At 43.0% G+C, this 144,179-nt stretch overlaps 1 protein-coding gene across 2 annotated transcripts; it reads right to left on the bottom strand.

Moving 5' to 3' along the window:
* Window positions 1-57,457: 57,457 nt before the first annotated feature.
* Window positions 57,458-133,958, bottom strand: LOC147450158 (calcium uptake protein, mitochondrial-like). 2 transcript variants are annotated; one of them, XM_086519466.1, is made up of 10 exons: window positions 133,888-133,958; window positions 133,643-133,736; window positions 133,163-133,538; window positions 132,967-133,034; window positions 132,376-132,599; window positions 121,360-121,443; window positions 97,660-97,873; window positions 70,790-70,966; window positions 58,371-58,490; window positions 57,458-58,087 (listed from the first exon to the last, which is right to left on the bottom strand). In XM_086519466.1, exons 1-10 carry the CDS (start codon window positions 133,956-133,958, stop codon window positions 57,887-57,889), a joined length of 1,629 nt encoding a protein of 542 aa, XP_086375592.1. In that variant the 3' UTR covers window positions 57,458-57,886. The 2 variants fall into 2 exon arrangements, with proteins under 2 accessions (XP_086375592.1, XP_086375591.1); XM_086519465.1 differs by lacking the exons at window positions 121,360-121,443; window positions 133,643-133,736; window positions 133,888-133,958 and having other exon boundaries at window positions 133,163-133,619.
* Between the last annotated feature and the right edge of the window lie 10,221 nt (window positions 133,959-144,179).

Genomic DNA, 144,179 nt, shown 5'->3' with positions numbered 1-144,179 from the left:
CCCCCTAACTCACACACGCCTATGTACAATGAAATGGTAAGGATAGCCATAGCGTTTGGGTGAATTTGGTAGGGTGGAGTAATCTAGTATGGCAATTATGGAGAGCCGAAAAACGGCTATCATTAGCCCTTCCCCCAGGATGATGGTATATTCATGTACCATCATAGAGCATCTTTTCCAAAGAGAGTGCTTCAGAGTCCTTGACGAGATCTTCATTGTTTGGCCCCTCAGAATTTTGGCTGGAGTTACACTCATGCTTCATGTAACAATACTTACATGAGACAGCGGCCTTTGGACAGATCTTTGGTAGATCCTTTGGTAGAAGGCGACTCAAATAGGGCTTCAAGCGATACCCGTTTACCTTCCTGGAGTGCTCTTTACCATTCAAGTCCATAAGCTGATAGTAACTAGAATTGAAAGCCTTCTTGACTATGTATGGCCCTTGCCATCTAGTTTCAAACTTGGCATCAAAACGATTGTCAAGTCGATTGTCATACCTTAGCACAAGCTCTCCTTCCTTGATGCCTTTGTCCTTCAGTTTCTTGTCGTGCGTTTCTTTCGCTTGTGTGGCTTTCCTCTTGTAGCACTCGTATGCTGCTTCTCTTTTCCACTCAAGCTCCACTAACGTAAGAAGTCGATCCATCCATACCTCTTGATCATCTTGTGCTCCTTTGCCATGAAGTCGCATTGTTGGAATGTTGAGCTCGATAGGCTGCAAAGCCTCTTGACCATAGACCAAGTGAAATGGTGTGAACTCCGTGGCTTCCCTATATGTGGTTCGATATGCCCACAAGGCACCATCCAAGAAGTCATCCCATAATTTTGTCTTGTTTTGCACCATCTTTCTAATGATTACTGCAATGACACCATTAGCCTTCTCCACCAAACCATTTGACTGTGGGTAGTATGGTGTGCTATGACGATGTAGAATGTGAAGCTCTTCACAAACTTCTGTGAGCAAGCCCTTCCTAAACCCTGGACCATTATCAGAAACAATCTCCAAAGGTGTGCCAAATCTGCAACAAATGTGAGTGTACACAAACTTGCTAACTGTCCTCTCATTCACTCTTGCCACACTTTGAGCTTCCACCCACCTAGTCATATAGTCTACAGCCACTAGAATGTAGAGTTTACCATTTTTTGTCCTAGGCAGAGGACCCATAGCATCAATGCCCCACTTTTCAAAGGGTCCATTTGCAAGCACTATTTGCCTCGGGCCATGCACCAACCTTCTATTTCCATTTATGTGACAATTGTGACAGCTTTTACACCAATGTTGAACATCCACATGCAAGCTTGGCCAAACATACCCCGCAAGCAAAATCTTCTTCACAGTTGATTCTTGGGAAAAATGACCACCACATGCCTCTTCATGCAAACCTTTTAGAATGGCTGGAATTTCCTTGATAGTTGGTACTCGTCTGCACACTTGATCCTTCCCTCTTTGATAGAGGGAGCCTTCTAGGAAGAGATATACGCTTGCCTTCTTCATGAGTCTCCTCTTTTGAGCTTTTGTGAAGTCTGGTGGAAACTCACCCTCCAAAATGTAGCCAATGATGGGAGCCAATGACTCCAATCCCTAGTACCTCGGTTGCTTCACAGCAGCCGCCATCATGATGACCTGCACTTCTTTCTTTACACATGCAACGGCTTGTTGTGCAAGTAAATCAGCATCTTCATTCTGTTTCCTAGGAATATGATATAGTTGCACTTCTTCAAATTGATTAAACAATCTACGAATGGCATGAACTTTTGTCCGTAAGCTCTCATTCTTGCATGCCCAAATGCCTAAAATCTATTTAACAATGAGAAGTGCATCTCCCTTTACCATGAGGCGTTGTATCCCTTGGCTAATGCACATCTTCAAACCATGAAGTAGAGTGTCATATTCTGCTTCATTGTTGCTAGCTGAACTTGGTAGATTGAACTTCTCTTTCATGACCACCTCTCCACTTGGGTTGAGCAACACTAGCCCTCCCCCTGCTTTTCCTGTGGCTCGACGAAAAGCTCCATCAAAGAACAAAGTAAAAGCATTAGGAATACTTTTTGGTGGTGGCAATGGTAGGGTCTTTACTTCAGGCACCTTAATCTCCTTTTCGTGCACCCTATAAGTGAGAATCCCTGCCAATTGTGCACGCACACTATCTTCTACCTTGAAAGAGTATTGAAACTCTTGCAACTCCATAATCCACTTTGAGATCCTAGTACTAAGATTCATTTGAGATGACACCCAAGGGAACAAATTTTCTGCAGTGAGAATTACAAAAGGTTTTGGTAGCAGGTAGGATCTAAACTTTCTCACCGCAAACATGAGAGAAAGCATCATGAGTTCTGCTTCTGTGTAGTCTCTCTCCAAAGCATTCATGACCCTACTAGCAAAGTAGATGGGTCGCATCCTTGTACTGTGGGGATCTTGTTGTAGCAACACAACACCAATTGTTTCTTTCCCAGCACTAGAGCTAACAAAGAATGTGTACTCCCAACAAGGAGGCATGAGTGTTGGTAGCTCTGACAAAATGACTTTAACGTTACAAAAGTACTCTTCAAGCTCATCAGACCATGCAAATTCTACTTGTTGTGTCAACTTTTGCAAAGGGTGAAGTAACTCCGAGGCTAAGTGAATGAAGCGTGACATATACTTCACCTTTTGAATGAATGAGATGACCTCCTTAAGACTCTTGGGTGATGGTAGCTCAATAAGAGCCTTTGCCTTCGAAGGATCCACTTCAATGCCTTTGTAAGAAACTTTATGACCAAGCAAGATTACTTCATCCTCACCTATATGGCACTTGTCGGGGTTGAGTTGACCTCCCATGTCGTAGAGCTTCTTTAAACCTTCTTCTACCCTTTGTAGATGCAATGATTTTGAGCTATAAATACAGAAATCATCAATGAACACCCTAATTGACTTTCCAAAGAATGCTTGAAACACCATATTCATGAAACGTTGGAATGTTGCAGGAGCATTTGTCAGACCAAATGGCATGACTCGAAAAGCATAACAACCCCAAGGAGTGATAAAGGTTGTTTTCAATTGATCCTCCAGTGCAATCCCTATTTGAAAGTAACCTGAGTAACCATCGCACACAGTGTACTTCTCATGACCAGCTACCTCATTTAGTATCTCATCCTGGAATGGGAGGGGAAAGTGATCTCTCTTTGTTGCCTCATTGAGGGGACGGTAATCCACACACCCTCCACTTGCCGTTCTTCTTAGGAGTGACAACAACAGGAGAGACCCACTCTGAATTCTCCACTGGATAAATGAACCCTGCTGCTAGAAGCTTTCTTACCTCCTTGAGTAAAGCCTGCTCTTTAATGACTCCTAGCCTTCGTAGCTTTTGAGCCTTAGGTGTGGCCTCTGGCTTCAACTCAATCTTGTGTTGAACAACATCTACTCCACGCACGTCGGTGTAGTCTTTCGCAAAAAGCCTAGGAAACTTCCTTAGCACACATTTGAACTCCTCTCTTTCATCCTTTGTAAGTGTTGTTGATAGCATACCTTCCAACATCCCTTCATCTTGATCACCTTCGTTCTTTTGAGGACCTACCTCCTCCAAGCCTTGACAAGAGGTCTCTTGGTTGCTTGGCTTAAACCTTACCCCCATGACTTCGATGGAAGACTCCTCTTCAGTAATGCTGCCGCTACTTTCTTCTTCTGAAGTGCTATCGGTCCAACCTTCTTCCGTCTCACTTTGAGATGATTCTTCATGGAGCTCCTCTTGGCGTTGCTCCTTCATGTCAAAGACAACCTTCTTGTGATTGTCATTCCTGCAAATTAGCTTTCCACTCTCCCAATCCTGCAAAGCTCGCATTTTCATTAGCCATGGTCTTCCTAGGATAAATGGGTAACCATTTCCCTTGGTAGACATGACATAGAAATCCACTGCCTTCTTAATGCCAAAGGCCTCCACAAAAACATTTTTACAAATGCCTACGCACCTAGCCTTGCTATTGTTTGCCATCTTGACCCTAATTTCAGGTGTCTCATGGATGTGCATGCCTAGTTTTTGCATGAGTCCCTCTGTCATGATGCAAATTTGTGCACCCCCATCCACTAGACCTTTCCTAACCAATCTTCCTTTGATGTAACAGTCTAGCACCGGTGTAATGTCCTCATTCATTTCAGCTTGTGCAATTTTTACAACAGGCACACTCTCTTTTACCTTTCTCCTAGTGCTAACTGCCCTTGTTAAATCCCTCCTAACTTGTGGACATAATGCAAGAAATTGAGGCCATGAAATATCAGGACCCTTACCTCTCATGTCTTCCAACAAGTTGTACGGAGCCATACCATGTCCAAGCGGGAAGTCTTGGAGGTTGATACGACGTCGAGTCCTCTTGGTTTCCTTGGTTTCCTTTGCCTTCTTGCCTTGTCCATGGTCACTCTGTGATGTGACTCCTTCTTTCTCTTTACCTTTTCGTCGGCCACGCTTAATGCCATTGGCTTCCATGTCAACCTCATTTGAATTTGTCACCTCTACCACATGCACATTTGGATCTGGCAAAGGTGGAACTCCTTCTACCCCTTGTGGAGGTGGTCTTGGTCCATTTGGCCTTTGTAGAAGCCTTGGTTGTTGACCAGCTCCTTCTCCTGCATTCATCACTGGGTAATTCAAGTTAGGTCTCCCTGGCTCTCCACGGGGCCAAGGACAATTATACATCCCATGTCCAGACTCTCCGCAATTCCAACATTGCAAGACTCTCCTAGGTCGTGGGTCTCGCTCTTCAGACTTCTTTGCTTGTCCCTTTGGACCTACGGCTTGTGCAAGGTGAATTGACAGGCTGCTTAAGGATTCATTTAACTTCTCAATCACTTCAACCGTTACCTCAGGAAGCTCCTTAGATGTTGATGCTTGTGACTTACCTTTGGGTCTAAGACCTTCTATTGGAACCTCCCCCCTTAAGCACTTGAGTTTCCTATATTTCTCAGCAGCCCTAGTTTCAGCTGCATCAAAGGTAGCAGGTGCACCCACCTCAACTTTTACCTTAAGGTCAGGAAAGAGTCCGGCTATGAACCTCTCCTTCTTTAGAAATTCTGCACCATCACCAGGGTTAGCAACATTTCGTATCCATAGAGCCCAAAGACGTAGGAACTCTTGCTTGTACAAGTAGTAGTCATCTAAGTCTTTTTGCTTATGAGAAACAATGTCTTGCCATAGCTTTTGAGTGTTTTGGGGATCAAAGAAGTATCTCTTGAAATGATTGACAACTTCCATGTAATTTTCTTTAACTTCCTCAGGCAAAGAGTCAAACCAAGTGCTAGCATCTTTCCTAAGGACTACCTCAAACATTTCTACACGTTCTTGATCAGTTACTATCCTCTTGATACGACAAGACATCTTGAAATTTGCCAAAAATAATTCTGCATCCTCTCCAGGCTCTCCAAAGAAAAGAGGATATCCAGACATTTGGCGTTGATTCTCCATTGAATTGATTTCAAAGTGACGCGTTTTGTTTTTTCTTTCTTTAAAAGATCTACACAATAATATTCTCTAAATTGCAATCTATTCTACAACAAAATAAAAATATTCACATCAAATGACCTATGATAATCAATGAGAGGTAGGATGACAGGGTTTGGTGACGCGAGAATTTCTCCTACTCTTTGGGCACCAAACATGAACACCATACGTTGTTGAAAATGGATTTTTCTACTAATTGCAATGTTTATTCTAATGTGTGGAGTGAAATGAAAGGGGAAAACCTCTATTCTTGGGCCATTATCCATTGTCTATGCATGACCTTATGCTTAAAACAAAACAAAAATATAGACGTCCAAACTAAGGTCGTACCTAATGAGAGGCAAAATAAAAGGATTTACTGATGCGTTTATCTCTGCCAACCTAAGAGGACCTAAAATTCTACAAATTACACGTTGAAATTGCAACTTAGTACTAACAATTATGTGTACCTTTTGCCTTGCAATGGGAATGAAGGGATCATACAAATTCTCGTGATTCATGCAAGCTACTTGATTATGCTAAAGGTTGAGCCTACACAAAACATACACAAGCCTTTCCTCAGTGGGGGCACCAAAATTGAGGCGGTCCGGGGCGGGCAACAAGAGAGGCGACCTCTAAACACCCCTCAAGGCTCCCGTGCTGCTCAATTGGGGCTGGGGCAACCACAAGCACAACACAACAACAAACCCACAGCCAAACACAAACAAGATAGGGGCACCACCTAGTTATGGTATGCGAACTAGGACGCAAGAGAGATTTTGGCACAACCAAGAAGATGCACCACACAACACACACAAGCAACCTCACACCAAGACGCACACAAACTGGACCAGAGAGGTAGAGAAAAGGGAAGAGAGAGAGGAAAGGATCTTGCGTAATACCTTATTTGTGACTTGCAAATGGAGATGGTTCGTTATGATGCTATCGTAGAACTTGTATAAAACTCACTCAATGCTTAGTGATTGCTAAACATTGCCAAAACACACACACATTGTCTTAGGGTGTGGGAGACCTCTCACCACAATACCCTCTTACAATGGACACAAAACTGGCAATGGAAAACACACTAAAACACTTTCTAAAATCAAGATCAACCGATAAAAACTCAAATACACAAGTCACCTTGAATTCACCAAACCGTATTGCACAAATGGAAGGCCGAAGATTTGAACGTCAAATCACGCCTTTGATGCACCAAACCTCAATTTATTGATGATGAAAGAGCATATACAATAGTGGTTTTGAGATTTGTGGAACTCACGCTCTCTCACTTGCAATGTGTAGCTTGAAGGCTTCTCTCACACCAAGAGTGAAGCGCACAAGTGGTTGCTACACCTAAGTCTCTCCTCACGCATAGAGTGTTGGGGTGCTATGTGAGATGTTGGAGGTTGTTTTACAAGAAGGAGAGGGGCCTATTTATAGGTTGTAGACCCCTCATTAAGATTATTGGAAATCTTAATTTACAAGCTAACAAATCAAGATTATGATTTTTTTGAATATCAAAACATTGCGGGCCTTCTTTGTCTGCTTGAGTCATGGGTGTGGGCTCAAAAGAGAGCATTATTGATGGTAGATAAGGTGAAAGTAAGTTTTAAAGAAGGGGAGAGAGAGAGAGAGAGAGAGAGAGAGAGAGAGAGAGAGTTACTATACATGTCTTGAGGTGAGGTGTTATTTATGGTTAGGTCAATGCTATTTTGTGTTAGTATGTTAGTCGTTAGTAATCACTAGAAAGTTAATGTTACATTTACAATGGGTAGAGTGAGTTGATTTGATGAAGGAAGAGGGGTGAATTAAAAGAGAATCATTGAGATGGTGAAGCTTTGAAGAAGCTTGAACTCACCCTTGTGTAGATTGTGGAAAAAATGACCGCTTGTCTTCTTCTTCTTCTTCGCTTCTTTACGCCACCGCCGCCAAGGTTGATTATCGCGATGAAAATGGTAATTCCGTTGATGATATCTCTTGATTTGCAGAGGTTAATCATGGTACACATGCTGAATTTATGTATATATATAAAGGGTAAGATGGAATTGTACTTTGGAAGTAATAGAGAGAGGCATAGAGATGGTGTATGTACATGGAGAGCTCATATGAGAGCTATGGGAGTAAGTGGGGAGGTTAATGGTGAAGAAGGTGAGAGAAACCATTGAAGGTGCAGGTTTGAGTGAGGGATTGAGAGAAATGTGTGTGTGTGTGTGTGTGTGTAGAAGTGTGGAAAGAGGTGAGAGAAGACTATGGGCTACTTGTGAAAAAAGTGGGCAGACTGGGGTCCACTCAAAAAATCATAGCTCACCGCTGGTAGCTCCAAAAATCATGAAAACATTTGAGGTGATTATTCAAATCGTGGGCTACATTTTCTCTTTTGACCACTGCTCCAAATTCGGAGTGGAGATAGGTGCCAAAATTCTCACCAAAAAGCCTGTTTTTATGCTTGCAAAAGTCTTTTAGTGGACCCCTCCTTTGTTGAATTTGTACAATGCATCCAAGAGTGAGCCCCTCCTTTGTCATATCATAATACAAAGCATCCAAGTTGCCCTTGACACATGCATGGAGGAGGATTATTGGTGAATAAAGAAATATATACATGGTGGGACTAGTGTATGGACTATTCATGGACTTTAGCTCAATGAGCACATGGTGTTAGAATAATGAGTAAAAATAATAATAAAAATATGGAGGAGTTATGGATATGGAAAGATATTGGAATCATATGATATGGTCCCTCTTTGAATTATTTTGGGTGAAAGAGGAAAAGGTATGCAAGTAAATAATATAATAAACTTGACCAATGAGTAGAAATCAATTTTTTGTTTTCACGAGGGGGAGGGTGAAAATGTGGGAGTGATTTGTATAAAGGAAAAATATAAGGTTAGAGTATGTACATATTGGCAAAAAATATACTTATGGTGTAAGACGATGAAAGAAGGTGTACATATGTTTAATAAAACACACACCTAAGTAGAAATATTTAAATAAAATACCAAAATAATTATAAAAAATCCCTATATTTAGGCCATATATACAATGAAATATTTACACACAAAGAGGCCATAATATACTTTTATTTTTATTTTTATTTTTTATTTTTTTGGCTCACCTAGCCCAGTGACTAGCTAGCTGAGGGTTTTTAAGAAGATATGGGAAAAGCCCCCTAACTCACACACGCCTATGTACAATGAAATGGTAAGGATAGCCATAGCGTTTGGGTGAATTTGGTAGGGTGGAGTAATCTAGTATGGCAATTATGGAGAGCCGAAAAACGGCTATCACTGTTATGAATCCACTTGTAGGATTTGATTTGGCACATGTTGTCACAGGGGATACAACATGGTCTAGGAACTCAAGGAGTTCGGTTTAGCCAGTGTGGACCAATGAATGAGGGTCCCTCTCACTCTGGTCGTAGAGTATTTAGAGTTACCTCCACACACAAGTACATCTTGTACTTGAAGGATGTTCTTTTTTCCACATCCTTACGTGAGACATATTCCACATGTGGAGAATATGAGTCTCTGGACTGACACTGGCGCCATTATTTCAATTATGTGTCATGACAAAGTCCAACTAGGTGCTGGTCAAATCTGTTTTCTAGACCATTTTCAGCACGATGTATCAGGACCAATTTCGGTGGCCAAAAATTGTCGGATACTTAGAATGACTTGTTCAAGTACAAGTACTGCTAAACAACATTACAGATGGTTGTTTATAGATATAGCACGGCTCTAAGTTGTTAATGAAAAAGTTTCATTGTTTGTACCTAGAAGTGATCACTGTTTCACCTTCTATTATGGTTCAGACATTTCAGCAAGGCTTGCAAAAGATTGCAACTAAAAGTATTTAGTTTCTTTTCAAAACTATTTACATTCCTCTTTACATCTGTGCTAGGAGCATCACATTTGCCATAATTATTGACAAGGATCACCATGGATATACAGGTTCGGATCTGTTTTTTGCTAAATGGATGCACACTAGGTGTTATGGGCCCTAGTGTTTAGCAAAGGCTGATTTGGAAAAGGCATGCATATTCCTCAGGTTGTTGCTTATGAAGCATTTTGCACTCTATGTGCACTATCTCTATGAGATTACTTTTGAGTGTACTAATCACCAATAGAGGTCATGGTTCGGTTTGGGTGTTTGTGGATTTTTCAAGTTAACCACGATGGTTATTCCGAACATTGTTGATTCCTCAACAATGTTATACACTATTGTGATTCCCCGTTTACCAGTCGTCTGGGAAGACTATCTATAAACTGTAGGGGAAACACACCTCAGTACTGTCAGTATCCAAGGGGATTGACAGATTACAAAGTGAATCTTGGGCTACAGGATATGCAAAGTGCGTACATTAGCACCAAGCAATCAAATTCATAAGCATTTATTGCCCTTTTTGGAGTTTACGCATGTTGCGACTAGGTAGTCTCTTCATGTATAACTCAGGTTCTCAACCTTGAAAACTCATTAGGGTGGGTTTATTTACTGATGATGCAAATTGGGACCAAGTCAAGGACTTAAATTGGCTGATGAGTTATGTCAGCAAGTCACTTTCATGGACTTTCATGGAAAGTGACAAGAGGTACTCTTTTTGGTACACCTGTGTTGTGAAAAACTCATTTACCATGCTCATGAGCGTTCTAAATGGAGTCTACACACTACGTTTGGATAGGAACCGGTACCATCAGATGGTTACAAATGGAAAACAATGTAGAAAATCAAGATGTTACTCTTGGTTTCATTGAACCTCCTACTGAACCGGGTTCCGCTCAAATGAACCGTTGGATCCATGTGGGATGTTACGGTAGAAAACATTAGTGTTCTTATGAAGATACCATCACTTCTCCAAGGGGGGAGTAATGTCAGGACAAGGGTAGGACCAGTCCGGGCCAAGGGCCAAGGGCCAGGACATACATGCAGTCAAGGGGGTCCCTATATTTAGAAGTCCAAGGTCCTATATAGGGCATGGCTGGGTGGAGATTAGGGGTGGAGATTAGCATGTCAGTTCCCCAGTCCTTACTAAAGATGCATGATCCCCACAAGCTAACAAAATCCACACAAGATGGTGATATCCACACAGGAAAATAAAGTCCACAAAGAATGGTGATATCCACACAGGATGGTAAAATCCACACAAGAAATATCCACAAAGGATGGTGATGTCCACACAGGATGATAAGTTGGTATCCACACAAGAAAAAGTCCTTCCCTACAAGTAGAGAGTCTGCATCTTCAAAATGGGTCTTCCCAAACGCTGCTCTCATCTTCGTCCTTTTTGTCTTCTACTATGTGAGTTGATCCTCTGTCAGGTCTCTTGCCTTCGTTGCTTCTGCTGTTGCTTCTACTGCTACTTTCTCCACTGCTACTGCCTCCACTTAAGTAGCACCGAGAAGGAGGGTGTCCCTTCCTACCACATTTGTTGCAAGGTTTGTTTGTGTAGCAATCTTTCGCTACGTGTCCCATTCTTCCACATTCATAACACTTTCGTCCGTTTGTCGATGTTGATGGCGAATATCTTCCCCTTGAAGATGTTGCGATGAATACTCCTCCTGATGGGGTAAGTGAACCTCTTTACTTTCTTTCTTCTGCTTGGACTGAGTTGATGACATCTTGAAATGGTGGTGCTGGTTCTTTTTCTTCAAGAATTGTGACTAAGTGGTCATAAGAGGGTGGAAGTGCACTTAAAAGTTTGTCATCTTCTGGTACTTCAACTTGGATGTAAGTGAGCTATGTGACAATGCTCTTAAGCCTGTTCACTAGGCTAGCAATTTCCTCCCCTTCAATCATAGTCACTTTGTAAAGCTATCTCTTAAGACTAACTTTGCTTCCCTTGGCTCTAGCTCCAAAATTACTTTCTAGGACATGCCAGGCTTCATGTGCATGCTTACTGTAACATTTAATGTCCTAATAACCCATGTGTAGCGGAAATTAGCATGAACATAATGGTTTCATTAGAGTAGATTCCTAATGAGAATTACAAGAGTGCTTGGGTGGAGAGAGAAACAAAAAGCATAACACCTAGTTAGATAGCATCGACAATACTTTCAAAAGAGAGAGCAATTAAGCTATTGACAACAGTTGAGGACCGGATTTTCATGGAGCCGGTCCCCCCTCCAAAAGTCTTTGTATTATGGTTTCTCCCATCAAGAGAGACATTGTACAATACAATTATTTGTGTTCCTTCAAGACTAGCTAGTGCAATGAAGATGGAAACTATGCTAAACTAGCAAAAAGGTACTATGGTACAGCAGCCTTTTGCCTTTGCTGTGAGATAGAGATAGCATCCTTAATCTTTTGAAAAGATTCTTGTAGGTCTCGGCTACACTCATCTGCAGCGAAGATCTTCCCATGTACCTTAAGTAGCAAGGGACTTTTTGATCTTCCCTCAATTACCTTGAAAGGTGCTTTTCCTGTGCAAGTATGTACAGTGTTATTGTAAGCATACTCCACTAAGGGTAAGTACTTCTCCCATTGGGATCTTTGATCTACTTCTGTTACATAGGCTTTTAGTAGATCGAGAATTGTTAGGTTAGCTATTTCACTTTGGCCATCCGTTTGTGGATGATAGGCCGAAGAGAAATTTAGCCTTGTCCCTAAATTCTCAAAGAGACCCTTCCAGAAACTACTGGTCATTCTAGGATCTCTATCCGACACTATGGACATTGGCAAGCCATGGTATTTGAAAATTTGTGAAATGAAGAGGGTTGCCATTTGATGGGCTTTGATAGTCTTTTTGACAGGTATAAAATGAGCTTGTTTACTGAACCTGTCTACTATCGTCCATATTCCCGTATTCCCATGGATAGACTTAGGCAATCCAAAGATAAAATCCATGGATATGCTCTCCCATGGTGAATTAGGGATTGGCAAGGGTTGAAGCAATCCAGGTTGCTTCCCTCTATCAAATTTTGTCTTTTGGCATACCACACATTTGGAAACATACTCTTGTATGCTCACTTTCATGGTAGGCCAATAGAAATATGTTTCAATTCCCTTTAAGGTAGACTGAATCCCTCTATGCCCCGCATAAGGTGGAGCATGAGATTCATACATTACTTTCTCACGTAGTGAGTTAGTAACGCATAGTCTATTGCCATAGAGAAGATAACCATCTTGTAAAGTAAATGGTTCTTCTTTCTTCCCTAATGCAAGGGCTGAAATCACATCTCTAAAATCGGGATCAATAGCATACTCATCTATCATTGAAGATAGATCATTGTGAGTTTCTATGGAAACCGCATTCACTCTCGGCCGTCTTGAGAGTGCATCAGCTACTTGATTATGCTTGCCAGCAATGTGAGCAATATGAAAATGAAATTGCGAAAGGAAATTTGCCCACCTCATTTGTTTGTCGGAGAGCTTGGTCTTTGTCATGAAGTACTTAAGACTTTGGTGATCCGTTCGCAGAATGAAAGGAGTCCCCAATAAATAGTGCTTCCATGAGTCTAAGGCATGTAGAACTGCAAGGAGTTCCTTTTCGTATATGCCTAGATCTTGCTCAACAGGGTCGAGCTTTCGACTCTCATAGCCTATGGCGTGCCCTTCTTGGACCAAAACAGCTCCAAGGCAATCACCACAAGCATCGCATTGGACCTCAAATCGTTTTGAGAGATCCGGTAGTGTAAGCACAGGTTGAGAGATAAGCTTTTCAAAAGCATTGTTCTCCTTAGTAGACCATGTATACCTAACGCTTTTCTTTGTTAGGTAATGTAATGGTCCCGCAATTTGTGAGAACTTTTCTATGAAGCGTCTATAGTATGCGCACATACCTATAAAGCTTCTTAGTTCATGAAGATTCCTTGGTTTAGGCCATCCTTTTATTACCTCTAACTTGGATGGATCCATTTGGATGCCATCTTGAGAGATAATGTGACCTAAATATTGAATCTCTTGCAAGAAAAATTCACTTTTCTTTCGATTAACATAAAGTTTATTCTCTCTTAAAACTTGAAATATTACCTGGAGGCGTTGCTTGTGTTCCTCCAATGAATTAGAGTACATGATAATATCATCAAAGAACACTCCAGTGAAGGTTCGATGAGGCCTGAACAGCTTCTCCATCAAGCGGTTGAATGTGGTTGGTGCATTGGTCAAGCCAAAAGGCATGACAATGTATTCGTAAAGACCAAATGTAGTACGAAATGCGGTCTTTACAATGTCTTGATCAACTATGCTTATTTGATGATAGCCACTTTTTAGGTCAACCCTACTGAAGTAGGTCGATCCTTGTAGCTTATCAAATAGGTCTTCTACCCGTGGAACGGGAAACCTATTCTTGATAGTGATCCTATTTAGTGCTCTATAGTCGACACACATACGATATGTGTCGTCTTTCTTTTGCACTAATAGCACAGGTGAGCAAAATGGAGATGAGCTTGTCCTAACCATACCCTTCTCAACTAACGCATGCACTTGCCGCATAATCTCCTCTTGTTGAGCTTGAGAACTCTATAAGGAGGTTTATTAGGCGGTGAACTTCCTGGAAGAAGTTCAATTGCATGGTCATCATTACCTCGTTTAGGAGGTAGCTCACAAGGGATGTCGTCAATAAAAACATCTTGAAACCCCTTGAGAAAATTGGATAACTCTAATTCCTTTTGGTTTCTTTTGCTAAAGCATTAGGTTTATTTTGAGAGTCTTTAACAAAAATCATGTACACGGAAATAGAGCTCTTTATTGACTTGTTGAAAGCTGGTGTATGTACAATGGGGATGGTGTTACCCATTTCCTTAGCATCTATATACATGTCTTTTTCCCTGAACTTAAAGGAGATTCTCCTTTCAGGAAATTTAACATCGGCAGCCAGGCGGTCAAACCATGGTGCCCCTAGGATTACATCCTCATGCTTGAGAGGAGAGATAAAGAAGTCCTCTTTGTCCACATAGCCTTGGACATGAAGCCTCAATTTCCCAATTAAGGGAGTGACTGAAGCTTCTTGCCCCTTGAAGGCACTGTCTGCGGGTAGGACATCTCCCATCTCGTAGGATTGTATTCCTAGCTTGGTGGCCAACTCTATAGATATAAAATTGTGAGTAGAACCAGGGTCAAAGAGAATAAAAGCATCATGTTCTCTTACCTTTCCCCAAGCATGGCATAGAGGAGATCCTTTGTGGTGAGTTTGGTGAGTCTCCTCCTCTTGGATTTCAACCAAGGAAGCTCTAGGAGGATCTTGGCGGTTGTTCTTTTGGGGACAAGCGCGGTACGCATGCCCTTGTTCGCCGCACTTGAAACATCGGTTATCCTTACGATAACGCTCAAGCTCTTCAGGAGAGAGTTTATTCTTACCTTTGTAAACTCCCTTCTCTTTAGCTTTGTTGGAGTTGCCCTTAGGAGACTTTTGGACATTGTCCTTCCCCTTAGGCTCATTGGAACCTTTATTTTCCGGGGGCTTATTATTTCTTTTTGCCCCTGTTTGGAAATTGATTCGAGAGGCGACCATAGTGTGGTGTATTACCGCGGATATGGTACGTGGTCTTTGGGAGTTGACATACTCCGCCATTTCTTCGGTTAAGCCCGCACAAAATTGTTGCTTTTGCTCTCCAAAATCCAACTTTTTGAAGACAGTGGCTTTGAGTTGTAGGTCCCAAAACTTGTCTACATATTTGTGGATAGATTCATTGGGAGAGAGCTTTAAGCTTCGCCATTCGGTGAGTACTTTGTCTTTGGCATCGGTGGCTAAAAACTGCTTCATAATGGAAGCTCTTAAAGCTTTCCATGTTTGTGGACCTTCACCGTTGGCTCGTAGGCTAGACCACCATTGTCTGGCGGACTTTTGAAAGTGCATAGCTACATGGGGTAGCTTAGAGGACTCCGTGAAGCCCTCATCCCCAAACGCCGCATCGAATTGTTGGATAAAGGCCAAGACTTTGTCCGTAGCACCAAAGGTACCATCATAGGTAAAGAAAGAGATGCTCTTCCCTCCCTCTTTGAATTTCTTCAACTTGGACGACCTCTTCCATGCGGCATAGGATTTCCTATGACCTCTTCTTTTTGATGGTTCAAAGGTTGCACCATCACTTTCTTCAGAAGGTGAAAAATTTGAAGAAGGTGGAGAAGAGGGTGACCTCTTTCTCGCCTTTTTCTTGTCTTGATCTTTGTCGTCTTCACCATAGCTTTCATAAGAGGAAGAGGATGAAGAAGATGGAGAAGAGGGTGTCCTCTTTCACGCCTTTTTCTTCTCTTGCTTTTTATCATCCCTCTTTGAATTATGGCGTGGAGAAGAGTGTGATGGTCTTCTCCGCTTTGGTGGTGATGGAGAGCGTTTAGCCCGCCGTCTTCGTGGAGCCATCTCCGCCGAGGTGGCGGGAGATTCGCTTCTTTCTCGTTCCTTCAGTGGAGGCTCTTGAGTTCTCCTTTGGGAAGGAGATACATCATCAAGAAGTAAATTCTTGAGCCCTTCACAAGGATTCTCTTCTTCTTCCCAAATCAGAGAGAGACCTCTTTTGGTAGTCTCACAAGGAGGCTTCCTAGGTGTTCTCTCATCATGGTGATGAGCTTGGAGAATCCCGTGAGCACAGAGCTGCCGTTGCACTTCACTTTGGAGAGATGGATTGCCCATGGCTTGTTGAAGCCTAGAAACAAGATAGTTAACAAGCATTGAAGCATCATTAGTAGCTAGCTCATAAGCAAAATCAAAGTTATCAACATTAATTTCACTCTCTTTACTATTGTCAGCCATTCTAACAACTTTTAGGTGTAAACCTTTTATGTGTACTTTGGCACTTCAAGCCCTAGTTGCTACTCCTAGGTACATGGTTTTTAGGACCCCTTCTGAAGATGCAATAAAGGCACAGTCAGTTGTTGGGGAGATGAGGATACTCTAGTCCACGGGATCTCGAAAGAGAAGAAAAATCTACTTCACAAGCACCAAAGAGTAAAAAGTGCCATGGACAGAAGATACGTGGGAACGAGCTCTTATGCATGCCTACAACCTATATCTTACAGAATAGCCCATTCTAGGTGTGAATTTCTAGTGAAATTTACACGAGGATGTTCGTGTGGACTCACAGCACAGCATACTCCGTTTTCACTTTTTTACCGACAGTAAATATTTTTTACCACAGTAAATATTTTTTACCTACAGTAAATATTTTTCACCTACATGGTAAACACAAATCACTTTTTACCTATAGTAATTTTTTTTACCCATGGTAAATATTTTTTCCTGCACCATAAGTATTTGATAGGTAACAGTTCACTGTTACTAGAAGCAGTGATTGGGCATCAACAATGCAGTTACAGGAGGAGAAAAGGGGAAAATCTTATGGTAAAGGTGAGTCAACAGGGATAAAGACTTTTGAGTTGAAAAGAGACATGCTGATTTTTTCAAAGAACACATGTCAAAAGAAACCATGGTTGAGGATTTTTTGAGAATTTGATATTCAGGAGGACCCAGCAGGTCCCCCCCTGACATGTGCAGAACCTCCAGTTTCAACAGCCACCTTACCTGCTCTTAAATGCTGGTCAAGGCCTTATCCCCATATGTCACAATCAGAAAAATCAGCATTTACCCTCCCCTCTCACATCACTCTAGAGAATATCTCGATGGTGACATATCAGGTGACCTCAATCTGTTGACCACCCTAAGCAAAAAGTAACCCCAATCAGCGGATTTAAGCATGTTTATCCCTAATCCTAAACCCTCTCAGAAACCTATATAAGGAGCCCTTCTCTCACTCAAAACAACACTTCACCCACTTCACCAAGCAACGAAGCTATGACGACATTGCTCACAACGAGGAGCTATGGATGGAGCTCTACTCTCTCTCCCTCTCTCTCTCTCCCTCTCTCTCTCTCCCTCTAGTATGCTACATTACTAGCCCTAAAACCTAAATAAGGAGTCTTCTCTCATGCTCCATGGCCACCATCCTCGCCATCATTCTCTAAGGTATTGATGTGTTGCTAGTAGGATCATACCTACTTGCTGGGTTGATTGTTTTTGACAAGGGATTATGCCATCCCTGGCTTCCTTCTCCATATCCTTGTTATGTATGATCAGATGTCGTTGTATTGTTAAGCTAATGTCTTGTGTATATATATGCTACATAAGGTCCCTAAGCTTCGTTTCTATGTGTTTTGCCATATGTTTTGATGCCATCATAATGCCAGAAGTCTCACTTGCCTATGTGCACTATGTGTCAGGTCTCTAAACCTCTTAATTTAGGGTGGTGCCCCCTTTGTTTTGTTCTTTGCTTTTTTGCATGAGGCGTGGTTTGTGGAGTGTGCACGAGTACACAGGCCACCCGATTGCACTGCTCGTTTTCCCGCCCTCAAATACTAATTAACCTCAGGATTAGCCAGGAGAGTAGTGGCCCAAGGGAATCAAACCCAAGAACGTGCTCACACTGACTAATTGATGCTAATTAGTCACAAGGTATGCAATGGGAAGAGAAGAAGAGAAATACCAAGGATCCTATTGATGATTAGGAGATTCCAATCAAACTAACACACACAATTACAACAACAATCCTAGCTAGCACACCGTAGCTCTGATACCAAATGTTAGGAATTGGATCATGCTAGCTAGGGTGGATGAAAGAGAAACATGGTGCAAGTGTGTGAGTGTGTGTAAGCAAGGTTATCACTATTGGCTTAGCTTAGCACAAGCTCACCATAGACAAGCATGTAGTGCAAAATGAAGTTGTTGTTTATTGATTCAAAAGTAGCTCTACATCCTTGCTCCACAGTATGTGGGATAAATCCACTCTCCTCTCCTTGACTCACATCTTAGGACAAAGCTCACACTTTACAACTGCAAGTGACTCCCACTTGCCAGTATATCACTCCACTCCAGCTACATGTACATGTGTGAATCACCTGTACCTGTGCCTGTAACCTATAATCTGCAACCTGTAATCCCGAATCTTGAATCCCGAAGCTGAAGGTACTCGAAGAAGATCCTCCGTGGGGGCACCAAAAGAATGTGAGCGGGATGGAATCACACATAATGCCTCTATAATTACCCAACACACACTCTTAGAATGATACACACACACACACACTATGGGGCACCACTCGGCCTACACAACCCACCTGGCTGAGACAAGGAACACACCGATGGAGTGAGAGGAGAGAGACTATCCATTTTCCCACTCAACATAGAGACACAAAAAAAAAACTCAGCTCAAAAGAGGAGAATTTCTGATGTTTAGATACAATTGAGCTTGGGCCAACACCAATGGGGCAAATAGCTCACACAATATGGATGAAATATGCCAGATACAATCACAAATTTGAACAGAGACTTTGCTCATAGGAGAAACTTACACAGCCAAAAAAGCAAAAAAAAGTGATGAATTTGGCAAAATGGAAAGGCCATTGCGTCCGGAGCGGCCAAAAACCCCAGTCTACAATATCAAAGTGCTCAAATCCGACCTCAAATGAGCAGTTTATGGCTAAAATAGGCTCCAAAAACAGCAAAAACTTAGTTGTGACTGTTCCTCCTCTTCTCTCCATGTTTTTCTGATCTCTCTTAGGTTTTCTAGTGTCCCCACTTCACTTTATTCCTTGGGCACCTTTGACCTTTTGATTGACCCCGAACAGGCCAAAAAATGGCAACGTAGTGCATTTTTGTCACCCTTCTACATCCATTCGCACACCTGGCACTCAACTTTTCCCAATAATGCATCCCGCAATCACGTGAAGTGGCCACCAAATACAATTCTCATGATGAACTTTTTCCATAATTATCACAAGAAAACATCCACGTTGTGTTAGTACTTATCCACGTGCAAGTATGACCCCATTCTACATCCATTCGCACACCTAGCACTTAACTTTTCCCAATAATGCATCCCGCAATCACGTGAAGTGGCCCCCAAATACAGTTCTCATGATGACATTTTTGCATAATTATCACAAGAAAACATCCACGTTGTGTTCGTACTTATCCACGTGCAAGTATGACCTCCTGACGCCACTGGATGCCATCTGACGCACCTGCTTACCTCATGGCATTGGCCCATTGATAGCTTCCTCGAGAAGTTTTACGCTCCACCAACTCCTCATTATTATATTAAAAACACATTGGTAGTAGTGATAATGAAAATAGATGTACTATGTACACGTTGTCCTACCTAAACACATGTGGGACCCACGTAAACACCTGGCTCTGGAAAATGGGAAATTCTTTATTCGATGCAGCATGCATGTGTATGTACATATGTGCAATCACTTCTTCCAAAAAACTCCTAACAACACGGTGATCCGAGTTGCATCTTGTGAATCCATGATCCAACATCCATTCATCGAACTTCAGGTACCATTGTCTTGATGCTTGCTTTAAACCATACAAGATCTTCTTTAATCTGCAAACCATTTTCTCCTTACCTTTTACTTCATGCCCCTTTGGTTGAAGCATGTAAATTTCCTCCTCTAAGTCACACCATGAGGGAATTCCATATTTACATCCATTTGCTCAACATTTAGATGTTACCATATACATGTGGTAGTGATGTGTGTGAACACACTAGGACCGTCGGGGCATTTTTTCCCTCTTTAGGAGGTTTTTTCCCCGGAGCATTGTATATACGCCCATCACTCTAGGGCTATCTATCTTTCCATTGCACACTAAGTAATACACTCTCTATTGTGTGCCTTGAGCTTCCTTCGTCTTCTCCAAGCTATGTGCATTTCTCTGCAACCCTAATTCCAACAATTAGTATCAGAGCAAGTTACGTCCTCTCGGGCTTAGTCGCCAGCTGCTCCAGCACACACCTGCTTACTTCCTCCAATTACAGTGAGGTTTGGCAAGCGTTTGCACATCGATAATATTTTGGAAGAGGTCGTAGACTTTAGTCTGCTCAGATTTCTGATTCGGGCTCATTTCGGCCTCCGTTTCCACTACAGGCAGTACTGCACATGCTATTTCATCATTTTGTACAAAATTTTTGTCATTGTCGTTTACTGCATAACAGGTGCCTTATAGTCTTCTACGGTTTTTGCTATATAGCACGTGTTGTTCCCGCTCTGTTTCTCCTATTTTGGGGTAGTTTTCACATCGGGTGCTGTATTTACCATGGCTAATAACAACACAGATGTGTTCAAGATGTTTGCTGCTGAGGACAGGTTGGATGGGGACAATTACCCTATGTGGGCTTACATGATGCAACATGTTCTTGTGTCAAAGGGCGTTTGGAATATTCTGCAGGGCATTGATGTACGTCCTGGTTCTAAGGATGCAGGCGATGTTGAGGATGTTGGAGGTCTTGTTGCAAGGATTGCTGCTATTAGAGTTGTTTTCCCTATGACAGAACAAGCTCGTTGGGATGTAAAGGATGCGCAGGCTCATGCATTGATTGCATTTTCTGTGAAGCACACCATTGTTCCTCACATCCATTCAGCAAAATTTGCAAAACAGGCTTGGGATATATTGGTTGGTCTTTATGCAAGTCGCAATGAGGCTAAAATTGCTTTGTTGCGTAAAGAGCTGGAGGCGAAGATTATGCATGAGGAAGATGATATGGACACTTTCCTTGCTGGTGTCAAGGATATCAATGACCAACTTATTTCTTATGGTGAAGTCATTTCAGCCAGTTCCCTTGTGCAGACTGTTCTTGATGCCTTACCAGATTCCTACCAGACTTTTGCTAGTACTTGGAGACTGATGACCCAACGAAATCCGAAAGTTGTCAAGTTTGATGCATTATGCACATTGCTAATGCAAGAGTCACTTTCCAGAAAAAATAGGACTAGGCAACATGCAGTTGAACAGGCTTTTATTTCTTTTCAAAGAAAGGGTGGTAACAGCAATGCAACCACTTCTTATGGTTCTGCTGCGAGTGGCAAAAATTATGTTCCTAATGCTTCTACTGGCAGCAATTTGTCTGGAAACTCTGGTGATAAGGGCAAAAAGAAAATGCGTTGCCATTATTGTAAAGCTAATGATCACTTGATCAAGTCGTGTCCTAAGTTGAAGGCCAAAGAGGCTAAGAAGAAAGAGGGTGGTTCCACTGCAAATGCTGGTTCCACTACAAATGCAGCCATTGGTGAGTCTTCTATAAAAGGAGACTGTGCTGCTGATGCTGATGCAGAATGGGCCTTTAGCGCAGAGTGCACTTACAATCCTGCTCTCCATGATGCATGCTTGTCAGTTGATTGCTGCAAATTCACATGTGTCGTATTTTGATAGTGGTGCTACAAAGCACATTACCTCACATCGTGAAATTTTCACCTCTCTCGAGTCTGTCCCTCATGGTAAATCAGTCACTTGTGCCAACAATGCCTCTTATCCGGTTCAGGGAGTTAGAAAGATTGTGCTTACTGCTGCAAATGGCAGTTCTTTCACACTTGTTGATGCACTTTATCTACCTGGGATCAAGAAGAATCTCTTGTCTACATCAGCACTTGTTAGACTTGGACTTGTAGTCAAATTTGTGGATGACAGATGTACAGTTCATGATCTCAATTTTGGTGATGAAATTGTTGCATTTGGCCTTTTGTACCATGGGCTGTATAAGCTCACTTTGTATGACAAGTGTGGACAAAATTTTGCAAATGTTGTTGAAGATTCAAGGGCTATTTCAGATGCAAAACTTTGGCATGCACGTTTTGGATATCTGAATTTTGCCAGTTTGCTGCATTTGCAGAAATCTGATATGGTTGCTTCCTTGCCGCCTCTTGAAGCACATGTCAAACATGTTTGCGAAGGCTGTATTTTGGGTAAAATGCAACGTTCTAAGTCTCCAAAGGATGGTTCAGTTAGGGCCACATGTAGGTTGCAGCTTGTGCATAGTGATGTTTGTGGGCCCATGCAAAATCCATCCTTGGGAAATTACCTATACTTTGTGACTTTCATTGATGATTACTCCAGGCATGCATGGTATTTCTGCTTAAAGCAAAGTCCGAAGTTTTTATGTGCTTCAAACAATGGGCACCCTCCGTTTCGATCGAGGGGGGGAGTATATGTCTCGAAATGTACTATGGGCACCCTCCGTTTCGATCGAGGGGGGGAGTATATGTCTCATGACTTTAATGCATTTCTGGCTAGTCGTGGGATAAAACACCAATGTACAGTGCCTTTTACACCTCATCAAAATGGTGTTGCTGAGAGGAAAAACAGGTCACTTACGAAAATGGCACAATGTATGGTCAAAAGTCAAGCTTTGCTGCATTCCTTTTGGCTTGAGCCCATCATGTGTGCCACGTATGTACTTAACAGGTGTCCTACGAAAGCTTTGCAATCTATTACTCCATATGAAGCATGGCATGATAGAAATCCTTCTATTGAGCACATGCGTGTTTTTGGTTGTTTGGCGTATGCTTTGGTGCCACAAACACAGCGCAAAAAATTGGAGGATAAGGCTATCAAATGTATTTTTGTCGGGTATAGTGCTGAAAGCAAAGGTTACAGGTTGTATCATTTGCAAACAAAGCGTATTTTGGTTTCACGAGATGTAGTGTTTGTGGAAGATTCTGTTCAGCCCTTGCTGTCATGTATTAGAGAGAGTAATGTAAGCTCACAAGACATTTATGACACTTTGTTGCCTCTTTTTAGTGGTGGAAGTTCGAATGTAGATTCCAATGAGGCAAATGTACAGCCTATGGGGGTTTCTGAAAAATGTTACAGATCAGCCTATTACTGATGCAGATGTACATGATGTACTTGATGAGGAAAGGGCTGAAAATGAGCAGGCTAGAGGTATGACAAAATGTCTAGTGCACACTTTGCGTGATAGTAAATTGGATGCACCTTTGTCTAGTCGTACTCGTTCAGGCTCTTGCCATGCATCTTATGCATCAGATTGTTATGCTTTGGCTTTGTCTAGCTTACATGATGCTAAGGAGCCTCTATCTTTTGATGAAGCACAGAATTCAGAAAATTGGATGGCTGCCATGCAATCAGAATATGATGCACTTATAGAAAATGACACATGGACTTTATGTGATTTGCCTCCTAGTAAAAAGGCCATTGGTACGAAGTGGGTTTACAAGTTGAAACACAAGCCGGATGGTGATATCGATCGCCATAAGGCTCGACTTGTTACAAAGGGTTATGCACAGCAAAAAGGCATAGATTATGAAGAGACCTTTACTCCCACTTGTCGTATGACTACTGTGCGTTTTCTATGTGCATTGGCAGCTCATTTTGGTTGTGATGTACATCAATCAAACATTGTTACTGCTACTTGAATGGTGACATATTTGAGGAAGTTTATGTAACGCAGCCTCACGGTTTTGTCATAAAAGGACACGAGGACAAAGTGTGCAGATATAAGAAGGCTTTGTATGGGTTGAAGGAATCTCCTAGTGCCTTGTATGAGAAAGCTGACACTCATTTGGTCAAACGAGGCTTTCATAACAGTCCAATAGAGAGCACATTGTATGTAAAGCGTGAGGGTGATGTACTTCTCATTATGGTTCCTTATGTCGATGATTTGCTGATCACTGGACCAAATGAGAGACATATTGCTAAATTTAAGTGTGATTTTAATGCTACTTTCAAGATGAAAGATTTGAGGTTGTTGCATCATTACTTGGGTATACAGTTTAAGCAGTGTGATGGTGGTATTGCTTTGTGTTAGAAAAGTTACATAGAGACATTTCTATGTAAGTTTGGACTTGAGGATTGCAAACCTATTTCCACTCCCATGGAAACGAGTTTGAAGTCGATTCTACATGATTCTAGCGATCCTGTTGATGTCACTCTTTACCAAACTCTTATTGGCTGCCTCATTTATGTATGCAACACAAGGCCAGATATTCACTTTGCAGTCTCACAAATCAACAGATTTATGGATAGCCCCTGCAGGGTCTAAGCATTGGCAGGTTGTCAAGAGGATTTTTTGCTACCTTAGTGGCACTTTATATCTTGGCTTGTTTTATCCCATGGGGGGATCATTGCTGCCAGACTTACATGCTTTTTTGGACTCAGATTGGGCTTGTTGTTTTGCCACGAGAGTGTCCACAAGTGGTTTTTGTTTCATGCTTGGCAGTTTATGTACATCATGGTTGAGCAAGAAGCAACCTACTATGGCCACTTTGAGTTGTGAGGCTGAGTACAGGGAAGTCTTCACAGCTACAGTTGAGTGTGTATGGCTCAGACGCCTTATGGTTGATTTGGGTGTTGGGCAGGACACTACCAACACTATCTACACTGACAGTCAGAGCACATTGGCGGTTGGTAGGAACCCAGTTTTTTATGCTCGCACAAAGCACATTGAGGTGCATTACCACTATTTCAAGGAGAGGCTCTCAGCAGGAGAGATCAACTTGGCTTATGTGCCAATACAGGACAACCTTGCAGATCTTTTCACAAAGGCATTGTCTCGTGAGAAGATTGAAGCTTTTCACAAAGATTTGGGATTACTCCCCTTTGTGGACTAATCATGTCCTCAGGGAATGGCACTTTCCTTCACTCATGTGCCAGCTCTCGTTCACCGCATCACTCCATGGGGGATTTGTTACCAAATACATGTGGTAGTGATGTGTGTGAACACACTAGGACCGCCGGGGCACTTTTTCCCTCTTTAGGAGGTTTTTTCCCCCGAGAATTGTATATACGCCCATCACTCTAGGGCTATCTATCTTTCCATTGCACACTAAGTAATACACTCTCTATTGTGTTCCTTGAGGTTTCTTTGTCTTCTCCAAGCTGTGTGCATTTCTCTGCAACCCTAATTCCAACATTAGATCATGAGCAGCCACAAGGCTTAAGACAAGCCTAATTGAGTTCATTTTTACAACAGGAGAAAATATTTCATTGAATTCAATACCTTTCTTTTGATTACCACAAGCTTAGACTTGTACCTTTTCTTTCCACCTTCTTCTTCCTTCAGCTTATACACCCATTTGTTCTGAAGTGCCCGCTTAACTTTAGGCAACTCAACCAACTCCCATGTTTCGTTAAATCTAATGAGTCCATCTCCACTTGCATGCTCTCACAGGGTATTCACTAAGGGTTACCGTATGGTATCACGTGAGTGTACAATAGGGGGGTTTTCTAAGGCCAAATGGATAGGTTTTATATAGGAGGGTCCCATATATAGGGGTTAAAAAAGTAATTTTGTTGCACGCAGGTGGCGTCCCCCTATTACTACTAGTGAATCCCCTGTGCATGCTCTTCATCCATTCTTCTTTGGATTCATGTTGCATAGCTTCTTCGTATAATTCCGGTTCTCCAGAATCTAAGATCAAGAGATGCTTGAAGGAAGGAACGAACCTTTCTGGAGGTCTACTTGCTCTTGTAGATCTTTGGGGAATAGATTGAGGTTCCTCATTTGGTTGACGTTGTTGCACATTGTCACCATTTGCAGTCCTTGAGTCTTCACCATCCTCAAGCTCCATGTACTCATCACTTGTTTCTTTTCTTTGTTCTATTTCCAAGTAATCTTTGTACATATTTTGTTTGTTTAAAAATTACATCCCTACTCCTAAAGATTTTACCATCTTCAGGATTCCATAGGCGATACCCAAAGTCACCTTCTCCATAGCCAATGAAGAAACACTTGTTGGACTTTGCATTTAGTTTTGATCTTAGGCATCTATCTATGTGCATAAAATCCTCACAGCAAACACTTTGAGAAATGCATAATTCACCGGTTTACATGTCCATGCCTCTTCTGGAACTCCCCCATCCAATGCCGTTGAGGGTGACCGGTTGATTAAGTACACAGACGTACTTACAGCTTCTGCCCAAAGCTCAAGCGGTAGGCCTGCATGTAGCCACATGCTTCATGCTCGTTCTATGATTGTCCTATTCATTCTTTTTGAAATCCCATTTTGTTGAGGTGTCCTTGGGGTTGTCTTTTGCCTCTAAATGACATTGCTAGCACAAAAGCTTTCAAAAGCTTGGCTGCAATATTCACCTCCATTGCCGGATCTGAGGCATTTAACCTTAGTACCTATTTCATTCTCCACAAAGGATTTCCACCTTTGAAATATGGAAAACACACTGGATTTATTATTCATTACATAAACCCATGTTTTCTTAGTTGCATCGTCTATGAATGTTACATAGTACAATGAGCCACCAAGTGATGGTGTACTTGCAGGACCCCAAACATCAGAATGAACCAACTCAAGTTTTTTATTTTTTCTTTCATTTCCAGATATTTGAGATGTTACCCTCTTTTGTTTACCATAAACACAATCTTCACAGAACTCTAAGTCCACTTATTTCAAACCTGGTATAAGCTTCTTTGTTTGAAAGATTTCCATTCCTTTGACACTCATATGTCCAAGCCGATAGTTCCACACCGCATTGTCGACTTCTGTAGTTGTTGCACAAGCTGAAGGTTGTGTACTAACAATACACAAGTAAAGTGTACCAACCTTTTCTCCTTTGGCAACCACCAAATATCCCTTTGAGATCTTCCACCGTTTGCTTCCGAATGAAATGTTGTGACCTTCATCGTCCAATTGTCTTGTAGAGATCAATTTTTTGCGAAGAGAAGGAACATGCCTAACATCTTTAAGCTTCCATTTATTTTCGTTAGCAGTTTTGACAAAAATTGGACCTTTGCCGCAATTTCACAAACTTCATCATCTCCCAAGTATACATACCCAAAATTACCTTTGGTGTAATCTTGGAAATGCTGCTTGTGTGGTGTTGCATGGAATGAAGCCCCGAAATCTACTATCCAAGAATTAGACGCATGATTGTCTAATGAGATAATTAGAGCATCTTGCTCCACTTTACATGCCACATTGGCCTCCAATGTTGGCTTGTTTTCTTGAGACTCCATCTCCTTCTTCTTCTTCGACCAGCAATCCTTCTTGATGTGGCCTTTCTTGCCGCAGTTCCAACATTCAAGAATTGACTTTGTGCGTGACTTGCTCCATCTTGAGTGATCACGACCCTTTTGGTTTTTAAACCTCTCCTTAGGCCTTCCTCTTGTTTCCACTGGCAGTGTAACACTTGATGATTCTCCTGTGCTTCTCCTTTGCATTTCCTCGCTTAGGAGAACACCCACAACATCATCAAACTTAAAATTATTTGTGCCGGAAATAGAATTACTTACAGCCATCACAAGGCTGTCCCAACTATTCGGTAGAGACGACAATATAAGGAGAGCTTGCACTTTGTCATCGAAATTTATTTTCACCGATCAAAGCTGACTTATGTTTGTGTTAAATTCATTTAGATGTTCTGCAACTAAACCATTCTCTGTCATCTTTAGATTGAATAAGTGCTTCATGAGAAATACCTTATTGGATGCCGATGGTTTCTCGTGGAAGTCATTAATGACTTCATCAAGTCCTCTGTGGTCTTCATCTCCAAAACGTTGAAGGCCACCGTTGACTCCAAGCTTAACCGGATTGTTCCCAGTGCCTTTCGATCAAGGACAATCCATTCTTCATCTACCATCGTTGAGGGCTTCTTTGCAAGAGTGCATAGTGGAAAATAGAGGTCCTTCTGGTAGATATAGTCTTCAATCTCTATCTTCCAATGTTAGTAGTTTTTGTCGTTGAACTTCTCGATCTTGAGCTTCGCTTCCTCTGCCATTACTCCCACTCTATTGAAGGAATCCTTTCCTTGAGATAATTTAGCTACGAGAAAACCTTGCTCTGATACCAGTTGTTAGGAAATACGATGTAGCTAAGTAGATAATTGAGTATATTATTGAATGGAGAGAGATAATTTTCACACACAAGAGATTATAGAGTAGAGAGAGAGAGAGAGATAGAGTACACATGAGATACGTGGTTCACCAAATGTGGGCTACGTCCATGGGAAAGCAGCCACTCAATGGCTTTAGTACTTCAAAACAAGAAGTAGGTTACAAAGGAATTATACCCTTAATAGAGCTCCCGCTTTGCTTCACTCTCACCACCTCACACCCACCTTGTTGCATCAACTTCACACTATGAAATGTGTGTAGAAATGGCCTCCTTTTATAGGCCAAAAGGGTTGTTCTTTTCATGAGAGGCAGCCACGTGTAGGCGCCCTTGTGTAGATAAGTCCAAATCGGACCCTCAAATCCGTCCATGTGTGGCCGCCCTTGAGAAGACTAGTATGCTTTTGAATTTGGCCACTGGACATTGAATTTGGCCATCGGCCATTGGCCATTGACTTTTGACCATCGGCCAACCGACCGGCCGTTTTTCGACCATCGTCCGATCATTATTTTGGCGAAAAGGAGTATTCCAACAAAGTCAGTCTCGAGCTTGGGCATCGAGACTGGCTCGAGACTGGGCGTGAAAATTTTGGTTTCTGGTGAGTGATTTTTATTTCACAGGGGCCTTACAAATGTGGGTTTTGAATAAACAATTTACAAGGGGTAAATCAGGCTCCATACTTAACATGATTCATATCTGTTGTGTTTTTGTTCATACATGAGTTGACCTTCTATTGTCAAGGAAAGTTTGCATCTTGTTGCGCATTCTCCTCTTTGTGGCCACTATTGGGCACGAAGATGGTTTTTGATGTGTCTACATTTGTGAAAACTCAGCTTCTTTGGGTTGTTGATATTATGATGGATCTTGCCCGTGTTTCCACTGGGATGTGTGGAATTTTTCATTGCTTGGTACATGTCTTTATATGCCTTTCTTTGACTCACCATTGTTGTTGAAGCTGTGTTTTTGTCCTCGAAGAGAAGAGTTGCTCTTGACAAACATGTGAAGACATGTAGTTGCTGCTATGATTCCTTGACAATTGATATGAGTAGTAGTCTCTTTATTGCTAATATAGATGAATATTTACAAGAGATTGATGATGAGTGTTTCTAGGCTAGTGTCTAAAACCTAGATGATCAAAGGGGAAAGACCCGGTGGGAAAAAAGTGCCTTCGGTGTACGCTCTTATTGCAGTTGAGCATTTGGACTTGAAGTACATGTTCATGCATGGTGAGTTCTTAGGAGAAACAAAGAAAGAGTGCCTAATGCAAGTATCAATTATGGAACACTTTATATGCATATGAGAAATTTGTCAAACAAAAGCATGCAATGTGAAAGATGGAGTTGATGAGTGCTTCAAGGAATAAATGTAGCACATGTGATATCAAAGGACATCTCAATAGCTTCCACATTTTCAAGAACGGTTTTCGATGTAGAATCTTCTCTTGTAAGGTCCCCGTCCTAAAAGATCGGGGCGACTTGAAAGATAGCCTTCTTTATCCTCTAAATCCGTTGACGACACCCTACTCCGATAATGCGAAGCAAGGATACGAGCAACGAAAGAGAAGAAGACTTTCACCTATTGTGTTTTTAGTTGCAAGACCCTACACCACAAGCCAGGTCGATGAGGTTAAAGGTTCTATGGACTCTAGATCCTACATTATAAGAGAAGAAAATCCCTTTCACACGTTAAGGATCCAAAAACAACGCATTTTTCCCCGCGTTTAAGAGGCACAGCCGCCATCCTTAAATCCAAAATATGACATGAGATAAATCTCTAACTAACTAAGACAAAGTGAAAAGTACTCGACTAATCGAATCCACTCATCCTTGACCGGCAACCTGAGCCGGTCTCCACTTTCCACACCGCACTCACCCTTTTTACCACACTGTTTAACATATACAAACAGTGTCCCTTAATTAGTTCCAAACATAGGTTCTTTTATACAACCCTTCAAACAATACCAAAACAATTCAAATAAGGTCTAATGTAACAACCTTTATTCAACAAAAATAACTTTTTCAATTTCTCATGAGTTTGCAGCTACCTGTGAACTTCCTCTGTCTACCCAACAAAACCTTTGCAAAGGATTTATTCGCTAACCGTAAATTGCGCAACCTTCCCATCTTGCTAACTGCGAGGCATCCCGCTAACCGCAATGAACAAAAGAGAGCCGATAACCTCAGCTTAATTTCTGCTAACCGCGGAATCATCTCGCTACCCACGAGAACAAAATATATTCTTTCAATAATTCTTCTCATTAAATGATTCATTAAACATGATTAACCAATTCTTCATATCAATCAGAAACCCACTTATCAAACAATAACAATTTATTAAGCAATAACAATTTATCAAACAGTTCTTTCACTAATCTATGAAAACATATGCTTGTTTCATGTGATAGAATCACGTTTCTCGGACGGTTTAAGGGTTCCCTATGCTTAGCTTCCCAAGTCAAACATGAATAGAAATGTACAAGTATAAATTTGTCTTACCGAATTTGGAGCGCGTGCGGCTAACTCCTGTGCTGGAGGTTGGACGGCTTCGACTTCTTCTTCGGTTGATGCTTACGCATGAGATCTGTTCGGAGTAGACACCTTCCTTCCCACCTTCTTTGGTGATGCAACGGCATGGGCATCCTTAGAACTTCGTGTTACACGCTTCGGAGCCATAGCTTCGGAATAGAGAAAAGAAAAGCGCGTTGTTGGAGAGAGAGAGAGAGAGAGTGTTCACAAATCAGGTGACGGTACGTCGACGATTGGAGATGGAGATGGCTTGAAGATGAGAGGTTTAGGGAGAGAATCTTCCTCTGACGCGTAGTTGCAAGAGAGCTTCCACTTCTGTAGATGTGTGTGTTCAAAGTGAGAGGAGAAGGGTCCTTTATATGGGCTCTAGGGGGGTGCTAAGAATACTGAGAGGTTTCAAAAATAGGAGAAGAAAAAGCTCACACGTCGTCGTGACTCTATATTTTTTTATTATTTTTTTTGTTCGCGAATCGTATGTGCGATTTTTAAAAAGATCTATACTTACAAGTTCCCATTTTATCTTGAGAGAGAGAAAGCAAGAAGTATCCTAATTTTATTCATCTCTCTTTCTTTCCTAAAAAATTCTATCTCTGAGCTTTTTCTTCACACATAGATTAGGTTCCCACATGAACCTATTGTTCTACATAAAGAAAGATCATAAATAAATAGATTCTGAACCCGATTTTTTATCCGATTTCTCTGATAAACTCATGATGACTCACAAAATTGAGAATCTTTATTACTTTGCAAAATATCTGAAATGATTTATATGGATAAATGTTGGGTACATTACATCTCTGCTCATACCTCACTATGCTCAGTGTGTGAGTATCTACCCCATGATAGTTTTATTGTACATGGGGTTTTGACTCCAAGGTCTACCACTTATTGCCTTTAATTATAAATTTTGTTTCAATCTATTCTACCTTCCTCCACTTAGAAACAACTAGCTCATAGGTATACCTCTACTCCTAACTTATTAAGATGATCTCAGTTTGCCCAACGACTTCATTCTTACCAAATTCTTGTTTTTGCTCAATTGTAAGCACCATTAGCTCATTGCAATTAAGCCAATAGAAGCGCACCACCAAGATTTCCACATAAACATTTGATCCTAAAATGAACAAGGGACTTATAAGCCCACAACTAGGACAATTCTTTGAGCCACCAAGTTTTGGTCTTGTGAGATTCCAAGCTTTGAGGCTGCGAGTAGAATGTTAGAAGTACTTTTTCAAATTTTCATATATATTGCAAGAAGATTCTAGTAAGAAGCATTGTATGATTATTGTTTGAACTCATCATTACAAACTTCCCCCCAAAACAAAAAGAATTCAAGATTTTTGATTTCCGTATGAATTTGAGAGATTGTATGTATCCAGCATAAGCTTAGGACGCAAGTGTTGGACTTTACATATTACACTACCTTTAAATATGCAATAGAGAGAGAGAGAGAGAGAGAGAGAGAGAGAGAGAGACAGAGAGAAGAATTGATGAACAAAAGCTCATTTTCATATCAAAATTGGGGTTACATGCTACACATTGTAGCAATTTTTAAATAGAGTATACATCAATATAGAGCCGTGACGAGTTCAATACACACATTGGGAGTTTAAGGCTCCACATTTTGCTAAGAATAACAATTGACAAAGGGGTTTTTTCTGTTGCAATATAAAAGGAGCTTGCACAACTTGTTCTCCAAGGTGGCCAAGGTACCAAAAACTTTTGTCTTTAGCCTCCATGTCATATTTTCAGATATGGACCTTCATGGATAACCAATGTAAAGGATTTCTATAGTTATAATAAGGCATGATATGCAAACAAACAAAAAATATTGACAAGCTACTTAAATTATATCTTAAAATACATGCATGGAATTTGGATAATGAAAAATGCAACTACTTACTATATCAAGAAGTGAAAGTCTACCATAACTGATTCCACACTAGTGAGAATAACCATTAAGAAAATTTTGGACTCTCAAATGGCCCTATAACGACTTTGACTTTCTCCCTTTGTCCAAAACGGGTGCACAGTAAAAATTTTACAAATAAAATCAAAACTTTTTGGACCTTTTGGATTAATAATTTACTCATCAAAATCTATCCATTGATATATAACATCCATCAAATTCCTTATATCCTAGAAGATTCTGTTTTTTTATGTGATAACTCCGACTTATAAATGGAATCTCTCCCCACATTTCAGCTTCAGTGCGGAGGCCATAACTTCTATAAATCAACTCCAATTTATCGAAGTTTTTGGATTTAGAGCTACTTCTAAGATCTTTTTAATGATATGTTGGTTGATAGGATTTTGACAAAGTGTTTATGTACTTCATTGGGTTGCCCACTTTGAACAAGAGAGGCAAAGTCAAACCACCTTATAGGGCCCCTTTGAGAGTCCAAAGTTTTCCTAATGATAGGAGTGTAAGTAAAAGAAAATTTTACTTTGCACCAACTTGTTTGGGAAAAGGGTGAAGAAAAAAATTGATCCAACATCCGCATGAAGTTATTTAAATGTGCACAAAAGGATATGAAGTGACTGCTCCTCCATCAAGGTAGATTAAAAAATGACCACAAGATAACAAAATCATAATCAGGACAATGAAAAGAGCTTACAACGTGACACACACAAAACTCTATGTTGCTAAAAGAGGTACTCACAATTTGGTGGAAGTTTGCCTTTGAGCAAGTTTCTTCAACCGCCTTCTTGACATTGAAAAAACATATTATAGCTATGCTCCTCTCGTCCCTTCAATTCTTCAAACCAAGGAGACTTCCCTTCCAATGGTGATTCAAAATTCCACCATCTCAAAACATGGAGAGGGTGAGCATCGGGGATGGTTTCATGTATATACTGCCACCTTTGATGAAATCTTGTGGCACGTAGACTTCATCTTTCTTTATTGGTGTCAAAAAGGGAGGTGTGAAGGAGAGATGAAGGAGAGAAGCTTTCTTGGTGGCAGAATGGGAGGCGGAGTGGAAGATAAGGGGGAGGAGCTTTTTTGGTGCTACAATGGAGGTAAGAGAAGGTGGATGACCCCACTAGTTGTGCCAATGGCAAGTGGAACAGGGGAGGAGCTTATATGGTGCTCACCAATGGAGATGGGAGAAGGTGAGTAGAGAGAGAATGTTGGAGTAGAGAATGAGTATGCTTGTTGCACCAATGGAAGGCTTGAGAAAGAAGTTCTAGAGAGAAAAACTCCCTTTTTAGCTATGGGATAGGTTTGGGGAAACTTTTAGGAGTTTGAAATGATGTTATGAAAAGTTTTATTAAAAAAACATTTTTTAGAATTTCAAGTGCAAATTTTTACTTTTAAAGGTCCATAAATAATTTTTTAACTATAAAATAGATTGGGGAGGTTTTAAGGAGGGAAAATATAAATTTTAATTTTTTTGAAAAAAAAACAACTTTTTAGGGTATTTTCAAATCTGGATCAAAAATAGGGGAAGTGATGTCAAAGTGGTCCCCCACCTCCCTCCCCCGCCCCTTCTCCCACCTTCTCACTAGGTAAGAAGCCTTTAAGATGTGTAAGACCACCTTGTCCCCCTACTTGTTTTGAGGGTATAGAGTGTGTCCACCACCCTCTTCCAATTGGTTGGCAAAGGAATGGTGTTTCACCATCTTGGGGTCCCACTATGGGTAGGAGTCTGTGACAAGCAAAAGTTTCAATGGATCATGAACAAACTTATGAAGCAAGATGAAAAGGTGGGAATATATGCTTCTTCCCTTCCACAGTAGAATAAAGGCAATTAATTCATTCATGATCCCGTACTTGTCATTCTTCTCTCCTAGCCTGAAGATGTCTCAATGCAATTGGAAAAAGTTTTTGAAACTTGTGAAATGATCCTCGTGGAAAAACAAGTACAAAGCTACAACACTCAAGGCAATGGGGAAAATGGGAGCGGGTTGCTAGACCCAAGGAGTAGGCAGAACTTGGATGCTCAAGCCGATAATCCATGCAAAGGCCCAATGTGCCAAGTTTGTGGTGGCAATAATGAACCAGGATCAAGCATGAACATGCTATGACATGGGATATGATAGACAAGGTAAAGCTTTTCTCCCTCGGGAGGCTGTGAAAAGGGCTAGGAGTGCACAACAAGCTACTCGCATTAGTCTTGCAAAAGTTAAACTAGGTGGCATCACAGGCAAGGTTGTGTGCAAAAGTGTCGAAGCATCAGAAGCACTCAAATGGGGAATAGACAACAAGGTACTTCAAGAAATCCATCATCCATTGGTCCCCCTGACTTGCTAAGGCCGGGTATTTCATTAAAGCCTTTGGGAGACAAATAGTCAAGAAACTCAACAACAAAGGATTAATGCACTCAACTCAATTTTGGGTTTGGGAGGGGGGGGCTGATATTACTATATGTAAAACCTATATATCACGTGCGTTTAAGGACTATTTATAAACCCCTTAGCTGTGAATTTTTTATTAATAAAATAATCCTTTTCCTATTAATCATTAAATTTTTTCTCAAGATCATTTTTCCAACACCCTTTTGTATGTGAATCTGTGAGAAAATATAGAATAAAATAATCCCTATTGTTGAACCCACATATGGGATCCTCCATGGCCTACACAATGAAGATCTTCATCTAGAAGTGATGTTGTGGACATTACCAATGAGGATCAAAGTAAAAGCAAGAGAAATATGCACTAACCTATGTTCAAGATGTAAAACTGCAATCAAGGATCCCCTCCATCTATTTAGAGACTACAAATGGGTATAAAAAGACTTGGAAAATCTGCTTTTCAGAAATGATCTAATTCTAAAAGAAAAGATGCTCAATAATCAAGCCACTTTGGTTGAAACAAAGATTGTCCATTTTATCTCAAAAAAACTTGGAAAGCAAGGAATCTAAGAGTCTTTGAAAGAAACCCTATGACGGCCAAATTTGAAGAAATCATTCACGAAAGCAGTGAGTGGATACTCTCTGTAGGAAACAAAAAAATCTCAAAGAGTGGAAGCAAGAACTTTTCAATGTTGGATACACATAGAGTGCTAGATTTGAGCTTCATGCTACTGGTTGTAACCCAGTCGGACTCAGCCCTCTATGTGCCCTTTTGTATCTTTGGGTTTATTGAGGAAATAACCATGCTTGATGCTTAATATAAATTCTATTCTGAGCTAATATAAGACTTCCACTCACAATTGTGAGTATGGCAAAAAAAAAAAGACTTATCAAACAAGCACCTACATTAAAACTTGGAAAGCAAGGAATCTAGAGCCTTTGAAAGAAACCCTATGACGGCCAAATTTGAAGAAATCATTCAAGAAAGCAGTGAGTGGAAGCAAGAATTGTTCGATGTGGAAGCAAGCATTGTTCGATGTGGGATAACCATAAAGGGCTAGATATCAGCTCCCAGTTATTAGCTGTAACCCAGCCAGACTTAGCCCTCTATGTACCCTTTTGTATCGTTGGGTTCCTCAGGTAAATAACCATGCTTGATGCTCAAGGTACATTCTGTTCTGAATTAATACAAGACATCTGCTCCCAATTGTCAGTATGGAAAAAAAATGCCTTATCAAACAAGAACCTACATTAAAATCTCCTAGGACGATTTGATGTTATCAATCATAACGTCCTAAAAGGATTTGGATGAGGTGTTATGAGAAAAAGGAATTGACATGAAGGGTATAAGGTTATCATGCAAGGGTTTTGATTTATAAACAACACAAGCTTTAAGCATTGTCTCCAGCTGAATCGATTTTTATTTTTACTTTAAGTGCTTAATTAAGCTTGAATTGCATTAAACACAGAAAGTTACAATGGGCCTTGGCATATCCTTTGCATAGGGTTTTCCAAGAAAAAATGAGGGGGCGACCAACCCATCTAACCTTACTTTTATTTCTTACTACAATGTAATTTCCACCATCATATTTCAAAAACAACACTTGAGACTAAGGGATCACACTTCCTCTAAAACAATAGTGCATTCTTGGACGGCAAGATAGCTCTCAATACAGTAGCTCTTATTACATATATGTCAGTCAGAAGATCTAAATTATCGATGAACCTAGAGCCCATAGAAAGATCGCACCTAAAGAAGGGAGTTCCCAGATGCATAAACACCCTTCTACAAATAGAGCCCTTGAAGTCTATGATTTTCCCGAAAACAGGTGCACAAGGGATTCTTTTGCGTGCTTGCATCTGACATGGGTACCTTCACCAAGACCTCTAGCTTTGTCTTTATATCCGATAGTGATGAGGACAAATAGCACTCTTTAAAGGAAGACTTGTCCCTCTCTTCACACTTGGCCCTCCAGATGTTACCAAGCACTTGCCTCCATTTTCTTGCTGTCCACTTTTTGGACCAGATCCTATTGAGGTGCTCAATCCACACCTCTATAAAGCAGAGATTTTCATAGATAGTTTTAGTCTTGGGAAAGGTGAATAGTCCCGTCACCAGGCCACTTCCACGCTGACGGCCGGTTTTCAAAAATGCGGTTGCAAGAACCAACTCCAAGTGGGCCGCCTCTCAGCTTGGCCACACTCCCCCATTATCACCAGAGGACGATCTCTCTCTCCTGCTTGGCTCCGCCAACCCACTATCTCTCTCCCCCTCCCTTGTTCCTGTGTCACCAAGCCCAATGGGCGCATAAAACAAGTCTTCTCCCTCTCAAGGGCCACCATACAAAGGGACAAGAGTCTCCCTCTCTCTCTTTCATTATTCACACACTCACACTCTCACATTCTCCTCTCTCTCTCTCCCCTCTCATCCACACTCTCGTCCTCACCAAGCTACTCTCTCTCCCCCTCTTGTTTGTAAACCAAGGCGGGCCGCTCTCCTACTCTCTCTCTCCCTCATCCACTCCCCTCCCTCTCTCTCCATCACCCACTCCCCCTGGTCCGCCAACCGGCCTCTCTCTCTCTCTCATTGAGAGTTAGGTCAATTATGGCACTTTGTCAAAATGCTTGACAGTTTTGGGCTTTTGGTTTTGTTTTTGGTATCCAAATTCACTTTTGAAAAGACCACTAGATTCCTTGTGATGTCCTTTAGCTATGGTGCAAGTTTGGTATCAGACTCTGACAAAGGAACATGGATCGCGATCCATGTACCTATGTGTCAGATGGTAATGAAACTTGGCACACAGCTTGCCCTTGGCTCACTGATCCCTGCTATATGGTTTTTGTGTGATTTGGACTTGTTTAGGTCAGGCAAAAGTCAATTCGCAGGTCTGTTTTAGGGTTTTCACCTTTAACAATTTTTGTCTCTTTTCACCCACTTTTTGAACTTTTTTGACAAAATTTGTGTGGGGACTTTTGTTCACAATGATCTTTGCTACAGTCTGGAAAAGTTTTTTTCCAAAAATTCCTCTGGGGTACATGGATCGCGATCCATGTTCCACCACTTTTGGATCTGAATGTTTGGTGTGCTAATAGCTTATGATGTTTGTAGGTTGCTCACCAAGAATTTTTGGATTTGGATCAGTTTTGCCCAACCAAAACTGACTTCTACAGTCTATTGTGGCAGTTTAGGGAATGTTTTGTTTTTTGCTCTTTGGACCACTTTTCACAAGTTTTTTGCATTTGGTTCTTTTGGGAAAAGTGTTTGTCTATGTCTCAGTTACCTACTACTCAAATCTCAGCCAAAAAAAATTCAATTTTTTTTCATGAGAGACATGGATCGCGATACATGGTTGACCACATTTTGACATGAAACTTGGTCATCTTGAAGTCCATATTATGGTGATACTCTTTCCCAAATCTTTTGGAATTTTGGACAACTTTTTCCTAGTCAAAAGTGAGTTTTTCTGTCTGCCTGCAGTTTTTAACTAGTTTTTGAATTTGGTATTTTGACCAACTTTTTTCAATCTTTTGACATGGTCCCTTTTGGCAAAGTTGCTCCACTGGTTATCAAGAATGTACTTGTCAAATATTAACCCCAAATATCAAAAAGGTACATGGATTGCGATCCATGTTTGGCAGCATTTTTTCATGAATTTTGTTCTGTTGGTTCTTTGTGCCCTGTAGAACCCAAATCTCACCCCTTTTTGAATTTGGATCCCAAAAAGTTGAAAAACCCCAACTTTTGTGTCTGCAATGCTTGTTTTATTGTTTTTGCCCTAACAACCAATTCTGATGTGATTTTTGAGTTTTTCTTTCAAGAAAACTTAATCAAAGCAGTTTCCCAATGATGTACACTATAACTGGTCACTTCTCACTAAAAATGGTTTTTTGGGCTACATGGATCGCGATCCATGTTCCTCCACAGATTCGTGCCAAACTTTCCAGATTGATTCTAGAGAGTATGTTGATGTCTTGATCCACGAATTTTTGAATTCGGATCACTTTTGAGGTCTCTACCATCAAATTTTCAGAATTTCAGAGTTATGGTCATTTAGGCCAAAATATGGTTTTCACCCTTTTTTTCCTCAAATCTTTTAGCCCAAATTTGATGGTTGTAGTTTCTACTTACCCTACTCCTAAGTACTGAAATGAATCATGAAACAAAAACAAACAGAACGGTACAAAATAAAGTCGAAACAAAAAATGGTACAGCACCTCTGAAAGCATAGAGAAAATTGGAGAATGAAATGCTTTTGGCTATCTCACTCAAAACCCTCTTTACTTCTCAAGAATAGATCTAGCAAGTCCTCGACTTCTAGACTCTACCAAGCACTACACTCCGTGTCTAGTTGCTTCACTGCTAAGGTGTAAATGGAATGGAAGAAAATCTTAAAAAAAGAACGTTATAAATACGCACTAGGTCACTCACCATTTAAGAATCATATCCCCTGCCACGGCGCCAATGTTAGCGGGTCGCCGCAACGGACGTCTGCAGCATAGCTTTCTGGCACTAACATAGTGTCAATACTCACGGAAATTGACTCCGATGGGGCACGGAGACTCTTTGAGATCGTCAATCTGAAGAAGTGAACCTTAACAAGCAAACCAACACTCAATGATCAGGGAAATCTGCCTATGTCCTTTCTCACAGCTCTAGGTCATCACGCCATCTCGGCACTCGAACGGACTCTAATGCAAGGAAACTTTAGGAGGAGGTCTAGGATACCTAGGGGCACTATCCTAGCAAGTCTAGTCGCAATCCAACAAGGTACCAAAATCACGATCCATCATGAAAAAGGTCCTGAAAACTGCAACAAAACTATCCAGAACTGTCGTCCTATGGTCAAAACGACTAAAGACCTCGATTTAAGCACTCAGATCTGCAATTATAGCTCATAGACGCGTAGTCGCAAACCATAGCAAAACTGACAATGCTTACACTTAAATTAAAGAGCAAAGAGAGAGGAACACAATGCAAGTTTCGGAATTGAAAACAGATTACCAAATCATTAGTTGCGTCGATTACAAGTTTGGAGCAGCTCGTAGCTTGAGTGTACGTTTCTTGAGCTCCCACTTCTTCCAAAGATAAGTCTCCTTTCACATTTAGGTTATTGACCTTTATACCTAGGGCATTCTAAATGGCCAGTGGCCGGCTCACACGGACCTTTACAATTATCATGACATCATTACAACTCAGGGAATTGACCCGCTACTCTGGAATCAAGATTTACACGAGTATTACTACACTAGCTCAGAAAACTAATAGAGTACAAATGTGGTGTCCGACCAATTGGGCGCCCGTTTGATTTGTCCTCTAACAGTCAGCAGGTAGTGTCGTCATTTTCAATGAGAAAAAGGAAAAGGTATTCTCTATTGGGCAGCTATTACACTCCCACTCAAACAGCAAAGCAGAGTACGCGGCTTTAATTCTTGGATTAGAACAATGTATTTTGCAAGGGATTCAATGCCTAAATGTGTTTGGTTATGCCATGCTTTTGATAAAGCAAATAAAAGGCACTTGGATTTGTAAAAATCGGGTTTTGCTTGGCCAATTACGCCAAGTTAAGGATCTTTTAAGAAACTTTGAAGCAATGCAATTATTTCATGTCCCTAGGGTAGAAAATCAAGAGGTAGATGCTCTAGCGAAGGAGAGAATACAAGATGTTCCCATAGGAGCAATGAAACTAAAACTACCTCTCCTTCAAGGTAGCGATGCTATGCCTGATATCATCATCTTCTTAGATACATGAGAGTGTCCTGAAGGGTACACCAAGGGTCATAAACAATGTCTTGTCAGAAAGACAACAAGATTTTGCCTTGTAAACAACAACTTATATTGCAAGGGCAAAGACTAGATTCTCAGGCGAGTGCCAATCTCAAGTGAGATCACGGAGGTAATCTTAAGTTTCCATGATGGTGTCTGTGGCAGCCATTTTACTTTAGATATTACTAGTAGGAAGATTCTACAAGCAGGATTCTCGTGGCCTAGTCTGAACAGGGATGTGCATCATTGGTGTAAAACATGTAAGGCTTGTCAAGTGCCCAATGATCGTACACTAACCAATGAGCCATAGACTCCTATAATCTCATCTAGTCCGTTTGAGAAGTGGGAAATAGATGCAATTGGTCCTTTACCAAGGGCTCAATCAAGTAAACTATACATTCTAGTTGGTGTAGACTACATGACTTTATGGGCGGAAGCAGCAGCCACCACACGCATTACAGCCTAAGAAGTGGCGAAGTTCATATTTGAGCACATTTGTTGCCGTTTTGGCACACCTCTGGAGATAATATCTGATAGAGGGCCAGGTTTTAGAGGCGATTTGGTGGGAGAACTGATGAAAAAGTTAGGCATTACACGCCGACACTCCACTCCCTACTATCCACAGTGCAATGGTCTAGTGGAAAAGGTAAACGGAATGATCTATAAGATCATCACAAAGCAGGTGAATAACCACACAAGTAATTGGGATAAGCATCTCATGGCCACTCTTTGGACCTACTGCACGACATTCGGAACATCACTAGGTTTCACCCCTTTTCATCTGGTGTATAGAAAGGAGGTCATTTTACCCATCGAGGTACAAATAGCTAGCCTACGAGTCATGGCTAGCCAATTACAATGCCCAATTGCCCATCTCCGCAACCACACCCTCGATCTAGAGAGGCTTCAGCTAGATAGGGAAGACGCGATCAATCACTATGCAGCGTAAGCAGAGCGGCGTCGACTCACATTCAATCAAGGTCTTAGGGAAAAGGGCCTAGAAAAAGGCATGCTAGTGTTGAGATATGACAACAGATTTGACACTAGGAAATATAAGAAATTTCAACCCAGATGGGAAGGCCCATTCATTGTCAAAAAGCGATACGCCAACGGCAGCTACATAAAGATGGAAGTAGATGGTTGAATTCACAAGACCAGAGTCAATGGATGGAGGCTCAAAAGGTACTTCTTAAGATTTGATCCAGAGTTCATGCTAGATATTCCAAAAGAGGGAGAACCCTCCAACTTCGCAACTCGGGAATCAGAAGCAGAGCTAGAAGCATGAATGCCTCTAGCCATAAGGGAGGGCTAATGATGGCCGGCTTTTTGAAACCGCGGTCACAAGAACCAACCCCAAGTGGGTTGTCTCTCAGCTTGGCCACACTCCTCTATTATCACCAGAGGACGATCTCTCTCTCCTACTTAGCTCCGACAACCCACTATCTCTCTCCCCTTTCCTTATTCCTGTGTCACCAAGCCCAATGGGGGAATAAAACAAGTCTTCTCCCTCTCAAGGGCCACCATACAAAGGTACAAGAGTCTCCCTCTCTCTCTTTCATTATTCACACACACTCACACTCTCACATCCTCCTCTCTCTCTCCCCTCTCGTCCACACTCTCTCTTCCTCACCAAGCTACTCTCTATCTCCCTCTTGTTTGTCAACCAAGGTGGGCCGCTCCCCTACTCTCTCTCTCTCTCTCTCTCATCCACTCCTTCCCCCCTCTCTCTCCACCACCCACTCTCCCTAGTCCGCCAGCCAACCTCTCTCTCTCATCTCTACACCCCACCTTCTCTCTCTCTCTTCCCTCATTCCCTTTGGATCGGTCTTTCTTCTCTTCCCTCGTGCAAGCCCATGCGGGCACAGTAGATGGAAACTCTCACTCTTTTCACACACACACACCCCCCCCCCCCCCCCCCCCCCCCCCCCTCTCTCTGTCTCCCACTCTCCATCGTCTCTCTCTCTCGCTCCCGGTTCAAGCCCATGCGGGTGCAATCAACCCTCTATCTCTTAACACGCACACACACACACACGCTCACACACACATCTCCCCCCCCCCCCCCGTTCTCTATAGCCTGCACGTAAGCAGCATATACAAAATTAAAAAAAAGTATAATAAACACATCTCCTATGCTCTTGTTCACACACGCACACTCACACACATACATCTATACACACAACCCCCACATACATATGCACACACACTCATAGTACCTATATCCTTACACAATTACATACATCCACACACGTATTTACGCACTCACAAACATACGCACTCATATACACGAGCACACGCGCCTACGTGCACGCACATAAACACACAATATACACACACTCATATACGCACCCATAAAAAGGTAAAAATGGAGGAACTCGACGTCGACGTCCAACATAAAAGAAGAAGGACAGCCAAATCACACAGTAGCAGCGACCAAATCAAGAAGTGACGTCGAAGGCATGCCCTGGCCGGCTCCGAAATTGGCGAACGCATTACACGGACGCACTAGCAAAGCCCGCCATTCATCGGCATCTCGTCCATGATGGAGTAACATCCGTAGGGTATTATTACTTTCCAATTTCAAGACAAAAATCTTGTATAAAAAAAACCCATTGTAAATTGCCACCTCTCTAGGTGATGGTCACAAAGACCCACCTAGGAGATATCATTTTAAATTCTCCTACGACAAAGCAAGAGTCAACCATGTGGGACCCAAATCCTTGCTTTGTCTCTCCTGATTAGGGCCCTAACCTAATTAAATTATCCTAAACTAATGCAGCATGCACCTATAAAAGGGCATTGAGAGGTCACTATCAGGGGGACTCGCAACACTCGCCAAAGGAGGGAGAGGGGATTTTGAGGCAGCATTTGGGAGAACACTCTAGGAGAGTGGTATAACATTTTGGGCGGTACTTGAGCTTTGGGGTTTGGAAAGTTAGCACTATGAGAAGGAAGCCATGTCCACACCTTGACTCCAAGGGTCGCCACACACACGAGAGTAGAATCTCCGTGCTTATGGAATCACCTCTAGAGAACGCACTATAGGCTCATTACCTCTCTCTATTTCTCACTAGCTCTCTCTATCACCTCAGTTGCCATCTCGTCGAAGCTATGGTTTTTGTAAATACTGCTTTGAATCAAGTTTCCCTCACATCCCGAGGGGGTTTCATCACCTACATCTCTCTCTCTCTCTCTCTCTCTCTCTCTCTCCCTCTCCCTCTCCAGTGTGCAGTATTGGTGCTATTTTAGATTACCATTGTCAGCGTCCTAGCCGCTCAAAGCTAGATGGTGCCCCCTGTTCGTTCCCCGTGTCCAACTCGGCGTGCACGATCCTGGAGTTGAGGTCGTCGAGGTCCGCGTTGCGCTTTGCGCTCATCAACGCTTGAACTAGTCAAGTAGTGTGGAGAAGGGGGGAAGGGTTAGGTTTGATAGATTTTCTAGTAGTTTTCCGATGAGGACTTCCTCCTTGGAGCAAGAGATTGCAACACATCTTCAGATTCACCAAGGTATTTAAATCCCATTTTTTATAATTCCTTAGAGAATCCAAGATGTCAAAGCCTTTGTTGTTCAGACTCCTAGAAATCTCTAGCCAATGGTTATTGAGGTTCAAACCTTTCACAATGGGGACCCATGAAGACCAATGCCTAGCCGTCCCTCTCTAGTACATAATCTCTTCTTTTCATTTGAGTGCAACTGTGGCTTTGCAACATTTTTCAATAAACTTTCCAATGAATCTACTTAATTGAGCCTCTACACCGGAGGGGGGAAGAAGTTTGTTTTGTATGTTGAGATTGGACCATAGACCACCTTTGGATTTCATGCCGGCTTCCATTACCATTTCCCTTGCCATGACATCCCCACTCTCATCAAAGATGGTGAGGGTGCAAAAAAAATTGGCACATACAGCCAAGTCATGAGTGACAAGGTCCATGATGCCCAGGTCCCCCTTCAGCTTTCGGTGTAGTGATAGCCTCCCCTTTATCCATTGCCACAGTCTACCAGCTGTCAAATTATATCTCCACAAGAATTCCTTAATTGGTTTCAAGAAGGTATTTCATATTTTTTGAGATAATTGCAGGAATGGTGACGTGAAGTTTACGGGATGAAGAAGGTATTAATTATCATAGCTCTACAATGGAAGGGAATTAGGATGTACTCCCAAAGCTTCATATTCTTTTTGATTTTTCATGAACCCATTCAAAGGAAATCTTGTGAGTAATTCCTTTACCTATGGGCACCCCCACATGGGGGAATATGCAGAAGCAAAATTTCCCCTTCCCTCAAGAGATAGCTCTTGATTTTTCTATGTTGCATTGTGACTCTGATGCTATGGCAAACATCTAGACAATCTCTAAGACTTGCCTAACATTGTTCCCATCACCTCTAAGAGTAGCGAGTCATCTGCAAACATTTTGATAAGAAGTTGTTTGTCATTCTTGATTTGCAACCCTTAAATCTCTCCTCTTGTCGTAGCTGTTCCAACATTGCAATAAGTGCACGCGTCAAACCAAAGTGGAGATAAGGGGCACCCTTGGCAAATGGATCTCTTGACTTGAAAGCAGCCAACTATTCTTGAGTTGAAATGTAGCTCTAAGGAGATTCCTTTCCCAAGAGTATTTACAGCTTGATATATACATGGGCCAAACCCCAAATTCTATTTCATGTCTTCACAAAATACCAGGTTATCCTATCATACACCTTATCAAGATCCAATTGAAGTAGGACACATTCTTGTTTCTTGAACTTGGCATATTCCATACCTATCATGGCCGCCAAGATGTTGTCAGATATTGATCTTCCTTTATTAAAACCATGTTGATGGGGAGAGATAACATCAACCAACACTAGGGACATTCGCTCAGCAATGAGTTTAGTTAACACCTTGTACACCACAGTCATCATTGTGATTGGTCTCTAGTGTTTGAGCTGAGAGCATGCTAGTTGCTTGAGGATGAGATACCATCAGCCAACACTGGGGACATTCTCTCAGCAATGAGTTTAGCCAATACCTTGTACACCACAGTCATCATTGTGATTAGTCTCTAGTGTTTGAGATGAGAGGAGGCTAGTTGCTAGGGGATGAGCTTAATTAATACTTTCTTCACTTTTGATTCAAGCATACCTTCTGCGAAGGATCTGTTAACCAAATTCAAGAAACAAGGACCCAAAACCTCCCAGAACTCTTGACAAAACTCGGTCGTGATACCATCCCATCCCATCCTGGCGACTATTCTTTGCCTAGTTTCTTGAGAGTCTTCCAACATGGGTTAAGGGCCTTTCCAAATAGTTCGCTCCATCAGGGTCCACTAATCTTGGAGTGGTCGAAACATCTTCCTCCTCGCTTCTTTGGTTATGGGAGAGGGGGAGTCCTCCATTCCAATGATTTGGCTGAGATGATCTAATATCACCTTGCCCATCTGATCAGGGTTGTTGATCTAGGCTCCTTGTTTGTCGGTCAATGACGAGATGGTAGCCCAAGTGAAATGATTTCGGTAGTTTATAACACTTATTTCACGAATATTGATACATGTGAGAGATAATACAATGAAAGGCCAATGGCAAACAATGTACATTGCTAGTTGCACTCAATTTTTTTCTATGAAGGAAAAGAACATACGAAGCCATCAAGCTATTAGCATTAGTTGAGTCTAAACATTAGTTGGGTATGCATAGATATACATCTCATACACAGGGCTACAAATGCATGTTGTGCAGTGCTTTGGACTAAGCCCCTCCAAGCTCCAAACCAGTCAACAACGCCTTCTCAATTTTGCACCCAATTTGGGTATCTCTAAACCATATCCTTTACCTTAAGCCTTAAGAGAATGGAAAGTCACAAGATTTTATATCCTAGAGGTAGCCATTTGTGCATAGGCACATGTTTACATTTAGAATTTTACAATTTTCATAATCATTCTTTTTCTTTCTTGGCATTTTCTACTTGCCTATGTGGGTGAATCACAGCCGACTTTCTAGGCGTGGTGCTATCCATGGACACTATGGCTTGGCGTTTTTACTTGAGATTGTTGTTGCACTCGTGTGTCTATGCATGTGAGAGAGAGAGAGAGAGAGAGACAGTACACTGCCCGCTTCTCCTTTAATTGCCACTTACACACTGCCAACACACTCAGGCTCAGGCCCGCTTCAGTCTTTCTCTCTTTCTCTCTCTCATATCTATCTCTCTCTCTCTCTCAGTGGTCCGAGACGTGATGCATGGATGGGTAGAGCTAAGAGAAACTTTTTTATTGTTGCTAGTCTATAAGAGGCCTTTTGCATGTTGGCTGGTGGTGTGTGCGATGATGTTAGCTTTTTTGTCGATCGCTACTACTTCACAAATGCCACTACTCCACAGATGCCAATTGCAAGGACGCCTTGAGAGGTGGGAAAAGAGACAGCTCTACTTTGGCATAGTTCCAAGTGAAGGAGGCCGCGTGACATGGGCACCAAGGATTAACCCTAGCCCACCCAAAAGTGCTCTAACTTCTTTGAAGATGCTTAAAGAATGCACGCTCAACCCATGCATGTGTCCTCCTAACATGCGACCCCAAGGGTCATGCACACTCACTTTTACCAAAAGGCATGAAAGAGAGAGACTCAACCAGCTCTTTCTCAAAGAGAGAGAGAGAGAGAGAGAGAGGACGTGGTTAGGATGAAGACAAAGGGCAAGAGGAAGCTAAAGAGGTTAAAGAAGATGAGGATGCGGTTGAGTGACATTGAATGAATGGAAACTCTAGGAAAGGAGAGGCCACTACATGCATTAGAGGACCAACACACACACACACACACACACACACACACACACACACACACACACACACACACACACACACAAAGAGAGAGAGCTTGCTAGAAGGAGCTACATGAGCAGCCGAGTATTTTGAGAAAGAGACATTAGCTGAGAATAAGAGATTTTGAAGGACTGAAAGCTATGATACAGATGGTGAGCTTGTGAGTGGGGGACATTCATGAGGAGGCCATGGACAAGGAGTTGTTTGGCGGATGATGAGTTGCTTGAGAGGAGGGGCTGCATATTAGGGCATAGCAAGAGGTTACAATATATGGTGGACTCCATGGGTAACTTGAGTAAAAAGGTGATGACATCTTGGTGTGTATGAAAACAGGAGGAGCTAGCTGATTAGCCTTTATTATTAATAAAGAGGGGTTTTTTTTTTTAATGGTCGTTTTTGTTTTGTAAGCATTTGCTACCTCTCTTGCCAAGAGATGGATTAAGTAAAAATAAAATGAAACGTTATATTACACGTCATCAAAAAGTCCAAAATGATCTTTGGGACGAAAAGTATACAATTGGTGGATCTGATACAATGTCTCGGTACAAAGTCTCCTGTGAAGCTTGCTCCTCTGACTGTCGAGTCTCTGCTCTAAAGTAGTCAATTATCTCCCTCTCTAAATGTCTCTCACTGTATAAATTCCTCAAGGGACTCTCCATTGTGTCTACGCAGCTCTAGCAAAAACAACCCGAGGCATCTCTGATCCTGATATCTCATGACTATAGCTAGTGTTCCAAATCCCTCTTTGAATTGACAGTGAAAGCGATCTCATATTATAAACGGGAGATAAAGCAGGCCGAAAGGAACCTTAGGAAGTGATGAGATATGAAAAGGTGTTTAAATGAAAGCTTTCTTATAAAATCCATGAAGCGTTGAATCAATGTTGTAATTGATTCCTTGATAATGATGAGAAGTGTCTTATGCCACAATGATGTGTATTCTGTGTATTGGAGTATAAGAGAGTATGTTGGTGAGAGATTGTGAGTAAGGTGTGATCAATGTTCAACGCTTCAGTATTCAGTGTTATTTGTGATTGTCTGAATGAGTAGTTATGGCCGTTATTGAGTTTGATGTGTTCATATGTCTGGCGTTCGTGTTATGATACACTTTGATGAGCCTTTGATATTGCTATAGGAGAAATTCTTATGCAGCAATTGGTTAAAGGATGGTTCGGACCAATCTACTATGCTAGTAGATTGATGACATTAGCAGAGAGGAATTATAGTGTAACTAAAAGGGAAGCTTTGGGAATGATCTATGCTTTGAATAAATTCAAGCACTTTCTTGTGGAAAATAGAGTTATTTTCCATGTGGATCATTAGGCATTGTTATATTTGATTCAAAAACCTCAGTTACATGGCAGATTGGCAAGATGGATGTTGCTTTTGTAAGGAAAATGTTGTAGCTGATTTTCTTAGTAGACTTGAATAAGGGGAACTAGCAATTGGCATTTAGGATCAATTGCCAAATGATGAATTGTTTTTAGTAGAAGGACTTTTTTAATATTCTTGGTATGATTAGATGCTAACATTCTTGACTGATGGTTTGATGACTGATTCATTTAGTACACATCAGCGTCAAAAAAAAATTCTTGAGGAGCAAATTTTTTCTTGTAATAGCAAGTGTTTGTACAAGAAGGAGATATATCAAATTATCAGAATACATGTTCCTGAGGAAGAACAATCAGTTGTGCTCCAGGAAGCCCATTTTGGAAATGCAAGTGGACATTTTTTGGAGAGATTAGAGAAGGAAGATTCACCAAGCAGGTTTTTGGTGGCCTACAATGTTGAAAGATGTTCGCAATTATGCAAAAGAGTGTATATTGTGTCAAAGGGAAGGAAATACTTCTAGTGCAGATAGGATGCCTTTGAACCCTATATAACCATTGGAACCATTTCAAAAATGGGGATTGTACTTTGTGGGACTAATTAAACTAAAGGCCAAGAATACAGGAAACAAGTACATTATGGTAGCTACTAATTATTGTACTAAGTGGGTGGAAGATGTTCCCTTGAAAGATAATTCAACAAATTTGGTAGTTAAGTTTTTTTTACAAAAATATTATGACCCGATTTGGATGTCCCATCAAGTTGGTCAATGATTAGGGAGGTCCTTTTTTAAATCATGTCATTAAGGAGCTAACTCACACACACATGATTTTGCATAATAAATCAACACCTCACCATCCTCAAGTAAATAGGCAGGTAAAAAGGTATAATAAGGTGTTGATCAAAATATTGAAGAAGATTGTTTCAGAGAATAGGACTCATTGGGACATGAAGTTGGATTCATCTTTATGGTCCTTCAAAACAGCATATAAGGTAACTACATGTATGACACCCTTCAGACTTCTGTATGGCTTAGAGGTTGTAGTGCCAATGGCATGTGTAGTCCCTAGCCTAAGAATTGTTGTACAAAATAGGGTGTCAGCTGAGCAGTCAATTCAACATAGACACAGGTACTTATTGCAATTGGAATATGATAGGACTATGAGTGCATATATTGCTGAGGTGATGTAGGTGAGGAGACAGGCTTGGGTGAATAGAAATATTCAACTTCAAGTATTTGCAGTCAATGATTGGGCGATGCTATATAATTCTAGGTCCCGCATCCTAGGAAATAGAAGCTCAACCATTCAAAAATTTTGAATACCTTGGTCAAGGGAAATTTAGGTTGTGGGATGTATGTGGAAAACTTGTGAATGTGTTCAAATTAAAGAAGTTTTTTTGGAAAAGCTCCCTCCCATTCATGACATTATCCCAAAGGAAGTGGTTGTGGTTGAATCGAATTGCTTGATTACAGATTAGGGTGGATCAAAGACAACAGAGATCAGCTTAGAGGAGATGGAATCAGAGAGATAGTTGGTTAGTGCATCAAAAGAAACTAGCATTCAGATGTCGAAAAGATAGAGCTAGAATGTTCAGAAATTTGGGCAGTTGTTATAAATATGGTCCAAATTCACATATTTTCTGAGGGTGCCCAAATTGAGGTTTAATATTCATGAGAGGGATAATGGGGTATCATTTCAAAGAGTATTTCATCGAAATGTGGTTTACCACTCAAATGATGGTACAAAAAATGGGAGTTTGCAAATCTTCCTAAGGGAAAATGGTGTCAAAATGTTAATGCTAATGTTCAATTGGAGTATGTGAGGATAACAACGGGGAGACATATCAATGATCAGCAAATATTAGACGCCTTGGTTGCAACAACATTTAAGGTGTCATTAAGTGGTTATAGAGTTGATGTAATCTGTGACACAGAGATGTGGAAAGAATTAGATGTGCCAACAACAAGAAGATGTTATTACCAGCTTAAACGTACATATGTTTTTGTAAGGGCACAATTGAAATGGTACATGGAAAGAGTCTTGTTTGTTGATTAAGTTTGACCACATGTCAAAAGAGGCTTATAGTCCACTCAAAGCAGCAGAGAAAGGATTTCTAGTAAATTGGGCAAGATATTTGTATAAGAAGCTGATGGTAGATGTGGAATTGAAGGATGAGAAAATCAGTCGATAGATGTAGAGTTGGGCCATATTTGCAAGCATTATTTTCCCCTTCGGTAGTTTCTTTACCTTCGCAAGTGATTGATATTGAAAAGTTGAGGTCAGAAAAATACGAAGTTCAGCCAGTGACACCAAAGCAAATATGAGGATAGAAGAAGTCTTTTGTAGAGATGATGGAAGGTTATTCAGATAGTGCAGAGAATAAAAGGGGGGAAGATACAGTAGGTACAAGTGGACGATGATGATAATTTTTAAACATCATGGGTCAGAGATTCAAAGAGTTTATCTAAACTGGGGATGAAGTTTTCAACAAGAGAAAAGCAGTTGTTTCATGAGGAGAGGAAGTTTGTGGAAAGTGGTAGTAGATAAGATACTAAAGAGAATCACGTTAATCAGGTTGAGGTGGGGAAAAACCAAAGAGAATATGTATTTTAGTCTCTTAATCAATAGTTGTGGATTATGCCATGAAAATAGGGGCTCTTGTAGTTCAACAGGCTGCAGTAAGTTAGGCTCAACAAATGGAATTGTTACAAGTTCAAAAATCTACTTATTTGGAGCAAAAGCTTAAGTAGATAGAGGAAAAACATGAGTTAGAAATATAGAACTTGCAGGTGAAGCTCTGAGAGGAGAGGAAGAAAAGTTTGAATCTCAGGAAGTTAGTTGAGTAGTTTGAGGAATGGACAAGTGAGATCAAAGCATTAATGATTGAAAATATAGAGGTTCTTGGAGATGCAAAACTTGCACTATTAGCAAAGAATGAGGTGCTTCCAAGAAGGGTGGAGCCATTATTGATGATGGAGAAACAAGTGTTGGATAATGAAGGTGTGGAATTGCAAGAAATTTTGTTAATTGTTGTTGAAGTAGATTTGATAAAATTCTACTTGATGAAAGAACATGTACTTAAAACAGGAAAGTAGGTGTGGTAGAGTATAAAAAACAAGGTGGAAGAATTGGTTTCAAAAACATATGCAAAAATTGCAAAAGGCTTTGTAAGAAAGGAGGAGTTTGACTTGTTGACAGAGAATCAAAACTTATCTGATATGGTGGAGAAGTTGAAGCAGGAGAATACCCAATTGAAGCTGGAGATTTAGTTGTTGAAGAAGAAATCAGAAGATGTTAAAGCAACTATTTTCATACACCTACAGTAAAGTTGGCAAGTCCAGAGACTCAGCACAAGTTTGATCAGAAGGATGTTGTGGAAACGTTAGAAATTCAAGAAATAGGAAATGAGGAGCAAAAGGAATCAGAAAAGGACGGTAATATTGAGAACTTAACGGAAATAAAGAGTGTGAACATTTAAGTTGAATCAGAGTTCATTGAGAAGGATGAGAAGGCAAAGTAGAATAAGTCTGATGAAGAAATACAAGATGGAGAAGCTGAGAGAAATTCTAAAGTGAGGGAATTTGGGGTAAAGCAGCCTGAATTGGGTCAGGTTGCAACTACTGAGTAAGTTTTATGATTGAGTATGTGGGAGAAGAGAAAGATAATTATGCTTGTATATTATGAAACTTGGATTAAGTTCCAGGCACTTCAATGTGTATAAGTAGAAATACTTAAACCTGTCTGTTTTTTTTAAAAAAAGCAAAAAAAGTTTTTAAAAACGCATTTGACACATTTTGAAGTTTGATGAGGGATTGTGGGATTGAGGTCTGATTTTGGCAAATCAACCACCAACTGTGCCAGGTGTAAATGGGAGCTAAAGCACGCCTAAAGGAACCTTAGGAAAGGATGCAATGTGAGAAGGTGTTTAAATGAAAGCTTTTGTATAAAATCCTTGAAGCTCTCAATCGATGTTGTAACTGATTCCCTAATAATGACAAGAAGTGTCTTATTCCGCAATGATGTGTATTCAGTTTTTTCTCTGTGTATTGAGTATGTTTGTGAGTCAGTATGAGAGAGAGTGTGAGTATTGTGTGTTCAATGTCAGCAATTCAGTATTCAGAGTGTGTGTTATTTGCAATTGTCTGAATGAGCAGTTATGGTAGTTATTGAGTTTAGTGTGTTCATGTGTCTAGGGTTTACGCTATGATACACGTATCTCATAGTATATCACACAGTGACATATGTGATATAACTCTGTCTCTAGAACTATATGACATAGCTAGAATATCTTGGCCTCTGTCAATACTCTCCTAAGTTTGTCAGTCTCAATCACTTTCTGATGTGATGATGTGCACATCTTACCAATTGCACATCGTATCCAAGGGGATGAATGAGTGTCCATATAGGCAAGTTTGATCACATATCCATCCTCTATGAGCTAGAGAAGATGCTCTCTGTAGAAATCCATCTTTGTGACAAGCTCTTGTGTTGGCTATGTCCATATCCTCTTGGTGTTGAGCCGAATCAAATCCTGTTTAATGAGGTGGGTAATCTTGGTCCATGTGAGGGGCAAGGAGGGTGCATCCACAAGTACTGGAAAGGGGGTAGTCTATCCATACTAAATCCATGTAGCTGAAACAATGATGTTATATGTGCACACCAACAAGGTGTGTCTCCTTGTGAGGAAATCTGACGAGAAGTCTCCAAAGCTAGGAAAGCATATCTAGCTAGAGAGAGAGAGAGAGAGAGAGAGAGAGAGAGAGAGAGAGAGAGAGAGAGAGAGAGAGAGAGAAGAAGAAGAAGAAGAAGAAGAAGAATAAGTGGGTTCAATCACATGAGACCTCAAAATATAGCTTACAAGTCTTGATTCTTGAAATCTAGAGAGCTTGTGTGTGCATACATACAAAGTGAGACATATGTAAGGGGGACTTAAAGATCATTATTAGGAAGGAGAGAGAGAGAGAGAGAGAGAGAGAGAGAGAGAGAGAAGATCTACCATCTGAGCGATTTTGTGTGTGTGTGTGTGTGTGTGTGTCTATATATATATATATATATATATATATATATATATATATATATATATATATATATATATATAGAGAGAGAGAGAGAGAGAGAGAGAGAGAGAGAGAGAGTACTATCATCCTTAAACATCAAATTGACCTATAGGAAACATGTTTTTTGCTCTATGTTGATTTGGTCAATGACTCTTGATGTTTGAAGACTACGGATAGAAGGATGACAACTAATTGTCCATGATGGCTAGGAGAGAAAGGTATGCTGGTAGTGGTTTAGGCTAAAATGTGAGGAAAGCAAGCTTGCTGTAATGAGAAATGAGCACTCACCTAGGGTATGATGTTCAAAGTCTCAAACTTGCAAGGGACATAATGTGCATACATGAAGAGACTTTTCCACAATCATGTCCTGTAGTGAGGAGAGTTGGAGCTATGCTAGATGGCTACTAGGGTGCGGTGTGGATGAGGGAATCAACTCAATCATGTAAAGCAAACTCAATGTGATGAGAAGCTGATTACTCTAGGGTATGAAGCTCGGACTGTGAACTTACAAGGGACATAATGTGCATACACGAAGAGACTTTTTCCAATACCTCAACATTGCATCTTGCATCTAAGGGAATGGGAGCTAAGCTAGATGGCTACTATTGTGCAAAGTGTTGGCAAGGAAAACTTAAGAGTATTAGTGAAATTAGAAACAAATCGTTAAAATGTGGTCACAAATACATTTGTTGATTGAGTGGTGTTTAGGAGACAACTCCCCTGAAATGTGCAATTAACCCATACACTCTTTTTTGTTAGTATTAAGAGCTCTATTTAGGTATTATCCCATCAAAAATCAATTCCCATGTCTCCTTTTAACAAGTTGTATTGGGACTTCTTTCTAAAACAAAATATTACAACTTCTAGTAGTCCTAGGGGGCTCGGCTCTAATTGAAAAAAGAAATTAAATTTTGCATTACAAATTCCTTGTTCACCAAATTTTATTGTCCAACTTTGGTTTAGATTCAAAGCCACACGTTGGTTAGTAGCTTTTTCATGGCTCTATTTATTGAAAATAGAAGTTAGCGTTTATGGCTATCTTCAAGCAGGACATGCTATGCCTTTTCAAGCTCTAAAAGCAAGATTCTAAAATGGTTATACTCTCAAACCAAGGATGACTAAACATAATCATCTTCATACTTTGCCTTTAGGTGATGTTACTCAGTGATATCAACTAGCTAACTTTCTAATATATTGTTAGTGTTGATCATAAGCACAAAAATCTTTGTAAATGTCGAAGGGGTGTATGAAGCTTCTCCATCTATCATTTAATGGTTTTGACATAATGAGCGACATTTTGGCCTAAACTTGAGTGGATGAAATTCCAAACTACTTTTCATTTTGGATAAACCACTTGCTTTGTTTCACCCGTCGAAACAAACATTAAATAGAGCTCATCAAATAACCTCCCTAGCCTAACTTTAGGAAAACCGTCTTGGTTTGTCATTTCTAGTTGCATTGTCAAACTTGCTCGATATGATATTACAAGAAATTGCTAGGATTCCTATCTTAGATAACAAATTAAATTCCATTATTATACATAGGCACACATGCATTTATAAAGTTTTTTCCACTTTACCGCAAGCTTTGACCAATAAAATTCTCCTCTTGACAAATGTTGGGATAAACCTTGCAAGAGCGGTCCCAATTTGCACTACCAACAAGTCAAAAAATAAAATAGCAGAACTAGTCTCATGCATTTGATAGTGGCTGAAGGTTCCACACTATAAAAGAGATCTACAAAGTATTGTGAGGTATAACTCTAGAAAGGGAAAATTACCAAAATACCCCTGAAATTTGTGGAGATTTTCAAAATACCCCTCAAATTTCAAAAAAATTTAATCTACCCTTGCATCATTTTGGGATGGATTTGCCCCAATTTTTGCATAGTCTAATGTTTATGACAATGGGATGGTCTTTGAATGAGCTGGAAATTAAGGCATCTATGTTCAAAAATCATGAACAATTTCATCTAAAGAGGCCTCAATACCATCTAAAATCCTAGTTCTATCATCTTAGATCGTAGAGAACCAATCTTCCCTTGACGAGTTGCAAAAAAATTTGTTTTTAGAGATGTTTTAGAATTTTTGCAATATTGAAGGGCATTTCAAGAATTTTTTGCCACATATGGGGGGTACATTGGGAATTTTTGAAATTTGGGGGGTATTTAGGGGAGTTTCCACAAATTGGGTATTTTGGTAATTTTTCCCTTCTAGAAACGTTTTATTAGAGAGTATCTCATGTCATTCAAACTTAGAGGTCTTTTTTGTCCTTTGTGAATTAGGGACATGAAAAAACATGACCATATTGCAGTGTCTTAAGTTTTGTAGTTTAGAAAGCTAGAGATCCCAATCTTTATGATTTTTTTAAAAAGTAGCATCAACAATTTCTACACGCACTTCATGCTCACCAAATAAAAGTTGGCACAAAGTTTTAAACCTCCATGTTCTAATGATAATTTATGTAAAAGTGTTTAATTGTAGTGCTTCCAAATTTCTCTTGGTCTTGGCACTCCCAACATTTTTGGGTCGGTAACACCCCCTCCTTGCGGTCACTTTCTTCGTGTACATCTTCATGCCCTTGAGACAATTATCTTCAAATGTATGCAAAAGTATACAAATTTGATACCCAAGAGTATTATTGGAGAACTCAATGCTATGACTAGAAGTGATTAGGACTAAGTGGCTTGATATGCCGCAATCTCTAGCTCATAGAGGTGCTTGGTGTAGAGCTTCTTAGATCAATTTGGCTTAGTAGGCTCATTTTATGGAGTGTTCTTGCATCCAAGTCAAAGAAGAAGGTGAGCACTTTTTATGCACATGTACACAACAAGCTTTAGAGTTTTCTCAAGTAGAAAACAAGAGGTGTTAATTTTAATATTCACACTTTTACCTCTGAAAATGGGTTTTTGCACATGTTTTGTGACTTCCAAGTGGGAAAAACAAGATTTCTATGAATATTCTCACTTAAGCGATGACCGCGCCATCGTTGCTGAAAGTGATAAAAGAGAGTTTCATGCTTTGAATGCATAATATTTGCCACTATCTACTTTTCAACACTGCAATGCTTAATATTTACCTCCTTACTTTTCTCACTTCTCCCGATATTCGCACTTCGAAGTGAGGATGAAGGCATGAAAGTGGCCGTTTTTCTCATGTTGAGAAAACATCTATAACTTTTTGTGGTTTTAAGTTGATTCTTCAGCGTACAACTCACTAATTATAAACTAGTAATCTTGGTCCAAAAAACTTGTTTTAATGGGATTTATAAAAGGTAGAACCAGCTAAAAAATCAAAAGGAGTGATTTCTATTCAAGCTTTTGAAATTTGAAGCCCCTACTCCGATTTTACTATGCAGCCATTCGTCTATAAATTTTATGCTAATTTTTAGGAGATCAAGGGGTGTACAACTTTCACATGTATTCATTCAGTGCTCGACAAAACCTTTTTCCAAAACCTTGTAAAACTTAGATATGAGAGATTTCAAAAGTAAATTGACTATATTCGAGGGTTTCTTCACTAAATTCCTCAAATATTGTAGTTTCTCACCCTTAAATTTAAAATTTAGAGGTTAATCCCAATATGTGTAGGTTGGATTACACTTTCCTAGGTTTTCGTCACGGACCAAAGCATTTACATACTGTGGCTCATTATTAGCCAGACAAAAACTTTACAAATGACAAAAAACCCAGAATCAAAAGTCATATGTTTTCAGACATTTATCAAGTTTGGGTGGTGTTTTGTGTTGTATAATAAAGCTTTGTGCCCAGAATCATTACTCTTATTACATGTTGATCCTGGACTTTTATGAATTATGTATTGAGTGTAAAGATAGACATCCTTGATTCCATTGCTCAATTGCAGACATGCCTTTTATGTACCGCCAACCGTTTCGGCGGGCGGGCAAAACACCGATGACCAGACCAAAAGTGTCGGCCGGTCACGATCTGATGCAGCCTAAATGCAAATGCAGTGTCCCCTACGAGCTATGCTTTCCAAGCCCATAACACTCCATATACCAATTGAGAAACACTAAAAGAGTAGGAACAAACATCACCCAAAAGAATCACTGTTCCGTACTATGGACTAGAAGTCTTTTTCTTTTTCTTTTTAACTTTTAAGCTTAGCCACGGCAATTGCATGCACAGTCCCACCAGCACTTGAGAAAACTTAGAATGTCTGATTCCATATACTCTGAACCATTGTGCTCTTTTCGTTCTAGAACTCCAAGAAACTCCTCAGTGCTGAGATTCCCGTCGTTATTGGTATCAAAAATGTAAAAAACTATGTCCACAACCTTGTCTGACAATGGAACTTTGCAAACCTGCACACATAATTGTAAGCAAAGGGATATGCATAAGCCATAGATGAAAATGAGGGATGAGTAGTAAGTCATGGATGAAAATGATCGATTGTGCATGCATGGAAACACGAAATAGTCTGTGTTGTGAATCACAATGTAAGCATGCTTACCCCTTGTTTGCACGTATGTTGTGAATGCGTGCAAAAGAGGATAAGTTTGTGCATTGCGATGTAAAGCACACACAAGCATTCGTGTCACGGACAATGCAATGGCAAACAATCAAGATGCTGATAACAAGATCCACCTGACATGCAGCTCTTTGGAAATCTTCTTTTGTGAGCAACCCATATGTTTCTCCATAGATATTGATTGCCGTTGCCAAGGGTTGTAACTTTTTTCGAAGATCTGAGAAGTTATGAAACTCCTGAAGTAGTGAAAGATAAATACTCAAAAATTCTGATCAGAATGTATCTAAATTGGAAATACGCTACAAATAGGATGAACTGATCAACAACTATTACACACTCTTTTCCATTAACCACCTTCTCTCTTTGATTTCCACCCGACACCTTTTTCTTTTTTGAAGGGGAGGGGGGGGACACCCCGCTAGCTAGCACTACATGGGTGACTTGCCTTGTATGTACACCTTCCTGCTAGAACATTCTAAAGGGGCACAAGTCCTAGACCTTCCCCTTGGTGGCCATCCACAGCTATCACGCCATTCTCATTGGTGCATCAAATCAGTGCTTCGCCTTGAAGAGTTAATGCGGCTACCATTACCCTAGAGTCGAGCCAAGTCGTGCATTGAGGCATTGCAGTCGTGTACATTCCACCTATGCAATCTAAAGCAAATACAACATTGGTGACAGTGTGGAGGGCCCTTAAGAGGGTAGGTGGGAAATCCATCGGCTCTCTCTCTCTCTCTCTCTCTCTCTCTCTCTCTCTCTCTCATTTTTCCTTCGTCTGGGGGATTCACATGCTTTCCACACAGACATGGGGCCAGTACGGTGGACTATGTCATGACTTCACCGAGCTTCATCTCTAATATTCAGGATCTCAGTGTGGGTCTTAGGCCTGTTGGAGTAGCAGTGGACCATGCTCTCCTGACTTTTTCAGTCTCTTTCCAGTATAGTGCCTCTCAGACACCACGGGGGATTGCACACACACGGTATACTTTTACACCAGAGACGGATTCAGTTTATGTGGAAGAAATTTACAGACGCATGTGGGCAGCCGAGCCTGTATATACAGTGGAAGAGATCACCACTTTATTGACGGAGATCTTGCATGGGGCTGCAGCAGAGGCATACCCACACACTCAACCAGATCAGAGAAGACATTCTGGGAACATGCCTCAGAATAGTTGGTATGATGAGGAATGCAGAGAGATGAGAGTTCAGATTCAAAGCGAGCTTATACTTGGAGTCATTACATATAGACAGTCTTGGATTGCCCTTCGGCGCTTAGTGTGACGGAAGAAGCGGGCCTTTTTAGCCCAGATGGAATGTGATTTGTATCAGCTCTTTTTGAGCTGAGATTCAGGTGAGGCCTGGCGTCTCTTCCATGAGCACTCACCTCCTCCAGTGATTACCTCTCCCGAGATTTGGGGTCAGTATGCAGCATCATTATATACAGTACCTGGGCAACCACCATTACCAGACCCTCTAGAACCATGTCCAGCCAGTAGTACCTTCTTTACCACTGAGATGGTGAAGAACGCCATTGACAGGATGAGGACTAGGAGAGCATATGATCATGATGGTTTGGTGGTAGAGCACTTGATACATGCTAGAGATTTACTGTCATAGGTTCTTGCGCGGTTGTTTAACCGTATCATGTGTGAGGGACTACCCGAGTCCTGAAGATTATCTACTATTGTACCTCTCTTCAAGGCAGGGGACCCCACTATGCCAGGGAACTACCGTACTATTATGATAGGGCACACATTGGCACGGTTGTATGCATCCATTCTTGAACAACAACTGAGTAAATGGGCAGAAAATGAGGGCATACGAGCAGCAGGACAAGCTAGATTCAGGAGGGGTTTCTCCACTTTGGACCATATTCTTACACTCAGAGCCATTATTGAGGAGGGTCGGGCACATGGGAGACGGATGTATTGTTGCTTTGTGGACTTCCGCAAAGCATTTGACACAATGCCGAGGGCCAGATTGATGCACAGGCTACTGAAGTTGGGAGTACCCACAGAGATCATCTGGGGGATCATGGCTTTATACGGCTCAGTGACTGGCCAGGTACGCACTCTTGAGGGGATTTCTGACATTGTTCATTCCACTATTGGAGTGAAGCAGGGGTGTCCTTTGTCCCCTACACTTTTTGGTATGTATGTAGATGAGGTCTCTGACTACATTGACAGAGAGGGTGATAGAGGCGCTCAGCTAGCAGGGACATGGATTCCTTTATTATTATATGCTGATGATATTGTGTTGATATAAGAGTCGCCAGAGGGCATGCAGAGACAATTAGATGCATTGCACAACTTTACAGAGGATAGTGGACTGTCTGTGAACCTTGGTAAAACCAAGGTTATGGTGTTTAACAGCACACCATAGTGGGTCAAGAGATCGGCACCTACACTCGTATATGGTCAGGACACTGTGGAGTACACAAATGAATATACATATTTGGGGGTGGTATTCACGGGACCGAGGTTTACTCTGAGGAGAGCAGCAGAGACTAGACTATCCAGAGCCTATGCGGCATTGGGAGGGCTAGAGAGAATGTGTTCGCAGGTTCAGTTTCAAGAACCACGAACAAAGCTATGGCTCTTTGATACTTTGGTTGCTTCAGCTATGCTTTATGGGGTCCAAGTTTGGGGACCATCTGTGAATCATGACAGTTGGAGGAACATGGAGAGACCCTTGGTATTTATGATATCCTGGATGATTAGAGCCAAGGCCTCCGTACCGCATGCGATTATTCGAGCGGAGGTAGCCGCCCCTCCTATTGAGATTGAGGCTCTTACTAGATCAGTGTCCTTTATGCACACTCTATGGGATACACATAGAGGCAGATATACTAGATTGGCTCTTGAGTCTTCTAGACAGTTAGCGATGCAAGGAGATGCATCATGTTGGTATGCGCAGATGACCTCATGGTTTCAGAGGCATGGTCTCAGCATGGATAGATTGCCTCCTTTTCAGTATTCCCTAGATGCACCCTCCCTGCCAGTCACACGGACGGAGATCACTAGACTCATTCGGCAGGATCTAATACAGTTGGACACCAGGAGGACATGGGTAGAGCCGATGCAGGAGTTGGGCACGAAGATGGCTTTTTACAAAGAGCACCTTCTCCAACTTTCGGGAGATGGGTTTGTGACTCGTCCGAGCTACATGGACACTCATTTGTCTCGTGGTCTGCGATGTGCTATTGGTCAGATTCGCACATCCTCACACCAGCTGGAGACTGAGACGGGTAGATTTAGAGGGATACCGCCGGAGTCTAGGATATGTCAACTATGCGGTAGAGAGCTAGAGACAGAGCTACACTACATATGCCACTGCACTGTGTATTATGAGATACGAGGGCGCTTCCATTGCTTATTCAGGGAGGGTTTTGGACCCCTAGATAGAGTCATGAGGTATCAGGATCAGAGATGCCTTGGCTTATATCTACTTGAGCTACACCGACATAGAGATAGTCTGTTGAGGAGACATGGAGCACGACAGTCGCAGAGACAGATCACAGACTTCTTTGGATCGAGGGAGCCAAGAGACCAACCACCAGCACAGGGTTGTACCCGCATTCATACGAGAGGCACCCTCATTGACAGGGCGACTGAGCTCGGGAGATCGAGACGACCACGACCGAGACACAAGAGCACACTCCATCGACGGAGACTCCAATAGAGGATCATAGGCATTCTAGCACGACACCCAGATTGTCATTGAGGGCCTATTTTACATTTTCACATTTCACATTTCACACTCATTTTCAGTTTTTATTTTTACTTTCAGTACTTTTTGTACTTGTACTTCAGACGTTGTATTAGATTCACCACTTTGTATCTGATGGTCTCATAGGTCATTTTGGCCTTTTGAAGACGTTAATATATCATTTCATTTCTCTAGATGCACCCTCCCCGCTAGTCACACGGACGGAGATCACTAGACTCATTCGTCGAGATCTTATACAGTTGGACACCAAGAGGACATGGGTAGAGCCGATGCAGGAGTTGGGCACGAAGATGGCATTCTACAAAGAGCATCGTCTCCAACTTTTGGGAGATGGGTTTGTGATTCGTCCGAGCTACATGGACACTCATTTGTCTCATGTTCTGCGATGTGCTATTGGTCAGATTCGCACATCCTCACACCAGCTGGAGATTGAGACGGGTAGATTCAGAGGGATACCACCAGAGTCTAGGATATGCCAACTATGCGATAGAGAGCCAGAGACAGAGCTACACTACATATGCCACTGCACTGTGTATTATGAGACACGAGGGCGCTTCCATTGCTTATTCAGGGAGGGTTTTGGACCCCTAGATAGAGTCATGAGATATCAGGATCAGAGATGCCTTGGCTTATATCTACTTGAGCTACACCGACATAGAGATAGTCTGCTAAGGAGACATGGAGTACGACAATCACAGGGACAGATCACAGACTTCTTTGGATCGAGGGAGCCAGGAGACCAACCACCAGCACAGGGTTGTACCCACATTCATACCAGAGGCACCCTCATTGACAGGGCAACTGAGCTCGGGAGATCGAGACGACCACGACCGAGACACAGGAGCACACTCCATCGACGGAGACTCCAACAGAGGATCAGAGGCATTCTAGCACGACACCCAGAGTGTCATTGAGGGCCTATTCTACATTTTCACATTTCACATTTCACACTTCATTTTCAGTTTTCATTTTTTACATTCTGTACTTCTTGTACTTGTACTTCAGACATTGTATTAGATTCACCACTTTGTATATGATGGTCTCATAGGTCATTTTGGCCTTTTGAAGACGTTAATACATCATTTCATTTCATTTCATTTCTCTCTCTCTCTCTCTCTCTCTCTCTCTCTCTCTCTCTCTCTCTGGCAGCTGTATATCAGAGAGACATGGATCACACCGAGACCGCCTCTTCCACCGAAGATGTACTACTACAGCGATCAGTTCTTGACTACTTTAGAGGATGGCTTCATCCAGAGGCCTAGATACATGGATGTTTACATGTCTCACAGTGCCAGAGTAGCCATTACAGCTTAGAGTTTCATCACACAGATTAGAGATTGAGACAGGCCGAGCATCACATACTCCCAGAGACCAGAGGATATGTAGGGTATATACAGCAGAGGCGGAGAGCGAGGAGCATTATGTTTGTACATGCCGAGCTTACCAGGATATCCGCAGCCACTACCCTACCCTGTTTAGGGCAACCTACACTCAGAGAGCTTATGGAGTCTAGAGACCAGACACAGCTTGGGTGCTTTCTCCTTGAGATTAAGAGACATAGAGACCTGATACTACAGTCATCCAGTGGGAGTAGACAGTCCTAACTTACAGATTTCTTTCATTGAGCGACTCTAGCACCACTTGCTACGACTACACATAGAGGGATCACTCTCTAGCAGGCAAATGTGATCCGAGCCAGGAGACGACCCAGAGCAATGGGATATCGTGCTCGACGAGCACACCAAAGGGAGATCTACTAGATTCGGACACAGCATGAGCAGGCGAGATAGAGAGAGATACAGCGAGTCATCTCCGACTCGGCTGCCATACTACAGGGGCTCTTCACACCCTACCCTCCTATGCATGATATCCTACACCCTCAGTTTTTTACCAGATGGAGCTAGATTGCATCTCAACATTGTACCCTTTGAGCATATAGTTTCATATCTACTGGAGATAGAGCTCCATCCCTCAGTATACTGGCACATGTATTACCCCACCTCTTATCTGATTACTGCAGCACTGTACCACCTCACCTCTAGTCTTGTATCACTATACCCAAAGGATACACACATGTACATGGTTTTGTCTCATAGGCCGAGTTCGGCCTCTAGAAGACGTTAATATAACATTTCATTCTCTCTCTCTCTCTCTCTCTCTCTCTCTCTCTCTCTCTCTCTCTCTCTCTCTCTCTCTCTCTCTCTCAGCGGAAACGAGATTGACCAGAGCCTATGCAGCACTAGGGAGACTTGAGAGGATATGTTCACAGGTTCAGTTCCAGGAACCTCGGACAAAGCTTTGGCTCTTTGACACTTTGGTCACTTCGGCCATGCTATACGGAGTGGAAATATGGGGCCCCTCAGTTGATCATCATAGCAGAATTGGCAATACCGATGGATGGAGATGTACGGAGAGACCCTTGGTATCTATGATTTCTCGAATGACCAGGGCCGAGGCCTCAATACCACATGACATTGTTAGGGCGGAGCTCGCTGCTCCTCCATTGGTAGTGGAGGCACTCACTTGATCACAGTTGCATTTATGCATAGCATCTGGGCTCTCTCTAGAGATAGATATGCTCGATTAGCACTAGAGTCTTTGCGACAATTGGCATTGCAAGGAGATAGATCATGTTGGTATGCAGAGATGGCATCTTGGTTTCAATTACATGGCTTAAGTATGGGTCGGCTACCCCCATTTCAGTATTCTCTTGATGCACCCTCCATGTCCTTCACTAGGGCAAAGATTACCAGGCTCCTCAGACAGGACTTGATTCAGCTGGATACGAAGAGGACATGGATACAGCCTACACGAGTTTGGTACGAAGATGGCTTTACGGAGAATGGTTTTGTGATGAGACCTGGATACATGGATACTCATCTATCCCACAGGATACGATGTGCTATCGGTCAGATACGTACATCCTCACATCAGCTAGAGATCGAGACAGGAAAATTTAGAGGAGTACCCCCTGAGTCCAAGATTTGTCAGGTGTGTCAGATAGAGCCCGAGACAGAGCTACATTACATATGTCACTGCCCAGTATACTATGAGATACGAGGCCGCTTTCACTATCTATTCAGAGAGGGTTTTGGACCCCTTTCTAGAGTCATGAGATACCAGGATCAGAAATGCCTCCGATTATACTTACTGGAGATTCGAAGACACAGAGAGAGGACCTCTTGAAAAGGGGCACAATGAGAGAGAACCAGCGACAGCGAAAGATTACAGATTTCTTTCAGTCAACAGACAGAGGAGTTCGAGCAGCCCCCACAACATAGCAGCACCAGAGGCATACTGCTTGATTAGGCGATAGAGTTGGGGCAGTCCCGTCGCCCACGGATGAGGGGGCCCTCCAGACATCGACGCAGATTGCGATAGAGGATCCATACTATACTAGCGCGACATAGGAGCCATCCCAACAGAGTGCTTACCCCCCCCCCCCCCCCCCCCCCCCCCCCCCCCCCCCCCCCCCCCCTTCCCCCTTTTCTATGCCCCTTTGTATCAGCTTTCACCCCACCCCTACCCACTATTTTCTTTTCAGTTCTTTGTACTTTTAGTACCCAGACCTTGTATTAAATTGACCATATGTAACCTTTTGGTCTCATGGGTCATTTTGGCCTTTTGAAGACGTTAATATTACACATCTCTCTCTCTCTCTCTCTCTCTCTCTCTCTCTCTCTCTCTCTCTCTCTCTCTCTCTCTCTCTCTCTCTCTCGGGATAGTTTCCTATGACGTTAAAATACTCTTCTTCTTCTTCTTCTTGTGTGTGTGTGAGTTTGTGTGTGTTCACCATGTTTACTCTGTTAACCCCTCCCACCTACCCATCAATGTATGATAAGACCTAGATTTTAGATTTTCTATTCATTTTCTATTTTCATAGCTTTCCAGATAGAGTATCCAATTCTATTGGGAGTAACTTTTGGCCACTAAACTTCAAGTTAGTAGGGTTAGGATTTTAAAGTCCTAACCCCTTTTTATCTTTAGGCCCCTCGAACGGGCTATGTAAGTTGGCTAAGACTTCTTCTACTTCTTCTGCTAGGCCGAGATCTGCAAGCTGGCTAGGGTTAGGATTAGAGAGTCCTAACCTGCCCTTTAATGGTTGACACGTCAACAGTTGTGACAATAAGAAAGAGGTTAAGAGGTTTGTAAAGAGGCACCATTCGCTTCAGACTGAGTTGACACCCAAGTAGAAGGCTGAATTGTTACTGTTGTGGTGAGACACATCACATTGTGGCGAAGTGTTTAAAGGAATCCAAGACACACACCAGAGACTTCAAAGGCAGCTAAGGAGTTGTAACCGGTTGGAGATACTCACCAGGCAATGTGTGTGTATGTGTGTGAGAGAGAGAAGAGAGAGAGAGAAATGAAATGTAATATTAACGTCTTCAAAAGGCCAAAATGACCTATGAGACCAAAAGGTTACATGTGGTGAATCTAATACCAGGTTTGGGTACAAAAAGTACAAAGAACTGAAAAGAAAATAGTGGGTAGGGGTGGGGTGAAAGCTGATACAAAGGGAATACAAAGGGTGAGCTGATGCAATGGAGCTCTCTGACAGTCGAGGCATCATATACATATACATCAGTATCCGGACAGCTCCTACGTCACGCCAGTATGGTATGGATCCTCTGTCGCAATCTGTGTCGATATCGAGAGGGCCCTCTCATCCGTGGGCGACGGGACCACCCCAACGAGAGAGAGAGAGAGAGAGAGAGAGAGAGAGAGAGAGAGAGAGAGAGAGAGAGAGAGAGAGAGAGAGAGAGAAATGAAATGAAATGAAATGTTATATTAACGTCTTCAAAAGGCCAAAGTGAGAGAGAGAGAGAGAGAGAGAGAGAGAGAGAGAGAGAGAGAGAGAGAGAGAGAATGAAGTGTTACGTTAAACGTCTTCAAAAGGCCAAAATGACCTATGAGATCAAGCTGATACAATCTTGCTGGATCTAATCCAATATCTGGGTACAAAAATAAAAATAAAAATGAAGTAAAGTGAATGACTAAAATCATCATCATCATCATCATCATCAATGCCCGAGGATGCCCGGCATAGGGCGTTGTCTGAGAAAATATTGCATTACTCACTCAAGAGCTTCGTCAATGTCTACATGTGTGCCTCCCATGTTGTGCTAGAATAGTCCTAGTCCTCTGATGGAGCCTCCATCAATGTCGTGGTCGCCCTCTTAGACATGGGCGTCTAGCTCTTCCGAGCTCAATGGCTCTGTCAACTAATATGCCTCTGGTATATATGGGCTCTAAAGTCTGTCTCCTGTGAAGCATGCTCATCTGGCTACTGAGTCTCTGCTCTAAAGAAGTCAGTGATCTCGTGAATGTCTCCCACTACCTGATCTCCTCAAGCGACTTTCCTTGTGTCTGCACAGCTCTAGCAAAAACAACCCGGGGCATCTCTCATCCTGATATCTCATGACTCTAGCCAACAGTCCAAAGCCCTCTCTGAATAGACAATGAAAGCGGCCTCGTATCTCATAGTATACCAGGCAATGACAAATGTGATGAAACTCTGTCTCTGGCTCTATATGTCACAACTGGCATATCCTAGCCTCTGTTGGTACTCTCCTGAATTTGCAAGTCTCAATCTCTAGCTGATGCGATGATGTGTGCATCTGCAATAGCACATCGTATCCCATAGGATACATGAATGTCCATATAGGCCGGTCTGATCGCATATCCATTTTCTGTTAGTTGGAGAAGATGCTCTCTATAGAAAGCCATCTTCATGCCCAGCTCGTGTCTACTGTATCCATGTGCTCCTGGTATCAAGCTGAATCAAATCCTGACGTATGAGTCTACTTATCTCTGTCCGTGTGGGGTGCGTCCAAGGAGTACTCGAACAAAGGCAACATATCCATGTTGAAACCATGTGACTGAAACCATGATGTCATCTTCCCAAACCACCATTCTGTATGACTCAAGAGCTAGTCGAGCATATCTGTCTCTAGGGAGGTCCCATAAACTATGCATGAAGGATACTGATCTAGTAAGTGCCTGGACAACGAGAGGGGGGCCAGCTAGCTTGGCTCGAATAATCTCATGTGGCACCGAGGCCTTAGCCCAAATCATCCGAGAGATCACAGAGACTAAAGGCCTCTCCATACATCTCCATCCATCAATGCTACGAGATCTGCCATGGTTGTCCACCGAGGGTCCCCAAATCTGAACTCAATAAAGCATAGTTGAAGCCACTAGACTGTCAAAAAGCCAGAGCTTTGTTCGAAGTTCCTCAAACTGAACTTGTGAACACATTAAACACCGGTCCACTGAAGACTACTCCAAGGTAGGTGTATGCATCTGTATACTCCACTGCCTCCTCGCCATATGTAAATGTGGGTGTTGACCTCCTGATCCATTGTGGTGTGGTGTTAAACATCATAACCTTGGTTTTCCCCATGTTAACAGACAATCCACCACCGTGGGCCAATATGTACAAAGCATCTAAACGACGTTGCATTCCCTTCAAGGAGTCAGAAATTAACACAATATCATCAACATATAACAATAGTGGGATACATGTCCCTGCCAACTGTGCTCCTCTATCACCGTCCCTCTCAATGTAGTCAGCATCCTCATCCACATACATGACAAATAGTGAAGGAGATAGTGGGCAGACCTGTTTCACCCCGGTAGTGGATTGAACCAAATCAGAAATCCCCTCTCGAGTGCGTACATGCCCCACTAGTGACCTGTATAGAGCCATAATCCCCCAAATCAACTCTCTGGGTACCCCCATCTCCTGCAGTCTACGCATCAATCTAGCTTTGGGCGTTGTGTCGAAGGCTTTGCGGATTTATCAACTCTCTGGTACCCCCATCTCCTACACTCTATGCATCAATCTAGCTATGGGCACTGTATCGAAGGCTTTGTAGAAATCCACAAAGCAACAATAGAATCATCTCCTACGTGATCTTCCCTCCTCAATAATGGCTCTAAATGTCAGAATATGATCAAGAGTAGAGAAACTTCTCCTAAAACCCGCCTGTTCTGCTGCCTGTACACCCTCTCTCTGCCCATCTACTCAACTGCTGCTCAAGGATGGATGCGTACAACCGTGCCAATAAGTGTCCAATCATGATAGGGCAGTCGTTCTCAAGCTCCATAGGGTCCCTAGACTTGAAGATAGGTATGATGGTAGACAAACTCCAAGTATCAGGTAGGCCCTCGCATATGGCACGGTTGAACTTCACTGCTAGAAGCTCTGCAAGAATATCTCTGGCATTTATAAAATGCTCTGCTACTAGGGCATCGTGATCATATGCTCTCATAGTCCTCATCTTGTCAATGGCCTTCTTCACCATCTCGGCGGTAAAGAAAGCACGTGTGTGGGCATGGCTCTGGCGGATCTGGAAGAGGTGGCTCCCCCAAGATTGTGTAGAGATGATGCATACTGACCCCATACGTCCGTAGAAGTGATGACTCGTGGGGGACAATGCCCATGGAAAAGCCGCCATGCCTCGCCTGAATCCTGGCTCAAAAATAGCTGGTATAAATCTTGCTATAATCGAGCTAGAAACGCCCTCCTTTCGTCACATCAAACACCGAGAAGCAATCCATGACAGCCTGTGAGTGATGACTCCTAGAAGTACCTCCCTCTGAAGTTGGGCTCTGGTCTCTATACACTCCTCATCATACCAGCTATTCTGGGTCCCAGAACATTGTCGTTGCCCAGGCTCAATGTGTCGGTATGCCTCTCTGCTGCATCCTACAGTGTCTCTGTCAATACATAAGTGAGCTCCTCTAGAGGTCTTCCCGGATCCTGTGTGCATAAGCGTCTAGATATGGTACCATCTATGTAGACAGAATCAGTCTCCGAAGAGAGAGAGAGAGAGAGAGAGAGAGATGGAAATTATGAGATAGAATGAAAGAGAAAGAGTAAAGAAGAGATGGAAAGGCCCTCTATGAGAATACTGAGCTCGGTATTAGGTTCATGGAAGTCCATATGGTGGTTTCTCCTCCTTTTTCTGTCGCATACTTGCCAGTCCTTTTTTATTCTCTCACTTTAGCATGCTCTCTTGGCCTAGAATAGACATTTGTCCATCTTAGATATCTAAAACTCCTTGATAAGGGCTTTACCATAGCGATAGACAACCCATTTTCCTTGTTTGCAAGCCTCATAGACCTTGGCCAATTCCTGTTCTGTGGACTTGAGCTATATCTTTGTACCCTTTATTAAGGACATTTGCTCCATGGCTGGTAGTTTTCTTTTGCAAAAAAGAGATTGAGCTCGAGCAGGTACAGTCCATGCCAACTAGGAATGATCAGCTTAGGTAAGGATTCTTGCAGTTTTTACTCAAATGGTGCCATTTGAGGGCAGGCCCTGTACTTAAATAGGGAGGGTTGAGAACTTAAACTAGCTTTCTATGTAAGCTAGAAAGGGCTTCAAAAATCAGCCTGGGCCTAGTTTGTTGGCAATGATGTGTGACCCTGTTGTAACCTTTGTACATTTGTTGTTGCTGTGTGACACTTATTGATGATTGTTGCACCCGAAACCTTGTCATTGCCCCTAGGAGAGAGAAAGAGACAGAGAGACACAAAGAGACAGAGAACATAGAAAGACTATATTAACATCTTATTGGAGGTTGAAGTCAGCGTAAAGGAAGAATTGTATAGATTGTTCAAATAGGTTCCACTTTGGGTGCACCACAAGAGCCACATAAAAAGAGAAACTACAAGTAATTTAAAGATAAAGAGTGTGTGTGTGTGTGTGTGTGTGTGTGTGTGTGTGTGTGTGTGTGTGAGAGAGAGAGAGAGAGAGAGAGAGAGAGAGAGAGGGGTCTTAAACAATAAATACCTCAAAAGTAACACGACAGTCCTTGAAAGATTCTTCATTTCCAAGTGCATCAACTCTATCGAGGTAATGATTTAAGCGAGACAAATCTGCAGCCGCAACCATGGATAATCCAAAATCTTTGGATGAAATAGTTCCTTGATCCAAATAGTCATAATGAGAGAACTCCAAGCGTATGATCTGAAACGAAGATCTCTCTCTCTCTCTCTCTCTCTCTCTCTCTCTCTCTCTACGCATCAGCTTTGGTGTGGGGCAACAGTAGGTGATGCACCACCTTTGCAACAGGTGCACGCAAGCAGCTCAAATCTGTAGCAGGTGCACGCAAGCAAATGCAGCAGGTATGCACAGCTACAGGTACAGCAGGCAGTAGCAGCACGTGCAAAGCACCCAACAGGTAGCATGCAGGGCGACAATAGCTCTAGGGTCCGCTAAGCACTCTGCAACCAGTGCGACAATAGCTCTAGGGTATGCTAAGCACTCTGCAACCAGTGCGACAAAGATCTGCTGGGCAATTTTGGGCTGCAACTAATCCCCCTTACTATCTCGTCTACAAACAGTGAGTGATCTGGCTTGGGCGGCAGACTAGCACACAGTCAGCGAATACAACCGTTGTACAGTTTCAGGCCGAGAGGGTGTGAATAGCGCATGATGGTGGATAGCAACAGGAAAGGCCTCGTGCAAAGTGCCTGAGGATGGACCAATCAGTTGACCTCGGGGAGGATGATATTTACGAAAGCCTGCCTAAATCGAAAGCGACATTATGCGGAGGATTCGAGAGAGCACACTCTCGCTAGGCTCTATGAGAGCATAGAAACTTTCGAGAGTCAAGGATAACTTAATGTATGAGAAGGTGCAGGTAATGAGTAAGGCGGAGGTAAGCCTTTTGAGGGGTGACGTTGAAAAAGAGATGTATGCAAATGCGGAGACTTACAGAAAAGCTATATATACAGATATGAGGAAAGAGTGGGACAAAGAGATGCTTGGTAAGCATGACGAGATGTACACATCATTGAATGTCGAAATGCAAACTATAGTGAGGGCAAAAGTGAATGTAATGGAATGCGTGATGCAAAAACGATTAGAGGATGCACTTGTTGCTTCGAATCCTCGAGATAAAAAATGGAAGAATGCATGAATGAAAAGGATGCGTTGATCGAAGCACTTAAGGGAGAACTCGCAACTTGCAAAAATGCCCCCGCGAAGAAGGGAGCAAATCAACCTCAATGATAAAGGAGCTCGAAAGCATTAAGGAGCAGGTGAAAACTCTACGGGAAGAGGAAGAGCTGTAGCGCGCAGAGTGTGTCGTGTTCTCTACAATGGGTGCTCCTCAGCGCAATGTGCGTGACAATCTCACTCAAAACAGACTGGAAACAAAGGAACAATAGACAACAACTGAGCTCACAAGAGACACAATAGTAGACCACAACATATGACTCGACTATCTCAAAGAACTGATACAGACTATGGCGTGGCAGCACACTCAGCTCCAGCCCAGGACTCACAGGTACAATGGGGTGTGGAGACTCAGATATGCAGGGATGGTGAAGACGTGATGTGTGTATAGACTCACTACTCCAAATGATGACGCTCGACCATATATCTAGCAGATGATCCACCAACGGCTCATAAATGTCAGCCACCTAAACAATCTCCAAACTGAGTGATGGTGGTAACTTGGCCACGATGTCCACTAAACCACCACCGTCCGTATCTTGCCACGTGTCACTGCCCAGCCCAAAGAGTCCGTCCAGTGTGAACCAGACCAGACCAACTGTACTAACTGTGTGTCCTGTGAAAGTGACACTGTAGCCTGCTACAGTAGCTGGCTCAGGTGGCTCATTAGGTTTAGTTATTGTGGAAACATTGGAAGAGGGTGTACCTTCAGGCAAAGAGTGAATCGAAACTCCAAAACAAGGCATACATTTGGTAGCATCCAACCACTCCAACAGATCCTCATCTAACCCGTCAGGTGGAGTAGGCTGTTCCAATTCAAGGCTGGTTGCTAGGGACAAAGAACTATGTTGCACGACGGGATCCATGCCTCCTCCTAGGCGAATTGGTGGCATCGGGGAGCCAAGAGTATGTATCCACATGGCATCGTTTCCCCAATCATGAAGTGCTTTAGTTTGTCGCAGCCATGGTCTTCCGATGAGCAAGGGAAATCCGCCCTCCAGCTGAAGAAGACGAATCACAACAAAATCCAAACTAAAAGTGAAATCTTGTACCTGCAGAGGCACTTTTTCCACTATGCCCACGGGGTATACTGTCCTCTGGTCGGCCAATGTTACTGTGAAGGGGACAGGTTGAGTAGGCTCCACGCCTAAAGCCATCATAGTGAACTCAGGCATCATATTGATGCCAAATCCACCATCCACAATTACTCCTGAAAATTGATGCCCCAAAACGGACACTGTCAGGCGAGGGCTTCTATAATCAGTGAGAGAAGCAGCGGGATTGGATATCATATAGGACTCTGATGGTCGCACTGGGAGGAGGCCGCCACTAAGACTTGCTCCGGGGTACAGTGACTGAATAACAGCAAGGGTGTTACTTCTAAAACTCGCATCTAGTCGCAGCATGTCATAGAGGGACACTTTTTGGAAGGTGTTCTTCAAGACTGTCTCTGATGTAAGCTTTTTCTGTTCTACCAGTGGTTTCTCTGGTATCTTGATCTTCTGTAGATCGGAAACTGCTTCCGAGAAAGCTTCATCAATATCGGAGAGCAAAGATTTGGATTCTTTCATGGCATTGGGGGATGGCTTGTTAACAGCTGAAGGTAGGGTATCCACTGGTGTGAGAATGTGTAGGGGAGTTGAACTTGCTGGAATGCTAAGACCGAGAGTGGCTCTCTGGGCCCGGGTGAGTACGCCCGCTGGCTCCTCTACCAACTGCAACTTCTCTTGAGTGGTAACCACATGGGCAGAAGGGGGTGGTTGAGGAGTGGGGCTCACTGCTATCAAATTGAGCTTGGGAAAGGTAAACTCATTTTGGCTTTGACTTGGGTTCGCAGTCGTGGATGCACGAAGTTTAGGGCAATCTTTACTGTAGTGATCCTTTGTTTCAGGGCAATGACGGTAGGGAGGGGACCCTTCTGGTAGGGGGCATTTGCTTTGGTGATGCCCATATTCCCCGCATCTGTAGCACAAAATGGGCCGATTCAAAGGGCGAGTCGACGAGCAAGGTGATCCTTGCTCCTGGTGCATGGAGTTGGAGATGGAGGCATAGAAGTTGTGAGGTTGGGAGGGAGCATGGGTGTGATAAAAGCTCTGAGAGGGAAAAGTGCTCTGCATACCTTGCATAGGAGGGGGGGGGCTGACAATACGGGTGGCATGTGATGTGGATGGCCACAGGGAGCGACCATGTTGAATGCAGGTGCTGGCCCTTGTTGAAGAGTAGGACCAAGCTTTTGCTGTATTTGTCGCAATCCCTTGAGGTAGTAGCAGTCCTTGTCCTCATGTCCAGACTTTTCACAAATGTGGCAGTAAGCTCGAAGGGGACAGTCCTGAGGAGGGTGTCCTGGAGAGCGACACGAGCTGCACCATACCATAGCCTTAGTCTCCTGTTGAGACTTAAGCTCTTCTAGCTCTCTCTTTATTTGATCCAAAGCGTCGTGATGTGGGGCCTTCTCCTGTCTGAGAGAGATTGATTTCTCCTCTTGAAGAGCTCGCTGTCACTTTAGGGCTTCCGTTCCCTGCGTAAAGAAGTTAACGGATCAGAAGGACTTTCCGAAAACACCGAGGGGGTCTCTACCTGAGGGGAGTTGGTGAACAGCTTCCTAGCTCCCTCTATCCTAGTAGCAGCCGCGACAAACTCCTCCAGAGTGGCGTCAAGCCGGAAACTCTCTCGGAGTTTTTGCTGGGAAGTTTTGGGAAGAGCTCTCTCCACCCATTTCTTAACCATAAACTCACCGGGTTGCTGGAAAAGCTTGGCAACCAGAGACTTGGTTTTAGTCATGAGTTCTGCAAAAGTTTCCTCTGGCTAGAGCACCATGTTGGCCAGCTCATCCAAAACCTTTTCCTGGTAGTCACCTGGCCTGAATGCTGCACAGAACTGTTGTCTTAAAGCTGCCCAAGTTGCAAAATGGTTCTCTGCAAACTGACTATACCATTTGTCTGCTAAGCCATCCAATGTTGATGGAAACAACACCAAATAAGCATCTTCTCTATTAAGACCACGACCTCTATATAGAGATACAAACCTCCTTGCATGGTCGTCTGCATCTTCTGAGGAGAGTCCCTTGAAGGTAGGAAACTTGATGTTTACCTTGGCCAACACACTGGTCAACGCCTCCATAGCCTCTTGCTCAGGAGCTTGTTGCTCAATAGCTTGCTGTAACAAAATAGGAGAGAACTTAACTGGGGAAGGTGACCTAGAAGATGTGGAACCGGATGGAGGAATGGGTGATGCCGTATGTGGAGGTATGGGTGATGAGCTTAGTGGACTTCTACCAGGTACCAAGGGTTGACGCCTTCTGTTGTAGTACTTCAGAGGACTTAGAAGTGCGCTTTGACGCTCAAATGACCGCCTTGTATGCGTCATGCAGTGACCACCAGCCCAACCAAACTTTGGGCAAGAAGACCCTTAACTAGCTGAACACAGGTCTAGACTCTACTAGACCAGGTCGAGTGACTAGACCACCTGGCTGGACCAGGGACGAGGAGGGACTAGACCGGGGACGAGGAAGGACTAGACCAGGACGAGAGCTGGTTGGACCAAGGCGAGAGAGGACCAGACCAGCAAGCTCAACAGAGAGTGACATTTCAGTTGAGTTCCCACCGTGATCGCCAAAATGAGAGCACCTGTAGCGAAGATAGTGTGTCGTGCTCTCTACAGTGGGTGCTCCTCAGTGCAATGTGCGTGACAATCTCACTCAAAACACACTGGAAACAAAGGAACAATAGACAACAACTGAGCTCACAGAGACACAACAGTAGACCACAACATATAACTCAACTATCTCAAAGAACTGATACAGACTCTAGCGTGGCAGCACACTCAGCTCCAGCCCAGGACTCACAGATACAATGGGGTGTCGAGGCTCAGATGTGCAGGTATGGTGAAGACGTTGTCGGGGAATTTGTAGGTGAGCCGGGAAGGCACCGAGCCCCGGGCCCCGGGCTGTGAGAGGTGCGAGGAAAAGAGTTGCAGCAGACACAATTAATGGGAACAGAGCTTAAAACAGACAGTCTACCTTAAACCAAATAAACAACAGTACCCTGTTTTAATCAAATTACAAGAATTGTCCCAGTTTAATCCAGGTGCTAATAAAAATTAACTTCCTTGTACCGCCTTGAGCTTCTTCCCGCCATGGCTTAGGAGCTTCAACTTCCGATGGCCTTGGTTGGTCCGGCTCGGTTTAAGGTTACCGGCTTAATTCCGGGTTTGAACAGGCTTAGAGATTATGGCTTAGAGATTATGGCTTAGAGATTATGGTAATCCGAGCTTAAGCTTGGGTAATGAGATTAGGATTATGCTTGGATTAGGAGTTTGAGATTAGGCACGGCTTAAGAAAGCTTAATGAGATCAAGATTTGGCTTGGCTAATGAGTGATTAATGAAAGCGAGCTTAGGCTTGGCTTGGCAGAAGAGCTTAAGATCCGAGCTTATGCTTCTTCTCTCCAGAGAGAGAGCTAAATGAGAAGAGAAGAGGATCCAAAAAAAAACACACGAGAGAGAGCCCGAGAGAGCCCCCCTTTCCCTTTATAGGTTGCATGGCTTTTTGCCTTGCTAAAAAAAGCCTACCCATTAGCGATGTCGCTAATGGGTAGCCTCTCTATGACGTGGCAGTGGGTATGATGGGCCGGCATGGAAATCGCCCGAACCAGTGCCGAAAGGCATCGCCTTGGCTTGCTCTATTTTTTTCGTTTCTGTGTCGAAGCGGCTCGAGCTCTAGAGAGCGTTGCGTGAGCGCATTTCCTTCTCCCCTACGCCGTTTCCTCCCTGCACGCCATGCCTTCCTTTCGTTTTTTCTTACTTTCCCACTAAACTCCTTTATTTTTAACAAAGTGGGCGGCCCTCATGTTAAGTTGGGCGACCGTTTTTAACTCGGGCGGCCTTTGTTGTGGCCCTTGGCCAATATTTAATGGGCACCACATTTGGTATACATATCGACCAAGGCAATGGCGCTCATGACTTCATTTTCCAACATTTTCGACTAGCAATATCACCTTGAATTCTGTTGCCCGTTCTAGTGCTTTGAATGTCACCATAGCTTTCAAGATGCAAGTTTTAAGTGTCCGTCAAGGCAAAATGTTTTCGTATCGGCCACATTTGGCGTATATATCGGCACTGCACCGCATTAAGCCTGTATACTGGCCAACTCGAAAATACACTGCTAGTGGAGACGGGCCTTCAGTTGCCGCCAATTGTGCTTTGACGGCTCCATTTCCCAGAATCTGTCTGAAGCTCAAAAATTACTGATCAAGGCGACCAGGCCGGCCCCCGGCGATACTTAAATTGGCCATATCTTGCCAACCGAAACCTCGATTGACAAACAGGAAAGACCGACATGCTCCTAGAAGTGAACACTTCGGACCCATGCATTCCTATCATCTTTGACCTTTTATCAGCAGGTGCTCAATCCGATACGTATTTGCAATCAACTCAAACTTTAAGCTGCCATAACTTCTTATCTGTAGCTCCGATTGACGAGTCGTAAAGACAGGCATGTAGAGCCCTTCAAGTACTTCATCTTTAATCAATAAAATCCCAGCTATGACCACTTCAAGCATCCTCACTGTTTAGACATCTTTTGGCCCTTAGAGCCGCATCTGGCTCACTTTTAGCTTAAACATTGGCTCGTTAGCAAGCCCTTATAACTGTTGAATAATCATGTAGGATTCAAAGACAACTGGTTGGCATTCCTTTGCTCATTTTCTTGTCATGGGAGCGGAGCGGCACGACATCCACCCCCTTGAACCTGCACAGCCTCCGGTCTATGCCAACCGGTCTTCAAGCTGCATTTGCTATAAACACCTTAAGCTACTTGTCATCAAGCTCACGTAGTTGGTAAAGACATGTAAAACAAAAGAAGGTTTAAATCATAGCATCAATAGTCTAGCTCAATTATCTGGTAGTTGTCCCATCACAAATCTTTGAACTGTAGTGGTCGTATCTCCAAAGCTTTCAATTGTTAAACAAATATGTTGAGTAAACCCCGCCAGACTCAAGTGCTCCAGTTACTTATGCACACGGCTTGACCATCAGCTCGCTTTAGGGAACCCTGTCAAGCTCAAGTATGCCTTACTCTGTATGCACACGGAATGGTCGTCAAGTCCTTTACTTCAAGTTCTGGTAGCAAAACCATTTCAAAAGATGTGAAGATACTATAACAATTGTCCAAAGATGTCAACTGGAAGCTAGCCATGTAATCTTATTGATCATATAACCAAAAACACTTCTGTCTTAGCATACATCCAAAAAAAAATCTACTGCCAAGTAACCTGCTATAGGAAAATAAAGTAACCTGCTATAGGAAAATAAGTGATATCCTTGAATCTGCAAGTTGCTCTTCAATAGCTCCCAAGATCAAATGGGATAATAAGAAATTGCCCCAATAGTGGCGCAGCATAATATCCACATGAGCGTACATATCCTGTATCAATCAACTTCAAGCATTTCTCCTCCAAATATGCTATTCCTAGATCTAGCAGAAAGAAACCACAATGTATACCAAAAAATACCCATCCATAATGAACCTGTTTTTGAAGATCTGTCGAATCACCTGGATCAAATACCATTAAGATCACATAGCATTGATGGGCTCCGCAATATACTAGAGCTTCACCTGAAGCATATTGCAGCACCCACATCTCATAACCTTTTGGTAACTTAAGGTCGTTATCAGCAAGAATTAAAGAATTCTGACTCCCTTTTACTGTTAGCCAGGACATCACTGACATAAGAATTACTAGAAATAGTATCCAAATCCAGTCACATTTGACACATTGTCCAAGAAAATGAAAATCCCTGTGCACTTTATGCAGTACCAAGGATGATTTAGCATCATCACCCCCTCTAGCTTCATAGCCATTATGAAAAACCTTAGGACTTTCTGGACCTGTATCATCAAAGAGATTTTTACCTGATTTTTTAGTTTGATAATGGATAATAGCTTTATCCTGAAGATCTTCATCCATAGTATCCTTGGGAAAATCACCCTTGGCAGTCTCAACATTCATCAAAGCTATAGGAGTTGGCTCCTCTTGCAGCCCGTATATAAGCATAGATATACAATCCATGTCAATATCCTGTTCGCAATCAGCATGATCTAGGCAATCTTCAAACTCATCAATATCGTCCTCTGCTTCGTCATCTGCATCCATGCTACTTAGCAAGTCATTATAACTTTGAAAAGGTTCATCAGGCACCCCCTCTGAAGGGTTACATGCATCACAAAGCTCTTCTATACTGCTATAACCTTCTTCTTCAGATTGGCCAAAAAACCATCAATTATGGAATCTGCTTCTGTGATAATAGAATCAACAAGCATATTGCTAGGAGCAACCATAGGTTCTTTAGCATCTTCAGGCTCATCCTCTGTTAGGTCCACAATCTCGGCCACTTCATTAGCTATTGTATATAATCACCTGTCGTAAATCTGCTGCCCTGCTCAGCTATAGTGTTGATAAATCCATTAGAAGCCTGTAGTGGTTCATCTTCTTGATAGACTTGTTGAGAGCATCCCATGCCAAGGTCAGTAGCTTGAAAAATTTTCGTTGTACAATCTAGCTCTTCACTAGAAGAACCATTATTCGAGGTACCTTCCATATGAGCAATCTTTGAAAAAAAATCGTATATGTCTGTTTCAGCATTAAATTCATTATTTACCTTTGATAGGTTGCTCAAAATATGGTCCTTTGAAGTTGAATCTGCTAATTCCAAAGCTGTATTTGTCTTGGCTTTACTTCTTGCAGAAATGTAATCCCAAAATTGATCATAATTAAGGAACTGCATCTGATCCCCTTCTTCTTTATAGAAAACAATCTAGCTTCATTCGTTAATCTCCTTCATTGCCAACTCGATAATCTTCGAGCTTTTGTGAACAAACCCATCTGCAAAATAGTCCCACTGCGTTGAATATGTTTCGGCCAGTTCTCGAACCTTATTAAACTCAGAGGTTACCACTTCTTCAAAGGTCGAAATCGTCCGATCTTCTGGAATTCCTCGGTTCTTCATCTCCGCTTTATAACATGCAAGGAGTCCATCTAGATCATGTCCTTGAAAATTTCAATACTGTTCATGTGCGGCACCAAGTGCCATCTCCACTGCATCATCAATCTGCTCTTTCATCTTCATGGCTTTTACTTCTCTGAACTAAGCCCAACATTTTTGACAGATTTGCAACTGCTAGATTTTTATCAGATCTATTGAAATTGTAATCTTCGATAAACTGCATCAACTCTGCTAGAATTTCCATCTTTACCTCCCATCCTGGCTCGTTTCGGGTCAGGTTCACCAAGAATGTCGAGGGATTTGTATTCGAAAGGTGAGCCGGGAAGGCACCAGACCCCTAGCTATGAGAGGTGCGAGGAAAAGAGTTGCAGCATACACAATTAATGGGAACAGAGCTTAAAACAGACAATCTACCTTAAACCAAATAAGCAACAGTATCCCTGTTTTAATCAAATTACAAGAATTGTCCCGGTTTAATCCAGGTGCTAATCAAGAAAATCGAAATTGAACTGCCTTTACTGCCTTCAGCTTTCCCGCCATGGCTTAGGAGCTTCGACTTCCAATGGCCTTGGGTGGTCCAACTCGGTTTAAGGTTACCGGGTTTGAACGGGCTCGGAGATTATGGCTTGGAGAGCTTAAGATTATGGTTATCAAGGCTAATTTTGCCTTAATGAAATTCGGGCTTTGGCTTAGGGCTCGTTCCGAGCTTAAGCTTGGTTAATGAGATTATGGACTCTTAGCTTAGAGCTTAAGATAAGATGGCTTCTGATTAAGATGTCTTATGATTAAGAGCTTAGGAAAATCGGCTTAAGCAAGATTAGGATGAGGCTCAGCTAAGAGAGCATAATGAAATCAAGAGCTTTTCTTGGTTTGGCTTATGCGGGCTTATGATAATTCGCCTTAGGCTTGGGTAATGAGATTAGGATTAGGCTTGGATTAGCTAACGAGAGTTTAATGAAATCGAGCTTAGGCTTGGCTTGGCTTAAGAGCTTAAGAAATCGAGCTTAAGTTTGGTTAATGAGAGCTTAATGAGATCAAGATTTGGCTTGGCTAATGAAAGCTTAATGACGCTTAGCTTGGGCTATGGAGCTTAAGAAATCAAGAGCTTTGCTTGGCTTGCTCCTAGAGAGAGCGCTCCAATGAAAAGGGAAGACAAAACCAAAAAAACTAAAGAGAGAGCCCAAGAGAGCCCCCCTTTCCCTTTATAGGTTGCATGGCTTTTTTTCTTGCTGAAAAGGGCCTACCCATTAGCGATGTAGCTAATGGGTACCCTCTCTATGACGTGGCAAGCTGTTTTTTCGACTTGCACACAAAGCGTCGCTACTGGTGCCGAACTGTTGCGCGAGGAGCTCCTGAGCATTTTTCGACTCTATGGCAAGCTCATCCGAGCTTCATGCTGCGCGCAACATCTCCCTCTCCCCTTCCTGCGCTCATCGGCTGCTGCTGCCCGCCATGGGGTTTCCCCTTTTCACACTATTTATAGTTTTTTTTTTAATTAAAACGGCCGGGCGGCTATGTTGAGGCTATTGGGCGGCCATAAGTTGAGGCCATTGGGCGGCCATAAATGGTGAATGGCCTTAGCTTGTTTAAGGGCACCACATTTGGTATACATATCGCCCAAGGCAATGCCGCTCATGACTTTATTTCCTAACATCCCTTGACTAGCAATATCTCCTTGATTTCTGTTGCCCGCTGTAATCGGCCTGTACAATCCAAAAAGGGCGGTAGACTTTACTTCAAACCTTGATTTAGCTTTCACCCATTATTAGTCGTCTATTCTACCTGTACTTTCAAGACACAACAAAGGCGAAAGGGATACACGCTACTAGATTGCACCTGTATGAGTAGACCGACACCAGATTGGCCCCTAACTTAGGCGCCCCTTTCGGTATTTCTTTATTGCTTAAAAGAGGGAATAAACACTGTGGTTCCCTACAAGCTGCCCCGCACAAGCTCGGCTGAATTTCAACTGTTCCAGCCCGATTTCGGCAGCATAACTGTACTAGGACCCTTCACAGTCAATATTCCCACGCATTGACTGACTTTCCCGACGCATACGGGCACTTAACAAAAACTGGCGAGAATCTGCAACACGCTGAATTCCCTGTTTTCTGCCCCAAAAATGCGCCAGATCACCTATACAGCGGTCCCCTCGCGTCCCCGAACCTCTTGGGGGTATTAGGGACCGTTTAGGACCAAAACCCTAAACCTGCAAAAATACACAGCAGGCTGTAATTCACTGTTTCCGGCTCCGTTTCGCGTGCCGGTCGCATCCGTAGCAAGTCCTCGAGCTCCCGCACCTGTAGGGCTACTTGCCCTTTGAATCGGACGAGATTTCTGGCGTGAAACCTCTCCGAATTCACCTGTACCTACGGGGGATTAGCCGCTAGCTAATCTAGTACCTGTGCAAGAGGCTCTTGCCTCGGCAATCGCGCATGAACCCACACAACTGTACATTGGTCAAATGAAAAGCCCACTAGAGGGGCATAACATACTGCCATAGGGGAGAGAGAGAGGGCAGTGCGTAGCGTGCAGGGCAACATTCCTGGCACCGCACTGTACATAGGAGGGAAAGCAAGCACTCCATAGCTCTTAACCTGTGACAAAAATCTGCAAATAAGCCCTTCTCCTCTCTAAAATCAGCGCCCCCTTCTCTTGCATGAGGAAAGTGCACCAGAAGGTGCCACTTGGCACATTTATAAGCATTTTCCCGTTTCGAGGCTGCCGCCTAAAAATCTCCCAACCGGTTGCCCAGTTGACTTCACGGCAGAGCAAGAAAATGTTCCCCTTGTCATTCCGGAGATAATGACGCAAACACATTTTCAGGTCCCAAAATAGCAGTTCCCTAAATTTTAGGAGATTTTGCCATTGTATCTTTCTAGGTCATCTGACCCCCTTTGTACACTGCAGCCACACCCAAAACTGAAATGTAGCCTCTGTAGCAAAGGATTCCACTTTGGCTAGTCAATGACCCCACTTTGGCTAACCATAGTCTTTGTCCAACCTTAGTGCTCTCTTGCCCTCAGGCATAGACTCCCTCTGGACAGTTCCACACTAGCTATGCAATGCAGGGCAGTTAGATTTCCCGAGGGGTGTTTCCAAAAAGTGAAAGTAAATAGATAATAAGAAAGAAATCAACAAAAAGGATAGATAGTAGTCACACGCTGGTGACATACCCCCCTCTTGAATTTTGAATGTCACCATAACTTTCAAGATGCAAGTATCAGTGTCTGTCAAGGCAAGGCATTAGATATAAAAAATGCTTCCGCATCGGCCCACATTTGGCATACATATCGGGCACCGCACTGCATTAAGCCTGTATACTGGCTCACTCGAAATACACTGCTAGTCGAGACTGGCCTTCAATTGCCGCCAATTCTACTTTGACAGCTCCATTTCCCAGAATCTGTCTGAAGCTCAAAAATTACCAGCTGAATTTGACTGATCAAGGTGACCAAGGCGGTTCAGAACCGGCCCCCGGTGATATACTTAAACTAGCCATATCTTGCCAACCGAAACCCCAATTGATAAATTGGAAAAGACCGACATGCTCTTGGAAATGAGCACTTCGGACCCATGCATTCCTATCATCTTTGACCTTTTATCAACAGGTGCTCAATCCGGTACGGATCTGCTACTGACTCAACTTAAAACTGTCATAGCTTCTTATCTGTAGCTCCGATTGACGAGCCGTAAAGACAGGCATGTAGAGCCCTTCAAGTACTTCATCTTTAATCAATAAAATCCCAGCTATGACCACTTCAAGCATACTCACTGTTTAGCATTACCAAGACATCTTTTGGCCCTTAGAGCCGCATCTGGCACACTTTTAGCTTAAAAATTGGTTAGTTAGCAAGCCCTTGTAACTGCTGAATAATCATGTAGGATTCAAATACACCTGATTGGCATCCCTTTGCTCATTTTCTTATCATGGAAGCGGAGCAGCACGACAGCGTGCTGTGTGTATAGACTCACTACTCCAAACGACGACGCTAGACCATATATCTAGAAGATGATCCACCAACGGCTCATAAATGTCAACCACCTAAACCAATCTCCAAACTGAGTGGTGGTGGTGATCTGGCCACGATGTCCACTAAACCACCGCCGCCCATATCCTGCCACGTGTCACTGCCCAGCCGAGAGAGTCCGTCCTGTGTGAACCAAACCAGACCATCTGTACTAACTGTGTGTCCTGTGAAAGTGACACTGTAGCCTGCTACAAGAGCAGAAGGCACGCACCTCCTCTTCATGGGCGGAGCACCTATTCAAAACACAAGAGAAGGTTGATAAAGCTGAAAAGTGGATCGAGGACGCAAAGAAAGAAAAAGATAAGATGCATGAAGCCACACCGACATCCACTATCATCAATATGACAATTGAGGAGGAGCAAAAGAGGAAGAGTAGAGCCCTTCATGTGCGTGTTACAGGTCTCAAAAGACACTGGAAAAGTAGATGAAGAAGTGCAAGAGCTCTTGAAGCGCATGGGTATTTCTGAACCCACACACGCAGGTGCTTGGAGAGTGGGCAAGAAGGGAAGTGATGAGACAAGAAGTCCCAAGGATACGTTTCCCTACGCTAGAAGCTAGGAAGGAATTCCTGAAGAAGAGACCAAGACTCAAGCAAACCGGTATATTTTTAGGTGATGACCTCACTCTAACATAAGTAGTACACATGCAAGAGTTGATGCCAAAGATCAAGGCAACGAGGGAGAAAGGAAAAAAGCATCTGTAAAATTAATATTTTTGGAAGCTCTTGTTACTTTTGTGCAGATAACAAGTGATAGTAGTGACGAACACGCCTCCGGAAGCATTTGGGAGCATAGAGATGGTGACATCCACTCTTTTGCAAGAAGCAGAACCCCATGCTTGAAATTTTGCTTGCAGAATTTTGTTTGAAAATACTCTTGGAAATTGTTTGAATTAGGATTGATCTGTATGTTTTGGTGTTGATTTGAGATTGTTTGATTCGGGCTTTTCTGGGAGGAGTATTGAAGAGAAAATTTGTGCCTGTTAATGTTTAACGGCGCGGACCGATGTTCTGGGGAGCGTTTCGTTGTAAGTTGGAAACCTCTGAACGACGCAGACAATGGTCTGGGGAGCATTTAGTTGTACTTGGAGCCTCCAAGCGACACATGGTGCAATCTAGGGAGTGTTTGGTTGTAGCAGTCCTCACGTCCATGGAGGGAGAGAGAGAGAGAGAGAGAGAGAGAGAGAGAGAGAGAGAGAGAGAGAGAGAGAGAGAGAGAGAGAGATGAAATGAAATGAAATGTTATATTAACGTCTTCAAAAGGCCAAAGTGACCTATGAGACCAAAAAGTTACAATGTGGTGTATCTGATACAAAGTCAGATTAACAAAATAATATAAATTAAACTAGGATAACAAAATATAAATACTGCGGAATCCTAAACTAAGCTGATAGGTGTGAAAGGTGAAAGCGTGAAAGCGTGAAATGTGTGAACTAAGCAGTACAATGTGTAGACAACATGGGAGGGAAGTAGAGATCCATCTTCATAGAGATCCATCTTCATATGCACTCTGGACGACAAAAAAGTATGGCTCGAATCCTTTGTTGTAGCCTCCTTCGAAACTGTGTAGCTCCTCTTCTCCATCGGGGTCCTGTAGATCTTTCTAGCTCCAATGCTCGGTCTTTGAGAATGCCAGTAGTGCGGGCACACCTCTCCATTGTTGGCTGCTCCTCTGTCTGTTCTTCTGGGTGTACAATATCTAGTGTAAAGAAATCTGCGATCTCTCTGGGGTTGTCTCTCTTGAGCTCTCCTCAGTAAAGTTTCTCTATGCCTGTGTAACTCAAGTAGATATAGCCCAAGATATCTCTGATCCTCATAACTCATGAGCCTAGGTAGAGGCCCAAAACCTTCTCTGAATAGACAATGAAAACGGCCTCGTATCTCATAGTACACTATGCAATGACATAAGTAATGTACCTCTGTCTCTGGCTCTAGATGGCATAAGCGGCATATCCTGCTATCTGTTGGTGTCCCTCTGAATCTTCCAATCTCAATCTCGAGCTGATGTGAGGACGTGCGTATCTGGCCAATGGCACAACGCAAACCATGAGAAAGATGCGTGTCCATATAGCTAGGTCAAATCACAAACCCATCCCCCGTGATCTGGAGAAGATGCTCTCTATAGAAATCCATCTTTGTGCCCAACTCCTGTATCAGCTCTATCCATGTCCTCCTCGTGTCCAGTTGGATCAGATCCTGACGAATGAATCTATTAATCTCTACCCGCGTCAGAGACCTCAAGGGTGCTTGTAGAGAGTATTGAAAAGGAGGCAACCTGTCCATGGTGAAACCATGTGTCTGAAACCATGATGCCATTTGTGCATACCAGCATGATGTATCCCCATTAAGAGCTAATTGTCTGGAGGACTCTAGAGCCACCCTGGCATATCTGTCTCTGGTAGTATCCCGCAGACTGTGTACAAAGGAGACTGATCTGGTAAGCGCCGCAATCTCCATAAGGGGGGCAGCTAATTCCGCTCGAATGATATCATGCGGTACCGAAGCCTTGGCTCTAATCAGCCGAGAGATCATAGATACCAGGGGCTTCTCCATACGCCTCCAACCATCCTGGCCTACAAAAGGTCCCCAAACCTGCACCCCATATAACATAGTAGAGGCAACCAAAGTATCAAAGAGCCATAACTTTGTCCTAGGTTTCTGGAACTGAACCTGCGAACACATCCTCTCCATTCCTCCCAGAGCCGCACTAGCTCTAGTTAGTCTAGTCTCTGCTGCTCTTCTCAAAGAAAATCTCGGCCCAGTAAAGACTACCCCCAATTTGTATACTCCACAATCTCCTGATCATATTTGAGAGTAGGTACTGATCTCCTGACCCATTGCGGTGTGGTGTTAAACACCATAACCGTAAGGTGCAGCGGAATGAATGTTTGCGCTTTGCTCAAGATTAGTGCTCCGATGTTAGGTGCAGCGGAATGAATGTTGTATTTTCTCAAGATTAGTGATCTTTATTGCTCAAGGTTTCTTTTAGTTCTTAGGGAAAGAGAGAGCTTTCCGTCTTATGGAGAGTGCTATGATCACGAACAAAGTGAGTGGATATTGTGCGTGCAAGTGAATGAGACTGAGAGAAGGAGAGAGAAGAGATACGACACCCGAGAGGTTGTAAAACCCTCCTCCAAAGGCCCCACTCTCGTCGGCGAGAGTGGTCTACTTTGATTGCACAAAGGTGTACAATGCGTATGCAATGGACTGATGCAATGGGACTATGCCGATGACGACGACGATGGTGACGACGACGACTTGATGGCTGAAATCTGAGATCTTCTAATTGCTGAATTCCGGGATTGTTTTGGTGGCTGAAAATGACTGTTTTGGCTGCGTTTTCATGGATGAAAATGGGGGGAACATCTGCAACAGTCTAGGGGCTGATCTTCTACTGTGTCATACGCTGAAAACTGCGAGAATCCAACTGCTGAATTCTGCTACTGCTGAGCTGGCGTTTTTGACAGGGCTGAAAAAACGCTGAATCTGCAATGATGCTGGCGTTTTTGTCGAGGGCTGAAAAATGTTGGCTGGGATATATCTGCTGAGGTTGGAAACGCCAGGCAAGAGGACTTGTAGGCGATGGCTAGCTGGGAGGAAAACGCCAAAGGGAAGGAGTGGATGGGAAGGTCTACTGCTGAAGGGGGATATTGTTGAGAAGTTGCCTGTTGAGCGGGAAGCTCCTGCTGCCTCTTCTGCCAGAAAGTGCTAACTTGGGTTTGCTTATATATTAACTTAGCAAAATTGCCCTACCTACTTTTGTGGGGAAGTCACTTAAAAATAATAAGTGAAAATAACCAATAAATAGGAAAATACGCTAAATGCACTGGAAAATTCCCCTAACTGATGCTAATGGATTCTGATGGGAATTCCGATGATCATGATGTGTGCAACCGGAGGATATGCATCTATGCTAAGTGACTGGACATGCACGGTCTACGAATAGACTCACAAAAGTGCCAAATCACTGCTAATCTAGACTTGACTGGACTGACTGAACCCTGCTGTGGTATAGCTTGTCCACGGACACATAGGGTTGAGATGTGTCACGTGATATCCCCTCCTTTTCAAAGTGAGGTACTGGTACCGAACTGTATGGCGTCGAGGGAGATCGCCAACAGCATCCGGAATCCTGGAAGGGACTCTTCGCCGGCCCACTCTGATGTGTGGGTCGTGCAGTACTTGAACTTCATAAAGGTCTGCAACGCTTGCTTCTTTGGGCCGCGCCGAAAGCGACTCAAAGTCTTATGTGGCTCCTTTGATGCTTCAACTTTGTCCAGAGTCCTGCTTCTTTCGTCTTCAAGAATCTCCATGGCTGAAAATTCCTGAAACCATCTCCAACACAAAACCATGAACATACCCATTCCATGTAAAGTGAAGGGGAAAAAATCTTGTCTTCTCTAAAGACTGTGCATGCAATGTAGATGAACATAGAGACTGAGTGACAACCCGTTCATCAAACACATGCAAACAATGAGATCGAATCTTTTCTGTTTGATCTAGAGCTATCAACTGTGGCAAATCACAATGGAAATACCCATGCTTGGTGCTCATACTATCATGTGATCTTTCGGAAACTGTGTCATGCCAAGAAAGAGACATGGAATGCGACTTCCTTACATACAAACTTTTCAGCTTTTCATGAACAATCTGCATACATTCGTACTCATCCATGAGAGAAACGTGCTCAACATTCAATATGTCATGCCTAGTAAAAGGGATCACATAACGATGCTGACTAAAATACAGGAAACCGTCACGAATGAAACACTCGAACAATGCGTGCGTATCAATCATGTGAACACATAATACTTCCTGTGATGGTTCTTTGGACCAAGGCTCGAGAGCCAAGATCGGTTCTTCGGGATCTATCGAATCTTCTTGTTGGGGATCTGTGGACCTCGACTCGAAAGCCAAGATCGGTTCTTTGTGATTGATCGAATCTACAGCGAGGTTAGCTTCGCTAGAAAAAGCATCCACTAACACATCATCCTTGTGAACAATCACATCATCTTCATGCAACTCATCATGCTTGTGAGAAATCACATCTTGATCATGCAAATCATCATGCTTGTCATCATGCTCATCATTATCATCCAAATGATCATGCTTAGCAATATCATTCAAATCATCATGCTTATCTTTGTCAATCAAATCATCATCATGCTTCACACAATCATGCAAATCTTGTGTATCATGCTTTGGAGAAGAAGAGACTGAAAGAGTCTTCTTTTCCTGATCCTCTTGCATCTGTGCCTGAGCTTGAGAAAAGAGTCGCAAGCGCTCTTCCCTTCTTGCTTTGATCTCGCGATCAAATTCTGCTTGTCTTGCTTTGTTCGCTGCTTGTCTTTTTGCTTCGGCTTCTACGTGTCTGCGTTCCATTTCTTTGAATTCACGATCAAATTTGGCTTGTCGTTCTTTGGCTTCCAAGAGTGCTTGCTCGTACTCACGCGCTATGGCTGCCATTCTTGCGGCATTTCTTGCTTCGCGTTGTAAATTCTGTTCCATAAACAACAGCTTCAACTCCTCCATTGGAGTTAATGCCATCGGTGTCATAGATGGGGAAGGGTCAGAAAAACCTCCTGGTGGGGAAAATTCTTCTTCACCTCTCTCATGCTCATCACCTCCAAGCGAAGTATCCATTCCGCTTCGAGTGATGACCATTCTGCAATCGTGGGTTCTTGTGGGTTCTTGAGATCTTGGGTTCTTAAGTCCACGAGGAACTTGGGTTCTTGCGGGTCTTGAGGTTCTTGAGGTCCTTGATTCGTGAGAATCTTGGGTTCTTGAGGTTCTTGAGGTTCTTGAGTCTTGAGGGTCTTGGGTTCTTGGGGTTCTTGATGTTTTCTTACGCTTGCAAATCGCGTTGAGAAGGATCTTCTCTTCACCCGAGTTCTACCCTTTTCTGCGGGCGCACCCCTTAGCGGCCTTGCGCTCACACCAAGGTTGCTTTTTCCCACCTCACGTCGATTGGCCGGCCGCTAAGTGCACAGTCCGCTCTCAATGAGTGAAAAGAGACACAAGGGGAGGCTAGACAAGCCCTTCTTTCTTGAGATTCCTGTCACTCTTCAACAAAACACGATTAGGAATCGCCACGCCCAAGTAAACTTGGGTTCGTGCGATCGCAACAAGCAAAAAAATTCTTGTGGTTCTTCCCTTGAGTAATGCAGAACACTTCCGAAGCTCTGATACCAATGTTAGGTGTAGCAGAATGAATGTTGTATTTTCTCAAGATTAGTGATCCTTATTGCTCAAGGTTCCTTTTAGTTCTTAGGGAAAGAGAGCTCTTTCCGTCTTATGGAGAGTGCTATGATCACGAACAAAGTGAGTGGATATTGTGCGTGCAAGTGAATGAGACTGAGAGAAGGAGAGAGAAGAGATACGACACCCGAGAGGTTGTAAAACCCTCCTCCGAAGGCCCCACTCTCGTCGGCGAGAGTGGTCTACTTTGATTGCACAAAGGTGTACAATGCGTATGCAATGGACTGATGCAATGGGACTATGCCGATGACAACGACGATGGTGACGACGACGACTTGATGGCTGAAATCTGAGATCTTCTAATCGCTGAATTCCGGGACTGTTTCGGTGGCTGAAAATGACTGTTTTGGCTGCGTTTTCATGGCTGAAAATGGGGGGAACATCTGCAACCGTCTAGGGGCTGATCTTCTACTGCGTCATAGACTGAAAACTGCGAGAGTCCAACTGCTGAATTCTGCTACTGCTGAGCTGGCGTTTTTGACAGGGCTGAAAAAACGCTGAATCTGCAATTATGCTGGCGTTTTTGTCAAGGGCTGAAAAACGTTGGCTGGGATGTATCTGCTAAGGTTGGAAACGCCAGGCAAGAGGACTTGTAGGCGATGGCTAGCTGGGAGGAAAACGCCAAAGAGAAGGAGTGGATGGCGAGGGTCTACTGCTGAGGGGGGGTACTGCTGAGAAGTTGCCTGTTGAGCGAGAAGCTCTTGCTGCCTCTTCTGCCAGAAAGTGCTAACTTGGGTTTGCTTATATATTAACTTAGCAAAATTGCCCTACCTACTTTTGTTGGAAAGTCACTTAAAAATAATAAGTGAAAATAACCAATAAATAGGAAAATAGGCTAAATGCACTGGAAAATTCCCCTAACTGATGCTAATGGATTCTAATGGGAATTCCGATGATCATGCTGTGTGCAACCGTAGGATATGCATCTATGCTAAGTGACTGGACATGCACGGTCTACGAATAGACTCACAAAAGTGCCAGATCACTGCTAATCTAGACTTGACTGGACTGACTAAACCCTGCTGTGGTATAGCTTGTCCACGGACACATAGGGTTGGGATGTGTCACGTGACATCCGAACTGTGCTTAAGGTTCTTTTGTTCTTATGGAAGGGAGAGCCTTCCGTTCTTAACGAGAGAGTGCTATGATCACGAACAAAGTGAGTGGACACTGGGCGTACAAGTGTATGAGACTGAGAGAGAGAGAGAGAGAGAGAGAGAGAGAGAGAGAGAGAGAGAGAGAGAGAGAGACGACACCAGAGACGTTGTAAAACTCTCCTCCGAAGGCCCCACTCGAGTCGGCGAGAGTGGTCTATTATTGATTGCACAAACTGGTACAATGCGGATGCATGTGACTAATGCAAGTCTAGGCTATGACGGTGACGACGACGGGGATGGCGAGACCGACCTAAGGGCTGAAATCTGCAACCTTTTATCTGCTGTCCCAAAACGCTATGGGCTGAAATCTGTTGTTGCCGAAAATGCTATGGAAAACGATGATTTTGCTGGTCTTTAAGGCTGAAAATTTGCATCTACTGTAGGGCTGAAAACTGATGTTCTTTGATGTTCTTTGGCTGAATCTGCTGGTCTTTTAGGGCTAAATCTGCAAGTCTTCATTGCTGAAAATCGCCAAGGCTGAAAGCTGTAAAGGCTGAAAATCTACAAACGCTAGAATCTCCAAAAACGCTAGGGCTGCAGATCTTCAAAAACGCTAGGTGCTGGGGTATGTATGGCGACGACCTCCTGTTGAAAACGCTAGGGATGGGATCTTGCTTGGAGGGGAAACCATGAGAAGTTGTCTGTTGAGCTTGGCTCCTGTTGCCTCTTCTGCCATTTAGTGCTAGTTTAGGTTTGCTTATATACATACTTACTCAATTTGCCCTACCTACTTTCCAACAAAAGTCACTTAAAAATAATAAGTGAAAAATGTCAAAAATAGGTAAATAGGCGAAATGCACTAGAAAATTCCCCTGAAGGATTCTGATGGGAATGCTTATGATCATGATGTGTGCAACCAGAGGATATGCATCTACACTAAGTGTCTGGGCATGCACGGTCTATGAATAGACTCACAAAAGTGCCAGATCACTTCTAATCTAGGCTGACTGGAGTAACTGAACCCTGATCATGTTGTAGCTTGTCCACGGACGCATAGGGTTGGATGTGTCACGTGACAATAACCTTGGTTTTACCTAGGTTTACACACAATCCACTATCCTCTGCAAAACTGCGTAGTGCATCCAACTGTCGTTGCATACCTTCTGGTGAGTCAGATATCAACACAATATCATCAGCATATAGCAACAATGGGATCCACGTCCCTGCCAGTTGGGCACCCTTGTCACCCTCTCTGTCAATGTAATCAGACATCTCATCAACATACATACCAAATAGAGTAGGAGACAATGGGCAGCCCTGTTTCATTCCAATAGTAGAGTGAACTAAATCAGATACCCCTTCCGGAGTGCGTACATGTCCCATCACTGATCTGTACAAAGCCATGATCCCCCAAATCACCTCGATGGGCACCCCCATCTCCTGTAGTCTGCGCATCAATCGAGCTCTTGGTACCATGTCAAATGCTTTGCGAAAATCCACAAAGCTACAATACATCAATCTCCCATGTGCTCTGCCCTCCTCAATGATGGCCCTAAGTGTCAGAATATGATCAAGAGTGGAGAAACCCCTCTTGAAGCCGGCCTAACCCTTTGCTCGTACACCCTCGCCCTCTGCCCAATTACTCAAGTGTTGCTCCAGAATAGATGCATACAACCGTCCCAATGTGTGTCCAACCATAATAGTGCGGTAGTTCCCAGGCTCTGTAGGGTCACCAGCCTTGAAGATGGGCACAATATTAGACAACCTCCGAGTCTCAAGTAATCCCTCACACATGGCATGATTGAACAACACTGCGAGAACTTCCATCAGCATATCCCTGGCATGTATAAAGTGCTCCGCTACTAGACCGTCATGATCATATGCCTTCCCGGTTCTCATCCTATCGATGGCCCTTTGTACCATCTCAGATGTAAAGAAAGTGCTCGTAGCTGGGCAAGGCTTGGTAGGGTCTGGAAGGGGTTCAGTCCAGGAACCATATATAATGATGTCGCATATTGGCCCCACACATCAGGTGAAGTAATCACTGGGGGAGGGGAGTGCTCATTGGAGAGTCGCCATGCCTCTCCTAAGTCCCTACTCAAGAACAGCTGATATAAGTCTCGCTCCATCTGAGCTAGGTAAGCTCGCTTCTTCCGTCGCACAAGGCGTCGGAAAGCAATCCGAGACTGTCTGTAGGTGATGACTCCTAAAAGAAGATCCCTCTGAAGTTGGGCTCTCATCTCTCTGCACTCCTCATCATACCAACTATTATGGGACATGCTCCCAGAATGTCGTCGTCTCTTGCCAGGCTGAGTGTGTGGGTATGCCACTGATGCAGCCCCATCAGTGTCTCAGTCAGTAGAGTGGTGCACTCTTCCACTGAGAGGCCTGTACCATTTGTGTGCCTCCAATAGACGGTCCCAAATCTCCTCTATATAAACGAAATCAATCTCTAGAGTAAATGTATAGCGGGTGTGTGACCTGCCTCCTAATGTCTGGGTTGTACTATACTGAAATTTAACGGACAATGTCAAGAGAGCATGATCTACTGCTATGCCCACTGGCCTGGCTCCCACTGTGAAATCCTGAATGCAGGGAACAAAGCTCAGTTGTGTCATAACATAATCCATTGTACTGGCCCCATGTCTGTGTGGAAAGCATGTGAAACCGGCTGCTCCAGGAAATCGTTGTAAGCCATTAAGTATGGCTAATCCATGTGTAGTCGTCATTTCCATGAGGTATCTCCCATACTCCGTCTGCTCTCTGTCATCTGAGCATTTGTCAAGTCCCAACTCACCCACATCCAGCTCTCTAAGCATCTCATCTGAAGTGTCGTAGAAGACTGTCTGCGAGTTGCCCGTTCGGGCATTGAAGTCCTTGAGGAGAATGATATCACCATTCCTAGAAAACTCCCATATGTCATCATCTAGTATAGAGAAAGGCGCCTGCCCTCTGGATGCAGCATACATTGATGTACTGGGAGGAAAGTAACAAATGGCAATATATAGGAATCGACCTGTATCAGCTCTCAGTCTCACCCACAGATATCTAGCATGATTATCTCTTCGTACAATATGCAATAATGGTTGTAGTTCATCTCTGAATAGCACTACTACTCGAGTCTCTTGAACCTCTACTCCCATGCTCAAATCTCGCATTTTTCCTGTGAGCTGTCTCCCATCTGTATCCCACCACATGTGGCATCACCTGTGTAGGGGCCTGATGAGTCTCTGAGAAGAATACAATATCCATGTCTTTGAAACTGTCCTCAAATGCACCCACGTCCAACCTCATACACCCATTACAATTCCAGGTACCCATCTTCAATGTGGTCCCATAGGTCTCGCACCGTCATGCAGTGCGCCGCTCTAAAATCACCACCCGTCCATCTCTGTAGAAGGCTATCTTTCCCTTCTCCCTTGCCATTGTAATCTCTGGCATTACCTCTCTCATATGTGCGAGCTGTGAGAGAGGTAGGTCATCCCCGAGGAAAATACCTGTCTTTTTGAGAGTAGCCCTCTTCCTCAAGAATTCCTTCTTCTCTTCCAACGAGGGGAAGCGTAGTATGAGAGCTCTCCCCTTTGAAGACTCTCCCGTGCCATCACTTTTCTTACCTACCCTCCATGCCTTTGTGTGCAAATGCTTCTCCATCCCCATCATGGATGTAAGGCTTGTGACCTCTTTCTCCACATTGTTTATGTCCTTGAGACCGGTCACTCTCACATGCAGTGCTCGCATCCGCCTTCTTTGTTCCTCTTCGAGGGTCATGTTGATAAGCGTCGGTGTACAGGGAGTTTCTTGACCTTTCCCTTTCTTGGCGATCTCGATCCATTTTTCGGCCTCGTCCGCCTTTTTCTGTGTCCTTGTTATCATCTCCGCCCATGAAGATGCCTTTGCCACACTCAGTTTCTCTTCCTCTATGATCATCCTCACCTGTTCCTTGATTTCCTTGATTTCATCTATTACCGAGGGCTGAAATTCGCCTTTCTCTAGTCCACTGCTTACTCTATCAGCAAGCTCCTGTTTACGGGCTGAGACTTCCTTTCTGAGTGTCCGTATCTCGGCGTTTGGGTTCTCCTGTTTGAGGGCTAAGACTTCTTCTTTGAGTGTCTATATTTCTGCGTTAAGGCTCTCTTTCTCCTTCTTTCATTGTGCGCCTTCATTGAAGACCATCTGAAGGAGGTTGGCCTTCTCCTTCCACCATCCTTCCATCTCCGTTTTCCACTCCTTCATTTCCCTCTCCATCTGTGCCATCCGCTTGTTCGTGAGCATGAAGGTTTCCTTTGCTCCCGACTTGCAAACAGTTGAGACATTGACGGCTTCCGTGTCCTATGCAGGGGAGATTGCTTCCATGTTTTGTCGTTCAAGAGATGTATCGGGCTCACTTACCATTTCGCACACAAAATTTCCCATTGAATCATACGCGTATGATGTCGCATATGATGCCCAACTGAGCTACCCGTATGATGTCCATAGAGAGAGAGAGAGAGAGAGAGAGAGAGAGAGAGAGAGAGAGAGAGAGAGAGGGGGGGGGCTATGCTCTTGCATCAAGAGACTTGCTATTGTCTTGCTTTTGGGCTTGCAGAGAGAGAGAGAGAGAGAGAGAGAGAGAGAGAGAGAGAGAGAGAGTTTTAACGTCATAGAAAACTATCCCAAGAGACCTCAAAGATCTAGCCGACAAGGGGGAGAGAGAGAGAGCTTGAAACTTTAAGAGAGTTGCTGAAAACTTGAATGTACAGGGCTGCTACTGGTAAAATAGCAAAATGGAGAGAGAAAACGGGATCCTTGAGGTAGAGAAGATGGTAGAGGTAGAAGGAAATGAGAGTGAGCGTAGAGGCTTCATGGACTAGGAAATTTCAGCAAAGAACGCAATGCTCATATGAGGGAAAGGGGCTATTTTTATAAATAAAGTTGCCTCTTGGATAAGGAGGTTATGGAGTAGCATTGAAACAAGTGTCTAGCCACTAGTATAAAAAGGTGAATCATCTTTGACAAGTGTCTCGAGTGTCTGGCCACTTGTCTAAAAAGGTGAATCCTCTTTGACTAGTTTCTCAACTGTTTTGCCACTTGTCTAAAGTGTTCTTCCATGTGTCTCAAGTGTCTTGCCACTCGTCTAAAAAGGTGAGTTATTTTGATGAGTGTTCTTACACATGTTTCAAGTTTTATTTCTTGTGGAACACTCCTAGATCCTTCTACCCTTCGTCTTCTAAGAGCTTCTAGAACTTTCTAGAATCTTGAGTGAAGAGTTGTTAAAAAAAAGAGAGAAACATCAATATGGGTATCAAATGAAAGCTTTTTCCAAGTACAACATAATTCTAGCTTTAGAACATCAACCCAAGATGCTTACAGAGAGATAAACATATTTAATGCAATCAAACCACATGTATGCACATTGACAGTCTTTCATGATCATGCCATCTTATTGATTGTAGCTGTCTTTTTTGGCGGATCTAGCCACACTCCAAGGCATTAATCCTTTCCATGTGTGAGTATGACCCTAATATGCTAGAGTTACAAGCCACAAGCGCCACTTTTAGGTTAGCTAGGTGGGAGTGTGCATTATCTATGTTCTAACCCACTGCATGGGTCCACCATAACCTATGACTACTCAAATGCACTTATCTAGCTACCTTTTCTTTTAAATAACGAGAACAAATTTATAACTTGATATAAATTAGCAAAAAGAATATAAATTTCTCTATTCGTTTCTATTGAGTTGTGACAAAAATAGATAAGTACAACCACCTTATAAGGTGCAAGATTCCTAAAAGGAAAAGTATTGCACATTCTATTAGCTTCAAAAGCTAGAGTGATGAGCTCTTGATATAACCTTTCTAAGTTCCAACTTAGCTGGATGGAATTGCTTTCTTGGCTGAGCTGAATTTCCTATCAGTCAATGAATGAGAAGAGGAAAACAGGTCATTCTCTAGTCCTAAGTATGGTATCATACAGCCTGCAACAATAGTGAAAATAGTAAATTTCTAGGTGTGTGTGTGTAAATGTGTGTTTGTGCAAAGTACTTAAATTTCCTAATGTGTCACATTTATACAGGGTGGTCTGCTGCTTCTCTGGGAAATTTGGTAACAGAATATTTTTGTTAGACCGTTTCATTTACAAACCTTTGATATGAACTTTTGATAATCCTAAGAACAGAATTATGTAAAAGTAATTTACACCACAGAAAATTCATACACAATCAGTACCACCCATACAAAGAATAGTGCACATTGTATTGCACTAGCATAACATTGCATGCTTCCTGTTGAAACATTAAATAACATTGTAAGAAAAAAGCATTATAAACTGAAGCATTTACCTCTTCATGCAATTCTTTCAAGAACTGCTCAAAGTCTTCGTGCCTTAAAAGCTTTTTTCCGTCTTTCCCAAAGAAAAACTCTACGAGTCCACAATCCTCTACACTCCCATCTACCTTCAAGCCAGTACGAAGGCCATCATATTGACGCACATTCTTTCGAGTATGAGCTCTCATTGAATCCACAACCCTTTGAAACTCCTCTCTGTCTATTCTCCTGAGATAAATATTCTCATGGTTAGGAAAACAAATATAAAAGAACTTCCACAAAGGAAGAATCAAAAGCTGTTCCATTAGAAGAGTGCACCTCCAAAAATGTAGGTATAACCCATGACTTCAAAATAGAGGTATTTTATTTTGAAAAATAAATAAATTTTAACAGAATTATATTTATAAAAGGGGTTTTTTATTACAATTTAAAAAAAAAAACCGTAAGTTTTCATATCATGTATAGGGGGTTTTTTAATACACTTTGAACGCACGTGATATATTTGAAGTAGGTGAACCCCCTGAGGACAGTAGTAAATGACCTACAATTTGTAGACAGTTTTAAAAAATAGTAGGAAGGCGTTGTCACAGCCTGCTGGTTACTAAGGAAACAAGTTCCTTGCACTCTCTAAGGGGAAAAGGACACCTAATTTTTGCTGGTGTGTTTCCATTGCTAGGGTTCTTTTCCCTCGAGAACGTCATCCTCCTTGAGTAATTGGTCCCGAACAATTAGGACAAAAACACCTCATACATTATCACCAAGTCTCTTGGATTCTTAGGCTAAAGGAAGACTTAACATTATTTTGGCACTTGGTGTGTGCACCTCACCACCACCTTGCAGGAGAGAATGGTTCTTCATCCTTGGTGTGGTTCAATGTAATGGAATTGGCCTATTTAACTTGAGAGTAGCGGAAATTAATGAAAGTACTTTTGAGAAATGACTTTGTGAGCATAGCGGGTAAACATAGTTGAAGATAGCAACATAATCATAGCAATTAGTTAACTTGGCATGAACAATACTTTTGCAAGAGAGAGAATTTAGAAAACATGACAACAGTTGAGGACCGGATTTATGTGGAGCCAGTCTCCCCTCCAATAGGCATTTGTATTATGATTTCTCCCATTAAGAGAGACTTGTTACAATACAATCTTTGTGTTCCTTGTGACCTAGGTGATGCAATAAAGATGGAAAGCTTCATGCATCACCAACATAACATAAACTTGAAGAAAGCTTTAACTATCCCAAGCCTCAGTCCCAAGACCTCAAACACCTTCGAAGGTGGAGAGAGCTAGCAGGGAATGACGGTAGGGAAGAGGAAGAACAAACATTTCGTAGGAGAATGAATTAGTTCCTCACTTATCATAACTCTTGTTGCTAGCATACATAATAGCATAGTAATGAAGAAGAAGGAGATGGCAAGCTTAAGCATTGAAGCATGGCTCTTGGTTGGATTTGCACTCCATATCCAAGAGTGTTGGTGTAGGCTCTCAACCTCTACTTGCTTGGAGAAGGAGAGGGAGCTCTTGCACTTTGCATAGCACACAATGAGAGTGTTTGTGAGTGTGTGTGGGTGAGTATACCCCCTAAGCAACCCCCCTCCTTGCTAGGTCGACCCCCTCTTCTAGCTCATCATTGAAGCTCATTGGCGCATGCCAAGCCTAGCCAATCACAAGCTTCAGTCATTTCTAGCAATAGGTGTAGTCTTGGGACAAGTGTCCCCCTTTCCCCTTTGAGAGAGAGGACTTGATAAATGCAAAAACAATTAGATAATTGTTGTAAATTATCATTGGACCCCTTTTAATCCTAGCCAATAGAGTTCAAGCACCTCATGGAGGTAACATGGGTAGGGGCTTGACATGTGTCCCTGTTGCCTCTTTAAGCTTGGGATTTCCTTGAGAGTGTGTGTGTGTTCTCTCTCTAGCCCCTAAGAAAAGGGCTCGCCCCCCTCTTTGTAGAGATCTTTTTGACCTTTGGTGCTCAAGCACCTTGGTCATCAAGCATGACTAAGCACTTGGACTAGGAGTGTTCCCACAAGCATCTCAGGCAAGCATGTCAAAGCACCTCAAGCACCGTAATCATGCAGCAAGTCAAGTACCTCAAGCACCTTAATCAAGCACCTCAAGCACGACAAGCACCTCGAGTTTAGGCCGGGTTCCCACCTCAAGCTCAGACCTAGGTTACCTAAGGTCAAAGGACTTTTACACACATTATTGGAGGTCTTCAATGAAGCTAACCCTAAGCTCTTATGCTCCATTGGTTAGCTTTGCTCTTTGATAGACCATCTCTCATTTGGGCCCCTTTAGCATTGGCTCCGTGTTGAGATAGATCTATAAGCATATATCTATATCTTAACACTTGTTCCCGTTCATTCTCCCACATTAAGTGATCAATTTAATATGAGAAAATCATTTGGGTTGGTTAGATATTAGATTTTATGACATTAGCTCTCTCTTGAAATCATAGTCGTCCTCGACTATGAGGTAGAAGAGATAAATCCTTAGTCATTAGTCAATTTTATTTAGCGGGTAGAGGATCTCTTTTTATTCTACGACATCTTTCCAAGATGGATGACTAATCCATTTGGTGCTTGGGAGACATAGCTGTCGCAAGCATGTATGCTCTTTAGTCCATTTCATTCTCCAAAAGTAGAGTGACAAATTCTACTTGGTGTTTGAGAGACGTCGTCATCACAAACATGATTCTAAGCATGCATACTAGTTAAATTTGTGCACATTTAAAAAGAGGACTAGTCTTATAAGACAAAAACATGAGTCATTTAAAAGAAATTTGTACATTTGCTTACTCTAATGTAGCATTGTAAGCATTGACAAGGTTTATACTATCCTTAAGCTGTATTCCTTGCATCCATCTAGCATCTTCAAAAGGATAATTTTTTATCTTAATAAGATACCGTCGGATAATCTTACCATGTCGTAGTACCTTGTCTTCATGCAAAAGAACAGCTTCGGATTGTAGCACCTCTTCTTGGTCTTCAACTTCGGGAGGGTCTTCAATAATTGGTTTAGTTGATGGCTCTCCTTTGTAGGGCTTAAGTAGGCTTACATGAAAGGCATTGTGTATGAGCCAATGGTTGGGCAACTTGAGTTGATAAGCCGTCTCATTGATGGGCTTCAAGATTTGGAAAGGACCATAGTATCTTTTTGCTAGTTTAGCATAATACTTTTGATGGCATGTAGGATTTTTCCCCGTTGTTTGCTTTAATCGAGCCTCAAGAAACTTGAGTAAGACCCAATCATTTTCTTTGAACATTAAGGCTCTTGTGTGCCTATGAGCAGCAGCTTTTTGCCTTTGTTGAGAGATGGATATAGCCTCCCTAATCTTTTGAAAAGATTCTTATAAGTCACGGCTATACTCATCGGCGGCGAAGATCTTCCCATGTACTTTGAGTAGCAAGGGACTTTTAGGTCTTCCCTCAATGATCTCAAAAGGTGCTTTTCCCGTAGAAGTATGTACAGTATTATTGTAGGCATACTCTACAAGAGGTAAGTACTTTTCCCATTGTGAGCGTTGATCTACTTCGGTAACATAAGTCTTAAGTAGATCGAGTATCGTGAGATTGGCTATCTCACTTTGGCCATCCGTTCCTTTCCAGAAATTACTGGTCATTCTAGGATCTCTATATGACACGATGGATGTGGGTAATCCATGGTGCTTGAAAATCTGAGATATGAAGAGAGTTGCCATTTGATGTGCCTTAATAGTCTTTTTGACAGGAATAAAATGTGCTTGCTTACTAAACCTGTCAACTATTGTCTATATTCCTGTATTCCCATGGATAGACTTGGGTAATCCAAAGATGAAATCCATGGATATACTCTCCCATGGTGAATTTGCAATAGGCAATGGCTGGAGTAATCTAGGTTGCTTCCCTCTATCATACTTGGTCTTTTGGCATATTACACATTTTGAAACATACTCTTGTATGTCCACTTTCATGGTAGGCTAATAGAAGTACGTCTACTCCTCGGAGAGTAGGTTGAATACCTCTATGCTCCGCATATGGAGGAGCATGGGATTCATACATAACTTTCTCACGAAGGGAATGGGTAACATATAGCCTATTGCCGTGGAGAAGATAACCATCCTGCAAGGTGAATGGTTCCTCTTTCTTCCCCAAAGCAAGGACTGACATTATGTCTCTAAAGTCAGGGTCAGTAGCATACTCATCTATCATAGAGGATAGATCATTGTGAGTAGCTATAGATACCGCATTAACTTTGGGTCGTCGTGAAAGTGCATCGACCACTTGATTGTGCTTACTAGCTATGTAAGTAATATGGAAATTAAATTGCGAAAGAAAATTTGCCCACCTCATTTGTTTGTCGGAAAGCTTGGTTTGCGTCATGAAATACTTGAGACTTTGGTGGTCGGTTCGTAGGATAAATGGAGTCCCCAATAGGTAGTGCTTCCATGTGTCTAGGGCATGTAGAACAGCTAAAAGCTCTTTCTCATAAATGCCCAAGACTCGTTCATCAATATTGAGCCTTCGGCTCTCATATGCTATGGCATGCCCTTCTTGAAGCAAAACTGCTCCAAGGCAATCACCACAAGCATCACATTGGACCTCAAATGGCTTTGAGAGATCCGGAAGCATGAGGACTGGTTGGGAAGTAAGCTTCTCTTTGAGCTTTTCAAAAGCATTTTGCTCCTTAGCAGTCCACACAAACTTAACGTTCTTCTTAGTTAAGTCGTGTAGTGGTCCTGCTACTTGAGAGAATTTTGCTATGAAGCGTCTATAGTATGCGCACATACCAACAAAGCTTCTTAGCTCATGTAGATTTCTTGGGTTAGGCCATGCTTTTATTACCTCTAACTTTGATGGATCCATTTGGATACCATCTTTAGAGATAATATGACTTAGGTATTGAATCTCTTGTAGGAAGAATTCGCTTTTCTTTTGGTTGAGAAAAAGCTTGTTCTCCCTCAATGCTTGAAAAATCACTTGGAGATGTTGCTTATGTTCCTCCAAAGACTTGGAGTAGATGATGATATCATCAAAGAACACTCCAATGAATTTGCGGTATGGTCTAAAAATTTTCTCCATCAAACGATTGAACGTAGCTGGTACATTAGTCAAGCCAAAAGGCATGACTAGATATTAATAAAGACCAAACGTTGTGCGAAACGTGGTCTTTAAGATATCTTCATCCACTATCGTTATTTGATGATAGCCACTCTTAAGGTCAATCCTACTGAAGTAGGTCGAGCCTTGTAGCTTATCAAACAGATCTTCTACCCGAGGTACGGGAAATCTGTTTTTAATAGTGATATGATTTAGTGCTCGATAGTCCAAACACATACGGTATGTACCATCTTTCTTTTGCACTAAAAGGACTGGAGAACAAAAGGGAGAGGAACTAGGCCTCACCATCCCTTTGTCTACCAGCTCTTGTACTTGCCTCATGATCTCCTCTTGTTGAGCTTGTGAGACTCGATAAGGAGGCTTGTTAGGTGGTGAGCTTCCAGGAAGGAGCTCAATACGATGGTCATCATCCCCTCGTTTTGGAGGTAAGTCCATAGGGATATCATCGATGAGCACATCTTGGAATCCTTTTAGAAAATTAGACAAGTCTAACTCTTCTTGATTCCTACCATTTACATTTGATGAAACATTAGTATCTTTTAGAGACTCTTTGACAAAAATCATGTACGCAGAAACTGAGCTCTTCAATGACTTATCAAAAGCAAGAGGATTTACAAGTGGAATAGTGCGACCACGCTCACTAGCATCTATATACATGTTCTTTCCCCTGTAGGTGAAGTAGATTCTCCTTTCAAGGAACTTCATGTTGGCAGCCATGCGATCAAACCATGGTGCCCCTAGGATAACATCCTCATGTTGGAGAGGAGAGATGAAGAAGTCTTCCTTGTCGACATAGCTTTGGACATGAAGCCTCAACTTCCCAATCAAGGGAGTAACGGAGGCTTGTTGTCCCTTGAAAGCTGCATCAGCCACTACTATATCTCCCATCTCAAAAGCTTGAATGCCCAACTTGGTGGCCAACTCCATTGATATGAAGTTAAGAGTAGAGCCAAGGTCAAACAAGATGAAGGCATCATGCTCTCTTACCTTTCCCCAAGCATAGGAAAGTGATGATCCTTTGCAATGAGCATCCTCTTTTGGAGCTTCAATGGTGGAAGCCCTAGGAGTCTCATTGCGAGTATCCCACACTTGAAACACTTATGGTCCTTGCGAAAAGCTTCAAGCTCTTCAGGAGAGAGTTTGTTTTTACCTTTGTAAACTCCCTTCTCCTTGGACCGATTGTTGTTGTTGCTGGAATTGACTTGGGAAGTATTTAAAACATTGGTTTTCCCCTTTGCATCATTTTTGTCTTTGTTTTCCATGACATTATGTCTAGCCCCTTGATGGAAATTGATGCGTGAAGCAACCATGGTGTGATGGATTACTTCGCTAATAGTACCAGGCCGTTAAGAGTTGATGTATTCAGCCATCTCTTCAAGTAATCCCGCGCAGAATTGCTACCTTTGCTCGGCAAAGTCTATCTTTTGAAAGACAGTAGCCTTGAGATGTAAATCCCAAAACTTGTCTCCATATTTGTGGATAGACTCATGGGAGAGGAGCTTCAAGCTGCGCCATTCGGTAAGCACTTTGTCCTTTGCATCGCTTGCAAGGAATTGCTTCATGATGGAAACTCGTAGAGTTTTCCATGTCTTTGGGGCTTCACCATTGCCACGAAGGCTAGCCCACCATTGACGAGCTGATTTTTGGAAGTGCATAGCTACATGGCGTAGCTTAGAGGACTCTGTGAAGCCCTCATCTCCAAAGGCCGCATCAAATTGCTGGATGAAGGCCAACACTTTGTCGGTAGCACCGAAGGTGCCATCATAGGTGAGAAAAGAGATACTCTTTCCTCCCTCCTTGAACTTCTTTAGCTTTTGTGACCTTCGCCATGCAGGAAATGATTTGCGATGTCCTCCCCTCTTGTATTCTCTAGGAGAATAACCATAACTTTCGTCAGAAGAGGAGGAAGGTGAAGAAGAAGGAGAAGAGGGTGACCTCTTCCTAGACCTTTTCTTCCTTTGTTTCCTCTCTTGCCTTTCAGAGTGATGAGGAGAAGGACTATGTGTTGATCTTTTCCTCTTGGGAGGAGTGGGCGATCATCTAGACCGTTGTCTTCGTGGAGCCACATCTTCGGAGGGACTTAAACTTTCATTGCTTTCTTGCTCTTTGGATTCTTCCTCTCGAATGGGAGAGAGTCTTCTCTTGGGGGTCTCTTCAAGAGGCCTCCTAAGCTCTCTCTCCTCTTGGAGAGGAAGGGAAATTCCATAAGCACGAAGTTGTTGAGTAACTTCGGCTTGCAAAGCAGGGTTGCCCATAGCTTGCTGCAACCTAGTGACGAGATAATTCACAAACATGGGAGCATCATCATTAGCACCTTCATGTGCAAAATCAAAGCTATCAATGTTCATTCTACTCTCTTGATTATTGTCAACCATGTTAACAAAATTTATGTATGTACTTAGTGTATGCTTTGGCAATTCAAAACCTTAGTTGCCACTCCTCTTAGCCTTTGAAAATCAGCTCTTAAGTATCTACACCCACGGCTCGAAGTGGTTAATTATAGAGAGTAGAGGAGTAGGTCTAACATAGCAGAGTTGCCAAGAGCTAGCTCCTTTCGGACTTCTTATGGCTCAATAATGGTAAAGCCGTAGGCAAGTCTAAAAAGACTCCATTATTAAGTCCAAGGCTCCCGAGGTGTGCACCATCCCCCACATAGTGGGCTCAAAAAAACCGATAATAGATCCCAGTTCCACTTACCCTAATATAATTAACAAAATCAACCAGTTATAGGCTACTTAAGGACCTCTCTTCTTATACCTCCTCCTTGAGTAATTGGTCCCGAACAATTAGGACAAAAACACCTCATACATTATCACCAAGTCTCTTGGATTCTTAGGCTAAAGGAAGACTTGACATTATTTTGGCACTTGGTGTGTGCACCTCGCCACCACCTTGCAGGCGAGAATGGTTCTTCATCCTTGGTGTGGTTCAATGTAATGGAATTGGCCTATTTAACTTGAGAGTAGCGTAAATTAATGAAAGTACTTTTGAGAAATGACTTTGTGAGCATAGCGGGTAAACATAGTTGAAGATAGCAACATAATCATAGCAATCAGTTAGCTTGGCATGAACAATACTTTAGCAAGAGAGAGAATTTAGAGAACATGACAACAATTGAGGACCGGATTTATGTGGAGCCGGTCCCCCCTCCAATAGGCATTTGTATTATGATTTCTCCCATTAAGAGAGACTTGTTACAATACAATCTTTGTGTTCCTTGTGACCTAGGTGATGCAATAAAGATGGAAAGCTTCATGCATCACCAACATAACATAAACTTGAAGAAAGCTTTAACTATCCCAAGCCTCAGTCCCAAGACCTCAAACACCTTCGAAGGTGGAGAGAGCTAGCAGGGAATGACGGTAGGGAAGAGGAAGAACAAACATTTCGTAGGAGAATGAATTAATTCCTCACTTATCATAACTCTTGTTGCTAGCATACATAATAGCATAGTAATGAAGAAGAAGGAGATGGCAAGCTTAAGCATTGAAGCATAGCTCTTGGTTAGATTTGCACTCCATATCCAAGAGTGTTGGTGTAGGCTCTCAACCTCTACTTGCTTGGAGAAGGAGAGGGAGCTCTTGCACTTTGCATAGCACACAATGAGAGTGTTTGTGAGTGTGTGTGGGTGAGTATACCCCCTAAGCAACCCCCCTCCTTGCTAGGTCGACCCCCCCTTCTAGCTCATCATTGAAGCTTATTGGCGCATGCCAAGCCTAGCCAATCACAAGCTTCAGTCATTTCTAGCAATAGGTGCAGTCTTGGGACAAGTGTCCCCCTTTCCCCTTTGAGAGAGAGGACTTGATAAATGCAAAAACAATTAGATAATTGTTGTAAATTATCATTGGACCCCTTTTAATCCTAGCCAATAGAGTCAAGCACCTCATGGAGGTAACATGGGTAGGGGCTTGACATGTGTCCCTGTTGCCTCTTTAAGCTTGGGATTTCCTTGAGAGTGTGTGTGTGTGTCTCTCTCTAGCCCCTAAGACAAGGGCTCGCCCCCCTCTTTGTAGAGATCTTTTTGACCTTTGGTGCTCAAGCACCTTAGTCATCAAGCATGACTAAGCACTTGGACTAGGGGTGTTCCCACAAGCATCTCAAGCAAGCATGTCAAAGCACCTCAACCACCTTAATCATGCAGCAAGTCAAGTACCTCAAGCACCTTAATCAAGCACGACAAGCACCTCGAGTTTGGGCCAAGTTCCCACCTCAAGCTCAGACCTAGCTTACCTAAGGTCAAAAGACTTTTACACACATTATTGGAGGTCTTCAATGAAGCTAACCCTAAGCTCTTATGCTCCATTGGTTAGCCTTGCTCTTTGATAGACCATCTCTCATTTTGGCCCCTTTACCATTGGCCCCGTGTTGAGATAGATCTATAAGCACATATCTATATCTTAACACTTGTTCCCGTTCATTCTCCCACATTAAGTGATCAATTTAATATGAGAAAATCATTTGGGTTGGTTAGATATTAGATTTTATGACATTCAAAGAGATTCCTCCGCTGTCCTAGCAAATGTTACAACGTGGGCACAATATTCCAAACATAGCTGAAGGTGACGAACACTGGGGTCCTAAAGCCAAGTAAAGGGAAATTTGTAAAGAATAAATAATGCCAAGACGCGTTTCTGGTACTACAGCCCCATGTTCAAAAAGGTATAAAGTGAAATGTCTGCAAGTATTTTCAAGGCAATGTACGGTAAGTACTAAGTTCAAAGTTAGTGCTAGCTACCTCTTAAACACCTTCACAGGTAATAAGCTTAAAACGAGGTTGACCTTGTCACCCTGCCAAGGCTTTCTGTTGAAGGCTAGAGTTGTCACTCCAGGGGAAAGATCTTGTCGACAGTTCTCTCTTGTTCCAGCACATAGAACAAGATGGGCACAATATTTTGAGCATAACCTTGAACCATTGGATCCTAAAATCAAAGTGTAAGGAAACTTTTTATCCTTCATCTAACGGCTGGCACAGTGAACCATGGTATCAAGTTCCTGTTCTCAGCAGACTGAAAGTAAAATGCAAGAAGGTTGTTCAACACATTCACAGCTTTTTTCAAGGAAGAGCACAGCAGGCAACCTTAGTGCTGCTTGTCCCGCCAGGCCCCTACACCTCCCACCCACCCCTTGTTGCCGTCCCCTCCACCTTGCACCCTCCTCCTCATGCCTTGCATCCCATTTCTCACACCACTTGTTTCCTCCCCTCACCTCACTCGGCTGAGCCTGGACAAGCTTGTGCCGGGTAAATCTTCGAGAGCAGTCTTTTCTCAGAGCACTCTAGTGCAACACTTTTTTTTTCGAGAAAAAAGATCCTTCTATTAGTTAATGAAACTGCCCATAGGGCTACAACCACCTCTGCTAGAGAAGGCTACAACAATCATAAGGGGAGACTCTCCCAATGAAAAATCAGCATATATACAATGAGGCTAAATCAGGAGATGGGAGGAGGGAAAAGCCACACAGGTGGACGGTAGTGCCATCTGAGCACACACCATGGTGAAGAAAGGCCAGGGCGCCAGAGTCGAAGGAAAGCCTCTCTACGCTCCCGCATGCGGTCGGAGCTGCCCTGGAGTCTCTCAAACTGTCCCCTGAGAGTATGGATTAGCTCTAGCCAAAGATCTCGAACTGTCGGAGCTGCCCTGGAGTCTCTCAAACTGTCCCCTGAGAGTATGGATTAGCTCTAGCCAAAGATCTCGAACTGTCTCTGCTGGTGGTAGAGGGCAAGCCTCAAAAGATGCTGAAGCAGTGGGCCCGCCAGATGAACTAGAGTGTCAGGCCGCAGACGAGCTCCCAACACTCCTCTCTCACTGCACCACTCCTGTGGAGTAAGCTCTGTAGCATGCTGGAGTGTAGGTCGACCCCCCTACATCACTATCATCTTGCTGATGGAGTCTCTAAGCAAGCCCGAACTGCGATGAGGACCTCCAGTCGCGTGAAGGCCAACTCGAGAGGTGTGAGCCATTCAGCTGGTACTGCCTCTGTGATGTCCGGACACATGCTCTGCACCCCTCTCATGCCCTGTAGCTGGATGCTTTGAAGCTCCTCTGACAAGCCTGAGAACTGTAGTTAGTCATCTAAAGTGCGCGTTGGACCCTCTGCCATCGGACCCCAAGAAACATGAGGCCTACTACCAACCAAGTGGCCTCTCTGAGTGCTAACCATGGGGTTCCAAACAAGGGGCTGTCTCAGGCCCTCCTCCGTGCAAGTAGGCTGATGCTGCTCCAGGCCTCTCCACAGTTGCTCCTAGGAGCGGAGCAGACTCACAGCAAAACGTTCCTCCAGTCTCCTGCTCAGGCCAACTCTGCGCATCTCTATGAAATTCCACGTGGTCAAAGGTCTCCAAGGGCCTTTAGCCTGAGGCATTCTAGCACTAAGCCGCTAAAACAAAAACTCCTTCCAAGGCTCCTCCCCTAGAAGCAATCCTCTAACAACAAACTTCCCAAGAAGGGCTCAGCTCTGCTGTGCTAGGTCTATGATCCCCAAACCCCCCTGAGAACAAGGTAGAGCGATGACCTGCCAGGCCACTTTGGCCCGGGCTATCTGAGTGTCGCACCTGACCAAAGGAAATTCCTTATCAGCCCTCTCTACCTGGCTGATGCAGGAACTCAAAAAGATCCAACAAGAAGTGATGTACCACATAGTAGCAACAACACTTGGCTTGCCACTACAACTCTGCTTGCCAAAGAAAGTCATGCGGAGCTCCAATGTAACAATTTCCTCCCAATGGACAGGAGGAGGGGAGCAATCTGCTGCTCAGGAGACAAGTCCAAGCCAACCTGACAGCCCAAGTAACGAACTACAGTCCCTGGGAGAATCCATCTGAAACCCTCACTTAGCAGCCAATCAAGCGTAGGAGCACTACCAACCGAGAAAGCCACTTTCTTTCTCCAGTTGATCAATGCGCCTGATGCACAACAAAAAGTCTCAAGAGGCTGCTCACACTTGTGAAGGTTGGCCTCCTGGCCCTCCAAGTACAAAGCTGAGTCGTCTGCAAACTCAACATCCAGTAGCTCGTCGCCGCGAATAGGGAGCGCTAAGCCACGTAGACCAACCTCTAATGCAGCACCTTGTCCCGCTAGCTATGTTGTTCATCATCCCTCTCCTTTCGGTGGTTCCTAAATTGGTTGGTCAGCTTTGATGTTGGCCATTGGGATGAGAGCCATGAATATGATTTCACGAGACATCCAGGTTATACAAAATCCAAATGCAGATGTGCCAACTGCTCATCTCATGGTTCCTGTTCTCCTGAAACTTGCCAAGAGGGATGAGGCTTGGACTCTTGCCAGTGTTTTTAATTTTCATTAAGTGGTGCAGGCTAACATTAACAAGACACCCTTGGAGGTATTTCTTTCCTGTAATTGAAATTCAGCAAAGTAAAATAAAGCTGTTGAGATTGTTGCTCCGATGTTAAAATTTCTCCTCTCTTCTTCTTCTTCGTCTTCCTCTTCTTCTTCTCAAGGAGAGATGGCACCCCCAAAGCTGAGAACTCTACACTACATTCACTTGGCTTATGGCCTTTAAATAAGCCTGGCAGAATATCTAAGGTAGCTGCACCGTTTGCAAGTTGATATATTTGCTCCTTATGTTTTCTATAGCTGTTTTCCTTCTTAATTACTTTTTACTATTCTCTCTTGTAGGGGTTGTCTGGCCTTAGGTGTTCTCGTGCTATGCATGAAGGGGACTTGCATTCACCTGTCATGCAAAGAATGTGTGTTTGTGTGTTTGTGTGTTTGTTGGGGGGGGGGGGGGGGGGGAGTATTATTGGCGGACATGGACACCAAGTGTTACGGGTGTGCCAGGGACACTCAAGGTGACACCTTCACCAAGAGACCAAGAGCCCGCAACTTTGAGCTCGCAAACTGGGAGACTTCCGTGTAGCCGATTTGCGTCCCCTTTGGCGGCTTATGGAGGGCTCGTCCAGAAAATGGCCCGTGGTCACATATAGCTCGCTACACGCGGGAGCCGTCTCGACACCGCGCGTTGAAAGTTGATGTCACGTAACACATCCAACCCTATGTGTCCGTGGACAAGCTACAGCATGATCAGGGTTCAGTCAGTCCTGTCAGTCTAGATTTAGAAGTGATCTGGCACTTTTGTGAGTCTATTCGTAGACTGTGCATGCCCAGTCACTTAGTGTAGATGCATATCCTCTGGTTGCACACAACATGATCATCAGAATTCCCTGCAGAATCCATCAGATTCCATCAAGGAATTTTCTAGTGCATTTAGCCTATTTTCCCTATTTTTGACATTTTTCACTTATTATTTTTGACTTCCCAACAAAAGTAGGTAGGGCAATTTTGCTAAGTTTGTATATAAGCAAACTAGAGTTAGCACTATTTGACAGAAGAGGCTCCACGCTCAATAGGCAACTTCTCAGCAGACACCCCCCCCCCCAGGAGACCTAGCGTTTTGCGGATCCAGCATCACCTAGCGTTTTCATCACAAGATCAGCCAACGTTTTGCCTTTGCAGATCCCGACAACAACAGCACCTCAAATCAACCTAGCGTTTTTGCATTTGCAGAGCCACGGCGACAGAAGCACAGATTTTCAGCCCTAGCGTTTTTGCATCTGCTACACACCCTAGCGTTTTGCAGATTCACCGCGACTGAAAGTCAAGGAACATTAGCATTTTCAGTTTTCAGTAGTTAGTACCCGCAGATCAAGTCCCGAACCTCACAGATCTCACCTTCCCGCAGCAGTTCCTTGCCGCACGGTCAGTTTCCGCCAGGTTTACAGTTTCATTCCGGAAAACGCAGATTTCAGCATCTGCGTTTTCAGCGCGTCATCGTCGCACTGCGATGAAAAATTGAACGAACGTTATTCATGATTCTTTTGAATGAGTATCCTTTCTCAACGAGTAAAGAAATAAGATGCATGATTGAACAACAAAAGCAGATTTACTAGAACAAAGATGAGAAAATCTAAATAGTTGAGAACAAATGACACCGTACTTAGCTAAAAAAGAAATGTTCGATGAAAATGTGAGGCATGCAAAATATATTTAGATTGGCATATTCCTGTTCAAGGCGTTTATCATAGATATCTACTCCCAATCCCAAGGGAGCTTGAAAATTCTTAAGGTCTAAAAAGGCACTACAATCACTATTTGTAGTACAGTTAAGTTCATAAAACTCCTTAGGATAAATTCCTCCACCTACAGAACTCGAATTCAAGTACATAAAATCTTGAAAAGGAACGTCAGAAACAAAGAGATCATCTACAAAGCGTCTTACATTGCATAACTTGTGCAAAAATATTGGGCAAGTGTAAGCAAGGGCAAGACGCTCCATAATCAACCTCATAAGTAAAAAGATAGAGATTAGCAAGAAAAGCAGCACAATTGGTGCCCATAGGGATACCAATTGTTTGCTTGAAAAGAGATTCACTGACACTTATATACAAATTATCCAAAAGAAAATCTAACCAAGATATGATGTCAATGTCATCTACAATCCTGGTGAATCTCTTTCTTCCTTGTCTACGTCTACATTCTTACTTTTTAACCATTAGAAGTCAAAGTTCAAGGCTGGCTTTTCTACAAGCAATGCCTTACACCTATCCTTCTCAAGCTTGTATGAGAAAACTTTTGAAATAAAAGACTTGATTCTAAATTTAAGGTCCTCCAAATTTACCTTCGTATATAGCGTTGTAAAGTCAAAAGTTTGGAGACATAATGTTAGGTGCAGCGGAATGATTGTTTGCGCTTTGCTCAAGATGAGTGCTCCGAACGGTGCTCAAGGTTCCTTTTAGTTCTTATGGAAGGGAGAGCCTTCCGTTCTTAATGGAAAGTGCTATGATCACAAACAAAGTGAATGGACACTGTGCGTGCAAGTGTATGAGATTGAGAGATAGAGAGAAGAGAGATACGACACTAGAGACGTTGTAAAACCCTCTTCCGAAGGCCCCACTCTCGTCGGCGAGAGTGGTCTACTTATGATTGCACAAAGTGGTACAATGACGATGCAATGGACTGATGCAACCTGGGACTATGCCGATGACGACGACGGTGATGCGAAGTGGACCTAAGGGCTGAAATCTGCAATCTTTCTACTGCTGTCCAAAATCGCTATGGGCTGAAATCTGCTAATCTTCTATCTGCTGAATTCTGACTCTATGTCGGTGACGACGTCGATGACGACGATGCGACGACGACGCGCTGAAAACGCAGATGCTCAAATCTGCGTTTTCCGGGCTGAAACTGTAAACCTTGCGGAAACTGACCGTGCGGCGAGAAATTGTTGCGGGAAGGTGAGATCTGCGAGGTTCGGGACTTGATCTGCGACGTCTGACTGCTGAAAACTGAAAACGCTGATCCTAGGGCTAATTCTGTTGCGATAGATCTACAAAACGTTGAGGATGCTGGCAGATGCAAAAACGCTAGGGTTGAAAATCTGTGTTTTGTCGCCCGGGATTCTGCAGATGCAAAAACGCTAGGCTGATCTACTGTGGTCTTGTCCAAAAACGCTAGCCAAGTTGCTGTGGAGCAAATACGCTAGAAGCCTTTGGGGTCCTGCTGAGAAGGTGCCTGTTGAGCGGTGCTCCTACTGCCTCTTCTGCCAGAAAGTGCTAACTTGGGTTTGCTTGTATATTAACTTAGCAAAATTGCACTACCTACTTTTGTGGGAAGTCACTTAAAAATAATGAGTGAAAAATGTCAAAAATAGGGAAAATAAGCTAAATGCACTGGAAAATTCCCCTAATGGATTCTGATGGGAATACTAATAATCATGCTGTGTGCAACCAGAGGATATGCATCTATACTAAGTTACTGGGCATGCACGGTCTACGAATAGACTCACAAAAGTGTCAGATCACTTCTAATCTAGACTGACTGAACCCTGATCATGTTGTAGCTTTTCCACGGACACATACGGTTGGATGTGTCACGTGACATCCCCTCCTTTTCAAAGTGAGGTACTGGTGGTATCGAACTGTATGGCGTCGAGGGAGATCGCCAATAGCATCCGGAATCCTGGAAGGGATTCTTCGCCGGCCCACTCTGATGTGTGGGTCGTGCGGTACTTGAACTTCATAAAGGTCTGCAACGCTTGCTTCTTTGGGCCGCGCCGAAAGCGACACAAAGTCTTCTGTGGCTCCTTCGAGGCTTCAACTTCGTCTAGAGACCTGCTTCTTTCTTCTTCAAGAATCTCCATGGCTTAAAATTCCTGAAACCACTTCCAACACAAAACCATGAACATACCCATTCCATGTAAAGTGAAGGGAAAAAAATCTTGTCTTCTCTAAAGACTGTGTATGCAATGTAGATGAACATAGAGACGGAGTGACAAACCGTTCATCAAACACATGCAAACAATGAGATCGAATCTTTTCTGTTTAATCTAGAGCTATCAACTGTGGCAAATCACAATGGAAATGCCCATGCTTGGTGCTCATACTATCATGTGATCTTTCGGAAACTGTGTCATGCCAAGAAAGAGACATGGAATGCGACTTCCTTACATACAAACTTCTCAGCTTTTCATGAACAATCCGCATACATTCGTGCTCATCCATGAGAGAAACGTGCTCAACATTCAATATGTCATGCCTAGTAAAAGGGATCACATAACGATGCTGACTAAAATACAGGAAACGATCACGAATGAAACACTCGAACAATGCGTGCGTATCAATCATGCGAACACATAATACTTCCTGTGAGGGTTCTTTGGACCAAAGCTCGAGAAGCAAGATCGCTTCTTCTTGAATGATCGAATCGTCTTGTGGGGGTTCTTTGGACCTCGACTCGAAAGCCAAGATCGGTTCTTCGTGATTGATCGAATCTACAACGAGGTTAGCTTCGCTAGAAAAAGCATCAACTAACACATTATCCTTCTTTTGAACAATCACATCCTTTTCATGCAACTCATCATGCTTGTGAGAAATCACATCTTGATCATGCAAATCATCATGCTTGTGAGAAATCACATCTTGATCTTGCAAATCATCATGCTTGTCTTTATCATTCAATTCATCATGCAAATCATTGTCAACCAAATCATCATGCAAATCATTGTCATTCAAATCATTATGCAAATCATTGTCAATCAAATCATCATCATGCTTCACACAATCATGCAAATCTTGTGTGTCATGCTTTGGAGAAGAAGAGACTGAGAGAGTCTCCTTTTCCCGAATCTCTTGCATCAGTGTCGGTACTTGAGAAAAGAGTCGCAACATCTCTTGCATTCGTGCTTTGGTCTCGCGATAAAATTCTGCTTGTATTTCTTTGTTCTCTGCTTGTCTGCGTTTTATTTCTGCTTTTCTTTCTTTGAATTCATGGTCCAATTTGGCTTGTCGTTCTTTGGCTTCCAAGTGTGCTTGCTTGCGCTCACGCGCTATGGTTTCCATTCTTGCGGCATTTCTTGCTTTGCGTTGTAAATTTTGTTCCATAAACAACAGCTCTAACTCCTCCATTGGAGTTAGTGTAATCGGTGTCGTAGATGGGGATGGGTCGGAAAAACCTCCTAGTGGGGAAAATTCTTCTTCGCCTCTCTCATGCTCATCACCTCCAAGCAAACTATCCATTCCGCTTCGAGTGATGACCATTCTGAAGTCGTGGGTTCTTATGTTCACGAGGAACTTGGGTTCTTGAGGGTCTTGGGTTTTGAGGTTCTTGAGGTTTTCTTTCGCTTGCAAACCGTGTTTGAGAAGGATCTTCTCTTCACCCGAGTTCTACTCCTTTCCGTGGGCGCACCCCTTGGCGGCCTTGCGCTCACATCAAGGTTGCTTTTTCCCACCTCACGTCGATTGGCCGGCTACTAAGTGCACGGTCCGCTCTCAATGAGTGAAAAGAGACACAAGGGGAGGCTGGACAAGCCCTTCGTTCTTGGGATTCTTGTTACTCTTCAAAAAACACGATTAGGAATCGACACGCCCAAGCGAACTTGGGTTCGTGCGACCTCAACAAGAAAAAAAATTCTTGTGATTCTTGTGGTTCTTTCCTTGAGTGATACAGAACACTGCCAAATCCCTGATACCAATGTTAGGTGCAGCGGAATGATTGTTTGCGCTTTGCTCAAGATGAGTGCTCCGAACGGTGCTCAAGGTTCCTTTTAGTTCTTATGGAAGGGAGAGCCTTCCGTTCTTAATGGAAAGTGCTATGATCACAAACAAAGTGAATGGACACTGTGCGTGCAAGTGTATGAGACTGAGAGATAGAGAGAAGAGAGATACGACACCAGAGTCGTTGTAAAACCCTCCTCTGAAGGCCCCACTCTCGTCGGCGAGAGTGGTCTACTTATGATTGCACAAAGTGGTACAATGACGATGCAATGGACTGATGCAACCTGGGACTATGCCGATGACCACGCCGGTGATGATGAAGTCGACCTAAGGGCTGAAATCTGCAATCTTTCTACTGCTGTCCAAAATCGCTATGGGCTGAAATCTGCTAATCTTCTATCTGCTGAATTCTGACTCTATGTCGGTGACGATGTCGATGACGACGATGCGACGACGACGCGCTGAAAACGCAGATGCTCAAATCTGCGTTTTCCGGGCTGAAACTGTAAACCTTGCGGAAATTGACCGTGCGGTGAGGAACTGCTGCGGGAAGGTGAGATCTGCGAGGTTCGGGACTTGATCTGCGATGTCTGACTGCTGAAAACTGAAAACGCTGATCCTAGGGCTGATTCTGTCGTCGTGATAGATCTGCAAAACGCTGAGGATGCTGGCAGATGCAAAAACGCTAGGGCTGAAAATCTGTGTTTTGTCGCCGGGATTCTGCAGATGCAAAAACGCTAGGCTGATCTGCTGTGGTCTTGTCCAAAAACGCTAGCCAAGTTGCTGTGGAGCAAAAATGCTAGAAGCCTTTGGGGTCCTGCTGAGAAGATGCCTGTTGAGCGGTGCTCCTGCTGCCTCTTTTGCCAGAAAGTGCTAACTTGGGTTTGCTTATATATTAACTTAGCAAAATTGCCCTACCTACTTTTGTTGGGAAGTCACTTAAAAATAATAAGTGAAAAATGTCAAAAATAGGGAAAATAAGCTAAATGCACTGGAAAATTCCCCTAATGGATTCTGATGGGAATATTGATGATCATGCTGTGCGCAACCAGAGGATATGCATCTATACTAAGTGATTGGGCATGCACGGTCTACGAATAGACTCACAAAAGTGCCAGATCACTTCTAATCTAGAGTGATTGGACTGACTGAACCCTGATCATGATGTAGCTTGTCCACGGACACATAGGGTTGGATGTGTCACGTGACACATAAAGGAGAAGATTTCTCCTTGATGCTTCTTGAAGAGTTCAAAAACTTTATGACCAGAATCAAACCTACTGAATCATTTAAAATCCAACTTGAATCGGTAGGTACGTCTGCTTCCTTTAGCAGATTTTTCCACAACGCATTTACGCTAGGTAAAATGGCTTTGAAACAATGACTAAGCCATTTGGAAACTTCGGTCAAAGAGGAGTTACAAGAAGCAGCTATAAATCTAGGTTTTATAGGATTTTTGTGGAACTTCCAAATGGTATACAAAAAAGGTAATTTAGGCTGGCACTTGAAACCAAAAGACTTACAAAAGTCTTGATGTTTCAATTTAACCTCTTGCATCGAAATATCACAACCATTGTAAGTTTGAGAGTTTACTTAACCTAACAAGCATTCTAAATAGAACTTTTTGCACGTAACAACAAAGTTTTTAGAGCACTTATCTACGTAAAAGATTACAAAATCACGATTAAATTTCCTAAGAGCATAACAATCCGAAGAAGATAAGCTATTCCTTCCTAAAGAAAAGTTCCTAGAGCAAGATGCTAATCAAAGACGCTTTCCCTAATAAAGCATGCTTGTGTTGTGAAGCTCCAAAAAGAATAGCCCAAGGCATTTCTGATCAGTGTAATCCATCACCCTAGACAGCGGCCTAAATCCCCCTTTGAAGAGAATATAAAATCGTCCCCATATCTCCTAATATAGTGGCCACCAACATAACTAATGCTATTGTATCTATGTCACGAACTTGCATAGCTTGCATATCTGTTGCTCTCAAGGTTCTGAATTGTATCTACTCATCTCTATCAATAGCTGATGGTAGGGCGTTAAAAGCAGTCGTATAACACATCAAAGTCCGTAAGACATGTATCTGGGCCGTAAAATAATATATATACCTAGATGAATACAGGATAAGCCCATATTCACCCCTTAAAGGAAAGTGCAAGGTATAGACCCATGGTAGTCACCCACAAGCAATATAACCATCAAGATTCAGGTCCATCATGCATAGTATTGACTAAATACCACGACATCCCCACTAACATCGTTAGTGGCCAATAGTGGCGTAGAACTAGGTACTAACATATGCTCCCAAACACAACACACACCATACACACACACACACGAGCATACATCAACACAAAGTTCCAAAGTATTGAGTTTCTATCATGACTCTGGAGATGTGAAGAAAATGCTTTTTGTAGAAGCTGTTCTCTCTTAACTCCCAAGAAGGATTCATCCTTTGTCTTTTGTGGAGATCTTGTTTGTTGATCTTTTTGATCTTTGAAAGTGCAAATGCGAGTGATTGTCCATCCAAGGAGGGTGGCAATTTGTCCATAGTAGAGCCATGCAGCTGAAACCATCCTTACATCTATGCATACTAACATCTACAGCTCCCCCCCAACCCCCTCATGATGAGTTGTGTAGACGACTCGAGGACTAATCTACCATACCGATGACTTGGAAGCTCCCACAAGCCATGTATATAAGATAAATCGAGCATCTCAACCACATTCAATGTAGCCCAATTGCGCTATGATGACCTTATGTGGCACCACAACCTTACATTGGATCATGAGAGAGAGAATGAAATGATATATTAACGTCTTCAAATAGCCAAAAAGACCTATGAGACCAAAAGGTTACATGTGGTGAATCTAATACCAGGTCTGGGTTCAAAAAGTACAAAGAACTGAAAAGAAAATAGTGGCTAGGGGTGGGGTGAAAGTTGATACAATGGGAATACAAAGGGTGAGCTGGTACAATGGAGCTCTCTGACAGTAGAGGCATCATATACATATACATCAGTATCCAAAAGGCTATCGAGATTCAATGTCCTCCAAGGTAGGAACTCTGTCGGGACGGCTCCTATGTTGCGCCAGTATGGTATGGATCCTCTGTCGCAATCTGCGTCGATGTCGAGAGGGCCCCCTCATCCATGGGCGACGGGACCGCCCCAACTCTATTGCATGATCAAGCAGTATGCCTCTGGTGTTGTTATGTTGTGGGGCTGCTCGAACTCCTCTGTCTATGGCTGAAAGAAATCAGTAATCTTCCGTTGTCCCTGGATCTCTCTCATTGTGCCCCTCTTCAAGAGGTCCTCTCTGTGTTTGCGAATCTCCAGTAATATAATCCGAGGCATCTCTGATCCTGGTATCTCATGACTATAGAAAGTGGCCCAAAACCCTCTCTGAATAGACAGTGAAAGAAGCCTCGTATCTCATAGTATACTAGGCAGTGACATGTAATGTAGCTCTATCTCTGGCTCTATCTGGCACACCTGACAAATCCTGGACTCAGCGGGTACTCCTCTAAATCTGCATGTCTCGATCTCTAGCTGATATGAGGATGTGCATATCTGACCAATAGCACATCGTATCCCGTGGGATAGATGAGTATCCATGTATCTTGGTCTAATCACAAAGCCATCCTCCGTGAGTTGGAGAAGATGCTCTCTATGGAAAGTCATCTTCGTACCTAGCTCATGTGTAAGTTGTATCCATGTCCTCTTCGTATCCAACTGAATCAAGTCCTGTCTGATGAGCCTGGTAATCTCTGCCCTAGTGAGGGAGATGGAGGGTGTATTCAAAGAGTACTGAAATGGGGATAGCCGATCCATACTAAAGCCATGTAACTGAAACCAAGATTCCATCTCTGCATACCAACATGATCTATCTCCCTGCAATGCCAGCTGTCGTGAAGACTCTAGTGCTAATCGAGCATATCTCTCTCTAGGGAGAGCCCAAGTGCTATGCATAAATGAAACTGAACGAGTGAGTGCCTCCACTACCAATGGAGGAGCAGTGAGCTCCGCCCTAACAATGTCATGTCGTACTGAGGCCTTGGCCCTAATCATCCGAGAAATCATAGACACCAAGGGCTTCTCCATACATCTCAATCCATCACTACTGCCAGCTCTGCTATGATGATCAATTGAGGGGCCCCATATCTCCACTCCGTACAGCATGGCCAAAGTGACCAGAGTGTCAAAAGAGCCAAAGCTTTGTCCGAGGTTCCTAGAACTGAACCTGCGATATATCCTCTCAAGTCTCCCCAATGCTGCAGGCTCTCGTCAATCGCATATCTGCTGCACGCCCTTAGGGAAAATATTGGACCACTGAAAACCGCCCCAAGATAAATGTATGTATCTTCATACTCCACAGTCTCTCGACCATATGTAAAAGTGGGGGCGGACTTCGTTACCGACTACGCCATGGTGTTAAACACCATTACCTTGGTCTTACCAAGGTTCACAGACAATCCACTGTCCCGTGCAAATATATGCAATGCATCCAAATGACGTTGCATCCCCTCTGGAGAATCTGAGATCAGCACAATATCATCATCATATAATAGCAACGGAATCCATGTCCCTGCAAGCTGAGCACCTCTATCACCCTTTGTCTGTACATAATCTAAAAACTCATCTACATATATCCCAAAGAGAATCGGAGATAGGGGACAACCCTGCTTCACCCCAATGGTGGAATGAACCATGTCGGAAAAGCCCTGAGTAGTGCATACCTGTCCTACCACTGCCCTATATAAAGCTAAGATCCCCCAGATCAGCTCTGTGGGGCACCCCCATGTCTTGCAATTTGCGTTGGCTCGTGGCACTGTATCAAAGGCTTTGCATATATCCTCCTACCTCAATAATGGCTCTGAGTGTCAAAATTTGGTCAAGAGTGGAGAAATCTCTCCTGAACCCTGCCTGCCCGTATGCCTCTCTCTCTGCCCATCCACTCAACTCATGCTCAAGAATTGATGCATAAAGCCTAGACAGAGTGTGACCAACCATGATGGTTCGGTAATTCCTGGGAAGCATAGGAGGGAGAAATGAAATGAAATGATATATTAACATCTTCAAAAGGCCAAAATGACCAATGAGACCAAGCTATTACAACATAGTGAATCTGATACCATGTCAGGAATCAAAAAGAGCTGAAACAAAATACAACTACTACAAACTGGGACTGTATGGATGTGCCAGCTAATACAAGGTGCCCAGTACATTGTGTAGTCCAATGAGAGAAGGGGGGGGGGGGGGGGGGGGGAGATAGATATGGTAGAGATCCATCCTCATCCGCACTATGGCCGTCAAGAAAGTATGGCCCAACTGAACATTAATCCCATACCACCTGGTCTAACCTCCTCAAGGTGACCTCGCGCATGCCTAGCCTCGAGGGCTGACCACAACCACTCTGTCTATTATACTCATTTGTAAAAAATGGTTTTCGTTGTTTAAAATGAGTCTTGGGCCTCCTTTTATAAACTTTTACTTCCCTCGCAATTTTTTTCACAAAAACGAACTTCAAGCTTTATCACAAACTGACACATATGAAGAGCAATTATTTTGGGCATATAGATATGAAGCAACAAAATATGTACCCGTCCCCATTTCTATCAAACATCCTCACTGCTGTGCTGAAGCTACACTCTGGAATGCTCAGAAGGGTGAGTAGAAACATATACCTGCCATTTTTCAAAAACCAAAACATTAATATTTATCACCAAAAACATTAGACTTCATCTTTCTTTAACGGCCTACACTTTCAGATTTATTTTAAAAGAAAAGCATACCTTTCATTTTTCAGTTTTAGAAATGCTCGACTACAAAATCCAGAGAGGGTGTCCAAATACCGATGCAAGAAAGTAGAATAGAACTATTATTAAAACAACTTAAAATTCTCTAGGTCTTAACATTTTCTGGCCTTCAACAAATCAATGGAGAAGGGTACCCTATGGCATTTTAACAATGCAATGCTTTTCTTTGTGGGCAAATCATCAAAAGTCCACCCGCAATACATTGGCATGCTCTTTATTCTACAACCAATTACATGAAAATATTTCTGATACCAACCTCTTTATGGTAGCTTCAAGTGTTCCAATGCCTTGTGCAACATAGTCCTCCTTGCGTGCAATTTAGAGCTAAGTGATTGCTATTAAGACCTCTTGCTCAAGATCCCAATTCAGAAACGCAACGTTCACATCTGTTTAAAAGATGACCATCTATAATCCATGATGCTCTCCAAGTGCAAAATTGGTCTAGACCCGATTCATACTGTCACCAGGAGGTGTATTTTTCCTGTTGCCTTCCGTAAATAAGTACTAGATATTTTTATTTATTTTATTTTTACTTGTTTTCCCCAGAACCCTTGAAAAGGTGCAAGTGGACATTGCATGGCCAGTGTGAAACGGCTGTGGCCGAATAGGTTTCTCACAACGGGAGTCTAGGTTGGTCAGTCTGGGACTGGTCGAGCCAGTTAGCACTGAATTCTGATGAGTATGGAAGCCTGTGTGCGCCAAATGAAGTCTGGGACACTCGAAAAGTCACTTATAACTTTATAAGTCAGTGGGAACTAGAGAATTAACTCAAAAGGGGCAAACTGGACACATGGCGGCTTCTGGCAGTTTTGCCACTTCCAGCATGAAGAGGGGGCGCCCAATTTGAGAGAGGAGGCTGATTTGACTCATAAGTGAGCTACAGTGTGTGTGAGTAGTGGGTGCAGGTCTACAACTTTAATGGAAATCTTGCCTTCTCCTCTGTCTCATGTAGCGCGATGATTTGCTCTCGTGCATCTCTCTCTCCCCTTTGGCACATATGGTAATGCCCCACTAGTTGGGCTACTCAGTTGAACATGTACAGTTCTGGGGGTTTATGCTCGTTTGCCAAGGCAAGAGCCTTCTGAACAGGAACCGGATTAGCTAATTGCTAATCCACCACAGGTAAAACAGTTGATGCGAGTGTTGGAATGAACAATCATGGAGCACCACTGTTACAGGCACATGTTTATGATAATGTGGCTCCTTTGAGTTAGCTTAAGGATTACAAGGAAGGTGGGCAGGGACTGAAGTTTGAAACTTTCAGAGGAACTGAGGATCAATTGAAGGCTTTGACCTTCATACAGTAGTTCGATGTAGCTTATGCTCGAGGAAACTTCACGGAATCTTCAAAGATACGCAAGGCTGCCACTTTCTTGAAAGGGAATGCGCTTCAATGGTGGACCGCATTGTTGAACCAGGGTCAAGCCCCAACAACGTGGGTCCAATTCAAACAGCTTTTTGCGCCTGCATGGTTGACAAACACTTTTGAAGTGGATGTGATGACAGAATGGCACGAGTTGAATGCTAAACAGTGGGTGAACTTGGAAGAGTACAATAAACAGTTTTGGGCCACACTGTTGCCAGTCACCTCTTACAGGTTTGTGCCATTGTCAGAACAGATTGAGAAGTACTGTTGCGGATTGCCCAAGAAAATCAGGGACTACTGCACAAAGGCTACTGTCATAAATATGTTTCAGTTGATAGAGAATGCAAGAGTGGCCAGCAATCTGTCGAAGGGAGATTCCGATGGATTTAATAGCCACAAGAAAGGGTCCCAGGGCAAACAGTTTTCAGCCAAGGGCAATGTTGCAGCAAAGCCTTCTGAGCCTCCCACAAAGAAGCCCTCCACTGAAGAAGGTGATACGTCCAAGAAGCAGTCTAAGTCTTCTTCGGGACGAGAACAAGGACAAAAAGGCATTTTTCTGGCAAAACTTTTGAAGAAAGGAAAGCTCTTAGGGAGGCCAAGAAATGCTACATTTGTGAACAGGAAGGACATTTTGCAAATGAATGCCCACAGAAGAAGTCACAGGATATCTGGCTTTCACCCACACGACTCGGGTTCAAATCCCGGCAATGGAACCATATAACCGGCCTGTACAACGTAGAGGGCGGTACTATTTCAATTACCTAATAACTTTACACAGAGCACTGAGAAGGGAAGAGAACACAGTTGCGTCCAGCGACTAGAATGTCACTGCGCACACGAGACCGACATCCTGTAGGCCCCAAAGACTGGCGTCCCTTTCTGTATTTCTTTATTCAAATTAAGGTAGACGATCCGACCACTTCGCACAAGCTTTCACAAAGCTGTCCAAACATGGCGAGGGCTGAAAACGCAGGTTTTCGACCTGATTTTGGCAGCATAACGGCGCAAAAACCCCTGTAGGTCAAAAGCACCTGTCTAGGACGGATTCCCTCGCTATCTGGAAGCTTTCTTGTGAGCTGTCACAGAATTTCAGCGGGCTGTAATTCCCTGTTTTTCACTGCCAGGTGCCCAAAAGCCTGTACACGCATCCCAAGGCTCTCACGAGGCTCCCCCGGTGTTCCCTTGCAGTTTAGGTGCGAAACCCTAAACCTGCAGAAAAACACAGCAGGCTGTAATTCGCTGTTTCGGATCGTTTTTAGCGGAGCGAACACGCCTACGCATGTCCCAAGGGCTCCCGCACGCAATGGGACAGTTCCCCTGTGAATTGGACGAGTTTTCACGCGAGAAAACTCTCCGAACTCGCAATCTTTCGCGATGGAACTGTGCGTACCAAAGAGCCTCTTGCACACGTAAAAGTTAAGGGACAGGTTGCAAGATGCTATATGGTGAAGTTCAAGAACTATCCACCTATGGATGCAAAGTGGATGGAAGAGCATGAACTATCAGAGTCACCAAATGTATTGCAGCTTTACCTTGAGGCCTTTGGGTTACAGCCTACGTATGCCCCAACTCAATGTCTACAAAGGAGGGGTAATGATAGAGCTAGCACATCAAATGTACTCATGGATTCAGTGCAACAACAGTGTACAGTTTGACAAAAGTATGAAGCTCTCATTAAGTCATTTGTACATATGTTTTGACAGTCTTTCTTGCGGATACATGCGATGATAAAAGGGTGCTTACCACACAAGATCATCAGTGGCATGTATTTATGGTATGCAATCGAGGACGTTTGCGTCCTCGATTGCATACCTCGATCGAGGACGTATGCCAAAGCCAAGTGCAGGACTTGTTCCAGATTTAGTTGGAGACCAGCCAAACACAGATGCCATGGAGCTGTGCAGAGCTTGGGGCAAAGTTAGAGACCAAACAGTGCTGGTTTTCTTTGATCCAAGAGCCTGTGCAAATTTCATATCACCAGAATTGGCATCAAAGTTGGGCATTCGTGCAGAGGAGATGGGTATGACAGGGGAAGCAGGTTTGGCATGCCCAGGTCATTCAGAGCCCGTTACTCCCATTTTGGGGAAGCTTCGTCTGCACATTCAGAGTTATGTCGATGCGGAAGAGTTTCATATTATGCCACTTGAGGGCTGTGATGTGTTACTGGGTATCCCATGGTGTTACAGGTTGCATGCTATGGTGGATACTTACAACAAAAAGATTACCCTTGTACATAGAGGAAAGACTCATGTCCTTGATGTAAAGGTTAAAGGCGAGTCTGTTCCAGTTGTTTCTGCTTCTTCTATTTCATCTGTAATAAAGAATCATCTTTCTGCGTACTTGATCTTTGCAAAAGAAGTACCTCAAGTTGTATCTAACTTGTCTACCTTAGATAAAGACAGGTCAACTTTTTTGAGTGGTTTCAGTGATTGTTTTTCGGACTCTTTGCCAGGGGAGTTACCTCCTGAGAGACCTGAGGATCATACCATAGATCTTGTACCAGGTTCTAGTCCACCGAATAGACCACCATACAGGGTTAGTGCAGCCCAGCAGATAGAGATTATGAGTCAGGTCAACGAGCTTTTAGAGAAGGGGCTGATTCAGCCCAGTTCATCCCCTTTTTGTTCGCCTGTACTCTTAGTGCAGAAGAAGGATGGTTCATGGCGCATGTGCATTGACTATCGCGCCTTGAATAAGAATACTATCAAGAACAGGTTCCCCATACCGAGGATAGATGACATTCTTGATCGGCTTGAGGAAGCGTCATTGTTTACAAGAATAGACCTAAAGAGTGGGTACCATCAGATACGCATTAGGCCAGAAGATGTCCATAAGACTGCGTTCAGGACAACATTTGGTCTCTATGAGTTTCTTGTCATGCCATTTGGTCTCACAAATGCTCCTGCCACGTTTAATAGAATGATGGACAGAATTTTTAGACCACATAGAAACTTCGTGGGTACCTTCTTTGACGACATGATTGTCTATTCGAAGTCTGAAGAGGAGCATAGGGATCACTTGACTGCAGTTTTCAATGAGTTACGTAAGAACAGACTACTCATTAATGCGAAGAAGAGTGAATTCTTTTTGCAAGAGATTCACTTCCTTGGGCACATTGTTTCAAAGGATGGGGTACGCATGGATCCCGCTAAAGTGGAAGCAATTAGGTCATGGCCAGACTTGAAGTCCGTACATGACATTCGAAGCTTTCTAGGCTTATGTTCCTACTACAGGAGGTTCATCCGAAATTTTGCTGAGATTGCTTCTCCACTCCATGCACTACCAAGGAAAAGGAGTTACTTTCAAGTGGACAGCTAAGGAAATTTTAGCGTTCAAACACTTGAAAGAGAAGCTGACTTCAGATCCAGTAATCATTTTGCCAGATCTTTCAAAACCTTTTGTGGTTCAGTGTGATGCGTGTGGCCATAGTCTTGGTGCAGTTCTAATGCAGAATGGCCGAGTAGTCGCATATGAGAGCAGAATTCTTTTGAAGAAAGAAAGGTTAGAGGAAAGGTTGCAAGACGCTATTTGGTGAAGTTCAAGAACTATCCATCGTTGGATGCCAAATGGATGGAAGAGTCTGAATTGGTTGATTCACCTTAACTATTGCAATTGTATCTTGAAGCCTTTCAGATGGAACCCACAGTGACTTGATGTAGACTTTTTGGAGCAAGGCAAGAGCATGGTTCATGATGCTCAAGAGAGTAGTTAAGCAATTGTATCTACTCTTTCCATACAGAATTTAGCCAGAGAAGTTTGTGCTTGAGAGTACACTAGAAGACTTCTATGCTTGATATATGTGTCGTGGCCAGGTTGGTGGGATTGTTTAATCGTCCAACGCTACATTTCCGGAAGCATGTATATCTTGGATTCCCATCATAGAATATATGTGATATCAGGAGATACTGCATGTATTATTGGCATGCAAGCGAGGTCGCTTGCAGTATTTCAAGGGTGGGATGTGTCACCAGGAGGTGTATTTTTCCTATTGCCGTCCGTAAATAAGTACTAGATATTTTTATTTATTTTATTTTTACTTGTTTTCCCTAGAACCCTTGAAAAGGTGCAAGTGGACATTGCATGGCCAGTGTGAAAGGGCTGTGGCCGAATAGGTTTCTCACAACGGGAGTCTGGCTCGGTCAGTCTGGGACTGGTCGGGCCAGTTAGCACTGAATTCTGATGAGTATGGAAGCCTGTGTGCGCCAAATGAAGTCTGGGCCACTCGAAAAGTCACTTATAACTTTGTAAGTCAGTGGGAACTAAAGAATTAACTCAAAAGGGGCAAACTCGACACATGGCGGCTTCAGGCAGTTTTGCCACTTCCAGCATGAAGAGGGGGCACCCAATTTGAGAGAGGAGGCTGATTTGACTCATAAGTGAGCTACAGTGTGTGTGTGAGTAGTGGGTGCAGGTCTACAGCTTTAATGGAAAGCTTGCCTTCTCCTCTGTCTCATGTAGCGCGATGATTTGCTCTCGTGCATCTCTCTCTCCCCTTTGGCACATATGGTAATGCCCCACTAGTTGGGCTACTCAGTTGAACATGTACAGTTCTGGGGGTTTATGCTCGTTTGCCAAGGCAAGAGCCTTCTGAACAGGAACCGGATTAGCTAATTGCTAATCCCCCACAGGTACGCACAGTTCCATCGTGAAAGATTGCGAGTTCGGAGAGTTTTCTCGCGTGAAAACTCGTCCAATTCACAAGGGAACTGTCCCATTGCGTGCGGGAGCCCTTGGGACACGCGTAGGCGTGTTCGCTCCGCTAAAAATGATCCGAAACAGCGAATTACAGCCTGCTGTGTTTTTCTGCAGGTTTAGGGTTTCGCACCTAAACTGCAAGGGAACACCGGGGGAGCCTCGTGAGAGCCTTGGGATGCGTGTACAGGCTTTTGGGCACCCGGCAGTGAAAAACAGGGAATTACAGCCCGCTGAAATTCTGTGACAGCTCACAAGAAAGCTTCCAGATAGCGAGGGAATCCGTCCTAGACAAGTGCTTTTGACCTACAGGGGTTTTTGCGCCGTTATGCTGCCAAAATCAGGTCGAAAACCTGCGTTTTCAGCCCTCGCCAGGTTTGGACAGCTTTGTGAAAGCTTGTGCGAAGTGGTCAGATCGTCTACCTTAATTTGAATAAAGAAATACCGAAAGGGGCGCCAGTCTTTGGGGCCTACAGGGTGTCGATCTCGTGTGCGCAGTGACATTCTAGTCGCTGGACGCAACTGTGTTCTCTTCCCTTCTCAGTGCTCTGTGTAAAGTTAACAGGTAATTGAAATAGTACCGCCCTCTACGTTGTACAGGCCGGTTATACATACAGGTAGATATAGAAAATATTATCTCCCATCCGAGGAAGCAAGGGAAGTTACTCGTGGTGCAGACAGGAGGCATAAAAACAAGTGAGAAGTTTGCCTCCTCGGTGGAGGTCGCAAATTGATGACATGGCACATCGGTTGGCAAAAAGGAAGAGATACAAAAGATCGCTAATGATGACGTGGCATGGCGAGTGTATGGTGATAACATGGCAACCCGTATGTTGCAGCGTGAATTGTGGGCAACCGTATAGTGGGTGATGTGGCAGCTTTTAACGTTGTAAATTCATTTGTTGGGCGCCCTATTTTTAAGCAATAGCTTTTGGGGTTAGAGCCAGCTTTTTTGTATCAGATGCTTTTGGCCAATGGCCTTTGACTACCAGTGTTGGGGGAGGCTCCTCTCATTCTTGCATTTGCAAATTGAGGAGATGGCGGCTCCTCCGCCAATAGTACCTTATGAAGATTAATATAAAAGAAATATCAAAAGGAATGCTAGAATTTTGGGACGAGTGCGTCTGGGAGCGGAACTGCGCCACTCTGTGTCTATTGTGTGGATTTTCTCTCTCTATTTCAAGTTGTGTTAAAGTGCTAAAGTATGTTCTAGTTTTGTTCTTCAGCTGCACGTGGTGCCCTCTACAATTACAGTGGTATCAAAGAATCAGTCCTTTGTGTTCTGACAAGTAAACCAGTCCTACGTGAACCTACAACACCAAGCTATGGAGGAAGAAGATAAAACGACAACAAAAAGAGGAGATGAAGAAACAGAAGTTCGTTTTTGCACTAAAAAGCTCTAAAAACATGCTTTTTGATGATATTCTGTGTTGCAGAAGCTTCTAAAAATCTCTTCAATGGTAGAGACTTTGGATATAAACAGAAGTCAAATTTGATCCTCTCAACAAGCCCTACGTATTGACGAAAACGTAGTAAGATGGATTTACAAGTATTTGGGATCATCGAACATGGAGATCCACTTCTATGCAGCGAGAAGAACCTCTTGTTTTAGATTGTGATTGTGAATTGGATACCATTCAAGAATACTATTTAGAAATTGTTTGAACTAGATCAAATCTTGTTTGAACCTATTTGACCTTGTTTTGGTGGCAATGGAATTTGTTTGAATCTGGTTACAATACCTCTTAATGATGCAGACTATCGTCTGGAGGCATTTGGTTGAACTTGGAACCTCTAGACGACGCAAGCTACGGTTTAGGGACCGTTTACTTGTATATAGAAACCTCTGAACGCCGCAAGCTGCGGTCTAGGAGCGTTTCGTTATAAATAGAACCCTTTGAACAATGCAAGCTGTAGTCTGCGGACTGTTTGGCTCTAGCTGAATGTCTGTATGTTTGGCTGTACAGTCATTTCAGCATGCAGGCATTTGACCGCGTGAACCACCTCTGATTTTGACATTTATTTATAAGTGACTTTTAGCATTTTTAGGAGATCGTGGGGTTGTCTGGTGGCTGCTCGACCCAGTGATTTCCACCTATAAATGCATCCCATGGGCAGCACTAGATAGCAGAAGAGGCAGCGCCAACTGAGCTTTGCAGACCCAGCGTTTTTAGGTCAAAGCAGTAGCATTTTTAGGCCTCCTTCTCAGCAGCGTTTTCAGCTTTGGAGACCTGCGTTTTTCAGCCAGATCAGCCAGCGTTTTCAGCTTTGGAGTGCTTGCAGATTTCAGCCCGTAGCCTCGTCATGGTTGCAGACTGAAGCCATCGACAGTGCTAGCAGATCCGGCATTCAACCATAGACCCGTCGTCGTCGTCACAGTACTCTAGCACCTAGTACCCCTTGTGCCTTGGCTCGGCATAAGGATCCACAGACCCGTCAAGAACCTCGTCGTCATCGTAGTCAACATAGATCCACAGGCCCGTCAAGAACCTTGTCGTCGACTTCACCGTCTTTGACATAGACCCGCCGAATCTCGTCATCGACTTCACGGTCTTCGACATAGACTCCATCAATACCTCATCGTCATCATCGTCATCGACATAGAACCCCTCAGCATCCCATCGTCGTCAACATAGACTCCGCCAGTGCCTCATCGTGGACATCATCATCATCGACATAGACCCATTAATACCTCGTCGTCGACATAGACCTAGTAGTACCCAGCATCAGCACCATCAGTACCCAGTACAAACAATTTCAATTTGGATGAAATAAGACTAGGTATGTGGTCTTATCGCATCAAGAGACCGTTGAAAGATCAACGCCGTCTTGGTGTGATGGCTAATATTGCTATGTGAGAACTCCGGTACATCAATAGTTCCAATTTCGATGAGATAAAACTAGGCATGTGGTCTTATCGCATAATGACACCCTTGAAAGATCAACGCGGTCTGGGTGTGATGGGTAATATTGCTATGCCACAATGTCAAGAGTTCTAATGCGGATAAGAAGACTTGATAGAATCTGATTGTGGAACTATCTGGTGTAATGCATGCTAGAGAATGTGTTGTTCGGTAATGATGGTCATTGCATGTATGGATAAAGGGACTGTCCGCTAAACAATTGGATTGAATTTTGCACGTGTAATCTTTTGGAACTACAGTCATTGAGATCTATCCATTGATATATAGCATGCCATCAAATTCCTCATATTCGAGAAGATTCCATTCTTTGATGTGACAACTATCTTATAAATGGAATCGCTCCAATATTTTAACTTGAGTGGGGAGGCCATAGCTTCTACAAATCAACTCCAAATTTGTCGAATTCTGTGGATTTAAAACCTATTTTCTAAGATCTTTCCAATGATATGTTGGTTGATGGGGTTTTGACGAAGCGTTGGTGGACCTCACCGGGTTTCCCACTTAAGATAACAGAGACAAAGTCAAACATCCTTATAGGGGCCCTTTGAGAGTCCAAACTTTCCCTAATGAAGGGGTATGTCACAAACTGATGACATGACACACTAGCCGGCAGAAGAGAAGAGAGACAGAAGATCACAGATGACAACGTGGCATGTTGATCGTATGGTGTTGGCGTGGGAGCCCGTATTTTGTGGCGTGAATTGCGGGTAGAGGGTGACATGGCAGTTTTTAGCAGTTTGAACTCATTTGTTGGCCTTGGAGGAGGCTCTTTCATTCTTGCAACTGCAGATTGAAGAAAGGTTGCTTTTGGTAGTTGTATTTTTTGAAGATCGATATAAAAGAAATGCCAAAAGGGGCACCAACTTCCAAGGTATTGGTGTCCGACGTCCGTGCATCTCGGAGTGGAACTCTGCCCCTCCATGTCTACTGTATGGATTTTTTGTCTCTCTATTTCAAGTTGTGCTCAAGTACTAAGTCTATTCTAGTTTGTTCTTTCACTTGGCATGTGGTGCACTCAACGGTTACATTGGTCATATCAACTGCACGGTCAAAGTGTCAATAGTTTTTGACATACTTGTATGTTTTAAAAAATTATATTTTCATCCTGGTATGCAAGTATGTTTGGATAACATATGTAAAATCTAAAACATACTTTATTTTCATAGCTTTAAAAAAAAGGTCACGTGGGTTTGGGATAATTGTTTCAAAACATACTTATATAATACTTTCATACTCGTATGCATTTGCCGTATGTAAGCTGTATAGAAAAATTACGGTTAAAGCCATGGCACCAACGCAGAGAGTAGCCCGCGCAACCCCCAAAGCCACAGGGCATGCATGAAGCTCCTTGTTAACCCCTCAAACTCAATCCCATAACAACCCCGGCCAAGAATCTGCACATCAATTATCTTGCTTGCCTCAAAGTTTCCCATAAAAGTCATTTGGCAGTTTTTCTGGTTTCCTAGAGCATGCAATTTCCATCCAGGAGGCATATCGTGTGACTCGGAAGCATAGTGTGTTAGCTATGAGTGAAAGTACCATGGTGCACAATCAACTTATGGAAAGTTAACACTTGGCTTAAGGAGCGGCTTTGTCATCAGTTTATGTGCACATTGACCTCCAGTGGCAGACAAAGCCTTTATTTGATGGATGAGACAGAATGGTGTTCACTGCTTTGCCCTAATGGCTGTCAACTTCTTCATATCATGGTACTATGATGACGTACTAAAGTCTGATCAGAAGTTTTTAACTAGTTCTTGACTGCTTTGCTTTAATAAACACAAACAAGGTCAACAGTAGGCAGTAAGGTGAGCATACTCAGGAAATGAAATTAGCCCATCTCCATTAGTGTCGAAGAGCATGAAGAACTTTGAAGGCGCACAACGCAGCTCTCCAGCTGGCTGCTCCCCCGGCAGCGATCCCTCTCTTACCAAAGATGATTCAGATGGAGGGAAAACAGGCACAACTGCCCTCATCAGATCGCTTGATGTCATGAACTTTTGACCATCTTGCATTCTTACTGAGGCAAAATAATCAAAGACCTGCTTGTACAGGTAAACAAAAATAAACCTATCAACAAAATTATGTATGGGCAAGAGATATACCTTTAAAATTTATAAGACAGGCTAAAACACTTACAGAAAGCCCAAAAGCACGGCACACAAGAAGGCAGATAAAGATGGGAAAAAAAGATCCCCAAATATCTTATTTGTCTCTTAAGGACAAAGAAATAAAAACAAGACATACCTTAAATGCATTTAAGGTAGGCTTATGCAAGTAAATGAGAGAAACTTGGCTTGCAAGAGATAGTGATGATGCTTAAACATCCTCTATAGCTGGCTAACCATATGCACAAGACACAACAAAACGATGACAATGCAGAAAAATAAAGTTCTCTACGGTAATCACCTTCTCTGGCGGGCTCATCTTTCTGAGTTTTCGTTCATACTTGAAAAATATGCGCCGCCGGTATGAATCTAGAAAAGCACATGTTTGGTCTTGGTGATGAAGGACAACATAGCTGTGGTTACTCTATCAATGGCACAAGCATTATGTCGCTTAAGATGATAGCTCTTTCGACCTCAATGTAAAATTGAAGCTTCACCTGGAATTAAGAACCTCTTCGTTAAAGAGGAAGACTGTTCATTTTCCTTCTTGTGCTCAACGCTGGCCTCTCCCACATGGTATTCGTTGCGAGCAGCAGCAGGCGAGGCACCAGTTTCGCATTGAGCTGAGTGCAATTCCCTCGACCGGACTTCGGAGAAACCAATGAAGCTGACGAGGCCTGCTAGCAAGGGGATGTGACCAACATAGCTGTTTTTGGACGCATTATTGCTGGAATCAAATGTTCTCCCAGCTCCTCTGTTTCTCCAGTGAAATTTCTGCCATGGAGACCTTCTGTGCATGACAATGGCTTCCTTCTTGAAGTTTTTGAGCTGGGAAAAATATGAGCTTGATTTTGATTTATTAGTATTCTCCTGCTGCTTTATGAATCATGGAAAACTCAGAAAGTCGATTACTGAGGGGATATTTTTGGGCGATGTGTTTAGTCTGTCCATGTATTAATGCTTTCCTTCTACGGCACTAGACTCATATCAAGCTTGGCTTCTCCAAGGCTACTTGGGCATTTTCTGTTTGGAATGGAAAAGCCAGATGCTGATCGTTTGTGGGTTCTTTTCCTATTTGCCCCCAACGAAGAAATGTGTTTCTGCTTTTCCCGAGCGGAAATGTGCTTCTCTCTCTCTCTCTCTCTCTCTCTCTCTCTCTCTGAGCTCGGAACGTCGGAAGGCTGGTCGTTTCTGTCTTTCTTGACATGCATATATAACGTACCTGACGCTGCGGGCAGCGGCACCACCCTCGCACGTGGCAACATATTTGAACGAACCGGCTGCATCTACCATCACCCTTTCCAAGTGTTGAAGCAAGGATAAATCTTACAACTTCACAGTGACTCACGCCTAAGAGCTAAGAGCAGGGTCTCACTATGTAGTTAGCATATTAGTGGAATGAAGAAGACGTCACACAGAACCACCTTTTTTATTCAATGTACACTGGTCACTAATTTTTAATTCTCTTTTACGGGCCCGGGGATGGTCCAAGGTAAGAAAGTTATGATTTATTCTAGTCTACTTGTACTATCAAATTTTGCATATTGCATGTAGATAGAAGTAAAAACTCCTATGGAATGTCCAAAGATATACCTGAATCCATCTGCAATAGTAATCTACTTGTACTATCAAATTTTGTATGTTGCATGCAGATAGAAGTAAAAACTCTTATGAAATGTCCAAAGATATACCTGAATCCATCTACAATCGTATACCATCTTAGTGTGAGCTGAAAAAAGTAAGCATTCTTTGTTGATTTGTATAATGTATGCAACCATGACTCGATCAACTCATATGCATATAAAGCTCTTGAGTACTTGCATGATAAAATTTCCCAGATGATAGCTGTCCAGCTACACCCAATAGTGGAGCTACCTAGTTATGTAGTTATCCACATATCTAGCTACTATTCTAACTAGCTCCTTAGTTTCCTAGCTACAAACTTTCTTAGCTACTAAGCTATCCAGATACAAAATAACATTGATAATTATTTACCTACCTAACTAGCTCACAAGTTAAGTTGATGGTCGACCACCTATCTATCTAGTTAGCTGGCCACGTTGCTAGCTTTACATCTAGCCATCTAACTAGGGAGCTATACTGTTAGGAAATAAGACGTAGCTAAATAGATTTTTGAGTAGATTACTTAATGGAGAGAGATAGATTTCACACACAAGAGATTATAGAGTAGAGAGAGAGAGAGAGAGAGAGAGAGAGAGAGAGAGAGAGTACACACGATATACGTGGTTCACCCAATGTGGGCTACGTCCACGGGAAAGCAGCCACTCAATGGCTTTAGCACTTCAAAAGAAGAAGTAGTTTACAAAGGGATTAAACCCTTGATAGAGCTCCCGCCTTGCTTCACTCTCACCACCTCACACTCACCTTGTTGCATCAACTTCACACTATGAAATGTGTGTAGAAATGGCCTCCTTTTATAGGCCAAAAGGGCTGCCTTCTCTTATGAGAGACAGCCATGTGTAGCCGCCCTTGTGCAAATAAGTCCAAATCGGACCCTCCAATCCGCCCATGTGTGGCCGCCCTTGAGAAAACAAGTCCGCTTTTGAATTCGGCCACCGGCCATTGACTTCCGACCACCGGCCATCGGCCATTGACTACCGGCCACCGGCCAACCGACCAATTGTTTTCCGACCACTTTCCAGCCGCCGTCCGGCCATAATATTCCAGCGAAAAGGAATATTTCGGCGAAAAAAAAAGTCTCGGGAGCGGAGGCCCCCAAGGCCTCTAAAGTTGTCCCTGATTCTTGTCCGTGAAAATTTTGGTTTCCGGTGAGTGATTTTCCTTCACGCACGATGGCTTCTCCTCATAATGGGGGCCTTACAAATGTGCGCTTTTACCACAGAAAATTACAAGGGTAAATCAGGCTCCATACTTAACAATCTCCCACTTGGAGACTGATCTCCAAACCAAACCTGTGACTGCTTTCCATTCTGGCTTCTTATCCTTGAACGCCGATTGAAGATGAGCAAAAGCTCAACTTCTCCTTGTTGACCACCTTTGTAAACATGTCTGCAGGATTTTCACTTGTATGCACCTTTTCTAGCTTTAGCTGTCCCTCTTCCAAAAGAGTGCGTATGAAGTGATATCTCACCTCAATGTGCTTTGTCTTTGAATGAAAGGTTGAGTTCTTCGCAAGATGGATAGCGCTTTGGCTATCACTGTACAAGACACAATTGTTTTGTTTGAATCCAAGCTCTTCTAAGAATCTGTGAAGCCACAGAATTTCTTTGCTTGCCTCCGTCATTGCTACATACTCTGCTTCCGTGGTAGAAAGTGAAACCACTTTTTGCAGCTTTGAAGCCCAGCTTACTGCTGTGCCTCCAACCGTGAACACATAGCCAGTAGTGCTCCTTCGAGTATCTTTGTCACCTGCCATATCTGCATCAGCATACCCTTCTAGAAAAATATCAGTTCCTCCAAAATACAAAGCATTTGTTGTTGTCCTTTTTAGATACCTAAGTATCCACTTCACAGCTTGCCAATGCTCTTTACCTGGGTTGTCCATGAACCTACTCACAACTCCCACTGCATGTGCAATGTCTGGCCTTGTCCAGACCATAGCATACATTAGAGAACCTACCGCTGCAGCGTATGGAACTTTAGACATATAGGCTATCTCCTCTTGTGTCTTTGGACACATATCCTTCGTTAGTTTAAAATGACCAGCCAAAGGTGTAGAAATTGGTTTTGCATTTTGCATTGCAAACCTTTCTAGTACCTTATTGATGTAATCTTCTTGAGATAGCTTTATTGTCTTCTTCATCCTGTCCCTTGATATTTTCATACCAAGTATCCTCTTTGCAGCACCTAAATCTTTCATTGAAAAAGATTTAGACAGCTCCTCTTTTAGGTCTTTGATGTCCTGCATGTTAGCACTTGCAATCAACATGTCATCAACATATAACATTAGGATGATGAATTTCCCATCTCCCAAATTCTTCGTGTAGACGCAGTGATCTGAGTTGCATCTTGCGAATCCATGATCCAACATCCATCGATCAAACTTCAAGTACCATTGTCTTGATGCTTGCTTTAAACCATACACGCTCTTCTTTAATCTGCAAACCATTTTCTCCTTACCTTTTACTTCATACCCCTTTGGTTGAAGCATGTAGATTTCCTCCTCTAAGTCACCGTGAGGGAATGCCGTATTTACATCCATTTGCTCGAGATTTAGATCATGAGTAGCCACAAGGCTTAAGACAAGCCTAATAGAGTTCATTTTTACAACAGGAGAAAATATTTCCTTGAAGTCAATACCTTTCTTTTGAGAAAAACCTTTTACCACAAGCCTAGACTTGTACCTTTTCTTCTCACCTTCTTCTTTCTTCAGCTTGTACACCCATTTGTTTTGAAGTGCCCGCTTACCTTTAGGCAACTCAACCAACTCCCATGTTTGGTTGCGATGTAGTGAGTCCATCTCCACTTGCATGCTCTTCGTCCATTCTTCTTTGGATTCATGTTGCATAGCTTCTTCGTATGATTCCGGCTCTCCAGAATCTGAGATCAAGAGATGGTTGAAGGAAGGAACAAACCTTTCTGGAGGTCTACTTTCTCTTGTAGATCTTCGGGGAATAGGTTAAGGCTCCTCATTTGGTTGACGTTGTTGCACATTGCCACCGTTTGAAGTCCTTGAGTCTTCACCGTCCTCAAGCTCCATGTACTCATCACCTATTTCTTTTGTTTGTTTTCTTTCCAAGTAATCTTTGTACATATTTTGTTCGTTAAAAATTACATCCCTACTCTTTAAGATTTTACCATCTTCAGGATTCCATAGGCGATACCCAAAGTCTCCTTCTCCATAGCCAATGAAGAAACACTTTTTCGACTTTGCATCTGGCTTTGATCTTAGGCTTCTATCTATGTGCATGAAAGCCTCACACCCAAACACTTTGAGAAATGCATAATTCACCGGTTTACCTGTCCATGCCTCTTCTAGAACTCCCCCATCCAATGCCGTTGAGGGTGACCGATTGATTAAGTACACAGACGTACTTACAGCTTCCGCCAAAATCTCAAGCGGTAGGCCTGCATGTAGCCGCATGCTTCGTGCTCGTTCCATGATTGTCATGTTCATCCTTTCCGAAATCCCATTTTGTTGAGGTGTCCTTGGGGTTGTCCTTTACCTCCGAATTCCATTGCTAGCACAAAATCTTTCAAAATCTTGGCTGCAATATTCGCCTCCATTGTCGGATCTAAGGCATTTAACCTTTGTACCTGTTTCATTCTCCACAAAGGCTTTCCACCTTTGAAATATGGAAAATACATCGGATTTATTCTTCATGACATAAACCCATGTTTTTCTAGTCGCATCGTCTATGAATGTTACATAGTACAATGAGCCACCAAGTGATGGTGTACTCGCAGGACCCCAAACATCAGAATGAACCAACTCAAGTTTTTTATTTTTTCTTTCATTTCCTGATTTTTGAATTTTACCCTCTTTTGTTTACCATAAACACAATCTTCACAGAACTCTAAGTCCACTTCTTTCAAACCTGGTAGAAGCTTCTTTGTTAGAAGGATTTGCATTCCTTTGGCACTCATATGCCCAAGTCGATAGTGCCACACCGCACTCTCAACTTCTGTAGTTGTTGCACAAGCTGAAGGTTGCGTGCCAACAATACACAAGTAAAGTGTACCAACTTTTTCTCCCTTGGCAACCACCAAAGATCCCTTTGAGATCTTCCACCGTTTGTTTCCGAATGCAATGTTGTGACCTTCATCGTCCAATTGTCTTGTAGTGATCAAATTTTTGCGAAGAGAAGGAACATGCCTAACATCTTTAAGCTTCCATTCATTTTCGTTAGCAGTTTTGACAGAAACTGTACCTTTGCCGACAATCTCACAAGCTTCATCATCTCCCAAGTATACATACCCAAAATTACCTTTGGTGTAGTCTTGGAAATGTTGCTTGTGTGGTGTCGCATGGAATGAAGCCCCGGAATCTACTATCCAGGAATTAGACACATTGTCTAATGAGAGAATTAGAGCATCTTGCTCTACTTTACCTGCCACATTGGCCTCCGATGTTGGCTTGTTGTCTTGAGACTCTGTCTCCTTCTTCTTCTTGGACCAGCAATCCTTCTTGACGTGGCCCTTCTTGCCGCAGTTCCAACATTCAAGAACTGACTTTGTGCGTGACTTGCTCCACCTTGAGCAATCACGACCCTTTTGGTTTTTGAACCTCTCCTTAGGCCTTCCTCTTGTTTTCACTGATAGTGCAGCACTTGATGATTCTCCTGTGCTTCTCCTTCGCATTTCCTCACTTAGGAGAACACCCACAACATCATCAAACTTAAGAGTATTTGTATAGAGATAGAATTACTTACAGCCATCACAAGGCTGTCCCAACTATCCGGTAGAGATGATAGTATAAGGAGAGCTCGCACTTCGTCATCGAAATTGATTTTCACTGATCGAAGTTGACTTATGTTTGTGTTAAAGTCATTTAGATTGAACAAGCGCTTCATAAGAAATACCTTATTGGATGCCGATGGTTTCTTGTAGAAGTCATCAAGTGACTTCATCAAGTCCTCCGTGGTCTTCATCTCCGAAACATTGAAGGCCACCGTTGACGCCAAGCTTAACCGGATTGTTCCCAGTGCCTTTCGATCAAGGACAATCCATGCTTCATCTCCCATTGTTGCGGGCTTCTTTGCAAGACCGCCTAGTGGCAAATAGAGGTCCTTCTGGTAGAGATAGTCTTCAATCTGCATCTTCCAATGTTGGTAGTTTTTGCCGTTGAACTTCTCAATCTTGAGCTTCCCTTCCTCCGCCATAACTCCCACTCAATTCAAGGAATCCTTTCCTTGAGATAATTTAGCTACGAGCAAACCTTGCTCTGATACCAATTGTTAGGAAATAAGACATAGCTAAATAGATTTTTTAGTAGATTACTTAATGGAGAGAGATAGATTTCACACACAAGAGATTATACAGTAGAGAGAGAGAGAGAGAGTACACATGATATACGTGGTTCACCCAATGTGGGCTACGTCCACGGGAAAGCAGCCACTCAATGGCTTTAGCACTTCAAAAGAAGAAGTAGTTTACAAAGGGATTAAACCCTTGATAGAGCTTCCGCCTTGCTTCACTCTCACCACCTCACACTCATCTTGTTGCATCAACTTCACACTGTGAAATGTGTGTAGAAACGGCCTCCTTTTATAGGCCAATAGGGCTGCCCTCTCTTATGAGAGACAGCCATGTGACAAGTCCGCTTTTGAATTCGGCCACCGGCCACCGGCCATTGACTTCCGACCACCGGCCACCGTCCATTGACTTCCGACCACTGGCCATCGGCCATTGACTATCGGCCACCGGCCAACCGACCGGTTGTTTTTCGACCACTTTCCGGCCGCCGTCCGGCCATAATATTCCGTCGTCCGGCCCCTGATTCTTGTCCGTGAAAATTTTGGTTTCCGGTGAGTGATTTTCCTTCACGCATGATGGCTTCTCCTCATAATGGGGGCCTTACAAATGTGCGCTTTTACCACAGAAAATTACAAGGGTAAATCAAGTTCCATACTTAACATATACAACAATAGCTACTAGACACACCCAACTATAGGTACCTAGATATGTACTAGCTTCTAGATAACAACTAACTAGGTGTTGAGCTAGTAACATTTTTCTATACCAAATCATTTGAAAGCCACCAAAATTCCCAGGCTAGGTGATAATAAGGTAACCCAACTACCTAGATAGGTAGATAGCTCGCTAGATTGATCACAATGTGTGAGTTTATTTTTATCGAGTGTACTATAAAGACACATGAATTAGCAAGGCTATTCATGGGTCAAGTTTACAAGCTTCATAGTTTGCCTGGTAGCACAGTAAGTGATCACGATCCAAAGTTTAATAGCCACTTTTGGAGGTCTTTTTTTAAGAGATTGATGGCTAGACAGAATGGATCGACCAGACGCAAACAAAATTGGGAAGATTATCTCCCTATCCTCAAATTTTCTTATGATAGTACAAAACATGTGACTACCAAGTTTGGTTCATTGATGCTTATGTATGGCATTCAACTTAGGTCATCAATTTTGATGGTTTAGCCAAAGAGAAACTCAACTTCTCAAGGAATTTCTCCAAGATCATAGGGATATGTTATGTATCATTTGCCAAAATGTTTAGCAAGTTTGAGACTACTATTGAAAATTTGAAGATGAGAAGGAATATTAGGTCACTTTCAAGGAAGGTGACAAGGTATTCTTGAAGGTCCTAGAGCACTCAAAAAGCATTAAAACTAGACCCACACCTAAGTTATCCAAGATAATGTACACCATTTTAAATACTCAAGCAACTAGTAGGACAATTTGCCTACAAATTAGCTCTTCTAGTACACTCTTGCATCCATTGATAATCCATGTAAGTCGTTTATGACAACGCTTACACAAGGATGACAATATTGTTTATATTTCTTGGTTGATTTCACAAAACCTCCGAGCTACCACACATGAACGTGAAAGATCGCCTGAAAGAATCATGGAATCTCATGAATCACGAAGATGACCACATCCATCATCAAGTACTAATCAAGTGGAAAGTCAAACCTAAAGAAGGCCACCACCTCGAAAAACATTAGGGTCCTTTAGAGGAAAAATTTCACGTTTTTTTCGAGCGCAAAAAATTTTCCACGGGGGGGGGGGGACCAATGTCATGACACAAATCCAAGGGATGACATGCATGAGGAACCTATATATAGGGGTTGAGCATTATCATCACCCCTTCTTCCTCAGAGTACAAGAGAACCATGGCATTACCTTTACCTAAAAAATTAGAGCTTTGGGCATTTCTACCAAGTACAACTTTTCCACTTGTAAACTCCCTTGCCTTGGAGTCATATTCTAGTCTTTCATTGGTGATACTGAATCAAGACTATGCAATTTTTTTTATGAAAGTGTACATGGTTATCTGAGGAGATATTACTTAGAGCTTGACTATTTACTTATCATTAACCAAGGAGAGTGCACCTAAGATCACTTTATGTGAATATAAGTACCTACATTCCCTAATGGGTAGCAATTTAACTAGTTATATTTTAGCTAGATGAAACAGTCAAACAACTGGCCAAACGATAGCTAGCGAGCTATATCTCTAGCTGATCCAATAGCTATTTGGCAATCTTATACAACACAAACTACACTTTGCAACTAAAATATCTAGTTATTTAGCTATGTGCCTAGTTAGTAGAGTATCTAACAAGCTATTGAACAACTAGCTAACTGCTTATGCAGCTATGTGAAGCCCTCTCCATTCAAAATTGATCTTAACACATGATGGCTAACTAGTAGTCTATGTGAAAATATTGACAACTAAGTAGGTAGCTACTCGTCTTTGAAGCCAAGCACTCACCTAGCTAGGTGAGAGCTTGACTTGGCAACTAAGTAATCACCTAATTTGGTAGCTAAGTAGTTCATCTACCTAGGTTAGAAGCTTTGTGCGTAGCTAAATTAGTACCTAGCTTGGAAGCTTGGATCCAAATTAGTTGGTTGTGCAGTTGACGGTAGATTAAGTAGGTCTAGGTCATACTTCACTCATCCACCTCATGTTAAAGTCCTCATCCAAAAGTAGCCATCTTAGCATCCAGGTAGTTGCACTTGGTCTAGCACTCCACCTAGTCCATCGATCTAGGCACCATTGGAAATGCTTGACACTCCACTATGACTATAGAAACTGATAGCATTCCAGCTTGGCTACATCTACCTTGGAAAGTTAACCCTATCAATGCTTCATATTTTCATACAATATGTGGATGATTTGATTATTGGTAGAAATCATGAAACTGAAGTGGAGCATGTAAAGTGTCTCTTAAGTAGGCATTTGATATGAAGGATTTTGAATATGTGTGCTACTCTCTAGGCATTGAGCGTATATGCATGGAAGAGGATATATGGCTATAAGACAGGCAATATGCATTGCATATGTTGGCAACATAATGCATGGCTGATTGTTACTGTATTGTTATGCCCTTGGAACAAAATTGATATATTAGAGAATGCAACCACATACATGAAGATTGTGGGAAGCCTTATCTACTTGAAAATCCAATGGTCAATTTTGAGTTACGCATTTGGGCCTTAGAGCCAATTTATGTAGCCTACATGTGTACTACGTGAGGGCTATCACCAGGGTTGTCAGGACAAGGGTCAAACCTAAGGACTAGGGTGTTCATGGACTTCGTCCAGGGGCCGGGCTAGACAGTGTGGACAGGGGATCCGTCTAGGGCAAGGGGCTAGGAGCCCGCCTATATTATGGGGGGTTGGGAGGAGGATCCTATGTCTAGCTTTCCCTAGTTCTTACACTGGTATCAGAGCCACTCTTTTTTGGGGGACACACAGGCATGGAGAGCCACCTCTATCTTTAGCTTGCATGTGCATGAGGTGTGACGCTTCTCTACACAGGAAACTCGACAGAGCTCGGGGGTGGGCAACCCCGCTTGTGAGCAGGGAGGGTGACTGCAGCACCTGCACGAAACTAAATGGTTTTTGCCTTGAAGTGCGTGCGATCCCGTGCTGAGGAGAATACGTCTCTGTGGCGGGCGCAATCGAGCACCTCAAGCCACTCTATGAACCTCCTCGCCTCTCGGCAGCCCTGCAGTAGAACTTCATCGCCATTGTGGGCCTAGCTTTTTCACGCGCTGCCCTAAGGTCAAAACCCTTGGGAATTGTTTTTTGCAATAGGGTGCATGCCCACCCCGGCATACACCCATACAAGCCAAAGGCATCTCGGCATATAACAAGGGGGCACGGGACTCGATTCACAACATCCCGTTCAACAGGCGTAGAATCAAATTTTTCTAATTAATCATGGTATAGCAAGGGCAACATAATCTCGCCATCGAGCCGCGCACTTCTTCAAAAAAGTCAATTTCTCGTTCCTTCTTCCATATTGCAGAATTGTAGCATCGCATCAACCTTTGTTGACAACGATTTGAAGTTCCTCGGCAATTTTCACTCTTCACGAATTCTACCGCGGCTTGGAATTCACCTATTTTACGACCGTAGGCGGAATTAGCACGGCTCATTACCGGCCTCTTCTTCTACGAGTTTCTGCGTTCGGCACGGCTACAAACTTTTTGGTGCTCCAAGGTATTGTTTTCTCTTTATTTCGTACAACACATTTCGCCATGAGTACGGAAATTGATGCTCAACATATGTTTGACTTTGAATACCTGGAATCGGATCCACCTGTGGATGTCGTGAGGCCGGATACTCTCATGGAGGGTACCTTCGTGGCAACATGGATGGATGATGCAAACCTAGGCGATCTATCTCTGTCCCCTCCCCCTCAGAGGATGACAGTAACTTACCCGATGCCCGGGAGTTTGTCACTCGACAGGACTGGCAGACTTTTGATGCCCAGTTTCGCAAGTTAGATGTACGGGTCCAAGTGGAAAATCTCACACAATTAATTTACAAAATGCTACCAGAATCAGCCTCCCACTTGCCAGCAACCCAAAGGGTTGTCAATCCACCAATTATGACC

This window comes from Adiantum capillus-veneris, chromosome 9 (genome assembly GCF_014529385.1).
Source record: "Adiantum capillus-veneris isolate H3 chromosome 9, ASM1452938v2, whole genome shotgun sequence".
In the NCBI taxonomy this organism is placed as follows: domain Eukaryota; kingdom Viridiplantae; phylum Streptophyta; class Polypodiopsida; order Polypodiales; family Pteridaceae; genus Adiantum; species Adiantum capillus-veneris.
This window is presented reverse-complemented; position numbering and strand designations above follow the sequence as displayed.

Excerpts from the sequence above, each read along its gene's own strand:
- LOC147450158 (XM_086519466.1), bottom strand. The coding sequence starts at position 133,958 with ATGGTAGATGCAGCCGGTTCGTTCAAATATGTTGCCACGTGCGAGGGT. Across the intron at positions 133,539-133,642 it reads CCAAGCTTGATATGAGTCTA|CAGGAGAATACTAATAAATC; the intron begins GTGCCGTAGAAG and ends TTCATAAAGCAG. Across the intron at positions 133,035-133,162 it reads GAAGAGGTTCTTAATTCCAG|ATTCATACCGGCGGCGCATA; the intron begins GTGAAGCTTCAA and ends GTGCTTTTCTAG.